A 144,179-nucleotide genomic window follows, 5' to 3' on the forward strand; every position below is an offset into this window, starting at 1 on the left:
AAGTTAGATATATGAATCAATAAATTAAAACAATGTAAGGCTTTTTTCCAGGACCTACACAAATAAAAATATTAAAATATTAATTATTTTTTAATTATTTTTTTTTTAATTTCAGCTTTCCAGAGGCTTCCCGCATGACTCTTAATACGGCGCCAAATGCACCCCGTTGTGCTTAAAGTTACTTTTTTATATTGTAGGTCCTAGAGAGCTTTTTGTGAATAGAATGCATGTGTGTTTATTTGTGTGTGTGTGTGTGTGTGTGTTACCAGGTGAAGCAGCAGTTTACTCACAGGGCCCACTGCCAGCTTCCAAAACTCTCCTCCCATCATCCCTTGCAGCTCTGCATGCATTAACAGGGGCGTAGAAAATAAATCAGCAGCTCTGGGCTTCTTGTGATGCTTCTGCTGTATTTTGGACGTTTCTCTCATTTTGGGGGTTTAACAAAAGTGTTTGTGCCGTTTCAGCCGTGCAGCGAGGCCGGGTGGTTCCGGCGCAGTCCTACCACGGCCAGTTCGCCCTGACCAACGGAGACCCTCTGCAGTGCCACTCCTACCTGTCCGGGTACATCTCCCTCCTCCTGCGGGCCGAGCCCTACCCGACCTCCAGGTTCGGCTCGCAGTGCCTCCAGAACAACAACCTCATGGGCATCGAGAACATCTGCGAGCTGGCGGCCCGGATGCTGTTCAGCGCGGTGGAGTGGGCCCGCAACATTCCCTTCTTCCCGGACCTGCAGGTGCCGGACCAGGTGGCCCTGCTGCGCCTCACCTGGAGCGAACTGTTCGTCCTGAACGCCGCGCAGTGCTCCATGCCCGTCCACGTCGCCCCGCTGCTGGCCGCCGCGGGCCTCCACGCCTCGCCCATGTCCGCCGACAGAGTGGTGGCCTTCATGGATCACATCCGGGTCTTCCAGGAGCAGGTGGAGAAGCTGAAGGTCCTGCATGTGGACTCTGCAGAGTACAGCTGCATCAAGGCCATCGTCCTCTTCACCTCAGGTACACTCAGCTTCTTTTTTTTAGGCAGGCTGACATGTCAGGGATGGAGCGGGTCAAACTGTGACCTCCAGCCAAAAAATAAAAAATAATCATAATAACAATAAAAAAAACCAAAAAAAAAAACCACCAGAATGATCCAAAATCATTCTGGAAAAACATTTATTCGATTTCTGAACGCAGAGAATTGAGCCGAACGCCGAACAGATAGAGTCGAACAGCCGCCGACATGCGCAAAAATAAATTACATCTTCGGAAAAAACATGAATTATTCCAAACATTTCGCTTTACAGATACACAGCTGCCTGTACGCGAAAGCAGCGATTCAGTGGTGAATTTAAAAATATGCATTTATGTATATACACATACATCTCTGAGCTCTGACCTCCAGTCAAACAAACGTCAGTATGGTAGAAAATGAATTGTATTTTCACATAAACATAAACATTCTTTTGTATACATACATATATATATATATATATATATATATATACACACACACACACATATATATATATATACACACACACACACACATATATATATATATATATATATATATATATATATACACACACATATATATATATATATAGTGGTTTTCATCATAACAGTCACCAATAGAAACAAAATAAGTTATATTTTCAGAGAAGAATTAATTTGTATAATTTCCCCTTTAAAAACATGTCTTCATACCATGAAGACATGTTCGCTGTGACGCCGTCGAGGTGCTGACTGTCATCCTGCAAATAAAAAGGCTGCTAAATGAGGTGAAGTGATTTCATCCTGCAGCAGAAAATCCTAAAATACTACTGCTGCTGCTGCTGCTGCTGCTGGTGTGTGTGTGTGTATGTGTGTGTGTGTGAGTGTGTGAGAGTGTGTGAGTGAGTGTGTGTGTGTGTGTGTGTGTGTGTGGGAAGGAAGGACTGGCTGCAGGCCTCTGGAAAAGATTCAGGACCAAATGTTTCATCTTGGACAGTATTTGATTTTTTTTTTTTTAATATTTTATCACCGCATTTCTTTTCTTTTTTCTTTTCTTTTTTTTTTTTTTTAGTTTAAGCAGCAAATTCCAAATATGATTTTATTTTAAGATCCAAATTCTAAATTAATTCATATTTACTTATCTAGAAGAAGCTTTTAAATAATACTACCAACATAATTAATAATACTAAATACATAATTACTCAAGTAAAATTATTAACTAACTAATTGGTTTATTTATTTATTTAATTTGTATTTGTTTTTTTTCCATGTCCAGCAGCCTACTGGTTTGGCGTTTTAATAAAACACTGGAAATTGTCACAGTAGAATGTGAATGGAAACAAAAATGAAAAAGGAAGCACACACTCCTCTGTCCAGTCTGACCAGTTCAGCTCAGCAGCTCTGCCATAACTTCCACCTTTTAACAGAGTTTCTAATGTTCAGTTTGTGTTGACGTTGTGCAGAATGTGTCACTTTAATTCTGTGTTTATTACTGAGGTTGTAGTTTGCAGAGGTCTGCTACTGGACTGCATTACACTGAGAGGGGTTTCTAGTTTTTTGTCCCTCCGTATTTATATACATGAGGGGGGACAGAATAGTGGAAACAGCTGTCAGTAAAGTGCAGCACTAACTATGAGCTCAATGCCAAACATAGAAGTGAATGAACACCTCTGTTACCGTGACAACAAGACAAGCTGAGCATTACAGGCAGCAGGAGAGGAAACTTTATACCACAACAGCTGGATTAGATTAGATTATACAGGTGGAGCTGATAAAGTGGACACTGAGTGTATTTCCATTTTTTAATTCATTTCTTTAATTGCCCTAAAAAAAAATAATAAATCCATGTAAAAATCACACGAGCTACATTTTATTTTCTTCTGCTCTGAGGGCTTCCAGGCTGGTCTCCCTCCTAAATGGCCTCTCATCTCCTTCTTACATAACAGCCTCTCTGACCGTCATTACTGAAACAAAATGAAACTGTGCAGCAGCAGCAGCAGCAGCAGCAGCAGCAGCAGCAGCAGTGATTGCTAAATGCACGCCGGCTATTCCAGGGCCTCAGACTGTCAATCAGAATAATGTTTTCTGGCTGGACGGTGCAGAATCAAAGGGACGAGAAGCAGAGGAATAAAAAATAAAAAAGGTCTCCTATGTAGGTCTATTTTAGTCACCATGAGCAGATCTGAACACGTGTCTGTAAACTGGGACAGAGTGACCGTTCTTTCACCCCTGCCATCCAGTCTGCAGCGTTACAATGGGGAAAAGGAGGGGAGACGCACCGCTCTCATCCTTCGAGGAGATCCACGCCCGTCGTTAGCGCCACCACGTTATTTCCCAACGTCCCTGCACCTCCTGCTTTTTGCTGCGATTCTGACGCACGGGGCAGCGCCGCCGCCATCTTTTTAAAAAATTCCTCGACGGGGAAAAGATGGCAAGGAGCGGCTTCCCCATGTCGACCTGCTCGCTGCAGGGCAGGTTGGATGTCATGAACTATTCAGCGCCATGTGGGTTTCCTCCGTCTCAGTGTGCTTTCCACCTGAGCAGCTCCTTTTACACTTCATTTCACTGAATTCACCGATTTATCGACTCGTTTTTATGGCGACACGTTTCCCTTTCCTGCACGCCGATGTCAGCCATGCTGGACTCTATTTATCGACATTATCGGTGTTTAGTATGATGTGTGTGTGTGTGTGTGTGTGTGTGTGTGTGAACTGTGTAGTTTCCATCAGAGCACTGACACGACAGGACACAAACGGCCGCATGTTGGATCAGCGCAGCCGCAGAGAGGCGGCCATGACAGTTTCCTCCAGGCCTTCATCAGACATGCAGGGACGTTTGAAAACCCACGGCAGCGCACTTCACAATCACAGCTGACGCAGTCATGTGTCACCACAGTGACTTTTAAGAGAAAGGCTCTTAATCCTAATTTGAAAATCTGAGGTTTTTTTTTTTTTTTTTTTTTTTGCCTTGTGATGATGACGGTTCACTCTTCCTCTCGTCGTTCTGACACGTCCCACCGTGAAAAACTCAAACTCAGCGCCACGCCAGGGAACGCGAGCCGGCACCGAAACGACTCGCCGATCAGCCGGAAATTAATCTGTTGGAATTCTGAAAGGACAATAATAATCTCAGTCGTTTGTTCAGTAAAAACGTCCATCATCGCCTGAGCTTCACTGAGATGCTAAAACTGTGCTCCTTTTCTCTGCTCGTATCTTCATCACTTTAATGTTTCTGGGGTTTTTTTGGCTGCTGGTCAGACTGAGGAAGACGTTTGAAGACGTCACTTTAGACTCTGATCACTTCCCATCAGGCTCTGGCTTTATTTTCCCCATTTTAAGACCAAATTATTTGCTTAAGCCTTATAAGGTATTCGGGTCTGTGGGACCCGTTTTCACAAACAACAATCAGATGTATTGTTTATATTACTTGCAATTGGGATGAAGTAAAAATCTGCTGAGTATTTTAACAAAAAAAGGTTTGATTATGTTGAATTAAAAGCCCCAATTTGCAATGGGTCCACCAGATCCAGCAGGACTCCCTGTGTAACAAAACAACGAATACCATGTAAGGGTTAATCGAAAAACAAAAAGAAAGGAAGAGAGTAATCTAACAGATTAACGTGCAGTTAGCTGCAGTCATATTTTCACATCCAGCCCACGTCGCTGGTCAGACCGAGGAAGACGTGAGGACGTCACTCTGCCCTCTCATCGCTTCCCATCAGGCTCTGGCTTCGGTCACGAGGTCTGGATGTCAAACGATTAGTCGAATGTCTGAAAACATAATCGACAGTGAGAACGGCTGTTGGCTGCAGCATTGAGCTCAGGTGTGACCCACCTGGTGAGGCCTGCACTGCAAAAAGTCAAAATCTTACCAAGATTATTTGTCTTATTTCAAGTAAAAATGTCTTATTTCTTGTCAAAATATCTCATTACACTTAAAATAAGACATGATCACCTCAGAAATTGCTTGTAATTTCAATTTTCACTTGTTTCAAGTGAAAATTAGCTTGAAACAAGAAACAAATTTTGCCAATGGAACAAGCAAATTTTTACTTGTGACACAAGTGAACAAGTAAAAATTTGCTTGTTCCATTGGCAAAATTTGTTTCTTGTTTCAAGCTAATTTTCACTTGTTTCAAGTAGATTTTCACTTGAAACAAGTGAAAATTGTCTAAAGACAAGCAATTTCTGAGCTGATCATGTCTTATTTTAAGTGTAATGAGATATTTTGTCTAGAAATAAGACATTTTTACTTGAAATAAGACAAATAATCTTGGTAAGATTTTGACTTTTTGCAGTGTGGAGCCGAGGCACGTCAGAGACCGGACGTGAGGCAGCGAAATCAGGACGAGAGAGGCGGCAGGTTCATTTCTGTAAGAACTGCCCCCTTAACATCTTCAGGCAGTGCTCTGGAATAATTAAACCAGCAGAGAAAATGTATAACAAATGAATTATTTCCATGTAGACTCTCATTTCATTATTCTCAATCAACAAACCAAAGATCTCAGTGGCTGTGAACAGAATTAGAGGAGCATTTAGACAAAATTGAGACAAACCCTGAGATTAGTCCTAAAGCAGCTGAACAAACACTGTGACACGGTGAGAGCAGCTCCTGTCCTCCAGCTGTGAGGGGACGGACGTTTTGCTGGTTTCCCCTCCTCACAGATCGACCTCACCTGTCTGGTCTGGAACTCTGGACAGGACAGGTGAGCTCACCGCTCCCCCCACAGCTCGACAGGCTCATGACAGACATGAAGACCTCAGCCGTTAAGAGACACTGTCCAACGTCCGGCCAAACACTCTCTCACACAGCGTCCGGCTGTTTGGGTCATTTAATTTTCCCACGGTCAACTTCAGTAATGTTCACTCACACCCATGTGGGAAGATAAATACAAAGTTCTAGTAAGATATTCTGATTAAATCATTAACTTAGTACCTCAGATTCCACTTTTGGCATGAGGTATTTTATTTTGAAGTTGACGAGTTTGTCAGTGTGTAACGCTGCTGGCCGGTGTAAAGCTCCAGCACAATGGCAGATGTGAGCCGCCGTGCAGCGAGCGTCACACGTTACAGAGACAGAAACACGGCGGCAGGATGAAGAGAAGATCAGCTGTGCGTCACAATAAGAGCCCGGCTACTGGCAGGCTTTTATTTTTTATTTTATCACCTGCAGCCTGAAGACGCAGAGGCACTTCCTGTAGCAGCCACTGACGCTGTGAGCTTACAGACACCACCCAAACCCTAACCCTAACCCTAACCTAACCCTAACCCTAACCTTAATTTACCCTATTCCCCTTTATAACTACATTATTTTCCTAACCCTAACCTCCTTTATATAATTTCTAACCCCTAACCTTTCATTTATCCTAACCCTAACCTTTTTTTTCCCATCTGCTCTTTTTTCCCCCCCTTTTTTTCCCCCTCCCTTCCTCTTACCCTTTTCTTAATTAACCCTAACCCTAGGACACTTTTGTCCTTGAGGGATGGGAAGAGCCGTGCACCTCTCTGCTCTAAAATGCATTGCATCTGGAAATAATATCTAAAAAAGGAAAAGAAAATGTGGACACTTGTTCTTCCCTGTTGCCCGTGCAAAGAAGCCCTACAAGGGATAATAAGTATTATTATGCACTTTACCTAACCCAAACCCAAACCCAAACCCAAAGCCAAACCCAAACGTCTGTGGCAGGAGAAAAATTGGATCAACACACTGAAAACAAAACATCCTTGGGGTTTAAATGAAAAAGACTGAAGTAATGGGAGGACAACGACCAACTGTAGCAAAAATCCTTTTTCCTCGTTTGTATGGTTTCCTACTTTTAATTCTTTTAAGCACTTATTTATCTGTGTTTTTTATCTTTTTTTAGCACTTATATCCTTTCTTATTAAGAGCACTTACTCTTTTACCTTTTTAGTACTTACCCTCCTACTTACTTGTTTTAAATTATCTATTTTATACCTTGGATTCTTTACACTTACCTCTTACTTACCTGTTTTCTACCTTTTGATACAGTGGGTCTGTGCACTCCTTCTTCTTCCCTAAAATCAAAACCTAAAAAAAAAACCCTTAGGTCCAATCTATTTCTCCTTTAAAAGCCTGATTTAGAATATGATATTTCCCTGGAAAAAAAAAAGAAAGAAAAGAAAATAGAAAAAGAAAAAAGTATCTTACCTGAAAGCTCTCTGGAGGTCTAATGCACTTAGAAATAAGAGAGAATAAAAGTATTAGTTTTACACGCCAGTGCATTTTACGAGATCCCCAAACACCTAACCCAAAGCCAAACCCAGACCAGACCAGACCAGACCAGACCAGACCAGACCAGAGCTGGCTCCAGCGTCTGGATGTGAAATGACAGGTCGGGGGTCAGTCTGAGGCAGGTTGAGGTAAAAGCTCGGTCGTGTTTAAAGCCACAGAGGCAGAGCAGAGCGACACCAAAACCAGCAGCAGCAGATCACATGAAGGAGAGCAGATGAAGTGTGTGTGCGGTGCTGATGGGTCAAACTCCTGAGTGCCTCCCCAGGACCCCTGGTGGCCCCCCAACATGCTGGTTTTGGGAGCTGGGCTTCTGACCTGTGTCTTTCTGTCTCTCTGTCTGTCTGTGTGTGTGTGTGTCTGTCTGTGTGCAGATGCGTGCGGCCTGTCGGACGCGGCCCACGTGGAGGGCCTGCAGGAGAAATCCCAGTGCGCTCTGGAGGAGTACGTGAGGAGCCAGTACCCCAACCAGCCCACGCGCTTCGGGAAGCTGCTGCTGCGGCTGCCGTCGCTCCGCACCGTCTCCTCGTCCGTCATCGAGCAGCTCTTCTTCGTCCGCCTGGTGGGAAAAACCCCCATCGAGACTCTGATCAGGGACATGCTGCTGTCGGGCAGCAGCTTCAACTGGCCCTACATGCCCATCCAGTAGAGGAGGAGGGGCCACGGGCGGTGCTACGGAGGCCAGGAGGGGTCAAACGGGGCGGAGCGGCTCGTCTCGTCCTGCGGCCGCGGCTCCAAAGCAACACAGACGCGCCGTCAGGGTGAGATGACGTCAGTCACGACCGGGCGGGAGCCGGGCGGCCCCCCCCGTTTCAACACGACTGACGCTTGTTTCCGGAAAAAATCCCTGAGAATAATGGCAGCCGTGTCGGAAGCAGGTGGAGTTATTTGTTTGAAGACAAAATGAGATTCGTAGGACTCGACGTGAGATCCGAGCAGCTCGCTGTGGCGGACGGTCTCTCCGAGTCTGTGGTTTTCTGGGGAGGGAGGGGGAAAAACCTCACAATATTTATTGGACCTTGTGTGTATATTTATCGTGCTTGTAAATTATGTTTTAGCTCCTGGTTTTCCATGTTTTCCATATTTTTGAGCCCTGGCTAGCTGAGAGAAACGCAGGGATTGTCTCGTGTCCGTTTTTTTTTTTTGTTGGTTTGTTTGTTTCTTCGTTTTGTTTCATACTTTCCAGACGAGGCACTTTGGATTAAAGGAACGTTTCGATAAGAACACTTTCTATGAAGGTCTATTGTATAATGCATTATGAGCGCATTCATAAGGCATTATAATGCATTTATAATGCGTTATACAACATGTTATAAATGTTCATAATCATGTATGACAACTTATAACAAGGTTTATAAATGATTATAAGTGGTGGATATAATGTGTTATAAGCTCATCATTCATAATGTTTTATACCTTCATGGCAAAGTGACAACAGTGTTTTATGGAAGAATCTGAAGTCCTGGGTGGTATACCATGTTATAACTACCAGTGATAAAAATAAATTAATTAATTGTATTATAGTATTATAGTATCATATAATTGCTAATAACCTTACACAATGCTGTCACTTTACTTAGAGCTCACAAAGTCATCCTATAGCACATTATTGATGTTTATTAGACATTATTCCAGAAGTGCTGACACTTTACTTTAAGCTCACAAAGTCATCCTCTAACACATTATTGATGTTTATAAGGTATTATTCCACTTCAGAATTTGAGCATTTATTATTTCTTATGATGTGTTACAGCAGTTCATATTATTTTTATAACTGGTAGTTATAACATGGTATACCACCCAGGACTTCAGATTCTTCCATAAAACACTGTTGTCACTCTGCCATGAAGGTGTAAAACATTATGAATGATGAGCTTATAACACATTATATCCACCACTTATAATCATTTATAAACCTTGTTATACGTTGTCATACACGATTATGAACATTTATGACATGTTGTATAACGCATTATAAATGCATTATAATGCCTTATGAATGCGCTCAATACAATAATAATACAACAGACCTTCATAGAAAGTGTTACCGATTTTTTTTTCTTTCCAAGTCCACAAACTCAAGTGTACAGACAGGAAGTTCCATTTTTACATTTTCATCTTTCTTCAGATAAACGATCAAAAAGGGCAAAGGTGTTTCTGAAGAGGCACGTTTGGGCTCGTTAGGCGAATAATGCGTTACTCGATACTCACGTCAGAGTAATACTTTAATATTTACGTTAATATTTTACTTCCTGTGAGCAGTAATTGAGTTCCTGTTATTGTTCTGTTCCTTTGTCTTCTTCTGAACTCAGAGAAGAGGTTTACTGCAGAAAAACAAACGTGAAACCAGAGGAAGTCGAGTGTTTTTAAGTGTTGGAGGACTAACGATCAGAAACATGAACCCGTGTTTGCAGGCTGGAGATTCTAGTTTCTGCCATAATTAAACTTCACTTGATATTTTTTATATATATATATTTGTCGAGAGGAGGTGGAAATAAGAACGACCGCTTCTCCTTTTGTCTCTAATAAAAAAGAAAAAAACAAAACTGAGGCTTCAGCACGACGGCTGAGCGAGACGCAGTGACTGTACACACTGTACACACACACTGCCGGGCCAGCTCACACACACGACCAACTATCATTTATGCATTTATGAGCCCAGGCCGCTAAATGGCACAAGAAACCACTGCAGGGTATTGCTAATCTAGAGGAGTGTGTGTGTGTGTGTGTGTGTGTGTGTGTGTGTGTGTGAGAGAGAGAGAGAGAGTGTCTGTGTGTGTGTGTGTGTGTTGCGTTTACTTCTTTTTGACAACCACTCTGATGTACTGTGAAAACATATTGGTAACATATTGGTACCTGCCTACTGTATTAAATTATAACTCATGATTTATAAATAAAGTGTATTTCTTTCATTTTACCATTTCAATCCTGTGTTGTTTTTGACTGGCTGTGTGTGTGTGTGTGTGTGTGTGTGTGTGTGTGTGTGTGTGTGAGAGAGAGAGAGAGAGAGAGAGAGAGAGAGAGAGAGTGAGAGAGCCTCTTGTTGACTTTGATAATGTCACTTATAAGATGTTTTAATCAAACTAATTGGTTCCCATCGACTGGCTCTGTGTGTGTGTGTGTGTGTGTGTGTGTGTGTGTGTGTGTGTGTGTGTGTTCCTTTCAATTGGTCCCACAGTTGACAGCATCTTTGTTATTTCTCAGACCTCCTGCAGGAAGAGGTGCCGAGCCCCAGCCGCTCAACTTTCCACTGCAGCTCAACATGAATTTTTTTTTTTTTTTTTTTTTAAAACCCATAGCTGTTTTAATTTTTTATTTTATTTTATTTTTTAACTCACTTTGCACACATGATGCATCTAATTTTTTTACTTTCTGGAACCAGTGGCATGTTTTTTGGAGTTTTTTTTTTTTCTTCTCTCTTTAGGGAATCTTTGTGGGAATAAAAAAAAAAAAATCAGCCCAACAGCCATGAGCCCATGCACAAAATCTAAATATTTCAGTAAAATATGAATTATCCCGGGAAAAGCTGATCTGACATTTTAAACATTTCAAAACAGAATCCAGGAAGCAGTTGCAGCAGTTTCCTGTAGTCAGGGGTTGAAATAGTTGACAGGATGGTGGATGATGTTTTTTTTTCTATACCAGGGAATATTTCAATAGAATATCACAGATCTGAATCGCACCAAGCAAATAATAATAATTAATAATAAATGAGGCAAACTAGGCTGTGGCTCTAGCGGACATCAGTCATGCATCCACGGTGCCGCGTTTGACTCTTTTCTCCTTTGACACGGGTTTAAAATCAGGAATCAAACATGAAATAAAAAAACACAAAACTGCCACATTTATCAGCCAAATCAAATATTATAAAGGTGAAAAGTCCTGACTGAACTCACAGCGGCTCCGTCTTTGTTCTGCTTGGGAGAGAAAACAGGGAGTCCCGGGCCAGAGGGGCGGGGCTAGATATATATTTGGGGGCGTGGTCTGCTAGGGAGTGGCAGGGGGCGGAGACTTGTGATTTAACAACAGTAATAATAATAATAATAATAATGTATTTTTATCAGTGTAAATCAAAACAACAGGCTGTACATTTATATCAGCAGATGTGGCAAATTAAACACACACTCACACACACAAACACACACACACACACACATATCAATAACGTGATTTGATCCTTTGATTTCAAAACGTTCCCCTTTAAAAAGGTCGTTTCCTGACATCACTGCTCTCCCCGGCTGACATAAACTCTCTCTGGCACAAACTTTGGATTTCCGTCCCGCTGCATCTCGTCAGCTCGGAGATGTCTGTAAACTCCGCGAGAGGCGAGCAGGGCGGAATTAAAATAGAATTAAAATCCCGTCTCTGTGGCCAGATTGAGGTGGACAGAGAGGATTAGAGCAGCTTCTCTGCTTCTAAGCGGACAGAGAGCTAATGAGGGGCCCCTGGGTGCCCTGTCACTCCGCTTTACCCCCGAGGAGGTGAAGCTGGAGGCTCGGGGCCCCTGGGCGCCCCGGCAGAGACAAAGGAGCATTCCAGCACAAGAAAAGAGCATAAAAATATCAACCAAACACCCCGGAACAGCACAGTGAGAGATTATCGAACAGAGCAGTGTGTAATCTGGACGAGCACACACAGATAATCTTCAGATTCCACGACTAAACCAATTACTTTGCTCTGCTTCCGGTTATAAACAAGGAAATAAGATAATAATGAAAAAATAACGATAACATTAATAATAATAATGAAACCCGCGGTGCGCCCGTGGCTCCTGTGTTTGTTTATAGGTAGCTGAGGCCGGGCCAATCAGCATGCAGCATGTCTTTGAGGCCGAACCAATCAGCGGTCAGGAAGCGAGGTGCGCAGCCAATCACACGCCGGGTCACGCCTGCGCGTGTTCCTGCTGAGGATCCAGACTTCCTGTCAGCGCAGAGGCTGCAGCAGGAACTCTGCCTCCAGGAATATTTAGGGAATGCTGGGCTAGAATAAAATAAATTAAATTAAAGTCATATAAAAGAGAGAAAATAGTATTAAATCTGTTTCTGTGTGTGTGTGTGTGACAGCCCGCCCGCAGCTCGACACAACAGCTTGTTGCAGGAGTTTTTTCATTTACATTTTATTTCCTTGATGCGGGTGGAGTCGCCTTTTTTTTTTTTTTTTTTTTTTTTTTTTTTATGCTGTTTATTTCTGAATTCCTGAAACAAAATGAAACCGGGAACAAGTGGAAACTGTTTCACTCCACTGACAGGATTTTTTAAATGTATAAAAATACAAATTTATCACTTAGCAAGAAATAAAAATGACTTTGAAAATTGCTTTCATTTATTTAGTCAGTTAAAAAGTTAGTGTGCAGGGCTCTCAGTGTGTGTGTGTGTGTGTGTGTGTGTGTATAAATGATGTCCCAGATCATTTTCTATGTTCAGGCTGTAAATACAGAGGAAATCATCCGGATCCGTCCAGCAGCCCCGTCTCTCTCTGCCTCTTCACGGCTCTTCGCTGATGGTGGGAAATCTCACAACTGTGTTCTTTTTTCTTTTTTCTTTCTTTTTTTTTTTTTTTTATATCCAACAAAGAAAGTGAAAATGCAGCCGCGTCCTGAAGCTCCGTGATGCTCTGCAGCTGCTTCAGGACAGTGCAAACCTCGCCTCAGCACCATCAGCACTTTTACACATGGCCAGAAATATTTTATTGAGTATTTTATTTGTCTTCAAGCATCCGGGGGCTCAGGAAATAAAAACGGCGTTTCCAAAAGAGGCTCAGGATGTTGCTGCTGTCCAGTGCCTTTATTTCAGTATCATCATCATCATCATTATTATTATTTTAAATTCTGTTTGTGCCTAACTGTGTCCTTTGCTCACTGTATTTCTCAGACACAGGACTTGTGTCTGTGCTTGCTGGCTGGTATTTGTCAGCTGTTTTTAATTGAAAAAGAAATCAGCCAACAAGGAAAATAAAGCTGAAACTTGAAACTTGATGAAATAGAAAAGAGAAAGATATTCACTTTTCCTCTTGAAACGTTTTCATTCATCGACAGCCGGGCCTCGATAAATACAAATTTATAAATAAATATAGGCCTATAGGGCTATACACATGAATAAATAATCAACCGTAAGTCTAAACGCTATATCGCCAAAGCCTCTTTATTTTATGACTGAAAAACGTTTTGAGCTTCTCTTATGGAAGCTTCATTTTTCAGTTTGAGTCTTTTTTTGTTTTGAAGCCGTCAAAGTTAAACTTCTTCTTCCGTGGTTAATGCTTTTTCTTTAAGTTTCATATTCACTGGCATTTTTTTTCTATGTGTTTATCATTCAGTTGGTTGGTTTCTAAAATCCTCAGCAGCTCCACTTGTAGCGGAAACATCAATTAGGCCTAATAACGAATTTAGAAATTAGTCTTTGTGTATTAGTAGGCTATGTTATGTTGCATTATGATATAATTATTATATTACTGACGGCAATACATTTGATCTTTTTTTTTTTTTTTTTTTTTTTTTTTTTAAATGTTATTCGTTTTGATATGGACCTGGCCGAAATGTCTGGGATCCATTTGACTGTGAGCTGAGCTGATTTGCTATAATTAATAGAATATTTCCACAGCTTATTTTTATTTTTATTTTATTTTTATTTTTATTTTTTTGACAGTTTACGCTGCTCACTTTCCCAGCCAGAGATTTATTTTTCTGTTTTTATTTGAAATATAAAGTCTCTAGCCTGATAATAAAGCGGTTCTTCACATTTCAACCTGATTCAGGCGTTTGAAGTAGACAAATTATTGGAAAGGTTTTTTTTGTTTTGTTTTTTAATTGACAATAGCCTATGTATAATAAACTAGTTGCACTGTGAACATGCACTCCTGTAATAGAATATATTTTTAGTTCTGACATAAAACAGACCAACAGGAGGTTTTTGGGGACTTGAGCAGTTTCATTTAATTTAATCTCCAGTTCTGCGCACCTGAACCACACCTGCAGCGCCGCGGAGGACAGAAAAGATCATTTTAATGTATTTTTATGACGCACCGCACGTCACCGGGCGGCCCCGGGGCTTTTAATTTGGAGATTTCTCTGTAATCTGTAAAAAATCTGTCCGCCTTTCTCACCCTCTTCAGTATGTTCAAAGTTTTTTTTCTTTGTTTGGTTTTCTTTCTTTCTTTCTTTCTCTCTTTCTTTCTTTCTTTTTTTTTTTTTTTAACACAGCAACAATTGTTCAACTTATGTGGACAAACTGTGTCCTGTCGGTCCCGCCTTGCGGAGGTCACGGGTCCCGTGTCTGAGCCCCCTGACGGAGAACTAAATTAATCCTGTCCGCATAAAGCAACATTCAATTAATAACTTAATAAATGAATAAAGCCAAACTTACAGGTGTTTAAACAACCTAAATGTAACTCCTCTGGCTTCATGTTAATATTAAAAAGTAGCCTATAAACTGGCAACTAAATTCAATGTGAAAAGTTAAAGTGGTTTAGAGGAGCTGAAGTCCCGGGACGGAAAAAACTTGACAGCCGCAACACAAACATTTTCCAGTGACCGCTGATGCAGGCTGTAACATAAACTGTTATGTAACAGTACATAATATAAGAGCAGCCTTTATTAGAGATCATAGCGGCCTATAGCGCTTTAATATTCCTGCGTGTTTTAAAGCGACATGTAAGCTGCAGCCCCTACAAGTTATCATAAAATAAATGGGATTATTATTCCTCAGCGCTGGTCTCACAATTTTATTGTTTATTTAGTAATTTATTTATTTATTTGAGAAATGTTCCACTTGATTGAAAGGACAGGATGCATTCCTGAACATGGTCCCACAGGAGTATGTAGCCTTATTTATCTCTCTCTCTCTCTCTCTCTCTCTCTCTCTCTCTCTCTCTCTCTCTATATATATATATATATATATATATATATGAATATATATATACATACGTGTGTGTGTGTGTGTGTGTGTGTGTGTATGTGTGTGTGTGTATAGTAGTCCTGCTTGTATGCATAACTGATAAATCCATGTACAGGCTACAGTGTGTGTGTGTGTGTGTGTGTGTGTGTGTGTGTGTGTGTGTTGTGTGTGCATGTGTGTGTGTGTGCAGGCCTCCTGTCCACTGAACAAAGTAAATGAAATGAACCCCCGTCCTGCTGAACGGACAGGACCATGACGACTAAAACGTAGGATATTATTAGCCTACAAAAAGTGGAATTAGTTCCGTAACTATATATCATTAAAACAATATTCCACACGCGGCTCATAAAATGTGTTTAACGCAGAGATGCGGGCCGCAGCCTGATGCGTGACGCCGTGACAGAGGAGCTGCTCTCGGGCCCCTGCGCCGCTTTCAGCCGTCAGTTCATTAGGATGCTCAGATCTGTATTTTGAGGGTTGAAATGGAAAAAAAAAAAAAAAAAATCCATTTCTGAAGTGACAGTCCGTGTGGCCGGAGGCTGGCGATAAACGGACCTGGAGGCCAAAACACTAATTTAGAAAAAGAAAAAAAAAAAAAAAAAAAAAAGAAAAAAAAAAGCAGAGTGCGGGAGGCCCGTTCAGTCTGCGGGACATAATTAACACGGAAAACTTATCAGAGCGGAGGGGAAGCTGCGGCTAATTACAGGCTCCGGTCAGACAGGAGAGGCGGACAAACCGCTGCTAGAGCCAACATCTGATCTAGCTGATCAGTCAGTGGACATGCAGCCGATTCAGTCCACAGAGAGGAGACACTCAGGACTGTTTTATGTCTCCACTGAGACCTGCTGAGGCCCAAATAAATACATTTGTAAAAAAAAAAAAAAAAAAAAAAAAATCAGCTCATGGACATACAGAGCTGCTGCTTAGTCCTTATTACCGGAAATTTAAAGAAGCCAATGTGTATGTTTCTTAAGTGTCTATCTATCTATCTATCTATCTATCTATCTATCTATCTATCTGTCTGTCTATGTGTCTATCTCTGTCTGTTGTGTTCATGACGGAGCGCCCCAAGCCGCTGCAGACCAGGAGGCTTCTCCTCGTCCTCCTCTGTTATTTCTGTCTCTTGTCTTCAAATTGCCCTTCTCGTGCGGCCCTGTGAGTCAGAGTGACATCACACCGAGCTCTCATGTCTTCCAGCGGACTCAAGAGGCTCCCCGGCTCCTTCCAGTGACCTTTGACCTCGGCTCGCCCTTTCCCTGACACTATCCAGAGGGGCAGGGGGACGGACGAGTGAAGGCTGCATGTCAACATCAAACCAACAAAACCCTCAAGTCTCCATGTTTCATCCACTGCACCAGAAAACAGGCATTGCGTTTCTGCCTGATGACTAAATGATCAGATGCGGGGAACGTTCAGCCGAAGTGCCTGGTGTGGTGTTTCCCCTCTTTCTTTAGATTGAGCTCCCAATTAAATTTCTGCTTTGTTTTGTTGTGGAACGCCATCATCAGATTTGCTCTCAGCGAGGCTGAGCGAAGGCGAGTGCCACACCTCAGCAAAGCCCCGTGACGCCCCGGCAAACACTCTCCTCCAGCCGCTGAAAGCAGGAGGCAGGCTGTCTGCCGAGGAGCCCTCTTGCAAAACATTTCAGAAACCCAGGAGGGAAGAAAAAAAAGCCCCAATCAACTCAAGGACTGTACAAAGACCAGCCTGCGGTTGCTAAGAGACAGATGCAGAATAACCTCCATGAGAAACCTGACCGTGACCCTTCCTCCTCCTCCTCCTCCTCCTCCTCCCAGAGTCTCTCTGCCTCTCCTCCCCAATTACTGACAAACATTAAAGCCCACCTCTGTCACATTAGAGCTGAATGGCAGCAGGGGGAGGGGGGGCGGGGGGGGGGGCTGGAGGAGTGGCATGAGGATCCCGGGAAGATTTTGGAAATATTGCATGACAGGAACAAAACCGGCTTTCCCTTTTCTCTGAGGAGGAGGGAAAAAATCTGGTTTGGGTGCACGGCTGCAGCAGCACGTTGGTGTGTTTTATACAGGCTGCTGGGTGGGCGGAGCCTCACAGGCTGGGGGTGGGTGGGGGTCGGGGGGGGGGGGGGGGGGGGGGATCTGTCAGCTGAATGAGAAGATGAGGATCTGACAGAGAGGTGACAGAGAGTTCAGCTTAAACGAGGCCTGTCGATTAGCGTGTTTGCAGCTGACAGGTGGAGTCCCAGGGGCGCGTCTGTCACCGCGTCTGCCGCCAGGCCGGCCACAGCGCCGCCACAGGGGACACCCGGGGTGGGCGGGGCCAAACCGACTCAGCGCTGACACCTCGGACGCCTCATTGGCTGGGCCCGTCGGCCCGGCCCACCAATCAGACCAGGATTAGAGCTCATTGTGCACAGAAACCGGGGCGTAAGTCAGGTTAATCCCCCACTAATACATCACTATCAGTGATTTGTTTTCACAACGCGCTCCAAACAAGCATTCTGGGATGGGTTTTAATCTGACCGAGGGCATAATAGATTTTTGTAAAACAGAGCGCAGTTGGGTTGGGTTTTTTTTTTTTTTTTTTTGGGACTTTGTAATTCGGACTCCTGCAGCAGTGGTTGCAGTTTTGAAAAGCAGCGAGAGAGCGCCGGGCTCTGCTGTTGCTAAGATCTATTAATATGCAAATCTTCCCTGGTTGGAATTCACCAAGTTTTCTTTTTTTCTCCGCAGAGGAATGACTGTGGAGGGTGAACTGGGGAAGCAGCCGGGCCAAGAGGAAAAATCATACTGGGATGGACAAAAGCAAGTCAACACATGACTCAGACATCAGCAGCCAGGCTGAGCAGCAGCCCACAGACCAACGCAGGCCTTTCTGCTGTGAATGATCAATACAGAAAATATCAAAGAATTAAAGGTTTAAAATGGTCAAACTGACATTTTAAGCGGCCAGAGCTCAGTGTCGCATGTAAGCAGGTCAACAATCATAACAGGTTTGTTTGAAAAGGTGCCATGAAGAATTACAAATATCCTTATCACATTTGAGTGAATCAGTTGAGTGACAGATGTTATAATATGTTAGAATTAAACATTTTTAATTACAAAGAAAAATGTAAAAGCAGGACTTGCCCTTTATTTTTTTTTTTTTATCTCATGCATGAAACAGCTACCTGTTTATTCCTCTGTCAAAGACACATGTGACAGAGCGCTGTCAGCGTTTTGGAGGGGTTAAACAATTCAAACAAGCACGTCCACACTGCCAGTCAGCGGAGGTGTTACTGTATCTCTCTCTAATCAGATCAGAAGCAGCTTCTGTAAAGGATGATGCAAATGGGATGAGATGTGAAATGTCAAATATCCAAGTGGCATTTTGAACATGAAGCCGGCGCTCTGTTAGAGAAAAGTCTGTTCTGATAGCAGATAAAGGTCCCAGTGTAATGAGGGGTGTTAATGCACAGGGCAAAAATGTTTGGGGCAAAAATGTAGGACAACATTGCCCCAAAGAGATGTCCCAATTCTCCTGCATTGCATTGATCACATGCAGAAATTCTATTGTACATTTTGTCTCAGCTCAGTTTCCGGGTTTCATGTGACTTTACACAGTGAAGCTCCACTGCTCAAAACCCACGCTGGCTTACAAACAGGAGAGGAAAAGACCTTGACTCCCTTGGTAAGCACCATTTTTTTTAAAAATCTTCTAATGGTCACTCTCAGCTGACAGGAAGGTTGTCGGGGTCCTGAGAGTCTGACTTGACCCTCTTACTGTTTGTTGGACGCATTGTGGCTGATCTAAGAACTGAATGCCAGAAACGGAGAGCGTTTTGGCAGAGCAGGCCACAGTTTTCCAATCGCATACCTGATCTGCACTTCCTCAGGAGACCATGGAAACTGGATCACCACTGTTCCCAATCAAAGCCAGGAGGTCCCACTGCAGCCTGAGGACCAGCTGCAACACCGAGGTCTAAGTTCAGCTCCAGCTGAGATCCTCCTGAGTCCTGAAAAGACGTCAGAAACACGTCCAGGAAAAGGCTGTAAGAAATATGAAAGTGTGTTCATGTTAAAGCTGCTGGAAACACTTAGTTTTCACACTGGAGTGCTTGAGCTGTTTGAGCTTTTGGTATCAAGAGAGAAAACTCTAAACTTCCCTGGGCTGAGGTACCTGCTTATTCAACAAGTTCTCCAGCCCAGACGACCACACAGGACGTCTGTTCCCCTCTAATTTGACCCACAGGGGCGTTTTCCTAAATTAGCGCCCCTTACTGTCGGCAAGAGGTATGCCACAAGCCGCGGTGCACGTGCATCAAAGCGGTGGCAGTTTGGTTGAGCTTAGGCACCAAAAATACTTGGTTAAGTTTGCAAAAAGAGAGAAAGGAAGTGCTACTTGGATATTATAGGGCTTTTTACTTGATAGGTGCTCTTCAGTTAGGCAGGTGAACAGTAGATCTCAAACATAAACCAAGGAAGTCCTATACTCTTTGTTAAAAGTGCAGACAACCAAGGAAAAAAGGGAAACTGAGGCACTCCGTCTTCAGGTAAAAAATTTTTTTTAGTGAATTTATTGGAGCAATAAATTCCAATAAATTCACTAAAAAAAATTTTTTACCTGAAGACGGGGTGCCTCAGTTTCCTTTTTTCTTTGGTTGTCTGCACTTTTTACAAATACTCGGTTAAGGTTAGGCGTCAGGTTGACGTTGAGGTTACAGGACCTTTGTCGTCATGGTGACAATAATAAACATGTGGAAACAAAATACCCAGAACTGGAATCAACCTTCAGAGTCCAGGTTGAACGTCCTGTGTGGGGTTGACACATCCACCAGCCCAGCCACCTCCTAACATGGATTTTGTGTCGTGTTAAACCACGACACACCACCTCACCACCAGCACACCACATTGTTGTTATTTACACGGCCACTAGAGGTCGCTGAACTTGAAAACCTAACTTTAGGTCGTAATAAGCTGCTGTACAAACAACCTATGGGGTGTTTTTTTTTTTTTTTTTTTTTGGTGGAGGACAGTCTCTGCTCGCTGCTGTTCAGGAGATGCTTTGTATTTCAGTCATAAACCTGCACTGAGTTCTGATTTCTGACCACTAGAGGGTGTGGAGAGCACAACTCTGTCTGTAAACACACAAAGCCAGTCCTGCCTTTTTTAACTTTCGTTTCCATAAGCAATCTATAAACTGTGAGATGAGAATGAGGCATGCACTGCACTCTCACGAGGCTCCTGTTGGTTTTCTTGGATGATTTTTGTCTCTGAGCTCCAGTTTGAAAATGTGGTGAAGCTGCAGACTTTCAGCTACAAGGTGCCGCTGCTTTGAATGAACTTTTTCTGTGTGGTCGCTCTACAATGCTCTACAGATTTAATCTTTACAACAAAAAAGTTGTTATCAGCCACAGAGCAGTTGCGTTTTGGTGCCGCCGTGTTTCTGTCCCTCGTGGAAACTCGTCCCGTCACCTGATGTTCCCCCACCTGGGGCAGACATGAGCAGAAAGCACAGATTTATTCCAACCAGACAGACACCATCAGATAAAGAGTTTGCATGGTTATTATCAAAGGTTTACAGCAGCCCTCTCAACATTGAGGTGGCTACATGAGACATTTTTATTCTGATTGCGCTTTTGTTCTTATTATTAGTGGAATATTAGGGTCCATGTAAACACAGCTAGTGGAAGAACAGCTAGAACAGTCTGAGCCTAAGAACACAAGACAATGGTGATTTAAAAAAAAAGGCCTTTGGTGGTTTGATGCATCCTCACTTAACACTAAATCAAAAGGAATGGCTTCATCCCATTAATAAGAACATCATGTTCACCACCAACATCATAACTTTACTTCATTTTTTTAAAAAAAAAAAGATTTACACCCAACTTACCCCTGACCACGCTCATTCAACGTGTCTTCTCCTAACACTGTAATCTTCAGGACAGCTACTGGCAGGGTAGGATTTTAATTTCAGTCTTGGTGCCACACTTCAAAGATCATCTGAAAAACATCTCCTTTGACCACGTCAGACAAGTTTACAGAGTCAGTGATGGAAGTTCCTCATGCAGTAGGCATGTGGAGAGTGAAACCTCCACAGCAGCTACAGTATATTTCACCACAAACGCCTTCTAATACAGTGTAGATTACTTGGTGCTTACAGTCTGTACACCCACCAAAATAAAAGACGCTTACAGATGGAGACTAAACCCCACAGTATTGAGGGAGGAAAAAAAACAACAATAATTTGTATTTTTATAAACGGGTAAAATACAGCACAAGCACTAGGACTGTTTGATTTGATTTGATTTGAAAAGTTTATTTTGAACAACAATAAAACAAAGCAACATGAATAACAACAGACAATGAAGTTATGTTCAAAAATGAGTGGGAAGAAGTCGAAACTTATGTAATCCCACCCCCTCTACTAGTACCTGTACAAGTACCTGATGGACTTATCCTGCTTCTTAAATATTACTACTATCAATAGCCATTATATAATAATAATAATAATAATAATAATAATAATAATACAATAACAATAGCAATAGCAATAATAATAATAATAAAAATAATAATAGTAATAATAATAATATCACTGCCTATCACTGACTGACTATCACTGCCACATGAGACTTAAACTGCAATCTAACACATAACCCCATGGAAACCAATGCCATATTTAAGCAGCTTTATGTAAATCGACATCAGGGGTCTCCAAACCTCTGTCATCTGACAAAGACATGTGACATGTATTTTCTGAATCCAAGTTCAAATGTCATGAATTGACATAACATATCAAAATACCTTAAATTCATAGAAAAGTCATAGAGGATTTAGCCTACTTAGCAAACGATGACACACGGCTTCCCTTCACATCATTTTTCAGTCCACATGTGTGGAAGAAATGCTGTCACTCATGTCACTTATGCTGGAGCAGCTTTTTCCTCTCATGTCCACTCAGTCACTGAGATGTTCATCCGTCAGCCTGGTTCTGAATTTAGATTTGATGACATTCACATCAGAAAAAGCAGCTTTACAAAGATACAAACACAGGAGACTTTCAGGGTATTTGATTGGTTTGAAATCAAAAGGTGGCTCCAAACTGTTCATTTCGACTCTCTGAATTTTAATTTACATTAACCTCTTTTTTATATATGATATTCTGCACATCATTTTTTTTTTTTTTTTATAAAAGAAATAGGTGTTACACTACTGGTAGTTTGTGAGCTACTCCTTGGTGACTCTTGTTGGCGATGTATATAAATCCAGCTCCAACGGTGAATTATTCAACATGGATTAATTCCTCACTACAGCAGAACTTCCCAGTCTGTCAGAAGGAAGATCTTGGAATTTACAGTGTTTGAGCTCATTAAAGCCACCCAGTCACTTACGTCCACTAAATCCCCATGAGGGGACAGTTTTATTGAAGAAACAGAAGGGAGACAAAGCATGCAGCGCTTCACACCTTATCTGATGTATACTTTTAACAAGCCCCCAAAAGAAAATTGCTTCCCACAATCCTTTTCCTCAGGCCATTAAAGCAGTAATTCATAAAAAAAAAAAAAAGAAACTGTCCCATTAAAGTGCTGGTCCCGGAGGCCAGTCTTTCAGCTTGACACAGATTATTAATTGGTTGCCAAGATACTTGGCAACCAGTTGGAGGTGTACTCACCTGCTGGTGAATGCAGACCAGACTGGTTTTGTGAGAAACAGGCTGACTGCCAGCGACCTCAGGAGATCCTTCAACATTATTCACACAAATAAGGACAAAACTCATAGCAGTGCAGTCCTCTTGCCTTGAAGCAGAAAAGGATGGAGAGGCCTTATCTGTCTCAAGTTATAGAAGAATTTAGCCGGGGTCTCTTTGTCAACATGTTCTCCTATTTGCATCTTATGCCCAAATTAATCTGCAAAGCCTCCCGACCAAAGATTACCACCAAAAGAATCACCCCTCCTCTTCCTCTCTTTTTAGATGGAATAGAGAAGAATGGCCAAGTCTCTTTGGCCTTTGCAGATTACATAATCCCATTTCTTTCAAACCCCAAACACTTGCTTCCCTTTTTTAATTCATGCGGCTCTTTTTCAGACTTTAAAGTTCAAGTCATGAAGAGCACGGTCGTGTCCTGACCACCTGCTGACTGCGATGCCACTGGGACTCCCCTCTCCAGGGCCAGCTGCAGTTTCTAAGCATACCAGTAGATGGCGAGCTCAGAAATTTGTATAAACTCAATCTGCTTGGTAATTTGAGAAAGGTTCAAGCTTGACTTCAATCCAAAAAATTAACTTGGCACACCCAGCTGATCTCTGGAGTTCAGCTTCTTTTGAGTCGTGAGAGCATCTGGCCGCGCTTCGGCCGAAACTTTGAAAACCACAAAGCGGCCTGACCAATCAGCTTGTGCAGAGAAACTGTGGGTGTGGTTTAGGCGTTCAGAGGACTCAACTGGAAAACAGGAACAACAGGATATCAGCGTAGATTTTCCTCACTCAACCTGTAAGAACTGTATGCCATGAATGCTAATGCATGCTAATATACATGCTAACAAGCGAGCAATATGCTTACCAAAAGGTCACTCACTTTCTTGCCATTTTACATTTCTGCAAACCAACAAATACGTCGCAAATCAACATTTAGACTTAGAGCCAAAATGGTGGACCCTCCATCAACTTCGCGTGACTGTTATTGCTAACATTAGCTTTGGTTATTTGGTTAAGGTTAGGAAGAAGTTTGTCGTCGTGGTTAAGGTTAAGAAAATGTTACGGTTAACGCTACGAAACTTTAGCTAACATTCACAAATATTAGTGAGTGAATGTCAGCTAAAAACAAAGAGTCATGGGACTCGAACCTCAGTCTTAATCGTTCCTCTCCCACCCGCCTCCAGAGTTTTTCTCTCACTTGAAAACGTGACATTTCAACTTATCCTCGGTTTGCAGAAACATTCAAGTCCAACATTTTTTTACTGGCCACTGGGCTGCACTTTAACCTTCAGAAGGTGTGTTTCCATCCACTTGTTTTTATTCGCATTTTCAATTTGTGCATTAAAAACCCGAATGGAAAGAACGAAAATTCGAAAAATAAATCTCAAAATATCACACAAAAAAAAGTTTTTACGCTTGGGGGAGGTGGAAAAGTTGCTGTATGGATAAAAGGAAAATGCGAATATGTTGCTATGGAAACAGGTTTAGCGAATAAACAGTGACGTTCATAATCATGTGACTTCCGCTCCACTGTACCGACGAAGAGACTTTGTGTAGCAAACAACAAAATCAGAGTTTGACTGCGCCTCCAAAAAGCCTCCAAAAAAATAGACATGCCATCAAACCTGCAAAACTAGGCCATCATTTGGCAACAGCAAACGTTCTGTAGAAGTTCTGAGCTCCTCGAAAAGGTTTTGAACGGGTTAAACGAGCCCAAGAACTGTCGCATCCTCTCATCTCAAAGCAGAGCGCTTGGTTTTATTTGCTGCGTGAGTTTTTCCATGACAACAGCCGTCGCTCGGTGCCTTTCAGCAGGCCGCCGCCGCGACCAGGTCAGATCACAGTCAGAGTCCGAGTCCAAGTCGAGTCACAAGTCGAGCTCCTGGACCGAAGCACAACAACACTACTGATGACTGTCACCTCAGATCACTGGGCCAGATGGTAGTTTTTACATTAGATCTGACTGTGGGCTTAATTTAGAATATCGTCATGGTAACATTAATCAGAGAATTAACAAAGTGCCGATGAAAAACAGCCAGAGAGAGTCAGAGGAGAGCGTTAATGTGTTCCAGACAGCAGCGGTCAGGGTTACCTCTGGCCTCCTCACAGCCAAAAGGCCCCGCTGCAGAAAATCAACAATAATAATAAAAATAATTGGAGACATTTAGACAGACGCTTGCTGCCAACTTTCTGAGTGCACTGGATTATGAGTTTCTGTGTGGCTGGTTGTTATTTTCAATCTCTAAATCCCGTTGAATGTGTGATAATGTTCATAACTGATATTCTTTTAAAAATCCCACTTTAAGTCTGTGATATCCAGGGGCGAAAATCCTATGTCATTATTGGGGGGGACAACAAACAGCAAAATTTCAGAGAGTAATTCCTGGGGAGGACATGAAAAAATTGCTGTCCAGCACGACCGTACCTCCCTCTTTCTCTCTTACGCTCCTTTGAAATTTGCCGTACAGCGTTGGGCCCTCAGCATGTTCATATGTTTTAAATAATGCTATTAAAAGCAATAATCCTCTAAACCAAATTTCTTTGCTCACTGTTCTATTTCCACTACAGTCCATCAAAGTAGCTTTACAAGCACTAGAAACTCAAAATAAGCTCTAAAACTAGAGGAAATACCTTGAATAATCCAACTACATCAAACTATTCTTCAAAAAAACAGATTTATTGTAGTGTCAACAAAAAACAAAGCAAGATATGGCATCAAATAGTGACATACAGTCTATGTCTGAGCTGTACACTGTCCCTTTGAGATCAAATAAGAAAATGAAATGAAACTATGCCACAAAGTAATGCAACTTAAAATGCCAAAAAAAAAAAAAAAATCTATCTAGAGACAAACTGAAAATATCAGTAAAATATGAACATATATTTCTGACATTAATATCCTGACAGACTCTTTAAAAGAATAAAAAGCTCAGTATCTGCTCCTCCTGTGGTCTGTCCTCTCTCTCCCTCACTGTCCTGCACTCGCTTGAGCTTGGAAACAATCATTAGCTATTATCATAACTTTTTAACACTTAAAAACACTGTTTTCCATTTATAAATAGCACCGCTTGCATTGTACTTCCATTGAATATTACAATATTATTGAAAATTATTTATTAGTGTTAACAATGTTGTTTTTTTTTTTTGTTTTTTTTTTTTGGAGGGGGACAACTTTATGGATGGACGGGTCGTGTCCCCCCCGACCCCCCGGGATTGGGATTTCCGCCTATGGGATATCGAACAAATACGGGAAATGTATCTTGCTTCAAAATTGGTTTACATTTTACAGCTGACTGCCTGCAACAGCTGAGTTGCTATGATGTAAGAGTCTATAATCTGTTATGTAATACCATAGTGAGATCTAATGTACTTACTTAAGGCTTAGGTACAGGATTTTTTTTGCATCTCATAGTCAGAGCCGTTTATTATTTTTAACATCCGGACCAGCATTCCCTCAGCGGAATAAAGTCCTCCACATGAGTTTTCCTAAAAGCAGCAGCACTGTTGGCTTTTCAGGACTTTTTCACACTGAAACGCTCCCTCCTCCTCCTCCTCCTCCTCCTCCTCCTCCTCCTCCAGGGAAAATAGTCCCTAAGCGGGGAAACATTTTGCTTTCCACAGCCGATTATCAGCCGTGTGGTTTCTGAATGTTGAGAAGCAGAACATTATAAGGCGGCTGCTTCAACCACAAACTCACATTTTGACTCTGAGCTGTGAAATCTGTAGCTCCTGCAGGATTTGATAAACGCCTCGCTGACATGTGTGTTTCTTTAACAGTGGATCCCAGATAGCCGGTGGGTGAGCGGCACCGCTGTGGTGGTTTTCGTTGTCGTTTGGGTGCCAAGTGCTCTCGGCTGCGGGGTTTCTGTGCGGCGCTTCCCAGAGATCACCTGTCACTCAAACAGTGTGGGCGGCGCTGTGATGTCTCTCTCCCAGGAAAGACCCAGCACACACCTGACACCTGTTCACAACGGCCAATGTAAAGGCTTTCACGAACTCCTGACAGGCCAAGTGAATATTCTGTTATATCAATCAGTGACAGAAAACAACCAAACCAACACGTATTTATGAAGACGTTTGGATTATTAATCTGCTTGTTGGACGAGTTCAGCTCAGCTCTTTTCAGACGATCCCTCCGTCTCCTGCGTGCTGCTCTGATGAATTCTTGACTTCACACTGCAAAAACCCAAAATCTTACCAAGATTATTTGTCTTATTTCAAGTCAAAAATGTCTTATTTCTAGTCAAAATATCTCATTACACTTAAAATAAGACATGATCACCTCAGAAGTAAACTGTTTTTAGACAGTTTTCACTTCATTGGCAAAATTTGCCGGTGGAAAAAGTGAAAAATCACTTGAAATAAGTGAAAATTAGCTAGAAACAAGAAACAAATATTACCAATGAAACAAGCAAATTTTCACTTGAAACAAGAGACAGTTGTCTAAAAACAAGTTACTTCTGAGGTGATCATGTCTTATTTTAAGTGTAATGAGATATTTTGACTAGTAATAAGACATTTTTGACTTGAAATAAGACAAATAATCTTGGTAAGATTTTGACTTTTTGCAGTGCATCATCAAAAAAGGGGAAACTTTAAAAGTATGCATTGCTTTTTAACATTCAGCGAGCAGGGAGAAGTCATTTCAAGCCTCCCTGTGAGACTGAATCGAGTTCTGTCAGGAGCGGCTTGTTTGGTATAAACGCTGCTTCTCTCTGCTCAGGGTATTTTTGGCTCTCCCTGTCTGACAAACACACACACACACACACAGTCGGAGAAAAAGTTCAGACACACACACAGAGAGAGAGAGAGAGAGAGAGAGAGGGAGATAAACCAGATGAGTGACAGAGAGAAGGAGGCTCAGACAGCTCCCCAGGCAGTGTGAGATCTGGGGCCCCGGGGCCCAGGGGTGGCTCGGAGCTGAATGGGTGCCCCGGCGAGGTGACCAGGCTCATTGAGAACAGGTTACGAGGGGAAGGGAATGCTTTTGCTCTGCATTTGGCCCCCTGACCCACTGTCCAACGTCTGCCTCGGCGGCTTTGAAACCCAACATATTTATTTGCGGCGCTGTGAGGAAAGAGGGCGGAGCGGCTGTCAGAATAAAGACGTCGGCCCGCTGACAGCTTCATCTGCTGTTGAAGGGCGGCTATGACAGGCGCACAATGTCGCAGCGTCGGCCAGCCCCGGGCGAAGGACTGTCATATCTGGACATGCTGGGAATCTCAGCAGCGTCCCCCCCACCGCCCAACCCACCCACCCACCCACCCGCTCTTTTATACGCAACAATCATTTCTTTGGCCCACTTGGAATTGTTTTCCATCTCCATCTACACGGGCGTCGTTGGCGAGGTGGACTGGAGGCGCTCGCCGGGGCCGAATCAAGTCGGGTTGATTTCTTTGTCGTAAACCTGAGTCTGTACCGAGGGCTAATCAGCAATCGATCGCACAGAAAAATGATATAATGCAGCATGAGGGAGAAATAAAATACAAGGAATCTAAAAACACAAAAGCAGAAGGCACAAGACAACAGGTCCATCTTCTTAGCGAGGACAAGCAAATCTGTCTTAGGCAGAAAAGATGGTAGAAACCTTGGGTGGTTCCATTCACTGAAGGAAACTCCTATGGGAATAATTATCAATCAATCAATCAATCAATCAGTGAGCATGACTGACCATTATAATGAAGTAAGAGAGAAAGTAAGACAAAGAGAAACGTGACGAGGCGAGAGAGCTCAAATTTGATTGTGTTGTTTTTTTATGATTATAAAGCAAAGCTCAGGCAAAAATCATCTGCATGAAAATGACGTCGGGGAGGGATGTGGGGGCCGCGCTCCCTCTGCACTGACAGCTTTGGTGAGCTCCAGCCAATAACTGATCACACTGACTAAATAATAATGTCTTGTCAGTCAGAGTCAGAGCGCTACACTCCCAGGAGTTTGAGCCGATGGAAATGGATTTTTCTAAATTTTGGTGGGAAATGATGCATGGATTTTGCCATGCCTCATATATTTTAGGAACTGATTCACACGATTATTGTTATTATTATTGATACAACCTTTATTTAAAAAGGTAGGGAGGGCTGATTACCGTACATATGCTGTAAAGGCAACAAAAGCACACAAAAGTTCAAGCGTACATTAACAGATTCCACAATAAACAGGCCAAACACTGCAAAAACTTAAAATCTTACCAAGATTATTTGTCTTATTTCAAGTCAAAAATGTCTTATTTCTAGTCAAAATATCTCATTACACTTAAAATAAGACATGATCACCTCAGAAGTAACTTGTTTTTAGACAATTTTCACTTGTTTCAAGTGAAAATTCACTTGAAACAAGTGAAAATTTGCTTGTTTCATTGGCAAAATTTGCCAGTGGAAAAAGTGAAAATTCACTTGAAATAAGTGAAAATTAGCTAGAAACAAGAAACAAATTTTGCCAATGAAACAAGCAAATTTTCACTTGAAACAAGAGACAATTGTCTAAAAACAAGTTACTTCTGAGGTGATCATGTCTTATTTTAAGTGTAATGAGATATTTTGACTAGGAATAAGACATTTTTGACTTGAAATAAGACAAATAATCTTGGTAAGATTTTGCGTTTTTGCAGTGAAGACATCAGCCTGAGGGACACCATGAACTCAAAGAAAACACGTGTATTCACTCTGCAGTCAAAGAGATTTCTAATTATCAAAAAGGATTCGCTCGTCTAGTTTTATAAGCTTCTGCACATCGTTCCACTTGTGTGCTGTATTGCAGTATAATAGTGGTGAATTTAAAAGGCCGTCTCCTGGTGTCGGTGCTAACATGGTGATTTTCAAGGACCACATAGTCGTGCACGCGGCCTTGGGCGGCGTGAAAATGATCTATAGTTTAGAAGACGTGTAAAAAACCCAGGAAGTTTGCCAAGAAGCGCTTTGCAATGTGATAGATGATAGAGAGAGAAAATATCAGAGCCTGCGTTCTGCTGCCTGAAGGCCAGAGCGCCTCTCGTTGGGATGAGGACACAGAAACCCGAGGTAAGAAAATGACACCGGAGCGACCTCTGTGGCGAGGCTATCGAAAGGCGTCAGTGGTGCAGCGACCCGCCGGCGTCGGGCTAACATGCACGATGCACCTAGCATCCTCTCCTATCAACAAGTGATTATGTGAGCCGGGCACTGCTGGGCATCCTGCAGCTCAGACAAAGAGGGTGAAGGAGGAAGAGGAGGAGGCCAGCGGGTCCTGGAACGCTGCCCGCCGTACGGGGAGCTGCTAATGCCACAGCGAGGAGGGGACGCAGCTTTCCTGTGGAAGGTGAGCTGGCTTGCTAACACCATCGCCACCGTGACAAGGGAAAAAATGCAGGTGAGAGTTTTTGCAATCTGGCAGTAACATTCAGATGAATTTAAAAAACTAAAGCAGATTCAGATTGAAGTCACAAATTTCTGAGAAAAAAAAAAAACTCACGTGCTGCCCCCTGCTGGCCGGGTCTCAGGCCTGCAGCTGGTCACCTCAGCAAATAACCAGCAGGATTTCCTTCTGGCTGAATCTCAGCATGTTCAAGTTTTTTTCATCAATCGGTGAGATTTTTCCCGTAATTTTACAAATTTGATCTTGGAAATTCTAATTTTTTTCTCTGAATATTACCCTGAATATTGTTCTGTTATTTTTTTCCCCCTACAGTGGCCCTAACAGGCCGTCATACACTGGCACAACACACAAGCAAAATAATATTTATTTACAAAAAAAATTTACTTGAGAAGGTACCAGTGCACAAAGGAAAGACAATAACACAGAAAGAAAGAAAGCAAGAAAGCAAAAGAGACACACGACTATCAGGCGGAGCTGACAGAGCTCGGTGTGAGGAAGGTGCCGTCACTGGGAAAAACAAAGTCCAAATATAAAAAAAAGATTCTATCAGATACAGATTCTGCATGCAGACTGTAGATTAACATGGAAATGAAACAGGCCAAACCTGAAACCTGACACTGGCTGTGGAGAGACAAGGCAGTGAATTAGAAGGTAAATACACCGTAATGGCAGCGGGCTGTGTAATCCAGAATATGAGCTGAAGCTGCGTTTATGCTCAGAAACAGAGAAGTGATGGAGCGACCTCAGCAGTGGCTTTTACACTGCAAAAACGCAAAATCTTACCAAGATTATTTGTCTTATTTCAAGTCAAAAATGTCTTATTTCTAGTCAAAATATCTCATTACACTTAAAATAAGACATGATCACCTCAGAAGTAACTTGTTTTTAGACAATTTTCACTTTGCCAGTTGGAAAAAGTGAAAATTCACTTGAAATAAGTGAAAATTAGCTAGAAACAAGAAGCAAATTTTGCCAATGAAACAAGCAAATTTTCACTTGAAACAAGAGACAATTGTCTAAAACTTCTGAGGTGATCATGTCTTATTTTAATTGTAATGAGATATTTTGACTAGAAATAAGACATTTTTTACTTGAAATAAGACAAATATTCTTGGTAAGATTTTGAGTTTTTGCAGTCTAGTCAAAGTTTTATCCAAACGTGCTGCACCACATGACGTAGTTCCATGAAGGAGGAAAAATCCTTCAAACTTGTCTCTGCAGGTCAAATTTTAATCGGGAATTAAATTGTTTACAGAGCGGAGGGAAAACGCTTCTCCACCCTCGACCTCTTTGCGGCACGAATCACCCTCCGTACCGCCGCGACATCCCCACCAGCCCTCTCAGCGCCCTCCCCATCAGCTCAAATTACCGTCCACCTCTAATTGATATGAACAATAACAGAAGAAAGCTTGTTAATGGTGAACATAATTGTCCCGGACAAAAGGGCAAACAGCACAGAGCAGGAGTGAACTGGAGGCGACGTCTGGGCTCCGGCCACAGGGCAGGGAGGGAGGCTTCAGCACAGATATCCATCTGCAACCTGGAGCACGTTTCAGTGCCGGGCCGCTCATTAAACACACGACGCGGCAGCCTCCAGCGGCTCCACTTTCACAGCCAAACACACAACAGGGCTTTGTTTCAGGCCTAAGCTGGAGTGTAGTTTTCCTAATAGGCGTGCACACGGGACATGCAACACGGTGTGACTGTGTGTGTGTGTGTGTGTGTGTGGCATCAATTGCATGCTGCAGTGGTGAAATATCCATGATGGCTCACTCTGCAAAATAGTTAAAAAATTACGTGCAGTATCTTTTTTTATTCATTTATATTCAACAATTTCAGGAGATAAAAGGAAGGAAAAAAGAGTTCTGCAGTGCGCAATCAGATCATTATAAACTCACAGAGAACCAAAGGCACACTAAAGTCACTGTAGTGGAGAAAAAGGCTGAATCTGTAGAAGAATAAATTACCACAGCAGGTGTGAGCCCAGTGGAAAAACTGCTACTGTTTGTTGCTGCAGCAAATTTTTTTTTTCACCAGAATATTACAAGAAAAACAGAATACAAAATAAAATGCAAATCCAAGCAGAGCAAGTGGTTTGGGTTTCAACGGATAAGTTTAAGAGGAAAACACACAGAAAGGGTTTGGAAATGGTTTTGTGACACTGAGTTATGCAAATCAGCAACAAGAGTGTCAGCAAGACTTTGACAAGAGAAAGAAACGAGAGCAGCGTTACAGCAAAACATCTGAGAGGTGTGCCGCACGAAAGGAGAAATTATAAACTACATACATACACATCTTTTAGCAAAGTTTATCATGTTCAGTTTGTGTTGACATTGTGCAGAAAGTGTCTCTTTAATTCTGTGTTTATTACTGAGGTTGTAGTTTGCAGAGGTCTGCTACTGGACTGCATTATACTGAGAGGGGTTTCCAGTTTTTTGTCCCTCCGTATTTATATACAATGAGGGGGGACAGAATAGTGGAAACAGCTGTCAGTAAAGTGCAGCACTAACTATGAGCTCAATGCCAAACATAGAAGTGAATGAACACCTCTGTTACCGTGACAACAAGACAAGCTGAGCATTACAGGCAGCAGGAGAGGAAACTTTATGGCACAACAGCTGGACTGGATTAGATTAGATTAGATTAGATTATACAGGTAGAGCTGATGAAGTGGACACTGAGTGTGTAAGACAGTAAATATCTAATATGTGACAAATAAGAAGGAAATGAGACCAAGAAAAAGATTTAAACTTGTTCCCAGAAAAAAAAAAAAAATGCAACCCGACATCGCACCGCAGCGTGTGACCGAGCCGCCGCTCCACCAGGGGGCAGCGTGTCAGCGTCACGCTGAGCGTCGCCACGATGACACGCCGACACGCCGCAGCTCAGCTAACAGCTAACAGCTAACAGCTAACAGGTCAAGATGAAGGTTTATGCATGTGGAAACGTTAGCTTGTTAGCTAATCGTTAGCTAATCGTTAGCTTGTTAGCCAATCGTTAGCTTGTTAGCCAATCGTTAGCTTGTTAGCTAATCGTTAGCTTGTACCGCAGGTCATTAGCTGATTAATTACACTAATCGTTAGCTCGTTAGCTAAATGAACGTGAGCTGCTTAGCTAACGTTAGCTAAAATACGCGGTTAAGGTGAGGTTAAGGTTCTTTTATTCTTTTATTCAGTTCTTTTACATATTTTACAGTTTTTATGTCTTCCTTTGTCTCTACATATCGTGTTGTTTCTGTTTCTTTACTTGTTCTGGCTCCATCTTTTATATCTCTTATTAATATTTGTGTTTTTTTATTTTTTTTTTAGGGCCTCTGCTGTTTGTTTTTCAGTTGATCACATGGTTTCATCACAGGATTTTAAATAGCCTGTTTTATCCTTGTTGTTGTTCCTTCAGCCGGCCGTGTGTGGACTCTGTCGCCCCCTGCAGGCCCGTCGTGTCGCTGCAGCTTCAGGCTTCACGCCTCGGCGATGGAAAGCGTGACTCGGACACGCTGCCGGCCCTGCGGCGGGGCGGCGGCTCCATCTCATCCCCCCGGAGGAGTTTTTACTTCACGTGAAGAAAAAGCAGGTGAGAGGAGAGGAGGAGAACGAGTTGAAGGTAAAGGGCGGTCGGACGAGGCTTTAATCCTCTGTGCCGCTCGCCACGCTAAGAGGAGGAGCCGTGACTATCAGATAGAATGTGCAGCTGAAGATCAGCTCTCCCCGCTGGCCTCCTCCCCCCCTCCTCCTCCTCCTCCTCCTCCTCCTCCTCCCTCCAGCCCTTCTCTCCTCCCATCGCCCCTTCAACCCCAAACCTCCCCCCCCAGCCCTCCCATCATCCCCTGCTGCTGTTGTTGGGGTGGTCTCTGCTTCTGCTGTCACCAAGCCACTGGTCTTTCAGCCATCCTCCTCCTCCTCCTCCTCCTCCTCCTCCTCCTCCTCCTCCTCCTCCCCTCTTTTCCCCCTCTCTCCCCCCACCTCCCTGTCTCACCGAGGCGTCATGAGATTACTGAAGCAGTGCTGACATCTCTATCAGCCTGACCTAACACTCTGCCCTTTTCCTCCTCCTCCTCCTCCTCCTCCTCCTCCTCCTCCTCCTCTCCAGGATCCATCACACTCTGCCCTTAACAGTTTCCCACCAAATATTTTCAAAAGAAATAAATAAAAAGGGTAAAACGGAAAAACAAAAGAAAATTCCCATTGAATTTTCCCTCACATGCTGGTTTTTTTTTTTCCCCCTGGCAGCCGCTCCCTGATGTATCTGTGTGTGTGTGTGTGTGTGTGTGTGTGTGTGTGTGTGTCCTGGGGCTCACATCCCGAGGCACCGACTGTGTAGCTACAAGGTTTAAGGTTTTTAAGGTTTCTATCCTCCTCCGTCGTCTCTGTCCGTCTTCACTGTCCGCCGAGGATCTGCAAGGCTTCTCCTGGGAGGAAATACATATATACATATATATATATATATATATATATATATATTTTTTTTTTTTAAATCTGCTCTCAAAAACTCATTTCTGCTTAGTTTTGCAGCATTTCATGTTCAATGGGGGAAAAAAAAACTCCAGCACACTTTCATTTCTGACCCGTCACTTAGATTAATATGGTAATCCAATCAAAAATGTGACAGTTGTAAAATGAAATGCAAGATGAAATTTAACAACTTTGAAACATCAAATCAGACCCGACTGAAGTCGTTTCCCTGTGCGAGACAGTTTCCACTTTCATTTTCAAGTGACTGAAAAAAAGTTTCGATACAAGATAGAAATTCCCTCAGTATGAATATGTATCGTTTATGTCATTCTGTTCATAGAAAAATACTTGGCTGTGGGATTCAGTAATTGAAATTTATGCTTTCCTCCACATAATAAATATTAAGCCGATTCATGACATTTTTTGGGGTCTGCAGGTCCTGAAGACGTCCAGCTGAATCTGCACCGAGCTGCTGAAAATTAAAAATTCATTCTGACAGTTTGTGTAGTGAGAGTTTGGCATGCTGTTTAAAGAAATAATCATTTCAAACTGGTGTGAAATGAGACAAGTGGAACGGGAGTGGCTGTAAAATTGGGTTTCCAAATGTTTCTTTTTTTTTTTTTTTTCCCAGACATTTTCCCCTCACAGATCGGATGAGGAGGGAAGTGTCTCGTCGTCTCCGGAGGACGAGAACATCCACACGGCGTCTCTGCTCTCTGCCGAGCAGCCGGGCGAGGCGAGGCGAGGCGAGGCGAGGCGTTTCCACAGGGCGCCGCCGACCTCGCCGCTCCGCCGCCGCTGAGGCCCAAACAGGAAGGAGGGAATCACAGGTACACTGATGCTGTGACACGGCTGTCACACACACACACACACACACACACACACACACACGTTGGTTTCCATCACTTCTGGGGACATTACATTGACTTACATTCATTTCCTGGAGATTTATCCTAACCTTAACCCAAACCACTACCTGCCTAACCCTAACCCTAACCTTAACCTAACCCTAAAGTTATCTTAGCTTTAAATCAAGTCTTCACCCTAAAATTTGATGATTTTCACTTATGGGGACTTGCTTTTTGTCCCCATAAGGGAGGCGAGTCCCCACAACATGACTGTGGAAACAGATTTATGTCCCCACAACATTAGCAATACCAGGTACACACACACACACACACACACATACAGAAAAACAAAGGTGCTAACCAGAAGCAAAAAATGTTCTTGAGAGTGATGCCACGGAGGAACCATGTTTGGCTGCCCAAAGAACCTTTTAGTCCTTTAAAGAACCTTTTATATGTAGACGGTTCTTTAAAGATCTCCCAAAGGTGCCTCAAAGAACCATCAGAAAATTTAAGAAAGGTCTTTGTGGGCCCATCTGGTTCAGTAAAGAACCTTTGTTTTAAACGGTTCTTTAGTCATTTTTCAGAATAAAAGCTTCTCTGAGCGTTTTAAATCAGATGCACTGCAAAAAGTCAAAATCTTACCAAGATTATTTGTCTTATTTCAAGTCAAAAACGTCTTATTTCTAGTCAAAATATCTCATTACACTTAAAATAAGACATGATCACCTCAGAAGTAACTTGTTTTAGACAATTGTCACTTGTTTCAAGTGAAAATTTGCTTGTTTCTTGTTTCTAGCTAATTTTCACTTATTTCAAGTGAATTTTCACTTTTTCCACTGGCAAATTTTGCCAATGAAACAAGCAAATTTTCACTTGTTTCAAGTGAATTTTTACTTGAAAATTGTCTAAAAACAATCTCATTACACAATTTTAAGTGTAATGAGATATTTTGACTAGAAATAAGACATTTTTACTTGAAGTAAGACAAATAATCTTGGTAAGATTTTGAGTTTTTGCAGTGTGATTGTCGGTTCTCCACGTTCCTTGTTCCTTCACTGGGTTCCAGACGAGCTATTAAAAATGTTTTCTGATGGTTTATAGATTGAGACATTAATCCAGTCACTGAGGAAATAATCTGCACATTAATCCACAAGGAGAAGAATTGTTAGCTGCTGCCGCCTCCAAATAACTCCAATAAACATGAAGAACCTTTAGCACTTTAAAGAACCACAGAGAGTGGGTGGAGAACCAGCCCCTAAATAAAGAGGTTCTTCAGCTGCTGATGGTTCTCTGTAGAACCACAGAGCGTTTTGAAGAACCATTAAAGAACCAGTGTTTCTGTGAGAGCAGGAGGTGCTGCTGTTTCCTGTCCTGGGGATTGATCGGCCCACCTGTCGTGCAGGGAAACGCCGATACAGGTTATGGATCTTCAGGTGATCAACATGATCAGGATCACGTCAGGAAGTCCAGCTCAGTGTCTCGTCGGGTGGAAAGTGTCTGTCTGTGTCTCTACACTGAAAAAAAAAAAAATCAATGTTATTGCATTTACCTCAGCCTTAGTGTTCAAATCTTTTTTTTTTTTTTTTTTTTTTTTTTTTTTTGTCAAACACAGTGAAAAAATCTGCAGTAGGATGAGATAATCCCACTTGTTTCCAGATTTTTTTGAGTAAAGTGTCATTTTCTTGATCCTAGTTGCTGATTTGCTTTATTCTGCCTTGTTCCTACATAATAATTCTTGTTCCCAGAGAAATTCCTGAAGAAAAAAAAAAAAAAACTGCAGTGGCAACAAGTGGGATTATCTCATCCCACTGCTGATTTTGTTTTAGCTTGTTTTAGGAAAACAAAGGTTTTAACACAGAAGATTACACTTTGTAAGTTGTTAAAATATTTTTGTTTGTTTGTTTGTTTGTTTTTATTGTTTTGCAGTGTGCTGTGCTCCTGTCTGTCTGCGTCTCAGTGGCTTTAATGCCAATACGAGTCTGCTTTTAATCACCAAAGCACTCATGGATATTAATAGGAATTAATATGCAACGTACACAGTTTCGTGCAATATTAACAAATATCCTCTGACTGTCTGCAGCCGCTCCTGCAGCTTCAGCCACACAAAACCAAGTGATGAAAAAAGGCGAAGGATCCGGCGCTGTGTCGGGCGGCTGCATGTGGGTCTGCAGACCGATGCGTCCGGTGTGTCGTACATGTGTGTCGAGACGCTCCGCACCGCCGCGTTAGCTGGCTTTGTGTCTCGAGGCTAATAAAACAACAACAACAACAAAATTCCTGCACTTGTAGGGGACCGGCGAAATAAAGTGGCCTTTTCAGACATGTGACCATTTTGTCTTTTCATGAGTTATATTGAATTCCCCCCCCCCCCCCCCCCCGCTGAATGCTGCCTTTGGTCGCAGGCTGCATTCATCCAGTCACCCCCCAGTGTTAGCTTTTCAGATTTGCGAGGGGAATTATTTTCATCCGCAAACAAACTGCTGTCCTGCGCAGAATTCCTCCGTCGGCGCGGCCCGAGTTGTGTTATTAAGCAACCTAAAATGACACAGTCCGCGGCGGGGGGGGAGGGGAGAGGGGGATCAGTGGAAAGATGCTGTCCATTAGCTGTCAACAATGACCACCAGGTCTACCCTCCCATGGGACTGGCAAGCAAGGCATCGTCTCATCCAGAGTCTGTCTGAGAGATCACACAGGCCCCATTGTCTCAGCCAGCCCGGGGTCTTATTGTGGCAGCGCCTCCGGGAAGGGAAGGGACGGGCCTTCACGTCTGTGGCCGGTTAAAAAAAAAAGGAGCTTTCTCTCGGCTAAGGCCGTGAAAACTGTAAGGGCTGAATCCAGGGGAGCACAGAGAGGCTACGGAGTAGATGTGGAAACGGGGGGACCCTTCCACCCCTCCTTAGACACGTTTGGAGTCCCCATCCAGACCTCCCTCTCCCAGCGCTGACCTCCCTTCTCCACCTCTGTTTAATAATGCCTGGGCCCTGGTCATTATTTTGGGCAGATGGAGATGGGGGCAGGCGGTGAAAGGAGCTGGTGTCACTCCTGAGGAGAGGATGGTAGGAATGACAGAGAAGAAAAAGCGAATCAGAGAAAAGATCAAAAGCAGAAGCTCGCCTTTCACTTGCCTGAAAGCGCTAAAGAGGATAAGGAGCGATCGGGCCCGGGGTCTCCTGTCCTCTCTGGCAATTAGACTCAGCTGATGGAGAGAAAGGCGTGAATGGCAGGGTTCAAGGCCCTCTCTAGGACTCACACAACGGGGAGGGTTTTTTTTCCCCGACGCCTTCTTTATCTTCCTCTCCTTTCAGAGTGTCAGAAATGCAGCTGAAATATCTCTCCAAGAAGACAGCACAATCCCCGATGCCAAACCTTAATCACGGTGGCTGATGAGATTGGGGTGGTTGGAGGGGCGGAGGAGGAGGAGGAGGAGGAGGAGGAGGAGGAGGAGGAGGAGGAGGATGGGGGGGGGGGGCTGTTTGAGAGAAAACACACATTCTTTTCACAATTCATCTTTACACTTTATACGAGGCCAGGATTCTAGGGAAGTGTAGTAGGTTTATGTGTGATAATTAAATAAACTGAATGAGGTAGACTCGATCAAGAAGGACACACTGGATGCTCAGTTACCAACACACAGCCACATCCCAGTGTGTTTAAAAAGGAAACACGGTGCAGTCAAGCCTTTCTGTAAAGTCCAAAGACACCGGAACCTAAGACAATTATGACCGAAAACTCAAACTAGAATCGTGATGTTGGAGCTGTGTCAAAACGGTGTATCAGAAAGCATTTAGCTGCATAATTAAATTAATATGACATCATGTAAATCAATATTTCCGAAACGCAGGCTTTGTCCCCCTACCCGAGGGACGACCACGACGGGTTTGTGCAACGGCCGGGACTGTCCCGTGCAATTCAGAATCCATTTTTTTTTTGACTCGAGAGCTTTTCTCGGTGCAGAGCCGCGGCAACACATCCCATAGGAGCCTATTACCGTCCTCTGCATATGCAAGAGTTTCAACAGGCCGTCCATCATCCTCACGCAGGGACACACAGCGACTGCCGCGACGTAACGGCCTGTCACAGGACACGTGCACTGGGTTTCATTTACACAGGTGATCAGAGAGCACATGAACTGTATTTGGGTCATGCAAATTTAAATTTATACGTATATCTGGGGTTTGGTTCCAGGTAACACACACGAACACCGTCTTGCTGCTTTTGTCTTCCTGTGCAACATCTAGCAAGGCTTATTTCCAAATCTAATCTTTAGTTTGGAGTGAAAAAAACACGAGTCACTCATTTGGTTCTCTTTAGAGTTAATTTTATTACAAGGACAATGAGCTAGGCGCCCAGTTTTGTCTGTACATGATTGTGATTGGCTAGCTAGGGTGTTTGCTATGAAGTTCACTGACCAGAATTATCAAGACAATGGTCAAAATGGACAGGATGTATGAGGTCAATATGTTGGCAAAGGTGGTGGAGAGGGTGTTGCTTGTAAATCCATGAAAATTAAAACCAGAATGGAGCTACATTTAGAGGAGCCAAAGCCTTAAGGTGGGACACACAACAAAAAAAAACACAAGGATAAAGTCAGTGTATTTGTTGTGGCCTGGTGGCAGTCGACCCTTTGTTTAAAAAGTAGGTTTGTCAGTGGAGAAGTTTATTCAGGCCCAGCAGTCTGGACCCCGACCCTTAATCCCCCGGCAGACACACCTGCAGAGGAGAGTATAAAAACCCTGGACTGAGCCGACTCCAACAGCGAGCTTCAAGGAGTCTCTCCGAGGCAAAGCAGCTCTCCAGAGAAGCTCCACTGTCAGAGCCACAGAGCCACCAGACCCACCCTGAAGATGAAGCCCGACTTCCTGCTGCTGCTGCTGCTGCTGGGCCTCTCGCAGGCCCATCCTCTCCAGGAGGAGGGAAGCGGAGAACAGGTCCTGGTGGAAGACCCGGAGGCCGTCCACATGGACATCAGCACCAGGATCCTGTCCTCCAACAACGGCTCCAGTGAGATCCTGCTGGAAGGAGACATGGTGGTGCCCAGAACCAGAAACGCCATGTTCTGCTGGAGCCACAACTGCCTGTGGAGGAAAGGCTCCGACGGCCTGGTGACCATCCCCTTCACGGTGAGCGGCGACTTCTCGGCCTGGGACAGGCAGAAGATCGAGCGCGCCATGCGGTCCTACCACAGCGGCACCTGCCTCCGCTTCGTCCCCCGTCAGAAGGAGCAGGACTACATCAGCATCCAGAACAGAGACGGCTGCTTCTCGTCTCTGGGCAGAGAGGGAGGCGCGCAGGTCCTCTCCCTCAACAGGCAGGGCTGCCTCTACCACGGCATCATCCAGCACGAGATCAACCACGCTCTGGGCTTCCAGCACGAGCAGACCAGGAGCGACCGCGACCAGTACGTCAGGATCAACTGGGAGAACATCGACCCGCGGATGGCCTACAACTTCTACAGGCAGCACACCGACAACCTGGACACTCCCTATGACTACTCCTCCATCATGCACTACGGCAGGACGGCCTTCTCCGTCCAGCACGGGAGGGACAGCATCACCCCGATCCCCGACCCCACCGTCCAGATCGGCCAGAGGCAGGGCCTGTCCCGCATCGACATCCTGAGGATCAACCGGCTCTACGGCTGCTGACAACAACACCGACACCTTCAACAGAAAAGGCTCTGAGGCGGCAGATCACTGCTTCACACCCAGTCTGACCTCACTGTAACCTGATGCTACTAAAACCTATGAACGCTATAGGATTCAGTTGTTTTGATCAACATTTTTTAAAACGATCATACAGTGGAATCTAAGATTAAAAAGCAACTGGCGAAGCTCCTGATATCTAGCCTGAAAATAAAAGCCACGGGATTAATAATTATTGTGTCTGTTGTTCATTTGTGGGTACCTACAAAGATTGTCTATTTACATAAATAAAAACGCCAAATTCAGTCAAATAACCATCAGCAAATCCAGGGCTAAACATATATCAGGCTCAGATACAGATGATTATGATGACATGATTTTGGTTTGAGTCCTCCCGTCAGACGCTGGGTAAGGTAACAGCCCATCCTGACATCCAGGCGCTCCTCCCTCCGTCTGCATCACTTTGCGTCTCCCTGCCGTTTTCTCTCACGGTGTGGCGGGGCGTCGTAGCCTCGGGGGCTTCAGGATGGAGCGCTTTGAAGTCGGCTCACTCCAGGCGTCGGGCTGGAATAAGAGACGGCCGGCAGCAGCCTGTGGGCAGACGCTCCTCTCTGGACCTGGACTCCATGCAGCCGCACACATAAAGACCTGCATAATGAGACATCGTGAAGCCTCTTCCCGCTCCACGCCTGATCACAGAAAATCAAAACCAAACAGATTCATGTTTAGCTACATATTGGCTGATGTTCTGCTTTCCTACAAAAGATACTCAGTGTTTTTAAGATGGACTCCTCACATTTAGAGAATCAGGTCTACAAAAAGACCATCCTCACAAAGGGTTTCATGAGTGGTTTATAACGAGGTTATTAATTATGTTGTAGACACTTTATAAATCATGAGCTGTTACAAGTCATAACACAGTTTTCATACATCAGTGCAGCCTCAGTATTCGGTAAGATGAAATCACTGCTGCACTGCATCTATCCTGTTAAATCTGCTCCTGCTAGTTAGCTTAGCTTACTTTAGCTTGTTGCTTTATCAGTCAGCCATCCTTGGTATCTGCATTGATGTATGAAAACTGTTATTATTAGTTTATAACTGTTTAATAATGATTTATAATCTGTATACAACCTAATTATAAAAAAACACTCATAAACCATTTAAAATAGTAGTTTGACTATAAAGTGGTACCAAAATTCATTGCCCTTAAGATATTTTTTTTTATCATTAATCTATTTACCCCTGATTTTTACCATTTTACCATTAACTTAGCATAAACTCATCTCAACTCAACTCAAACTTTATTTATAGAGCACATTTAAAACAACCGGGGTTGACCAAAGTGCTGTACAGATTTAAAGCAGCACAGATGATAGCAATAATTACAATAAATAAATACTAAAAATACAAAAATAAAATAAAATAAAATACTAAAACTACATAAACACAGTACTATAAAACAGAATAAAACAAATTAAAATTAAATTTAAAAAATTGCCAATAGTCCACTTAGACTCGATTAAATGCTCGATTAAAAGACTTGAAGTCTATGAGAGTCGTTGGCCTGGCTCCGTCAAACTGAAAAAATAATTTATTAAATGTTTACAGCATAATTAATAACCCCATTATAAACCAATCATGAAACCCTTTCTCATCTTCATCCCAGAGCTGCCGTAGGGTTTATCTTTTCACTTTGACAGAGCCAGGCTAACGACTCCCATAGACTTCAAGTCTTTATGCTAAGCTAACAGGAAATGCTACCCATAGGAACTGAACCACTGGATGTACAGAGGTGAAAATGGTGTCCAACATCTGGTCTCAGTCTGGGGAAGTCGGAAAAGGGGGATTTTGCCCAAAACAGTGGAGTGTTCCTTTAAAATAATGTGATATGCCGTGGCGTGATGAACAGCAGTGAGGAAAGTCCAACGTCCTGCTGCGTCACTTTTCATCGCAGCACATCAGTGATTTCACTGCCATGTGTGAGACTGTCGTCACAGCACTTCATGTTTTCATGTTTTCACGTTTTCATGTTTTCATGTTTTCCATGTTCATTCCCTCTCTCGCATGACGAGCCTCCGTGTTCGGACGTGATGAAAGACATGAGCAGATGTGATCGGGCGTGTTGTTGTGCTGCTGGGAGCCTCCAGCGGCCGCTCAGCAGACTGGGCCCAAACAGGAGCAGCAAACTCATTTACTGACCCAAATCTGGGTGAAACATCACGCCAGAGCATAACATGACTGAGAACGAGCAATCAAATCAGCTTTTAGAGTGGACATTAACTTTATTTCACTTCCTTTTCACTGAGTCTTACCTGATGTTTTTCATGAAAATGAGCGAGTGTCTCAACTGTATTCAGAAAAATAAATGTAATCGTTTGTGGAGCTTTATTCTCTGACATAATGCAATCTGATTCCAATTATACATGCATCCCTGTGTAAAAAAAAAAATTAAAAAAAAGTAGTCACAGTTGGAGGTGGGGTACTCCTGCAAACAGAGACGGAGACGTGGTGTTTGTGGTGTTGATCTGACAGGTACAGGTCACCTGACAACATCCTGACCCTGAGACGGCACCAAGGCCACGGAAAAACCACAGAATCCATGGAGTCCAAATTTTTCGGCATTTACCGCGTCGTTGAGAATGGCAAATTCCAGAAAGTGTTTTTGCATCTTGTACTTCATGAGCAGAACATGTCCCCATTCACCTGTGACATATGTTTTTTTTTTTCCTAGGATGGCAAAGGCATGACCTAATTAACTTAGATTCATTCTCTACAGCCATTCCCTTGATCTTAACAATAACCAGCTCGTGCCTAAACCTTAACTGGTGAGCCTAAATGACCACACAAAATTTAAAATATGACTTCACCATCCTGGGGGAAAAAAATTAGCTTCAGTGGAGTGGAGGGCAGAAGTGGGGGGGGTGGGCATTATGGTTATTTGAGTGTCTACAATTCTGCAGCTCTAAAACCCTGAAGTACAACCCCAGTCTTAGAAAATGATAAAATACTGCCTCTCCACAAGTTTTTGGAATTTTATCATTTTGAATTTTATTATTTATTTATTGTAAAGTCACAGAAATGAAAGGTGCTGAGGTCGGGGAGCCACGGCGTCACGGTGCACTTTAAAGGTAAAGTGTTTCAGACGGTGATTCGTGAGTTAATTAAAGTTATTATTAATGAGTGTTATAGACCGTTCAGACTCTCAGCCTCTCTCAGCTTCTTACAGAGCTTAACATGAAGCATCTCCCTCTGCGCGCACACACACACACACACACACACACACACACACACAGGGCTGGATTTTCCCAGGTCTGATGTGGAGTTATAACAAGTCTTCTGAGACGGATCAGCCTCAGTATTTGTGGCTAATCAGAATGCACATGCCACATCACATCACCCCCCCCACCCCCACCCCCCCACCACCAGCAGCACCACCGCTGTGATTTTACTTGGTAATTTCGGAGCGTCTCTCTGCCTATACATATTCATGTTGAGCCCATAAGTGTCAAATTGAGATGTCCTTCCATTGTCCTTGACAGCGGGTTATTAATATTGAATACCGAAGTCAACACAAGTGGAAGAGGAGATATGCAGGTCAGTGTGTGGCTCGCCGCTCGGCCCCGCCCCCGTCCCCAGCACAATGGGACTAATCACCACATGATTCCACACGGTACGGCCCTGCGCGCTATATGATGTGTGTATACTGCGCTAAATAATTAGTGGATTGTCGGTGTATTTATCTACGGCAGGTCTCCTCTAATTGCACTCATTTGTCAAAGAAGCCTGAGAGTCTTGAGGCTCTGAAACTGTGCAGAATCAGCCCAAACGCCGAGATCACGGCACGGACCGGCACATGCTTTCATACGGTGGACCGCTGGGAGATATAGGAGGCATGTTTATTATCAGTTAATCTGAAGAACATAAACCGATTAGAAGACTCAGATCACTAAGATGCCAAGACTGTCTTCCTTTTCTCTGTTCACATCTTTATAAAATTAAATTCTGGGGTGTTTTTTTGTTTTTTTTATTTCACTGCAAAAACTCAAAATCTTACCAAGATTATTTGTCTTATTTCAAGTCAAAAATGTCTTATTACTAGTCAAAATATCTCATTACACTTAAAATAAGACATGATCACCTCAGAAGTAACGTGTTTTTAGACAATTGTCTCTTGTTTCAAGTGAAAATTTGCTTGTTTCATTGGCAAAATTTGTTTCTTGTTTCTAGCTAATTTTCACTTATTTCAAGTGAATTTTCACTTTTTCCACTGGCAAATTTTGCCAATGAAGCAAGCAAATTTTCACTTGTTTCAAGTGAATTTTCACTTGAAACAAGTGAAAATTGTCTAAAACCAATTTACTTCTGAGGTGATCATGTCTTATTTTAAGTATAATGAGATATTTTGACTAGAAATAAGACATTTTTGACTTGAAATAAGACAAATAATCTTGGTAAGATTTTGAGTTTTTGCAGTGTTTAGCAGCTCGTCAGACTGAGGAAGACATTTGAAGTCATCACTTTGGACGCTGATCATTTCCCATCAGACTTTGTCTTTATTTTTGACTTTATACATTAAATTAACTGATAAGTCAAAAGAATAAACAGAAGACGAATCAACATTGAAAATGATCACCAGTTGATGATTATCAGGTGCTCATGTAGGAAGTGATATTATAAGAAAGTAAAAGTACTGTCTTTGTGGGTTCTTGTTGTATTTCTCCACCCTTTTCTCAATTAAGAGGCTGCTGACAGAGCCTACCAGCTCTGATTTAACAGCCACAAATCCCAGGGGATTACTCCTGAACGCCGGCATCTTAACGATCCTCACTCTCCACTCCTGAAATTAATGCGCTTGTTGCCTGTGGCCGGCCTGGACACCCTCCTCCCGCCGCGGCGAGCAGCGTGCCGTGTGATACCGCCGCCTCGCCTGGCTGATGGGACGTCGGCTGCAGGCGTCTCGTCACGGCAGCTGAGAGGAGGTCGCCCGGGTCCCGCTGCTCGCGGCGACGCCCAAGGGCCATCAACGCAGCAGGGGGGCCGGGGATGAGGGGGTGGGGAGGCAACTCGCAGCCTCACTTCATGAAAGCCTAATGAAGAGCAGGGTTGGGAAAAGTGCTATCGCAGGACGGAGACGCTGTGCAGGGAAAGGAGAGGCGAGGCACACAGGCAGAGGCAGGCTGCAGGCTGGGATCCGCTCTGTTTATTGCCACTGGAAACCAAAGCAGACACAGGATCCTCTCCAGTGATTGTCATTAATAAATAAAGTCAGGCGTGGAAGGATAAAAGATCTGGCCCCGTCCCACTGGCGAGCAAAAGGGAAAACACAGTGCAACGTTCCTGCAGGATCACTCTACATCTAAGATTTAAAAATAGGCACTGATCTTTGCTCATAAAAAAATAAGTCTGTATCATCGAGTGGATAAAGTAAAATCAATCAGACGCTATATAATGGATGAACCAATTCGAGAAATGGTGGAAGATGATCGATAATCCTGCTGGACTTTGGATACGGAAAACGTATGAAAGGTTTCATTCCAAAACATAACACGTCCATTGTGTTAAAAAAAAAAAAAAAAAAAAAACACGAAACCCATCTGTTAATATTTCAAATCGCAGATATGTCTCCCCTCACAAACAAAATTATTTTGCAGGCTGGCATCCCAGCACTGATTCTGGAAGAGCAGATGCTTTTTTCCCCCGATCTCGTTTTGGAATAAAACCCTTCACGTCTGACACGGCAAAGAAAATAAAACATAGAATACAGAACTGTACATTTCAGACTTCCTGTCCGTGCAGTAAAATCTAAAGTCCTGGTCTCATTTTCAGACGCTGAGCTAAAGGACACACTCCCAGGGTCAGAGGTGGAAAATCTGGTAAGCAGCTTGTGATTAATAACGTGAAGGAATACATCTACACATATATACGTGATTACAACCTGCTCTCATGAAACACACACACACACACACACACACACACACACACACACACAGACACCAGTGAAACCCATTGCAAAATGTGGTAGAGTAAAAACACTGCTTTGGTATCAGAGGTCGTCTTTAGTAGTTTTGCTCCATCAGTTCATGTGGATTCAAAGCGACCGCTTCCCAAAACAGATTTCAGAGTCCATGCAGGACTCCAGAAGGTTCTTCATCCTCTGGAGGCCCCGGGTTCCCGGCCGGGCGGCCCACGTCAGCAGCGTCGGGTCCGGTGTGTCCTGTCCTACGAAAGCTTCTTCCTCCTCGGAGAGCTGCCGACTCTGATCTCACTGTACTGAACCTGAGGACACAGGAGAAGAAGAAGAAGAAGAAGGAGCAAAGTTTTAAACGCGTCTTTTTGACAGAAGTGCTGCTTTTTCCTGTTTTTTTCCTGTGAGGGCAGTTTTCTAATTTCATAAGTGTGTAAGAACAAAGCCGGTTTCCATAACTGCTGTGAGGCGTTAAGAGAGAGCCAGTTAACGCAGGTAGATTTCTGAATTCACTGATAACACTAGAGAATTGTCCGTCCTCCTGTGGTGATGTGTTTAATGACCTCACAGACCACCGTCCTCCTGTGGTGATGTGTTTAATGACCTCACAGACCACCATCCTCCTGTGGTGATGTGTTTAATGACCTCACAGACCACCATCCTCCTGTGGTGATGTGTTTAATGACCTCACAGACCACCGCCCTCCTGTGGTGATGTGTTTAATGACCTCACAGACCATCGTGCTCCTGTGGTGATGTGTTTAATGACCTCACAGACCACCGTGCTCCTGTGGTGCTGTGTTTAATGACCTCACAGAGCACTGTCCTCCTGTGGTGATGTGTTTAATGACCTCACAGAGCACCGTGCTCCTGTGGTGATGTGTTTAATGACCTCACAGGCCACCACCCTCCTGTGCTGATGTGTTTAATGACCTCACAGACCACTGTCCTCCTGTGGTGATGTGTTTAATGACCTCACAGAGCACCGTGCTCCTGTGGTGATGTGTTTAATGACCTCACAGACCACCGTGCTCCTATGGTGATGTGTTTAATGACCTCACAGACCACCGTGCTCCTGTGGTGCTGTGTTTAATGACCTCACAGACCACTGTCCTCCTGTGGTGATGTGTTTAATGACCTCACAGAGCACCGTGCTCCTGTGGTGATGTGTTTAATGACCTCACAGAGCACCGTGCTCCTGCGGTGATGTGTTTAATGACCTCACAGACCACCGTCCTCCTGTGGTGATGTGTTTAATGACCTCACAGACCACCGCCCTCTACAGTGCCGCCTCCTGCCTCTTTGTAGCAGCTCCATTATTACGACCTCCTCCACCACTGCCATGTTTGTTGTTGTCAGAAACTTTGGACTCTGCGCTGCCCTCTAGTGGATTTACTGCTGAACATCCACGCTGACATAAACGACGCATGGAAGCATGTGGACAGTGACGGTTACATCGATTGAAATAGACTGATTTTTTTTTTGTATGTACAGCTGTCCCTCGCTATAACGCGGTTCACCTTTCGCGGCCTCGCAGTTTCGCTGATTTTTTTTTAGTGCAATTTTGCATGCTTTTTTTTTTTATTTTATTAACAGCGCATTGTGTTCTGTGTCCTGATTGGCTAAGGGACTGTAGACCATTGTCACTCAACCTCCTCCGTGCCGTGTCTCCTGTACAGTACAGAATGCATCCAGCTTGCCAAATTTACATAAATCTTCGATCGCTATAATACTGGACTTATTTTTCTACTAAGAGGGAGAAGTGAGAAAATGTTAATGCCTGTCTGAGAAAAGTGTATAAAGTGTGTAGTGAGGGCTTTTACAGTCTTAAAACATCTAGAATAATTGTAAAAAATAAAGCTGACTACTTCGCAGATTTCGCCTATTGCGGATTATTTTTAGAACGTAACTCCCGCGATAAACGAGGGACCACTGTAAAGGAAGCATAAATGAGGTTTTACTCGCATCTCTGAGGGGCTTTTTCCCGTTGAGCGTGAGCAGGAAAAGGAAACTGACCGGATGAACACACTAAACGCTCGGAGAGGAGAAACTGTCTGTTCTACATGCTCGATGAAGAACGCCAGATAATCTGATGTCTACGTGACGTCTGATGAAAATATGAGGAAACATGAACTGCATTAACTGATACATTGTATATAAAATGCACGAGTTCATGTGTATCCCATATTCCAGTCTAATGACACAACAGCTGTGTCCCAATTCAGGGTCTGCGTCCTTCGAAGTCCGGGTCCTCCCCGTCAACCCAATGGGACGGTCTAGCCTTCGGAGTATTTCCTGGTCGGGTAACCGCCGTTCCCATGACAACAAACTCCGGAGACAGAAAGATAACTTTTCTTTCCGTAAGACAAGACAAAACAGTAAAGAAACACTGCAAAAACTCAAAATCTTACCAAAACTATTTGTCTTATTTCAAGTCAAAAATGTCTTATTACTAGTCAAAATATCTCATTACACTTAAAATAAGACATGATCACCTCAGAAGTAACTTGTTTTTAGACAATTGTCTCTTGTTTCAAGTGAAAATTTACTTGTTTCATTGGCAAAATTTGTTTCTTGTTTCTAGCTAATTTTCACTTATTTCAAGTGAATTTTCACTTTTTCCACTGGCAAATTTTGCCAATGAAACAAGTGAATTTATACTATACTATATACTAGATGCCGCCATGGCCATTTCAGTTAACTGTTTTCGACTGAGCAGCAGCACGCAAAGCATCTTGGGATACGGGACCCCAAGAAGGATAGTCGCGGTGCATCCTCTGGATCGGTTACCAACGGCTGAAAAAGAGGACGCATTTGAAGGATCCTTGGACTTTGGATGAATTGGGACAGGCCTTCGCGCAGAGTTGTGACGTAACTGGCCTTCAAATGCCGACTTTGAAGGATGCAGAGCCTGAACTGGGACACAGATTATGTGTCTGTTCATGCAAAGGCGATGCAAAGAGAAGCCAAACCAATGTCTGGTCTCATATCACAGAGTCAATATAAAATCAGTATATCACCCAGGCCAAAGCAGTGGTACAAAACAGGATATTTAGGTGCCAAGTTGAGAATTTCCAGAACGAAACCAGTGCTGGTGTTTTAGTGTCGACACGACTGGATCCCTCTCAGAGTCATTCCTCTGACGCAGGCCAGCACTGAGCTTTAATCCCTCTGTATGTTTCAACACTTGGAAAATAAAGTTTCTCTTCACTTGTAAATATTCAGACAAAGGTTTTGGATAAAGGAGCGTCGGCTGTTTTTGCCATGGTGTCTAATCAGGGCTCGAGAATTTTACCGGTGTTTGTCTCAGCCGCCAAAATTCAGATACTGTGACATCGCAGGGGCTCCGGGATTACATCCTGTTTTATTGGGTTAACTCACATTTTTTGTGGTATAGTAGCGCCTCCTTGTTTTAAGGAGTATGTCATCTGCTTTTATGTGATTATAGCGACTGCTACACTGCAAAAAGTCAAAATCTTACCAAGATTATTTGTCTTATTTCAAGTCAAAAATGTCTTATTACTAGTCAAAATATCTCATTACACTTATAATAAGACATGATCACCTCAGAAGTAACTTGTTTTTAGACAATTGTCACTTGTTTCAAGTGAAAATTCACTTGAAACAAGTGAAAATTTGCTTGTTTCATTGGCAACATTTGCCAGTGGAAAAAGTGAAAATTCACTTGAAATAAGTGAAAATTAGCTCGAAACAAGAAACAAATTTTGCCAATGAAACAAGCAAATTTTTACTTGTTTCAAGCAAATTTTCACTTGAAACAAGAGACAATTGTCTAAAAACAAGTTACTTCTGAGGTGATCATGTCTTATTTTAAGTGTAATGAGATATTTTGACTAGAAATAAGACATTTTTGACTTGAAATAAGACAAATAATCTTGGTAAGATTTTGCGTTTTTGCAGTGTACACAAATTAAGATCTTTACAGTTCTGATTAATACTGAGCCAGAGAGGCAGGGGAGGAGAGAGGAGAGGAAAGAGCAGAGGAAGGAGAGAACAGAGGAGCGTGATGAAAGACGAGAGAGAGAGAGAGAGCAGGGAAAACCTTTTTTCTTAATTTAAGAAGACAATGCTCAGTCTTTTTTAAATTCAGGCCTTTCTTAATCACTCAGACACGCTGATTAGTCGGCCTTGATCAAATGTGCTGTGTATGCAACCCGGCTACCCTGACAGGGCTTTTGTTGCAGAGGCACGTCGGTTTTTCAAAATTAAACCATTGTGCATTGTTCTCCCAGACGAGGTGAATTGTGTTTCACTCCATTCTTTCGGCGGCTTTTTAATTCATGCACGCTCGGAGGAGGTGTGAAGTTGCACGTTCACGCCAGGCGGCTAAATGACAGCAGCAAAACAGCGTCTCCTGTCTCAGCCTGGGAACAGCCGGCGCTTCAAAGCCGGCGAGCGGCAGACCTCCACCGGGGGATACACAGCCACCACAAACACAACAGAAATTACACAGGGCAAGATAATTGTACAGATGAAGCTAATTATACAGCCAACGGTGGAGAATTGCCTGGGAGCTGGTTCAGCAAAGCGCAGACGCTGGCAGGCTCGGGGATTTTCAGCTTCCTGGCCGGCTTACCTTCTCCACATCTGAAGGCACCCGCGTCAGGAAATCAAGCACTTCATTGTTGTCGACGGCGTACGGCTTCCGTAATTTCTTGGTGAATTTATTGATACCTAAAACAAAAAATGGAGAGCAAACACATCATTAGGTTTAGTCCCTTGTGGCCGGGCTCCATCTGTGATTACACACAAACAAGCAGAGCACCTGCAGCGGGAGAGCGGCCCGGGACGCCGACGCCCCGGCTCCGCTTTTACTTTCACTTCATCAGGACGCGAGCAACATTTTACTCGCCAGCAAACAGACAGAACTCAACAGCAGAATAAACTTTAACTTTACAATGCGTCCATTAGGAAGAGGATCTCCGATGAGAGCTCACGGCGATCAGAAAATAAACACAACTAATCTTCCTATGAGCCTGGAATTAGCACAGATGACAGAGAAGCAGAGAGGTAGAAGGTGTTTGTGACGAGAGCTAATTAGAGCAGCGATACGAAGACAAATATGTCGGGCACACCGCTGAACGTCTCCATCTTAACAAGCCATTCAGCCTCATCCTCAGGGTTCACATCTGCTTTTTCTTCCAACACGGTAATAAATCTGCCAGCAGGATGAGATAATCCCACTTGTTTCCAGGGCAGTTTCACCTGTTTCAGGAATTTTTCTGAGTAGTAGTATAACTATTAAAAAAAAAAAAAAAATGAATAAATATATGGTATAACTATCAAGGATAAATCTGTTGCCTCAAGGCAGAATGAGGCAGGATCAAGGAAATGACACTTGACTGAAGAAAACTCTGGCAGCAAGTTAATTAATGTCAGAAGCAAGTGGGATTATCTCACCCCACTGGCAGATTATTTTACTGCGTTGGAAGAAAAACAAGATTTGAACGAGGCTGAATGACTCGTTCAGATGGAGATTTTTTGGCACAGTGTGTCTAAAACATACCTGTAGATATAGGATCTATATCCTATAGATCTAGACTATAGGATCAAGAAAATGTTGATGAGCACTGGAAACAGGTGGGATTATTTCAACCCACTGGCAGATTTTTGACCTCGTTTGAAGAAAAACAAGGACCAAATGGCAGTTTAACTGATTTTTTTGCAATATACCTCCCGAAGTGACGAGTTAAAGTGATAAACAGGAGGAACGGTGTGTCCCTCCTGGTTTAATCCAGGTGTCTGCTGCAAAAAATCTGATTTCTAACTGAAACACAGGAAGCTCCCGTTTGTTTTGTCTTTTTTTTGGCCTGAGGTGAGGAGTTTTTATGTACGACATCTATTCTGCTCAGATGAGCCGAACAAACACATTCCAGCTCGTTTTCTTTGAGCTAAATGTTACAGAACCTGATCAACATGACTCTTAACAGACCGAGCTTCAGACCAGCAGCGTTTTTAAGGTGTTGAGCAGACTGACGTTTCCCTGGGAATCTGAAAACTGAAAACTGAAAACGTGTTGGGCTGTTTGAGGCTGTAAAGTAGACAACATTTACTGAAAGTTAGCTGAGGGTAATAATTTTAATTTTACACTTCATTTTACGTCCTGACACTGTTTGTTTTCACAATTAACCAAGTAAGTCACAAGTTTTTATAGTGTATCTTCTGGTGAACTGGTGTGTTTTTATGTCTTTTCCACAGCAGGCGGCATAAAAAAGACTGGAAAAAAATTCATCGTACATGAGCCGCCAGTGCTGTCCACTGCAGGTCACAGGATGTCTGGACCAATTAAAATGAACTGGAGCCGAGATTAGCTGCACTTGCTGTCTATAGCCCAGTCATTTTCAGTGTTTGGTCCATTTACTGCAATTTCTCCACATTTTACACAATTACAAACCGTAAATCCTGCGTAAGAACTACAGATTTCACAGCCGCCTTATAATGTTCTGCTTCTCAACATTCAGAAACCACACAGCTGATGATTGGCTGTGGAAAGTAAAACGTAAAACGGACTATTTTCCCTGGCGGAGGAGGAGGAGGGTGTGAAAAAGTCCTGAAAAGCCAACAGTGCTGCTGCTTTTAGGAAAACTCATGTGGAGGACTTTATTCGGCTGATGGAAAACTGGAGTGAAGAAAGTGTGAAGGCTCTGAAAGTTCATGTTCATATCGTAGTGGAATGAATGGAAACCAGCGGCTGGAGGAGAGGGAGGAGGAGTGATGTGGCAGCTCTGAAACCCCACTGCTCGCTCTGGGAGGAGAGCAGAGGAACGTTCTGGAGAGACTAAACATGTAGATCGTTACGTCCTGTGTTTACATAGCAGTATGTATGGTACCATATCCCCACCCAAAAGCTTTAAATAGCTTATTTCGGGGGAGCCATTCATACATGCCAGTGTTTCATCATCAACTGCACGACTGTATTAATATCGGTAATGTGTGAATAAACTTAAACTTGAAACTAGATTCACTGGAATGCTCCTTTAACCGCACAGTAGATCTGAGCCTTGGAGAGCTTATTATAGCGCCCCCTGTTGGCCAGTCAGCATCATTCTCAGTGTCCATGGGCCAAATTAGCTGAGAGGCTGCCAACCTGTGCCTGAGCCGCTGGGCTGAACACAGAGCCAGACGAGGAGGAAGAGGAAGATGAAGACGATGAATGATGAATTTGAAGAGCTGCGGTAAAAAGCTGTGAAACTCACCCCATATTAAGATGATGTAGCGTATGGGGATAAAGTACGTGATGGCGGTTGCCGTGACGAAGACCAGGAAGGCCAGGGTGGACAGGAACGGCACCGACCAGTTGAAGGTGCTGACGAAGCAAAACCAGAGAGAAGAAGAAGAAGCAGTGAGCGACCAATCAGGAGCTTTGTTTTTCACAGCAAAAAATCGGACAGTATGAAATAATCCTGGTTTACACACTGGATTGGCTTTATTCTAGGATACTGAAGATGATTTTTTTTTCTGTAGGATATGAGACGATTTGATAGACGATATTGGCTTCATAATCCTACGCCGGCGTATGAGGGTCACTACAGGGAGCAAAACAAACAAAAAAACAAAAAAACACACGGCTGGGCGGGGAAGGAGGGGGGCAATATTCCAAGAAAAAAACAGTCTTTACCGTTTTTTTCTTGCAAATTTGCGACTTGATAATCTCAGAATTCTCAGTTTTCCTCAAAAATTTTTGCATTTTTTCTCATGAATTTACAGCTTTCATCTCTTCATTTTTTTTCTTGCAAATTTGTGACTATAATTGCAGAATTTTAGATTTTTTTCCTCATAAATTTGTGAGGGTTTTTATCGTAAATTTTCTCCTTTAATCTCAGAGAATATCCGAGTTTTTTTTTCATAAATTTATGACTTTAATCTCAATATTTAATCTCGAGTTTTTTTCTCAGAATATTACACCCTCTGCCTCCGTAATTTTTTTCTCTACATTGGCCCTAATAGGCCGTCATACGCTTCAATAAATTTTAGGATTTTTGGGATTGAGGTGCATCAAACTGAGGTGAGACGGGACGTCCCGGTGTGGTGGGCAGCAGTTCAGCGGCGGAGCCTCGGCATCTCTTACTTCTTGATCCTCTCTCCGAAGCAGGCGATCTGCTCCAGCAGGTTCTGCACCGTGAGGATGGTCTCCTGCACCATGTGGATCTTCTCCATCAGGCCTCTGCGCTCCGACTCCTGAGGCAGCAGGAAAAACATCAGCCGCTTCGCAAAAAAACACAAAGTCTGCCACAGAAACCCTGAGAAAACGAACAGGAACGATCCCTGAGGGGAAACCACGTCACTGCAGCAGCACACACCGGAGGGGGAGGAGGGAAAATGTTAAGAGAAGAAAAAACGACAGAAATCCACACAAGGAAAATGGTAATAAAAGATAGAAGTAAAATTACAATAAAAAAAAATCAAATTACTGGCTGACAGGAGATGCTGACGCGACGGATTATGACAGATTAAACAAAACATTTCATTATTATTCTAACTTAAGTATCAGAAGTGCCCAATAACACTGAGGTAATAGTCAACATAAAAACACAGGAACAGGCAGAGCTGACATCAGGATTTTAAACTCTTAAGGCCAATCAGACATGAAGGAGATGATTTGGCAGGTCACGTCAAACAGCTGAGCATTTTGAAATGGGTTTGTTGCAGAGAACCAACATGTGTGTGTGTGTGTGTGTGTGTGTGTGTGTGTGTGTGTGTGTGTGTGTATTAATAACACACTGAAGCAACTCGTCTGGTCAAGCCACATCAGTGCTTTTCAAAGTGGGGTGCAGGGACCCCCGGGGGTCCTCGAGAGGCTTCCAGGAGGTCCTCCACAAAATGAGGGAGAAAACACCGGTAAATCACGAAAAAAAAAAAAACGATGAGAATGGTGCAAGAAAATGAAGATGAGGCTGAACCCTCAGCATCTTTATTTCTCTTTTCTTTTTCTTTCTTTGTTTCTTTATTTCGATCTTGCTCCCTTTTTCTATGCCCTTTTTCTTTTTTTGTATTTCTTTCTCTTTCTGTCTCTCTCTCTCTCTCTCTCTCTCTCTCTCTCTCTCTCTCTCTCTCTCTCTCTCTCTGACCTCAGCAGAACAGAACAGGACTGGACTTCACATCATCAGAGCTGTGAAGCGCTCCGGCTCCCAGGAGGGAGGGGCAGGGCACCGAAACAAACGCCGCCGTGAGGACCTGCAGACATCAGAGGGGGGGCGCGTCCCGAGCCCACATCAAACACAGCGAGACGGGGAGGGGGGGAGGCCATGTCGGCACAGAGAGGCTCTGCTGGCACCGGCTCGCCACGTCGAGGTTCAAACACAGAACAGATCAACTGCCCAGTTCAGATCTGACCGCCTCTACGCAGGGCCGGATCTACCAGGGTGGCCCGGGCCGGCAGCTGCCACCCTGAAAACAGGCCTCACCCCCCCAGCTGCCCCCCCAGTTTGGACAATCTGATAGAAAACAAATGTAGAAGAGTGAAAGTGGTGTGTCGGAGTGCCAGTGAAGGTGTGGTGAGAGGAGCCGGCAGCAGGTCCCGTTCCTCTCATGTTCCTGTCTGGATCTCAGCAGAGACACAAAGAGAACCACTGATCCAAGCAGAACAACATCACTTTGACTTTGACTCTGAACAAACTAGAGGAACCACAGCTGGAGGCTCTGAGCCCACACTCTGTCTGTCTGCCTGTCTGCCTGTCTGTCTGTCTGTCTGTCTGTCTGTCTGTCTGCCTGCCTGCCTGCCTGCCCGTCCGTCCGTCCGTCCGTCCGTCCGCCCGCCCGTCTGCCTGTCTGTCAGCCTGTCTGTCTGTCAGCCTGTCTGTCTGTCTGTCTGTCTGTCAGACTTTTTTTTTAATTCCCACGAAACGGCTGCAACCATGAATCCTCTTTTAGGCTAAAATCCTAAAAAGAAAGAAAGAAAGAAAAAAAATAAAAAATAAAATACTACCAGTTATTCAAATGTGCACACACACACACACACACACACACACACAGTGTGCTGGTGTTGTTCCAGTGGACTGATGCTGATTTCTGAACTGCAGTTTGATCAGCAGCAAAAGTCATGATTTCTGTGTTCTTTCTTTCTTTCCTTCTTTCTTTCTTTCTTTGTCTCTTTGTTTCTCTTTCTTTGTTTTTGTCTTTCTTTCTCAATTTTTTATTTTTCTCTGAATTTCCCTCTCCCTTTCTTTCTTTCTTTCTTTCTTTCTTTCTCACTTTTTCTTTATTTCTTACTCTCTGTCTTTATTTCTTCTCTAAATTTCTTTCTCTGTCTCTCCTCTCTCTCTCTTTAGTAAGAGTGAGCCTGTACTTTCAGTTGGCTCCTTCCTTATTTCTTTCTTTCTGTCTCTTTCTCTCCGTTTCTTTCTTTTCTTCCTCTCTCTCTCTCTCTCTCTCTCTCTCTGCCAGCTTTTTGCCCTCCATGAATATTTCTCTAGATCAGCTCTGCCATGATTTGAAAAAAAAAAAAAAAAAAAAAAAAAATCAAGATACATTACAGTTTTTTACATGTACACACACTCACACACACACACGTGCACACACACACACACGTGCATACACACACACACACCCACACCCACACAGAGTCCTGGCTGTGTTCCAGCAGCCTGATCTGGGTATTAACTTCTGGAAAAGTCCTTCAGATACACTGCGGAGTGTGAGCCAAGTGTGTGTGGCGGTGCAGCGGCGGGGTGGCGGTCCCACCGGGGCGGCGAGGAGAGCCACTTCACACCAGAGCCTTTCACCGTGTTTCAGCCGCAACATGCCACTGTTCAGAGGCATTAGGGCCCAGCGGGGACATTCAGCCCGGCTTAAAGGGCCATTTGTACGAGCGCCGTCATTAATTCCATATAGACGGTGTTATGTGGTGTGTGCAGCTGAGGGTGTTTCCCAAACGCAGCGCCGCCACGGCCCCGCCCCCTCATTTGCATGTAAATGAGCCGTGACATGTGCAAACGGCCGGCTGAGGTCTTCATTAAGCCTACATGGCTTTGGTAACCGCGAGCTTACCGGCAGAATACAAGTGCATGTTGGCAGCGACGCATCACAACACATCAAAAGAATTAGCGCTGAATGGGAAGGGCTTTAGCGACACAGAGGCGAGGAGGGTCGACGGGACACCTCTGTCAACACAGATTACTGAAAACTGTCAAACGCACCCGGACGGGAGGCGGGCCCGTCCACACACACCGCCGCAAACACCAGGGACGGGAGGCGGGCCGGTGGTTTTGTCTCACAGGATGAACCCGTTTATCTACGACGGCCAAAATTATGGAGCCGGAGCAGGAGGTCATGCTCTGAACATGCTGAACTTCTGAGATTAAAGTCATGAATTTACAAGAAAAAAACTCACAAATATGCAAGAAAAAAACTCACAAATTTACGAGAAAAAAACTCACAAATTTACCAGAAAAAACTCACAAATTTACCAGAAAAAACTCACAAATTTACGAGAAAAAAAACTCACAAATTTACGAGAAAAAACTCACAAATTTACAAGAAAAAAACTCACAAATTTACCAGAAAAAAAACTCACAAATTTACGAGAAAAAAACTCACAAATATGCAAGAAAAAAACTCACAAATTTACCAGAAAAAACTCACAAATTTACAAGAAAAAAACTCACAAATTTACGAGAAAAAAACTCACAAATTTACAAGAAAAAAACTCACAAATGTACGAGAAAAAAACTCACAAATTTACCAGAAAAAACTCACAAACTTACGAGAAAAAAACTCACAAATTTACAAGAAAAAAACTCACAAATCTACGAGAAAAAAACTCACAAATTTACAAGAAAAAACTCACAAACTTACGAGAAAAAAACTCACAAATTTACGAGAAAAAACTCACAAATTTACAAGAAAAAAACTCACAAATTTACAAGAAAAAAACTCACAAATTTACGAGAAAAAAAACTGCTGCCCCCTGCTGGCCGTGTCCCCTGCAGCTGATCCCCTCAGCAGATTCTACTCTGACATGGGATTCAGGAACAAGGAGATCCTGCTGATCTGAGCCCAGAATCAGCAGATTGTTTTCTTCTGAATCGGCCCAAGTCACAGCAACGTCTCTTCAGAGTCCAGATGCTGAGGAGGAGGTTGGGGTTCTGGCCTCAGACCAGCAGGATTTCCTTCAGACTGGATCTCAGCATGTTCAAGTTTTTTTCCTCATAAATCTGTGAGATTTTTCCCGTAATTTTACAAACTTGATCTCGGAAATTCTGAGTTTTTTCTCAGAATATTAGCCCCTCCCACGGCTCTGTTATTTTCCCCCCTACAGTGGCCCTAACAGGCCGTCGTACACGGGCACAAAATGCAAAAAAATGCACAAAATAATATATATATATTTTTACACATAAATAAAGTGAGAAGGTACCAGTGCACAAAGGAAAGAGAGCAAGACAGAAAGGAAGAAAGCAAGCACTGTTTTTTTTTTCTCGTTAATTTTCAAGGCTTTTTTGTCATAAATTTGTCATAGGTTTATTTTTTGAAATGTATGACTTTAGCCATACGTTTTCAGCAAATTTCTCGCAAATTTGTGACTTTATTGTCTCAGAATTTTCGTTTTTTTTCTCATAAATTTGTGAGGTTTATCTCATGAATTTACAACTTCAATCTCAGAATTTCTGAGTTTTTTCTAAGACATTTGTGACTTTATAATCTCAGATTTTTTTTAGTTATTTTCTCCTAAATTTGTGTGGCTTTTCTCATGAATTTTCATTGTTTTGTCTCATAATTTCATGGTTTTAGTCTCAGAATTTCTGAGTTTTTTTCTCTTGTAACATCAGCCCCCCTGCAGTGCATCACGATATACTGAGTTTCCCTGGATCGTCCATCTCTTTAGGGCAGTGGTTCTCACACTGAGGGTCAGGAGATCATTTTTGGGGGGTCACAGGAAGCAAAAGAAAAAATGTTTTGATATGCAAAATCATCATGATTATTTTTTTCAAACATGGCTCTTTCTTCTGTTTTCCCTTGAGATATATCGAGTAGTTTGAAAATGCAACGCCACCTGATAATTAGGCAAATGAAACAGCCTGAAAGGTTTGTCATGTTTCAGGTGGACACACACAGAGAACAGCACTGATACCTTGTCATCATCTTCATCTTCATCCTCCAGGTCCATGTTGTCCTGAAACAACAGAAGTAAAGTGAAGGTGAGAGTCCAGCTGATGTGATACTGATTTCAGACGGCAAAAATTCACAGGTGACCGATATGTCAGCCGATATAGTGAATTTTTGAGCTGGAATGAAGAGAGACCTTTCTCTATGTGGACTGTGTATCAGCTTTCACCTCCACAATTGGTTAAAACGGTATAATATTGTCTAACAAGTTATTTTTTCAGAACGCAGCCCTCTGACTACGTCTGCATAGTCATGACCCAGTTTCCCCTCGGGATCGATAAAGTATTTCTGACTCTGATTCTGATGTCGATGCACAATTGATGTATAAAATCAAGCAGCTAGCCATGCAGTGTGCCTTTATATAAATATATATATGAATAAATAAAATATTCCTGTTTGGTCTTGTGTCTCCTTCAGGCTGGGTTCCTGGGTTCCTGGGTTCCTGAGGGTTCTGCGCAGTATCTCAGCTGTTCTGAGGTCTGTGCTCCCCTGGATGGAGGTCTCAGATCTCGGGGCCCCTGCCTGGTCTGGTAGAGCCCGGCTCCTGTAGATCTTGTTCCTGTGCTGCCGTGATCAGAGCCTCTGTGCCGTCCGTCAGTCCAGGAGCTCCAGCAGATCCCAGGAACAACATCTGAGATCTCAGATCTCCATCCAGCAGAGCCAAGTCCTCAGAACCGCTCAGAGACTGTTAAATCTACTGCTAGCTGTCGGCTCACAGGAGGTCAACTTAGAACGAATCGTTGAATATATAATATCATTAAATATATATACACACACGTATATGCATAGAGCATGTGTGTATATTTAGTTGGAAAACAGCAGCTACTCCAGACTGAGGCATTTCATAATAAAGCACACAGCTTCATAAGCAGGGCGTATTCATGTGATATGGGATAAACTCTGTTTGCTAACAGTTCAGTGGCGTCTTTCCACCTTTTAACAGCAAGACGGTGTGACAGTGTTGGCCAAAGCGGGGTCCAGGGCCCCCAGGAGGCCTTGAGGCTCTTCCAGAGGGCGCTCAGCAAATTGAACTGCAGCTGAATTTCACTTTTATCTTGATCCAGCATCACTGGTCTGACCCTGAAATATTTCATTTTAATCATAGAAATACAGTTTTCTGGTCATTTTAATTTTGTTGCTAATTTTCATGGAAACTTTTTTCCTCGTCAATTTCTTGCTAATTTCTTGCTAATTTTTCAGGTCATTTTTGGCTAATTTTTTTATGAACTGTTTGAAAGTCAGGTTTGGGTTTAAGGCCAGCCAATCACAGGAAAGAGGTCACTGATTCTTGGGAATTTGGATAAAACAGGTTTTAATTTTGAAAAAAAAAAAGTGCGTTAAATTACAAAATCTGAAGGTATATCATAGGCCAAGGTCTTGGCTGTTCAGCAATGTACCGGTGCAACCTCCTCATTTTGCATTTTTTTCATAAAATAGGTTTTTCCAGTTATTAGGCTTCTTTGTTTTTGTCAACACCATCACCGTAATGAATTTTTTTAAATTTGAAAAACATATTTTTGTATTAAAATAATCTATTACTTTAATAACTCAACAGCACCAAAGAAACATACTGTAAGCATATTCATTTAAAACCAATATAACTGCCTCTGACGGTGGTGACACTAATCTGACGGTGGTGACAGTCGCCTCATTAAAACATACATTTCCAAAATTTATACCACTCAAGTCAATGGCTTCTTGCTTAACAACTTTATTTAACTATTTGGTACAAAAAATAACAATCCTGAGCTCTGTTATAAGCATTTTTCAGACTTCAGTCATCACCGTCACACAGAAAACCTGATGGTGGTGACGTCTGACGGTGGAGACAAAAACCTGCTCTTTCACATGATAAGCATGAGTTGTTCACATTAGCCAGCTTGTTTTCGCCCTGTTGCTACCTGCATCAGACCTCTTCTTAAAAAGTATACATTTATTCCATAATCTAATCTAATATTTTTTATACAGAAGTGATGGTGTTGACATGTTATGGTTGTGACAGTAGCAGTGTCCAAAAATATGAAGAGATTTAAGAGAAAATAGCAAACTTCCAGGAGCCTGAGCGGTCTTGAAGCATGCAGTAGAGCTGAAGGTTTGAAAAGGGCTCCTCAGGAATGTAACTGACCTTGTAGTTTTTTTTATTATTTTTTTAAATAAATATCTGACGGTGGTGACGAATATCTGGGACACATTTTGAGCAACCACAAAATAATAGTAAATATTGTTCAAAACCCATCGTTTGTAGTTTTTAATACATATTATGATGTACTCTTTCATGTGGTAAAGATATTATTCAATGAAATTATGACTTTTTGTTGTTTTAATCAAGTTGAAATGATTATCTCCTCTCCGAGGACAACTGGTTTTGTAGGGCATGGGCCAACATATAATCATTAAATTAATAAAAATTAAAAATAAACCTATAAAAGAACCTTACAAATGTACAAAGGACCCCATGATTATGCCCTTGATTCTTTTTATTCATTAAAATGTTGTAAATTTCCAGCAGAAATAGCATTTTTCTTAGTGGGACATGATTTATCCAAATTCTCAAGAATCAGTCAGGTGACAGTTGACCAATCATGTCGAAGAGTTTGATAGCCAGATTAAAAAAAAATAAATAAAAACTCAGTGCTGGCCGGTTGGTGGTGGCTGCTACTGAGACTGGTTGCTATGGAAACAAAGCTTCATGATGGGAACAAAATGCAGGTGTGGTGATGTTGTTGTTGTTGTTGTTTTAATGTGACAGGTGAGTGCAGACTGACCAGGTCCTGTGAGAGCCGGCCGGAGGAGAGCTGCAGGTAGTTCCAGGAGAGCAGCAGCACCAGGAAGAGAGGCAGCATGTAGAACTGCCAGAACCACACGGTGAGCACAAACACCTGCACACACACACACACACACACACACACACACACACACACACACACAGGTCACACACGGGTCACACACGGGTCACACACAGGTCACACACAGGTCACACACACCTCTGAAGGCTCTGTAAATCCCTGGCTGATTGGATTCATTATTGATTACATAACCATCAGCTGATCTGAGGAGGGCGGCGGCCATTTTGGCTCTGTCCACCTGCTCAGCTGACAGGCTCCGCCTCCAGCTGCTAATCAACATAACCTCACATATAATCACTTCTGTTAGAACTCAGAGCCCCCACTGTTCCCTCTGCACTGACAGGCACCACGTGCTGAGACGGGTTTTAATGAGACAGCTCTTTTTAAAAATGATTTGTATTTAAAGGCCAAATGAGTCGGATTTTCCTAAAAAACAGAGCAGACACTGAAAAATAATCCCTCTCAGTTAGGGCTGTTCAAGATGCCCTAAATCTCATATCCCGATTTAGGTAATTTCATGTCCCGATAATGACACATATCACGATATAGCACACCTTCTGTGAGTTACATTAATAAATATTTTAGATAAAATCACCACATGGAAAGGCCTGTTTCTCGTTACATCCTGAATTACACACATGACAAACATTGTTCTCCTGTTAATTGGAACCTTTGTGCAAATTTCCAATCAAACAGTAAAGAAATATAAAATAAGACTGTGAATCAGAGGTGTGATGATGGGAGGAGTCTGTCGGCGATCGGCTCACGGAAGCTGAGAAGATCACGGACGTGGAAAAAATGTGAAGGAAGGTGGAGGAAGTGTGGAGGAAATGTGGGGGAGAGGAGGAGGAGAGGATCGGGATGAAGAACGATGCGTGACGGCGTTCGTACCGTCGCCATCCTAGGAAAGTGAAACTGTCTGCTGGCGGTTAGCTTAGCGAGGGAGGAGGGCTGAGTTTGAAAGTTGAGTTCACAAACCGCAGCGACAAATCCCACCCAGTCCGCCTTAAACTTTGACCTTAAGTCTCACTGAGAAGAAAAACCTCCCACAGCAACACTGTGCCGATAAAACCCACAACGCTCCTGCTGTTGTTTCCTGTTTTTCTCTTTTTATTACTATTATTTTTAGTATTGTTTGCTTTATATGTTTTCATAGAAAATGCAAATTAAAGGAGAAAAAACACTGGATCATAAACAGTGGTTCCTGCAGACTTATGATTCCTTATTTTAATATGTAGTGTGTTGTGATGTTCTGGTATCTTTCAGTTTGTCGCATTATGATATTATGTTTTGTTTTCTAAATAAAAACAAGTGCTTACATGTGAAAATAAAAACCAACAGACAGAAGCCTATTTTTGACCGCTAAGTGTGTAAAAATGTGGATTCTTGCTGCAGAGTACAGATTTCATCCCTCCAGTTCGCAGGGAGCTGCTGTCCAACACACACACACACACACACACACACACACACACAGAGCCAAAGCCAGCTCGGACAGCTGAACCCAGTAAGTGACTAAAACACCTCCATTCAACAAAACCACACTCACGCTGCAGCTCCTCGTCTTTACATAACTCCTCTGACATTTCCCTGCTCGTTTTGTTTCATGCTGTTGGATTTCTGCTGCGTTCAGGTGCCATCAGAGGGACGGGAAAAACGGGCTTCGACGGTGTTCTCTATGGGTTTTTCTTGCTGGAGCGCCCACGTCCAAAATAATTTGTGTTTCTGAATTTAACCTCAAACAAACCGCAGTGACATTTCTAATCCCACCAGTGTCAATAAAACTGATTATTTTGATTTTTAACACGTCGGACAGCAGATCTTGGTGGATTTTGCGACACATTTATGCACTTCATTATGTCTGACTGCATACACAGAAACCTATTTAATGACTACCAGAGGCAGGAGTTCAAATTTACAGGAAATCTGACATGACATGAATGCAGCATGTGAACACTGTACTCGATAATTAGCTCGTTAAGCCAGTACACGTAACACATGTAATCCTGCAGTACATGAATGTTTTGGGTAATGAATAAATGGAAACAGGATGCAGGGAGTCTCATTGTGGTGTGTTTTTGTGTTGACGAGACGCGTTTTAACTGATTTGTGGGTTCACTGGGGGATTACATTGGTACATACTAGCAACAGAGGTGTGTGTGTGTGTGTGTGTGTGTGTGTGTGTGTGTGTGTACACTGGAGGGCAGGAAGTATGTGAGGTTTTGCAGTGAAGCTAGTGATGAAATGGTCAACAAAATCAACTGTCACGATGGTAAAAAACAAGAAAAATAAGTTGAAAATATGTGGAATTATCCTTTAACTAGGGCAAAACGGCTTTCACAATGGAGGTGTGTGCATGGATATATGTGTGTGTGTGTGTGTGTGTACTGGAGAGCAGGGATGTATATGTGAGGCTTTGAAGTGAAAAATAGATTCTGCACATCAGATGATATGTTCCTATCAAAATTTAATCATGTGTCACTATATTTTTCTATTTTTATTTTTTTTTTTTTGTCATTTTTGTCTATTTTTGTTCCTCCGTCCAGCACCTAGTACTTATCGTTTGGATGTGTGTGTTTGTGTGAACTTTGTGCAAGCTTTGAAGTGAAGCAAGTGATGAAACTGTCAACCAAATCAACCGTCACAGCGCTGAAACCCGGAAAATTGCGTTGGAAATTAGTCGGAATTATCCTTTAACGAGTGCGAAATGTCTTTGTCTGCCTCAGCGGCTGGGAGTCTGCGTGCGAGTTTGTCCTGAGGGTCCATGATGGCTCCGTGATGCACTTCCCACCTGTGTGTGTGTGTGTGTGTGTGTGTGTGAATGGCTGAATAGGATAAAGAAATACGGTTTGTGATGTCTCAACTGTCGGGCTAAATGGAGCCATAAAATAATCCTGTCAGAGAGGCCGAGGTGGCAGCGAGCCAGGAGGCGTGGGAAGGATTTTCATGTTTTTATATGCTAATAAAAATAGAAGTGAACATCTGGTGAAGACATCGCTCTCCTCCGAGGCCCCCCCGCCTCCCCTCCCCGCCCTTCCCACCCGCCCGGCACCGCCATCGGCTTTAACGCGCAGGAAGCCGAGCGCGCCCTTGTCTGTGTTCGCGGGCCTGCGAGGGAAGATGAAACCGACTCCTCACTAAAAGGCTTGTGTTTTATTAGCGGAGCGACCGCGAGAGCCGGGCACGGAGGGAAAGCCACGCTCCGCTGGAAATGTATACACGGCCCGTAAAAGATTGTGATAATTGCGCTCCATTTCAACTTGAGAGGCGTTACACGGTCTGCGACAGCGAGAGCGCTCTGGAAATTCAATCTGTGGTTCGGGGGGTGAGGGGGAAAATGGAAAATGAAAGGCCACCTAACGTCTGGAGGGGCTACTGAACGGAGGAGGGCAGCGGGAATTTCACAGAAAAAAAAGCTGGAAAAGGCTTTTCACGACACAGTGCTAATCTGAGAGCAAAAACATTATTCACTGGTTTTACGTTACGCCAAGATCAGCGTCCAGTGAACATTACTGATCGATTTGTCCTCAGACGTGCTCATACTCTTGCTGTTAAAATGATTTCACACCTTTTAGTTTTTCAGTAGGAGCATGTTGTCGCTTTAAAATGATTTTAGCGCTGCAATGACAGTTATCTGCATTGATTACTCTATTAGTATTATTATTTTGTTATCTTTTATTTAGCCAGGAAAGTCCCAAAATCTCCTCTTCCAAGGAGTCCTGCTGGTCAAGACGGCAGCAAAATTAGGTTCACATTAAAAAAAAAAAAAAAAAAAAAGAAAAGAAAAATTCACATGATAGAAGAGAAATAATACAGAAAAGCAACACGCAGGAGGCAAGCAGGCCGCACCGGTGACATCCAAACCCCGTCCACCTCGAGTTGAGGAAATGATGTAAAACGGCAACACGTTTCCTTCACCGCAGTTTGAAAAGGACCTTTAAAAATATTCAACGGAGGGAGCGTTTCTAAGAGTGATGATATTCTGCAGCTCGTTCCTCAGCTCGGTGCATCAAAGAAGCCGAGAGCAGTGTTAACAGAATCTGAGTAGCAGATCTGGTAGATCTAGTGCGGCAGTTTCTTGTGTGAAAGGATGAAAAGCTTTGCGATATAAGCAAGTAGTTTTCCTAACAAACACCTCAACAATAAGGAGTAACGTGCGTAGAGAGGACCATCATAAAGAATCATAGAAATCCACTGACAAACTTAAATTAATTAAAAAATTCTGCTGCCAGACTTTTAGCTACAAGCAGACAGAGGAGCAGATCACCGCAGCTTTAGCTAACCTGCATTCAGTGCCTGTTACGACTGATTTTAAACGCCTTTCACGTGTTTACTGGCTCTTCATGGTTTGGGACCGGCCTACATTACTAATTATTTGTCATTTTATTAATCTTTCACGGCCTCCTCGGTCCTCTGCTGCTGGATTTCTGACTAATTCAAACTGTCACATAAATAAGAGAATCGTCAGCGAAGCCGTTTTCACCTCAGCAACAAAATGATGGAATTCCCTCCCCGAGGCTGACAGAGAACAGGCTCTGTGAACATTTTTAAAACCACAACGGAAATCTTATTTATTCAAACTTGCTTTTAACTGTCATGCTTTTATTTTTATTCTGTTATTTTACATATTTTATTGTTTTTAAGTTTTCCACTCTATTGTCGTCCTTCATCTCACATTTTCTATGTCTTCCTTTGTTTCCACATATCTTACTGTTTCTAAGCTTAATTTGTTTTATCTCCATCTTTTATATCTTAATGACATTTGTTTTACTGCCTCTGCTGTTTGTTTTGTCAGTTGATTGGTTTTATCGTGCAGGATTTGCACTTGATTTAAACTGCTTTTATTTTATTCTTGATTTTTTTTTTTTTCACTTTGTTGTAAAGCACTTGGAGTGACACCCCCTGTGTGAAAGGTGCTATATAAATAAAGCATTGTTATTGTTTTAATTATTATCATCATTATTATTAAATACAATGTTGAGCATGTCAGATTAAATAATTTTTCTGTATAAAGTGTGAAAAACAAAGCCAAAGTCTTGCAAAAAAGGAATTTTACAAAGCTATGAACAGAGAAAAAGGAAGACAGTCTTCAGCATCTATAACTACTGGTGCTTCTATCAGATATTTACACACAGGATTTTTTTTTTTCATTTTATTCTGATCCACAGACCGTCTTCCGTCTCTGTTCATATCTTTAGAAAATCCATTTTGTCAATATCGACTAGCCTTTAGATAATCTATCGGTTATGTTGTTAATGAATCATTTAGTCTGGAAAAATAAAAGCAAAGTCTGATGGGAAGTAGCTAAAAAAATCCAAAGTATTAATTTTATCAAGACATGAACAGATAAAAAGGAAGACAGTCTGAGCGTCTTAATCAGTGGAATCAGGCAACGGTTGACATTGTGATAAACGGAGAAAAAAATTTGATTATCAAAACTGACTGGTGATTTCGGAAGTACCGAATACTACTTTTTTTTTTTTTCCAAAAGTATTTATGGAGGCTGCAGCGAGCGACTAATCTGCTTTGTAAATAAGAAATAAAGGAAGAGTGTTGTTGGGGCGGCTGTGTGTGAAGGTGTCCAACAAACGGCAGATGTTAGAGGGAGTTTCTTCCTGCTGTCGTGCCGAGTGAAGTTATGATTCATCGCTGCGCCGCCGCCGCAGCAGACAGCCTTTTATTTCCTCTCGCTGGAGCTTGAAAAGGCAGGAACGCTGGTGTGAAAACACGAGTACAGATGGTACTGTCTTTCAAACGCCCAGACCGGCTCTCTTTCTGCACAGCGCCCTGCAACCACAGTGTGTGTGTGTGTGTGTGTTCATGCCTGTATGCATATTTGTACTTGAGAGCACGTCTGAGCTGCCAGTCAAAACAGTGATAAGTGATAAGAACCTCCTGATATCAATTAACACCACGTGCACATGTACGCCAAGCTGAGTGTGTTACATTAACGTGAAAGCTGGCTGGTTAAATCAAACGATGTCTTCAGAATAAAACTATATTACTGAGTATCTTTTCCCAATTTAAAAAAAAAAAAAAAATCACATCCAGTCTACTAGGATGCATACAGGACAGACTGGTTATAGTCGGTGTATTCGGTGCTGTTTAAAGCCCCGTTGTGAGCATATTCAAGACAAAGTGAGTTGACCTCCGACCCCGCCGCAGCCCTCCAAACCGCCTCCAGAAATCCCGCTGATCTTCACCGACACAAAACACAGATCAGACACAGACAGTGGCATCTATTCAAATTCACAGCTCTGAGCCGCGGCTGCCATTTTTCACAGCAAATTGAACAAACTGTACTGTTGGCCGGAGTACAGCATCCCTCCTCTGTCTTCGGCAGCCTCCCAAGATTCTCCCTGTGCAGGCTCAGGATTAAAAAAAATGTAAAAAAAACCCCAAAACTTTAGTGCCATCTGCAGGACGCTGGCTGTAAGAACGCAAGGAACTCTCCATGACCCTGCCCGTCCACATGCTCGGTGCACAGCTCGCCGCTCGCCGTATTGATCGGGCTGAGATCTCGGAGAGGGAGGTGTCAGAGGGATCAGCGCCTCATCCCATCAGCGTGGAGCCGAGGCTCTGAGGCCAACAGGCCCCGCTCCGGCCTTTTATTTAGATTCAGCACAGGCAGGCAGGAGAATCTGCCTTATCTCCGAAGAGCCTTTTAATTGGACTTCCTGTCTGTGTATAATGGAGTGTAAATCAGCCTGCGTGCAGATTGGACGAGGGGTTAATGAGCTGTCAGGGAAGTAGAACAGAAATAGACTCCTCTCTCAGCTCCACTGGGACTCCACTCGCTCCAGCTGAGGCTTAAAAAAGGACCATCCCCATCACGCTGAATGTTTGTCCCGTTAATAACTGCACTTTCCCTGCATTTTACATCGCAGCAAACCATTTTACTAAACCATGCAGAGTTTTTTTTCCCCATATTTTTCATAATTAGCTCAGTAAACTGCTCCTACTTCGCAGCATGTCTGGACAAATTAAAATAAACAGAAACAACCAAATCTCCTCGGTATCGGCTTGTTGTTTCAGACACTGATGGAGCCGAGTTGCACCGTTGCACAGAGCAGTTTTTTTTTTTCTAACAATTTTCTGATTTGTTGCACTGGTCAGGGGGAACTGGGCTGAAAAAAATATTTTAAAGGAGGGGATTATTGAAAAAAAGTTTGAGAACCACTGCTCTAACCAACAACATGGAGGAAAACTGTATTTAATGCACCAAAGATGCACTGAAGACACTGAAGAGGTGTGCTGTGTTGCTGTGTTTTTCTTTTAGGTTTTTCTGCAGCAGACGGTGTAAAAAAATAAGACTTCCACAAACCGCCGATGCTGTGTGTTGCAGGTCACAGGACATCTGGACAAATTAAAATTAAGATTGGAGCTGCAATTTTCTCCTCTTGCTGTCTGTAACCCAGTGCTCTGCTCTTAACCCGTTGAAACCTGCGTAAAATCACTTCGTTTCTCTGAAAAGCAGTATATATTTAAAAGTCAATTACAAGGAGATTACCATGAAATTGCCAAAAAATTACCAGAAAAAAGGAAAAAGTTATATAAAAATGATCCCACCCCTCCTCCCAAAAAAAAAAAAAAGAACAGAAAATCAGCAAGAACCAAGAAAATCAGGGACGGGCAACAGAGGAGCCTTTAAATTTCTCCACATTTTCCACATCATCAAACCGTTTATAAAATCCTGCAGGGAACTACAGATTTGTGGTTGAAGCAGCCGCCTTATAATGTTCTGCTTCTGCGGCAAACAAAGTCCTCAACATTCAGAAACCACACAGCTGATAACTGACTGTGAAAAGCAAAACGTTTCCCCCGGGACTATTTTCCCTGGAGGAGAAGGAGGAGGAGGAGGGAGCGTTTCAGTGTGAAAAAGTCCTGAAAAGCCAACAGTGCTGCTGCTTTTAGGAAAACTCATGTGGAGGACTTTATTGGGCTGATGGAAAACTGGAGTGAAGAAAGTGTGAAGGCTCTGAAAGTTCATGTTCATATCGTAGTGGAATGAATGGAAACCAGCGGCTGGAGGAAAGGGAGGAGGAGTGATGTGGCAGCTCTGAAACCCCACTGCTCGCTCTGGGAGGAGAGCAGAGGAACGTTCTGGAAACTCTTTATGTTCAGTGTAATATCTAAAATGTTCAGAGGGGTTGGCTAGACAGCATCTTCTTGCGCGGCTCAGAGGTAAGATGGAGAAGGAAATGCCGACAAGAAAGTTGATAAAAAAATGAGAGCACGTCACCAGGAAGGCCAGCAGGCTGCGCTGCACGCTCTCCCACTGGAAGCAGCTCTTGATGTAGTGCAGCGTCGACATGATCGCCCGGTACAGCGTCTGCACACGCAGCACGTTCCTCGCCAGGATCTGAAACCCAACGCACACACCAACACACCAACATCTGTTAAACATGTAAGTGCTCTTGATTCATACACATGCAGTGTCCACTTTATCAGCTCCACCTGTATAATCTAATCTAATCTAATCCAGCTGTTATGCCATTAAGTTTCCTCTCCTGCTGCCTATAATGCTCAGCTTGTCTTGTTGTCACGGTAACAGAGGCGTTCATTCACTTCTATGTTTGGCATTGAGCTCATAGTCAGTGCTGCACTTTACTGACAGCTGTTTCCACTATTCTGTCCCCCTTCATCTATATGAATAGGTGAGGACAAAAAATAAGAAACACCTCTCAGTGTAATGCAGTCCAGTAGCAGACCTCTGCAAACTACAACCTCAGTAATAAACACAGAATTAAAGTGACACATTCTGCACAATGTCAACACAAACTGAACATTATAAAGTTTGTTAAAAGGTAGAATTTATGGCAGAGCTGCTGAGCTGAACCGCTTCAGAAAGTGACGCTGAGTGGAAATATCATTCACTTTAGGTGGGGCTACTACTGGCTGCTTTTAATACACAGGAAAATGACTGGTAAAGGAGAAATTTATTTATTTGAAATCAGGTAACTGATTGTTATTTGGAGCGCCGTTCTAGCTCTGAAACAGCTGATTAAGTGATTAGTTGATTGATAATAGATGAATCAGCTCTAATTTTGACGTTGATCCATCATTTTAGACATTTATCAGGTAAAAATACAGCTTGACTAAAAGCACTAAGATGCTAAGGTTGTCCTGCTTTTCTCTGTTCACATCTTTATCAAATTAATAGCCTCCTTTTTTTGGCTGCTAGTCGAGACAAGGAAGACATTTGAAGACGTCACTTTGGGCTCTGATCGCTTCCCATCGGACTTTGGCTTTAGTTTTCACACTTTATACACTAATTCATAAAATCATTAATTGAAAAACAACAACAGCAACAACAACAACAACAAGATTTGCAGCCCTGCAAATCTTTAAATCTTTGTTTTTGGTGTCATTGCTAACATTATTTATTTTTCATCTTTTTTAAGGACAAAATGATTAATCAAGTCATTGAAAAAAAAATCCAAAATAATAATTAGCCACAGCCCCACATTTAGTTAGCTGATACTATAATGAGTTTTAAGTTTTGGAAGCAGAACATTCACTTTGTGTCTTTCAAAAAGCAAACAAACAAATAAAACTAGATTATAAGAAAATTACCCCCAAAAAGTTTCTATGAAAATTAAGTTTCTAAAAGAACATGACCACAAAATTAGTTTTTCTCTGTGAACTGAATGTGAACTGTTCATACTGTAGAGTAAAATCATCACTTCTGTGTCAAACCTTTTTGGAGAACTTTGTATTATCCTCCATGAATCTTTTCTCTCTGGGCTGGAAGGTTCTCAAACTCGCTCTGACCTGATGGAAAAAAGGAAAATTCATGAAATAAATCAGTGGCAGACACATGCTGAAATAAAAAAATAAATAAAATGAAATAAAAATGAAATAAAAATAAAAATAAATAAAATAAAATAAAATAAAGACACTGATGACAATGTCGCACTACACATTAAAACATTAAATGTGTCAGACCAGTTTCCCTTTTTAATAGACTTTTTCAAATCTACTAAAATAAATCTACTCTTAACCCACTCTTAAATTTAATCTGCCTACTTTATACATAAAAAAAAAAAAAAAAAAAAAAACTTTTAGCATGTTCAACACCAAGGACAAAACCCCTGATTGGTCAAGCATATGGTCTTGCACTGAAGTTTCAGGGAAACCACTGAAAAGTGGTTTCAAAAAAACCACTTTTCAGAGCCGCTCCGAGAAGAGAGAGCAAACATTCCTTCAACGGCCGGGTTGTTATCCATATAGATTGGTGGAAAAATTACAAATGATTTCACTGCGGTATATCATGTCTGTAGGAAACATTAACGGGCCCAGAACAGAGCCTTGTGTTACACCAGAGTCGACATTACAATACTCTGGCTTCATATTTTTGTGTAAGAAGCAATGTGATTTTTTTTTTTTGTTTTGTTTTGTTTTGTTTTGTTTTGTTTTGTTAATGAGGCAAACAGGAGAAAATAGTCCCTAAGTGGGGAAACGTTTTGCTTTCCACAGCCAATTATCAGCTGTGTGGTTTCTGAATGTTGAGGACTTTGTTCGCCGCAGAAGTAGAACATTATTTTTGATTGATTGATTGATTTGTTTATTTAAGTGTCAAACACCATGATTGGTGCCCAGCCCTCATGGGCTCATTAGACACTGATCAATACATTTATCAAATAATATTCCCACAATTAAATCCACGATAGCCACGTGACACACTACAGACCAAAGCAAAACATAACAAAACCTATGAAGATAGGGACACATACAAATAAAAATGGTTTGTCATATAGGATACAAAATACTTTGCCGCCGATACCAGGCCTTTTCTATAAATTTTGCCAAAGCAAAAACATCATTTTCAAACAACCAGCACAGAATCTCACCTTCATATTTCCAAAATATATCAGGATTTTTTAACTGAATCGATTCAAAGAGAGAATTCCTTATTCCTATCACATTATAAAGGACAGTACAAAACAAAATGAAATTCATCTTCCACCACCTGGACATCACAAAATTCACACAAACGTAAATGTTCAGGTATACCTTTAAATCGACCCACTTCTACTGCCAGAGGTAAGGTACTATTATAAGGCGGCTGCTTCAACCACAAACTCACATTTTGATTCTGTGTTGTGAAATCTGTAGTTCCGCTGCAGGATTTGACAAATGGTTTGATGATGTGTAAAATGTGGGGAAACAGTTACAAACTGACCAAACATTCAGTATCACTGGGTTATAGACAGGAAGTGCAGCTTTTAATTACAGCTCCAATGTTACTTTTAATTTGTTCGTGGAAATCATGTTTTTTTTTTTTTCCCCAGAGTCTATTACATGACATACAAACATGACAGTGCACCAGAAGATACACTATATGTTGTTTTTTATCAGGTCATGTAGCTTTTTAATTAAGGCTCTCCTGTTGTGTTCACTCACCACAAAATGAGTAGGAGCAGTTTACCTGGTTAATTATGAAAAATATGGACAAAATGCATGGATTCTGATGATATGTTGTGATATGATGATATGTTGTGAAATCCACATGATTTGCTAAATGGTTTGCTGAGATCGTGTTCACACTGTGTGCCTGCAGATGGCCGCATCAGCCAGGATTTACCCATCATGCACCAGCCACGGTGCTCTCATGTGCTCATTGCGGGCCGAAACCGCCTCTACTTACGGGGTTAAAAATAACCTCCAGCTCCAGAGAGATGCTCCCCTTCGAGCGAGCGCCCAAATCCTCTTTTTTCAGTGGGAAGGAGATCTGCTGGCCGTTGTGGATCTGCGGGACAGAGAGGCGGCGGGCGTTAGGTGCTGAGCTCAGAGCGGCGCTCACGCTGGATTACAGCCTCACGTCTGCATCTTTCATTTAGACACAGTGTGTGAGGACACATTAATCTGCAGTGTGTGTGTGTGTGTGTGTGTGTGTGTGTGATGAGCGGGCGACTCGTACCGACAGCAGAGGAATGGCGACTCTTCCCAGGAAGTCGGGCGGCTTGTCTCCGTCCTCATCAAAGATGGAGACGACCAGGACCTCGTGGATGTCTCTGACGGGGCTGAGCGGAGACACGAGGAGGTGAAACACACCGAGCGCCAACAACCATTTTTTGACTTTAAAACACGGTTTACTGATGCCAAACTTCTTTTTTAAAAAAAGTCACACAGTCAAAAAAAAAAAAAAGAAAAATAATACTCCCAATAAATAGCAAAATTGTGCTTAGAATAATTCTCCTCAGGTATAAATATTCACATCCAATAACAAAATCACAACCTGAAACTGATCAAGCAGTGTCTCTAAAATCTGAAGGATCTGGGTTGTAAAAGTCAATCAAGGATTTGGGTAAAGAACTATTTAAAAAAAAAAAAAAAAAAAAAAAAAAAAAAGAAGTTTAATGTTTTCTAGTTTCTTTTGATCATTAACTCTGTAAGTCGAGGTGGCGGGTGTTTTCAAACTGCACATATCTGAGTTTGGTATGAAACTACATAAAATACCTTTATTTAGATATTAACCAAGATCCTGGCAATAAAAAATAAGCAAAATAAATGTTTTATGTTCAACTTGCAACTTGGAAACTGACAAGGTGAAGACTTTGTTCCACTCTGGATAGAGGCTCTTGTAGACGGTGTGGGTCTGCAGGCGGTCGTTCCCCAGCTCCAACACGCAGAACGGGTCGCTCTTTCCTGAAAAAACATTTCAAACTGGATCAGTGGCCGGACTGGATCCGTTCCACTGAGGAAATCAAAGCAGAACTGGACTGGAAGGCCCGGCCGTACCGTTCAGATCAGCCGCCAGCAGATCTGTGGCCTTGAGAACCTTGACCTGGAGGAAACCAACGTCTTGCAGGTTCTTCATGGACCTTCTCAAACTCTGAGGGAGAATTAGCAGACAGAACGCACTCAGGCAGCAGATTACACTACCACTACTACTAAACACACCGCATTACAGAAACATGTTTATATCGTCTACACCGAGCTGATAAACTGGTAAACACCGTCCATTTTTACAGAGAGGAAACAAGGAAAGGAAACAAGGGGAGGAAACAAGGAGGGGAAACAAGGAGGGGAAACAAGGAGAGGAAACAAGGAGGGGAAACAAGGAGAGGAAATAAGGAGAGGAAACAAGGAGAGGAAACAAGGACGGGAAACAAGGAGGGGGAACAAGGAGAGGAAACAAGGAGAGGAAACAAGGAAAGGAAACAAGGAGGGGGAACAAGGAGAGGAAACAAGGAGAGGAAACAAGGAAAGGAAACAAGGAGGGGGAACAAGGAAAGGAAACAAGGAGAGGAAACAAGGAGGGGGAACAAGGAGAGGAAACAAGGAAAGGAAACAAGGAGGGGGAACAAGGAAAGGAAACAAGGAGAGGAAACAAGGAGGGGGAACAAGGAGAGGAAACAAGGAGGAGAAACAAGGAGGGGGAACAAGGAGGGGGAACAAGGAGGAGAAACAAGGAGGGGGAACAAGGAGGAGAAACAAGGAGGGGGAACAAGGAGGGGGAACAAGGAGGAGAAACAAGGAGGGGGAACAAGGAGGGGAACAAGGAGAGGGAACAAGGAGGAGAAACAAGGAGGGGGAACAAGGAGGGGGAACAAGGAGGGGGAACAAGGAGAGAAAAAAAGCAAACAAGAAAAGCAAACAGAAAGGCAGAGGAAACAAGGAGAGGAAACAAGGAGGGGAAACAAGGAGAGGAAATAAGGAAGGGAAACAAGGAGGGGGAACAAGGAGGGGGAACAAGGAGAGGAAACAAGGAGAGAAAACAACGAAAGCAAACAAGAAGGGCAGAGGAAACAAGGAAAGGAAACAAGGAGAGGAAACAAGGAGGGGAAACAAGGAGAGGAAACAAGGAAGGGTAACAAGGAGAGGAAACAAGGAGGGGAAACAAGAAGGGGGAACAAGGAGAGGAAACAAGGAGAGAAATCAACGAAAGCAAACAAGAAGGGCAGAGGAAACAAGGAGAGGAAACAAGGAGAGGAAACAAGGAAGGGAAACAAGGAGGGGAAACAAGGAGAGGAAACAAGGAGAGGAAACCAGGTGCAGAGGAAACAAGGCGATGAGAGCTGATGAGCTGATTGAACTGAATACTGTGTGCTGCAGTTTAACTGGCATTTTGGACTGTGATCACATGTTTGACTGTGACCACATGTTTGACTGATCACATGTCTGACTGATCACATGTTTGACTGATCACATGTTTGACTGATCACATGTCTGACTGATCACATGTCTGACTGATCACATGTTTGACTGATCACATGTTTGACTGATCACATGTCTGACTGATCACATGTCTGACTGATCACATGTTTGACTGATCACATGTTTGACTGATCACATGTCTGACTGTGATCACATGTTTGACTGATCACATGTTTGACTGTGATCACATGTTTGACTGATCACATGTTTGACTGATCACATGTTTGACTGATCACATGTTTAACTGATCACATGTTTGACTGATCACATGTTTGACTGATCACATGTTTGACTGATCACATGTTTAACTGTGATCAGATGTTTGACTGATCACATGTTTGACTGATCACATGTGTGACTGTCAGGAGCCCTGAGCAGCAGCTCCTGGTCACGGCGGGGTGCGGCGCTGGGTGTGTACTGACGTATCGCTCCAGCTGGTTCTGCCGCTCCTGAGCTTCGGCCAGAGGAGCGGCGCAGAGGTCGCAGATGGACACGCCGCTGCACGCGCTCCGTGCAACCAGGAAGACCAGCCGCCCGCGGCCCGGCTCCAGAGTGTGTGTGAAGAGCTGGCTCTGATTGAGAGGCACCCGGGATAGGTCCACCTCACACCTGCGCACACACACACACACACACACACACACACACACACACACACACGATGACACTTGGTCATAGTCTCAAAACTTACTTTTACAAGAAGGCTTTTTTTTAAAATACTAACTTGTTCTTTCTTATCCATCTTTTACTATTTTACTGTTTTTATCCAGGGCCGGATCTACCAGGGTGGCCTGGGCCGGCAGCTGCCACCCTGAAAACAGGCCTCGCCCCCCCAGCTGCCCCCCCAGTTTGGACAATCTGATAGAAAACAAATGTACAAGACTGACACTGGTGTGTCCGAGTGCCAGTGAACGTGTCGTGAGAGGAGCCGGCGGCAGGTCCCGTTCCTCTGTCTGTCTTTATTTCTCTTTTATTGCCACCCCATAAAATTTCCATAGTGCCCTTTCACCCCCCATGAATATTTCTGTTGCGCAACTTCCGATGTTTTAATTGTTACTGGATTTATTGTATCCTTTGTTTTATCAGGTTCCATGTTTTATTATGTTATGAAAACGTCGGTACAAAGTTCTTTACATAACAAGTAAAAATGATGCACGCCGTCAGGATAAGAGCATAGTAACTTCATAAGTGCTATACAAATAAAGTTTGTTATTATCATTCTTCCTTGCACTTTGGAAATCTTCCTAAATGGCTCATTAAAGGAGACACATAACTTTTGAGGATCTTTATGGCTGCATTTAAAAAAAAAAAAAAAAAAACTATTACATATCGCTGGCTCCAGAGGAACACAACAGGAAAGAAAGGAGAAGGAGGACAGACAGGAAGACGGAGGAAAGACGACCTTTACTTTTTGTCTGAACTTTCTAAAATGCATCATGAACTGTGCCTGTGACCCCCCCATTTTACTTTATTACTTTTCTTTCTTACTTTCTTACTCTTTCTTACTTTATCTATTTTTTGGCACTGACTGTGTCCCAGACCTTGACCTGTTCATACAAAACTAAAAGAAAAAGAAGTATTAAAAAAACAGTTACACGTGGATGCAAACTAGTGAGGGCGTAACAATTCTGTATAAAAACAATCAGGATCTCGCAGTCCTCACTTTGGTAAACTGTGGCTGCTGTTTTATAAATGTACATGAAGGTTTTCTTTTTTTCCAGAAACACATTCATCATGTAAACCATCCAACTCGGCTTTTGATTAATCATAACTTTTGGCCTTAACAGCTTTTGTGTTGCAAGGCTGCACAGCCTTTACAGAATATTATTCAATGTTTTTTCTTTTGAATTCTTAATAAATGTTATTTTAAAAAAAAAAAAAAGAAAAAAAGAACCTGAATTCTGAGTCAGTTCAGTTTTTATCAGTCTAAACTGCGATACATACCGAGCCACGGCCTAAAAACTGAAAAAAGAGGAAAAGGTGAACAGATGCAGCCCTGAAATCTAGAGGAGTGGTTCTCAAACTTTTTTCATTGATGTTCCCCTTTGAAATATTTTTTTTTTCATCCAAATTCCTCGTGACCAGAGTTAATCAAATAAAAATGATTGAAATAACTCAGTCCAGCTCCATCAGTATGAACCAACAAGCTGACGCTGAGCAGATTCTCTTGTTTGTGTTTCTGCTTCTTCTTCTTCTCTTCTTCCTCCTTGTTTCCAGCTTCAACCACTGATCCACTTTCTGGATTTGTTTGGTCTCAGAGTGAACAAACGTCCTCGCTCCACGACCACGGCAGCAGATTGAAACCACAAACACACACATCTGACACCTTCAGGAACCCAGAGGGAGAACTGAGGAGAACATGTGACTTATCAAACTTATTGATCTTATTATAGCATAGGATAATTATTTTAGGAATTATGCATGACAGATATTTTTAAAATCATTTTACAAAAATCTCATGTGGCCCCTGCAGTACTCCAGCGTACCCCTTGGGGGACGCGCGCCCCAGTTTGAGAACCACTGATCTAGGTGAGGACAGCACGTCCTGATAAAGAGTGGACAGGTGTGACGGCGGCGCTCACGTGTCCAGGCAGTCCTCGCTCCGCCGGCCCTCCTTGGCCCACAGCTCCACCTCCAGGATGTCGGGGCCGTCCAGGAACTGGTTGAAGGTGAAGCGCTCCCTCCACTGCGGGTTGGACGCCTTACACTGCGCCTGAGCAGCAAAGCAGCATGGGAGACGCACGGTGGAAAAGTGATCTCACTCTCACATCCCAATCCGGGGGGTTTCAAAGTGGGGTCCGAGAGCCCCCAGGGGACCCGGACGGGCTCCCAGGGGGCCCTCAGCAAAATGACTTTAAAGAGCCCATGGACTCTTATTTTCTTGATTTGATGTATTTCCTGTTGAAGCAGGACGTTTGGACGGGGCGAATTTACACACAAGAAATCTGATCCAGCATCACTGATCCAACATTAAAATATGAATGACAACATTATATATTTATCAAAATAATCATCATGAGAAACAGAGTTTTCTTGTCATTTTTAAACATATTTGTGGTAACGCTTTATATTAAGGTCCTTGTAATAAGCATTTGTTAAAAGGTAATAAGGCCCTAATAAGTGCATATAAGATGCTTATTAACATTAGTATACCTTTATAAGACTATATAATGCATTAATAGTCTCATTATAATATAGTTAATAGCAGACTGTAACAGATTTATAATAACTTATAAGAAAATTGTTAACTGTTTGTTGATGCTCAAGAACATTAATAAATTCCTCATGAGCATCTTATAATTGTTCATAATAACATTACAAACACATATTTTGATGCAACTACCCCAACCATTATGTCTTTGTCCTGCCTTTATAAATCTTTTTTGTTTGATTTATTGGGGGTTGGGGTAGTTGCATCAAAATATGTGTTAATATAGTCTTATAAAGGCATACTAATGTTAATAAGCATCTTATACGCACTTATTAGGGCCTTATTACCTATTAACAAATGCTTATTACAAGGACCTTAATGTATTTAATAATAAATATTATAAATCTGTTATAGTCTGCTATTAACTATATTATAATGAGACTATTAATACATTATAATTAAAGGCATACTAATGTTAATAAGCATCTTATACGCACTTATTAGGGCCTTATTACCTATTAACAAATGCTTATTACAAGGACCTTAATGTATTTTATGTACTTAATTTTCCTGTAAATTCTTGGCTGATTTTTTACTGATCCTCTGGTAACTGTTACGCTCATGTTTATGGCTTTTTTTTTTGCTGCATTTTTGAAAGAAATCAGTGAATTTGGTTTCACTGGGTTCATTTCACGGTCATTTAATTCAGCAGAAATTGTCACCATGAAAGAAAGAGTGATTATTTCGACATTAAGCTTTAATCTTCCCATTTTGAATTTAATCATCAGCAGAATCCAGAACAGGATGACGTTTGAAAACGCCCGGCTTAGCGGACATGATCACATGGTTTTCTACTCAGCAAGTTCACATTTCTGACCGAAAACCAGACCGAATTCTGCAGCCTGACGTATGAAGCAGTCAGCAGGTAGAAACCAGCTGGACCAGTTTGACATGATGGTTCTCTGAGCGGGTTAGGGTTAAGGGTTAAGGGTTAAGGGTTAGGGTTAGGGTTACCTTGCTGCTGTATCTCTGCTCTCCCAGCCTGAAGCGAACGAGGAGCTGAGCGGCCGCCGCCTCCAGCTGCAGCTCCTGAGCCTCCACCAGCGTCACCGTCACCACCGAGCTCCACAGCTGACTCTTCCTCAACGCCTCGGACAGACGCCGGCTCTGAGGAGAGCCTGAGGACTGCAGGAGGGAGGAGAGGAGGGGAGGAGGGGAGGAGGAGGAGGAGAGGGAACAAAGGGAGGAGAGGAGGAGGAGCGGAGGGGAGGAGAAGAAACAAGGAGAGGAAACAACAAGAGAAAAGGAGAGGAAATGAGGAGAGGGGAGGACAGGAGGAGAGGAAACAAGGAGAGGACAGGAGGAGAGGGAACAAAGGGAGGAGAGAAGAGGAGAGGAGAGGAAGAGAGGAGGAGGAGAGGAGAGGAGGAAAGTAGGAGGAGAGGAGAGGAGGAGAGGAGAGGGAACAAAGGGAGGAGAGAAGAGGAGGAGGAGAGGAGAGGAGGAGAGGAAGAGAGGAGGAAAGTAGGAGGAGAGGAGAGGAGGAGAGGGAACAAAGGGAGGAGAGGAGGAGGAGAGGAGAGGAGAGGAAACAAGGTGAGGAGAGGAGAGGAGAGGAGAGGAGAGGAGGAAACAAGGAGAGGAGACGAGAGGAGGAAAAAAGGAGATGAAACAAGGAGAGAAGAGGAGAGGAGGAGAGGAGGAAACAAGGAGATGAGAAGAGGAAACAAGGAGAGGAAACAAGGAGAGGAGAGGAGGAAACAAGGAGAGGAAACAAGGAGAGGAGACATGGAAAAAAGAAAAGAAGTTGAGATGAGAACAGAATTTAACAGAAGGTAAGAGCATGAGAGGGGAAGAGAAGAAGAAAGAGAGGAGACAAAAGGGGAAGAGAGGAGAGGAGAGGAGAAGAGAACAGGAAAAGAAGAGTAGAAAAGAAAAAAGGAAAGGAAAGGAAAAGAGAACAGAAATTAAGAGAAAATAGAAACAAAAAAGGAGAGAAGAGCAAAGCATGAGAAGAAGAGAAGGACAAAAGAAGGACAAAAGAAGAAAGAGGAAGGAAAGGAGACAAGAAGAGGAGTAAGAAGAGGGGAGGAAGAGGGGGAGGAAGAGAGGAGGAAGATGGCGTTGTAAGGAGGGAGAAAACAAAAGTTCAGTGGATCAGACTCAAACTCCCTCTGAGGTCAGTGAACGTGCACCGAGCAGACACTAGAGGGCGCCAGAGAGACGAGTTTGAGACGTGGCGTTCAGACGCTGCTGGGACGTTTGGACGTCAAAATAAAAGTCCTGTCAGCCGGTCAGAGAGGGACAGACCACACAAACTGACTCCCTCCCAGCTCTGAGCGATAACCCCGGGAGAGACGCCACGCTCCGGCTCCGCCCCTCTCTCCGGCTCCGCCTCTCCAGCTTCCTGTCAATCATCTGCTGGGGCTTAAAACAGCTGATGGGAAAAGCTGACGTGGTTTGCAAACTAGAACAACCACCATTTTCTTCAGTCCCCGCCAAATGAGCAAAACGTCTGTTCTACCTGATTCCAGATCTGTGCTTTGACCCGTCGAGTTCATTAATTCATTTTCTCATTTCAAGAATGTGTTTCTGCCATAAAGGATTTAGGGTGTCATCGCCCTTTAGCCCGCTTTGCTAGCCATCACACATGAAGCTCCGCCCACAAGTGAACAGCAGGAAGTCGCTGTCCGACCAAACCATGCAGCAACGCAAGCTGCTCCTTCCACATGTGTGTGTGTGTGTGTGTGTGTGTGACCTGACCCTGATCTGCAGGACACAGGGCCTGACTTTACACAGCAACGTGTAAAATGGTTATAATGACAGTATTTACTTTACAGCTTCTTGCATTTCTTCTTCTTTTTATTCCTAAGAAACGTTCGCTGCAGAGGTCACACGCTTCACTTCATCAGGAGAGGAGCTTTCACACCAACAAAGCTGTGAAACTGGATAAATCAGCCCACCATGAGACAAACTGTCTGCAAACGGAGGAAGTTCAGGACGGATCACAACCACAGCACCAACAGCCGTCCCTCCTCTGAACTGGTCTCCTCGGTGGGACTGTCCCGCCCAGTTTCCAGCTGCTGAGGGCCCAGAGGATCCCCATGGGCCAGACAGGGCTGACCCAGCTCTGAGGCGGAGCTAAGGCTGACGGGCGGGGCTTAGTTAGCAGTGGGCGGGGCTTGCCTGGCTGTGGGCGGGGCGACTGTGCAGCTGATCAGTCCAGATGTCAGCACATCAGCTGCTTTATAGCAGAAACATAACAGAGGAAAGAAAAATGGAGGACAAGCGGCGGTCCTGGTCAAAGAGGACATCAGGGCTCTGCTCGCCGTCTGGACAGAGGACAACGTCCAACGCCAAACCAGCGCTGTCTGACCGCATGAGGGCATTATGAGATATATAGTGAGAGAGCTGGCTCACAACGGGACACGTCTGCCAAAAACTGAAAAAACTGAATGAACGGAGGTGTCAGTTTTGTCCTGAGGAGAAAAAATCAGCTCCGTTCTGCAGGAGTGAGCTGGTTCTGGCTGCAGACTTTAACCCCTCGAGTGCCTTCACACTGAGGCGGCGTGTGACGGGCCGCTTACGCACTGCAAAAATGCAAAATCTTACCAAGATTATTTGTCTTATTTCAGGTCAAAAATGTCTTATTACTAGTCAAAATATCTCATTACACTTAAAATAAGACATGATCAGCTCAGAAGTAACTTGTTTTTAGACAATTGTCTCTTGTTTCAAGTGAAAATTTGCTTGAAACAAGTGAAAATTTGCTTGTTTCATTGGCTAAATTTGTTTCTTGTTTCTAGCTAATTTTCACTTATTTCAAGTGAATTTTCATTTTTTCCACTGGCAAATTTTGCCAATGAAACAAGCAAATTTTCACTTGTTTCAAGTGAATTTTCACTTGAAACAAGTGAAAATAAGACAAATAATCTTGGTAAGATTTTGAGTTTTTGCAGTGCGGGACCAGACTGCAGCGCTATCGGCACGACGGTGGTTTTTGGTTTTTGTTCTGGCGGGGCGGTGACACCGTCTGACTCGGAGACAGCGCTCGCTCGCGGCGGTTCCATGGAGGGAAGCCGGCCGGTGGGCGGTCCTGAGCTGAAGCAGCCGACTCCATCAGCTTCTGAAGCCGCCATGAGCACCGAGGCTCACACACATCCTCCCTCACACACATCAGTGAGATTGGGTAATTCTCCCCAATAAATACATGAATAGGTTTACTGTTTTTGTCCCTTATCCATCTGTAGGACTTGGGACAGGCTTTCAGGCACCTGTGTGTGTGTGTGTGTGTGTGTGTGTGTGTGTGTGTGTGTGTGTGTGTGTGTGTGTGTGTGTGTGTGTGGAGTGTGAGGTCAAACGAACATCATTCATGCTGCTGTGTTCGTCCGTCATGCCTTACCCTAGTGCTTCGTTTTCGGGGCCAGCGCTGCCAACCGGAGCATGCAGGTTAGGTGCAAAACAGAATAACAGTGTGGTTAGTAGGCTGTAAGGAGATTTTAAAAAAAACAACAAAAAAACAAGAAAATGACATGCACAGTAAACAAACTGCAGCACAGACATCCCTGCTGCTAGAAGCCATGCAGGAAACACAGAACAGAGGCGGCAGGTTGGCCTACGTAGACTCTCTTGCTGTTTCCGTCCCGGCGCGACAGGGTCATGTCCAGCAGGACGACGCCCATGTCCTCCTCCAGGCTGTTGGGGTCGTCCAGAGGCAGAGACAGCTCGCTGGTCCTGGACACACACACACACACACACACACACACACACACACACACACATACACACACAGGCAGAGCTTCAGTTAGGATGAACAGAGGGCAAGTGGAAAAAAATCAGCAGCGAGCGTCGGGGGGTCGGAGGGCAGTTCCAGGTCTTTAGGTCAGAGGGTCAGAAGTTGCTCGCTGTCCGGTGGCTGGAAAATTAACTGGACACTGAGACGATGCATCTGAACTGTGTTCTGGCCGCTAACCACAGAACTCGTTCCCCCGCTGATCTGTCCTGATGGTGGGGGACGTGGAGCTGTTTCTCTGCAGCGTCAACAAAATGACCTGAAAACTGAAAACTTTTTTCATTCTATTGATTTAAATTTATTAATTGTTTATGTGTGTGTATGTGTGTGTGCGTGTGTGTGTGCGTGTCTGTGTGTGTGCGAGTGTGTGTGTGTGTGTGTATGTAAGAGAGAATTGTGGTGTGGGGTTCTAGAGGTTGGGGTGGGGAGGGGGGGAGGGGGGTGTTTTTAACATGTAAAGCACTTTGTGCTACATTTCATGTATGAAAAGTGCTCTACAAATAAAGTTTGATTTGATTTGATTTGATTTAGTTGCTTATTTTCAGGTCATTTCCATGTTTGTTTTTTTCTTCACTCGTATCCCCTTATTTTACTACAATATTTTATGAAAAAAATCATATTCAGGTTTGATTGTGTTCAGTCACGATGGTGTTATTTTAGTGAAAAATGAAGGACCTGCTGTCTGTTCTGGACAACTTCCTGCACAGTGCTGGAGTTTACAAGACGACACTGAAGGCAACACGTAGGCTGGCTGTTTCAGGCGGTAAGTGTGACCTGGTGCCGGAGGACGAGCAGAATATGGGGCTCGGGGTCGGGTTCAGACACACACACACACACACAAAAAAAACAGAATGCCTGTGTGGTCCTGGTCGGGCTCGGTTCCTGTGCTCCTGTTGCGGGTCGGGTTCGGACTGAACTCTAATCCATACGAGCCCAGAAATCACAAGACAAATTACATCGGATGGCTTGGACCTTTGGGACTTTGAGTAACCGGATGTTCCATAATTGTATCCTGCTGGCTGCTGACGTTTGATGTTTTGCGTGGAAAAGCCGCTCCTGCACGGGAACCAGCAGCTGCAGCCTCCAGATAAAACCCAGAGCAGGTTCCTCTGCATGGAGGAGCTCGAGGAGAGAGACAGAAGCTCAGGACTCACCTGTCGACCTCCAGCTCGCTCAGCAGGACGGAGGCCGAGCCCATGAAGTCGTCGGTGGTCAGGTCGCGGTCATAAACCTGCATCATGAAACACAGAGAGCATTATGGGAAACGGTGGTGTGTATTTTATTCCAGGTTTCCCTGCCGCAGCTTTATTATATTTCACATTTGCAAGATTCAAACAGCACTTGCAAAAATATACAATCTGTTCATATACAGGAAAAAAATATACAGGAAAAAAAATTTTGGTTGTTTAATTTCATGTCATTTCCCAGTTTGTTTTTGGTTTTTTGCAGATTATGCAATTTTTTTTTACAATGCTATGCCTTTTTCCTCCATGAAATCAAGTCAGTTTGCTCGGGTTTGAAAGGGTTAACAATGAGTTCATATGGAAGTTGGTGCAGCGTGTCGAACCGCTCGCCACAACTCAACCAAATCCAGACAACATCTCTGAGATCTGCACAGCATCGTGTATTGATCGACCAGGTGATGAAACTTTACAGATGTATTTATAGATTATTGAACATTAACTGGCGCTGCAAGTGCAGGTCAGAGGAAACGTCATGAAAACAGAAGCAGAGGAGCAGCGTGGGAGCAGATGAATGATGGACGGAGTGACCTCTTATTTTATCCCTTTTTTTTTTTTAAATTGCATACGCTGGCACGATGAGTGTATGGTCTGTCTACTGTGTAGATGAAAAATGAGTGATGGATGAATGCATTTATTTATTCTTACTTTCCTTTTTATTTATTCTGTAATAAGAGTCCGGTCTTGAATGCAACTGATTTTTGTTGTATGTTCTGTACAATGACAATAAAGTAATCTAATCTAATCTCTAATCTAATCTAAAAAAAATTAAAAACTCCATCTTGAAGACCGTGCCGAAACAACTAGGTGATTGATTAGTCTGCCAACTGAAAATTAAGTAAATATGATAATCAATTAAATGTTTTGGTCATTTGGTCCGGCTCCAGCTTCACGATGATGTCAGGCTTGTCTTCCTTTGTTCTGTTCAGGAAGATGAGGACGACGTCACTTTGGGCTCTGATCACTTCCCATCAGACACTGGATTTATTTTTTTTAATCGTTTAATTGATTATTGATTAATACTCAATAGATTAATCAACAATGACTAAACTAAACAGGAGTAAACTGAACAAACCCAGCAGGGGGAGATGATCTGTTTTTACATGAGTAAAGAAGAACAGGTGGAACGCAGGACACTGATGGTTCTACCTTGATGTAGAGTCTCTGGTCCAGGTCCTTCACCGGCAGGGAGAACGTCTCGTTCCACGTCGGGTTCAGGTTTTTATAAACCACTTTGCTCTTGTAGAAGGTTTTCCCATCCAGTTTGAACTTGACGTACGGGTCGCTGGTGCCTGGAGGAGGAACCACACAAAGTGAGGTGAGCAAGCTGTGGTTCAGGGTCCCACCTCGAGGTCAGCAGCAGGACAGAGACACTGAAAACATGAAATATATCATCCAGGATGGATGGGCTGACAGGTAAACTGCCACACCTGGGCTGGTGGTTTACCTGCCCAGCATGCACTGCAGCACACACAGTAAATGTCCCAGATGGACAAACTGACAGATTTACTCCATGAGCACACATCAAGTAATGAAACAGGCCCAACGTGAGAAAAAAGAAAGCAAATCTCTTTTCAAGACAAGAATGAGAAGAAGAAGAAGAAGAAGAAGAAGAAGAAGAAGAAGAAGAAGAAGAAGAAGAAGAAGAAGAAGAAGAAGACAGTACTAAGTGTGGTGGTGGTAAAGTTGGTATTATTTAGGTTTATTCTTCAGCAGTTTATCTTTTTTCAAATTCATGCCTAACCAAAAGAGCAGCAGCACAGTAATCTGCAGATTATCAATCCGAGATAATCCAGATAAACATTAAGACAAATAACATAAAACAAAGAGTGTAAAGTCCAAATTTGCACAGGAGGGAGTTTTCTTGACACTGCAGCAGCAGGAGGCCCAACTCCCACAGCCAATCAGAAGTCAGCAGACGGGGCACTGATTTGCATATCATTATCAGCAGCTCTGCCGGTGGAAATGTCTGCTTCACATCAATAAATATTAGTGGAACTGAGAGATTCTTGAGGACTGGTGAGGGAAACTCTGTAGTAAGGGATGTTTTTTCATGGCAAAAACTTCTAAATATGTAATGAACAGAGATTATTTTCTGGGGTCTTAAAAGTGACTGAGTGAGACTTTAATTTAAAAACACAAATCAAATTTCCTGTCGATCACATTTGTTCAAGTCAGATTTGGTTCTGTGGTGTTGATTCAGCCCGGCTAACAACAAACAGGAACCAGGCGAGTTCCCGTGCAGCAGCTCAGCCTCCTTTCTCCACATCAGGTCACCCAGTCAGAGTCTCTCTCTCTCTCTCTCTCTCTCTCTCTCTCTCTCTCTCTCTCTCTCTCTCTCTTCTCTCTCCTCTTCTCCTCTCTCTCTCTCTCTCTCTCTCTCTCTCTCTCTCTCTCTCTCTCTCTCTCTCTCTCTCTCTCTCTCTCTCTCTCTCTCTCTCTCTCTCTCTCTCTCTCGTTTCCTTCACCCAACCGCTGGACCACAACTTCCTGAATCATGAACCAATCAGATTGCTGCCTCTTCTGTGAAAGATTCAGAGCCGGGAGATGAAGGTCTGCAGCGTGATGAAGGTCTGCGGAGTGATGAAGGTCTGCACAGTGATGAAGGTCTGCGGCGTGATGTAGGTCTGCGGAGTGATAAAGGTCTGCGGCGTGATGAAAGTCTGCACAGTGATGTAGGTCTGCAGTGTGATGAAGGTCTGCGGCGTGATGTAGGTCTGCAGTGTGATGAAGGTCTGCGGCGTGATGTAGGTCTGCAGTGTGATGAAGGTCTGCGGCGTGATGTAGGTCTGCAGTGTGATGAAGGTCTGCAGAGTGATGAAGGTCTGCAGTGTGATGAAGGTCTGCGGAGTGATGAAGGTCTGCAGAGTGATGAAGGTCTGCGGAGTGATGAAGGTCTGCAGCGTGATGAAGGTCTGCAGTGTGATGAAGGTCTGTAGAGTGATGAAGGTCTGCAGAGTGATGAAGGTCTGTAGAGTGATGAAGGTCTGCACCGTGATGAAGTTCTGCAGAGTGATGAAGGTCTGCACAGTGATGAAGGTCTGCACAGTGATGAAGTTCTGCACAGTGATGTAGGTCTGCAGTGTGATGAAGGTCTGCGGCGTGATGTAGGTCTGCAGTGTGATGAAGGTCTGCGGCGTGATGTAGGTCTGCAGTGTGATGAAGGTCTGCGGCGTGATGTAGGTCTGCAGTGTGATGAAGGTCTGCAGAGTGATGAAGGTCTGCAGTGTGATGAAGGTCTGCGGAGTGATGAAGGTCTGCGGAGTGATGAAGGTCTGCGGAGTGATGAAGGTCTGCAGCGTGATGAAGGTCTGCAGTGTGATGAAGGTCTGTAGAGTGATGAAGGTCTGCAGAGTGATGAAGGTCTGTAGAGTGATGAAGGTCTGCACCGTGATGAAGTTCTGCAGAGTGATGAAGGTCTGCACAGTGATGAAGGTCTGCACAGTGATGAAGTTCTGCACAGTGATGAAGGTCTGCGGAGTGATGAAGTTCTGCAGAGTGATAAAGGTCTGCACAGTGATGAAGGTCTGCGGCGTGATGAAAGTCTGCACAGTGATGAAGGTCTGCAGCGTGATGTAGGTCTGCGGTGTGATGAAGGTCTGCGGCGTGATGAAGGTCTGCAGTGTGATGAAGGTCTGCAGAGTGATGAAGGTCTGCAGAGTGATAAAGGTCTGCAGAGTGATAAAGGTCTGCAGAGTGATGAAAGTCTGCACAGTGATGAAGGTCTGCAGCGTGATGTAGGTCTGCAGTGTGATGAAGGTCTGCGGAGTGATGAAGGTCTGCGGAGTGATGAAGGTCTGCGGAGTGATGAAGGTCTGCAGCGTGATGAAGGTTTGCACAGTGATGAATGTCTGCACCGTGATGAAGGTCTGCACCGTGATGAAGGTCTGCAGAGTGATGAAGGTCCGCAGAGTGATGAAGGTCTGCAGTGTGATGAAGGTCTGCGGCGTGATGAAGGTCTGCTGGCTCTCCAGGGGGTAGATAAGGGATTCTTGTTTCTCTATTAGCTGATCTGATAGTCCCTTTCACGTTCTCTCTCATCCTCTGAGGTTCACTGGCGCTCTGGCAGCTGAAACCTCAGCACTGATCACCCTGCAGTTCAGCCGGTCTGCCAGCAGAGGGCAGCACAGCAACTTGCAAAGCATCAGCTGACTGCAGGCTCTCCACATTCATGAGACTCGGCTCTGATAAACGTCTCCATCAGTTTTCCTCTGGATGTGATGTGAAGATGGAGGGAGGAGCAATCAATCTGGCTGCTGTATCAATAAATAAACACCTTTAAATACTTTGTGTTGCAATTTTGCACGAAAGCCGCTACACATTGGAAATAAATAAGCTCTTTTCAGAGCCATCTGCCTATTTGGTAAAAGTTGTATGTTCTTATATGTTCAAATCCACAAAGGCCCGAAGCTGCACTTGGAGAGATAATGGGAAGATCCACAACATTTTCTCTGTTTTAGTTGTTTAACACATCACTGTGTTATGTTACTTATGATTCTTTGCTTTCATTAACAATCAAATGTTGTGCATCAGCGAACAGCCAGCAGCTTCTGAAACATATGTGGTCTAATAACAAAAGTAAAAATAATAGTTCTTCCTTATAAAGCACTTTTTGACACAGAGGTACAAAGCACCTTGCAGGTGAAGTCATAAAACAATTAAAAATGTGCAAAATAAATAAAACAGATATTCATAAGTAGCCAACTGAAAAAATAAAAAAGCAGAGAAATCAGAGCAGAGCAGTTTGGAAAAGGCCATCATGTCAAAGTGCCAGACTGCAGCAGATAACATGCAGCTCTGCAAAGAATGACTATTTTCATGTCATTGTTGATGAATGTATTGATTTTTTTTTTCAACAAATCAATAATTGTCTGTTTTTCCTTCTATAGTTAATTGTGTCAAAACTAAATCCAAAGTCCAAAATGACGCCTTCAGATGTTTTCCTCAGTCTGACCAGCAGCCAGAAAAAAAACAAACACAAAGTAATAATTTTATAAAGAAATGAACGGAGAGAAGGAAGATAGTCTGAGTCAGTCTAAAAGTTTGAATACCCAGCTTAAAGTCTGCCAGTGTTTTAAATAAAAACCCTAATTCTAACAAAAAAAGAGAGTTAATTTTAGAGATGGATCTGTGGACAAAAGCAGGCGTGAACAGTGCAGAGTGAAATCTAATCCAGCAGCAGATAATATTTAAACAGAGAGACGCCGAGTAACCAGAGGAGCTGGGATTACATCTGATCTGAACACACCCAGAGAGAGAGAGAAAGAGAGAGAGAGAGAGGGAGGGAGAGAGACAGAGAGAGACAGAGAGAGAGAGAGAGAGAGAGAGAGAGAGGTGATGAGTCTCGGGTGTGTCTCAGGCAGATTAGAATCAGCCGTGAGGAATGCTGCTCTGCTACACTGCTGTGTCAACACACACACACACACACACACACACACACACACACACACACACACACACACACACACACACACACGCAGTAAATGTGTGTAATAAATCCAAACATCATGTCAAGATAATCACTCCAACATACATATTTTGTGTCGTAGTGATGTCTAGAGAATTAATCCTTTGAAACCTGAGATAATTCACTGGATTTTCAAAAAACTGCAGGAAAACAAGCAACGAGCAAAAAAAATATTAAATAATAATAATAATAATAATAAAACAACAATAATAATAAAAATAAAAACAATAATAATAATAATAATAATGATAATAATAATAATAAATTTTAAAAAATTGCCAGAAAATTCACAAAAAATATATATTTTTAAAATTAAAAATGACAAGAAATTAAATGTATAATTCCTAAAATCATATATATATAAAGATGTGATCAGGGACGCTGAACAGATTTCTTGTGTTTAAATTACAGTGAAACTGAATTAGTCCTAATTTTGCTGAGGGCCACCTGGAAGACTCTCAAGGCCCCCTGGGGGTTCCTGGACCTCACATTGAAAACCACTGGTTTAGGAGATGCTTTTTAATCCACAGCTAAAAACAATAACTCGTTTATGAAACACGAGCAGGACAAATTTCAGAGTAAAATATTAGCAGAAGGAATTTTAGATTTTTAAGTGTGTTTGTGTGCTTATTTATTCCCTGTATTTGTTTTTTTATTACTATTATTATTACTATTATCAGATTATGAGATGAATGTCACTGAAGCAGCTCTGATTGATGTTGATGTGTGTCGTCAGTGCAGGGCGTGAGCGGCGAGTCACTTCAGATTCTCTGAAAGTCGCGCCTGCTAGTTTGACTCCCACAGCGAGCAGCTTTAATGAGAAGGAATTCAAAGGATGAGGGCGGCCACCTGAGTTTCCTGTTTGCTGCCTGTCAGACCGCACCGAGCAGCACCTGGACACACGTGCTGCCCCGTCCTGGATGCACGTGCTGCCCCCATCCTGCCCCCATCCTGCCCCCATCCTGCCCCCGTCCTGCCCCCGTCCTGCCCCCATCCTGCCCCCATCCTGCCCCCGTCCTGCCCCCGTCCTGCCCCCGTCCTGCCCCCGTCCTGCGGCCCACAGATCTCTGTAGCAGCAGGTTCTGCGGTTAGGCCTGGGCAGGAGAGCAATATGACATCAATATCCTGATAAAAGACTAGATATTGTCTGGATACATGGATATAGTAACACCAGCTGCATTACAGTCTGCAGATAAAATCTGTCTAAAATCTTTTTTATTATTTGTTTCTATGTGCTTTACCATTTTTGTTTTTGTTTGTCTTTTTTTTTTTTTTAAAGTGTGGAGCCGAGGAGGAAGAGCTGCTGCCCTGGTGGCAACTAGTGGAGATCCAAATAAACAAATCAACAAACATCCAGTTTGTCTACATCGCCCCGCCCTAACTACACTGTACAGAGAGTGTGCATGTAGTGATGTTGTGTGTGTATGAAGTAATTATAATAATAATAATAATAATAATAACAAGAGCAATAGCAATGTCATTATTATTAGTAGCAGTAGTAGTACTAGTATTGTTGAGTTTATTAATAAAGCATCTTTCAAGCAATAAGTTACGAGGTGCTTTACAAGCACATTAAATTAAACAGCGAGTTCCTATCATAATAACAAGGCAGCACATGTATCGAACATTTGGGTTCACTGAATTTCTATAAAGTGACAGAGTTCTGCCCACAGAATGAAGAGCTAGCACTATTATTAATAATAATGATGATATTGTTGACATTAGCTTCCTACATGTGCTCGGCCGTGAGCAGCAGCTAGCTGGAGTCGATCCTCTCACAAGATCTTTGGTTCTGCACTTTAAAATGCACATCTCACCACTTCAAAATGGACCTGGCTTTCAACAACCTGTTTGCCATCAATTAAATCAAAAATGATTAACCATGAGATCTTGCTGGATTCCTTGCTTGCCAGCAGCGATGACTTTGGTCAATATTTTAATGAGCGGGGGAAAAACAGCCGCCGTACATCCAGACACTAAAGAGGTCATCTCCTGCGTGATGGCTCACTCACAAAATCTGTTTCCACTGCAGTTTTCTGAATCACTCCTCACTGACACTCCACCAGACTAAATGTCATGTTACAGCTTTTCTGCATTTTGTTTCTAGAACTTGTTTCCATTCAGACCTTCAACATGTGCAGGGGATGGCCAGCTGCTGTTAGCGCTGACAGTGGAAACGGCAGCGGTGATGTTAAAGCTGCTTACTGCAGTGACTGTGTCGGTACCACACAGGGAGTCTGAGGTTCTGAGGTTCTTACCACATCGGTCCCTGATCACCAGGTTCCGTCCCTCCTTCAGGTTGATGGTGAGCAGGAACGACCTGGGAGAGTCTCTGAAGCCTTCCGCCGAGCTCAGCACCTCGCTGCCCATGTCGCCCTGCACAGAGACGGCACCATTACCTTTAGAACCCACAGCATCACCTTTAGAACCCACAGCATTACCTTTACATCCCACAGCATTACCTTCAGAACCCACAGCATTACCTTTAGAACCCACAGCATTACCTTTAGAACACATAGCATTACCTTTAGAACCCACAGCATTACTTTTAGATCCCACAGCATTACCTTTAGAACCCACAGCATCACCTCTAGAACCCACAGCATCACCTTCAGAACCCACAGCATTACCTTCAGAACCCACAGCATTACCTTTAGAACACACAGCATCACCTTTAGAACCCACAGAATTACCTTTAGAACCCACAGCATCATCTTTAGAACCGACAGTATTACCTTTAGAACCCACAGCATTACCTTTAGAACCCACAGCATCACCTTTAGAACCCACAGCATCACCTTTAGAACCCACAGCATCACCTTTAGAACACACAGCATCACCTTTAGAACCCACAGCATTACCTTTAGAACCCACAGCATCATCTTTAGAACCGACAGTATTACCTTTAGAACACACAGCATTACCTTTAGAACCCATAGCATTACTTTTAGAACCCACAGCAGCACCTTTAGAACCCACAGCATTACCTTTAGAACCCACAGCATCACCTTTAGAACCCATAGCATTACCTTTAGAACCCACAGCATTATCTTTAGAACTGGCACAACATTTAAGAGGAAATAAATCTAACCAGTGAAAAATGAATAATACCATCATGAGATTAAAGCTCAATAAGAGAACGTTCGAGAGATTAAGAATGGACTCGACACTGGGGACCGCAGAACCGTAAGCAGGAGGGAAAAACATGGGTCTTTAAATTTGATTTAAAAGCGTGGGTGGTGGGATGAGACTTAATCTGGGACGGGACTTAATCCCAGACGGGATTTAATCATGGAAAGGTCTTACCCCAGGACAGGATTTAATCTGGGACAGGATTCAATTCATGTCGGGCTTTAATAGGGACTAAATCCATGTCAAGACCTAATCTGGGAGGGGATTTAATCTGGGACAGGACTTAATCTGTGTCGGGATTTAATTTGGGACGGGATTTAATCCAAGACGGGACTTTAGACTTGGAGCCTGGAACAGCGACAGAAAGAGTCCAGTCCAGCCTGGAGGTAACTGAGGCTCTAATCTGTGAGGGTGGAAAGCGAGCCACAGAGATTACTGACGAAGCGTGGCTTTAACGGATCCCGGCATCGAGCTGCTCATGTGGAGACGCGTCTCCGTCGGAGGGAGGAGAGGCGAGCAGCGGCAGATTTTAGACTCTCTCAGACTTTATTTACCCCCCCCCCCCCCCCCCCCCCCCCCCCCCCCCCCCCCCAGAAAACCCCCCACAACTAATAAACACAATAAAAACAGGAAGTGAGGAAATGCTATCATAAATCTCATCAGGAAACCAGTGTTGTAATGTAACGAGGTACAAATACTGTTAAATATATTACTGTATGTTAAATATGTTACTGTACTTAAGTAGAATTTTCACATATCTGTACTTTACTTCGTTATTTATATTTCTGACAACTTTTACTTTTACTCCACTACATTTCCGAAATAAAATGTGTACTTTTACTCCGATACATTTTTCTTAACCATCTTCGTTACTCGTTACTACAAAATAAAAGTTGAGTTGGTGACGTAATTCCTGTTTGTTTTCGTTTCATCCGCAGCCGCCAAGTGTGAAGAAGAAGCTCCACCACCGGACACAGTGGTTTACCCGGCTGCTCATATATGAATCCCCACAGGCTTTCTATGTTTTCTCAGCAGCATCTTTGTGATTTTTTGTGCATTCGTTCAAAGACAAGGTGACATATTTTAGGCCATTTTCGTCGTGGCGAATGCTGAAGGAGTCGGGCTTTAATTTGCGGTGGCCCTCGTTGGCCCTGTGTCCCATGAAGCTGCGCGTCAAACCAGACTTTACAGACAAGCCCCCAAGGTGTGTCTGAACTTGGTGCCTGAAGGTGCTTCATCTTCTGGCAGTCTGCCTCGGTTATGGCTTGGTGGTGGGAAGATTTGTCACGTCCTTCTCGGCGGAGTTTCTTTACCACACCGGCGAAAACATTGTTGCTGGTGGTGAATTCAGCGTCTTTTAACAGACACCAAGCAGCTCCTCCAACCACTCATCCAGGCTCAGGCCACCCAGCAAATCAAAATTCACCACAAAGTCTGACATTTTGTTTACAAAAGTCTTGAAACAAATGTGACCTAACGAGGAAGTTGAGCGCAGAGTAGTTGGTTGCTAGGCAACGCTATGTCCATTTACACTGGCGCAGGGATATGTTGTGCTGCGGTCTGCCAGCGGGTTACACTGATTTTACAACGGCATGGAACGCCGCTCAGCCAATCACATTTAAGGATGGGAAGCACCCGTTTATAATTTCAAATAATAACTGGCTCTCATGACAGCTGTGTTGTTGCCAAGTTCAGTTTGTCCAAACAGGGAGGCTGAGAGACAGAGAGAGCTGTTGATGGTGACAGAAGTTTAACGGTAATGTTAAAAAGTTGAAGCTTTTTTCTCCTGTACCCAGGCTGCTTTTACTGTAAAGAAGCCACAATAAATTCATTATCAAAATTCTAACCGCTCACTTTGTTTAAATACTTTTACTTTTACTTCTAATACTTAAGTACAGAAAATATCAGAAAATTACTTTTGATACTTAAGGGCGTTTTCACACCTGAAAGTCCGGACCAAACGAGATAGGTGTGAAAACGCCCTTAAGTACAGTAAATGTCAGGTACTTTAAGACTTTTACTCATGTAATATTCTAAAAGGTGACTTTAACTTCTACCAAAGTCATTTTCTGGTAAGATACTTGTACTTTTACTCAAGTATCGCTTTCAAATACTTTATACAAGACTGCAGGAAACATAAATCTCCACGAGGAAAGAGCAGAGGCAGGATTAAAACCGATAAGAGAGAGATAAAACTCACCACAGCAAAATAAAAAATACAATGGGTAAGATATGAAAAGCAAAAAATAAACAAAAACTCCAAACAGTAGATAAAAAGTAAATGGATGGTTAAGAGTATCAGATAAAATAATAAATAATAATAAAACACTAAAAGAGAGGATTATGTAATCTGATTGGGTGATTTTAATTCAAGTGAAAATTTACACAACTAATTAAAAGTGTCTTTCAGAGGAAAAGTGTCGGTGAAGATACCAGCCTGTTAGCAGGTTCCTGTGTTCAACTGTGACAATATCAATAAAATCTTGTTTGTTTCATCATCAGGGATTTTGTTTAAGACCCGAGAGACGAAACCTGATCAGAAACGCAGCTGTCAGGTCCCGCACTGCAAAAACGCAAATCTTACCAAGATTATTTGTCTTATTTCAAGTCAAAAATGTCTTATTTCTAGTCAAAATATCTCATTACACTTAAAATAAGACATGATCACCTCAGAAGTAAATTGTTTTTAGACAATTTTCACTCGTTTCAAGTGAAAATTCACTTGAAACAAGTGAAAATTTGCTTGTTTCATTGGCAAAATTTGCCAGTGGAAAAAGTGAAAATTCACTTGAAATAAGTGAAAATTAGCTAGAAACAAGAAACAAATTTTGCCAATGAAACAAGCAAATTTTCACTTGAAACAAGAGACAATTGTCTAAAAAAAAGTTATCATGTCTTATTTTAAGTGTAATGAGATATTTTGACCAGTAATAAGACATTTTTGACTTGAAATAAGACAAATAATCTTGGTAAGATTTTGAGTTTTTGCAGTGTGTCCACCCGACAGTCCAGTCATGGTACTCCACTGACGAGGAAATCTGCTGCAGTGATGTAACATTTAAAAGACTGTCTGTGTGTGTGTGTGTGTGTGTGTGTGTGTGTGTGTGTGTCTGTACTTCCTGTCCCCGCAGTGTATTATTTAATCACAGTTAAGCCTTTCTGTCCCGCACAGAACAAAACCTGTTCCCCTGGAGTCACCCGGGTCAGTGAGCGCGCGCACACACACACACACACACACACACACACACACAGAGCATCAAGCAGTACACACTGCCTCCCGTCCCGTCCCGTCATCTGCACTTCAGCTTTGGGGAACAACAAGCGCAGATTATTTCAACGATCGATCGGTCGTTTCAGACGTTTATCAAAAAAAAAAAAAAAAATCCACCATCTGATTCCAGCTTCACTGAAGTCACTAAAACACTGAGATTATCTTCCTCTTCTCCACTCACATCTTCATGAATTTTAAAAACTTTGGCTCACACCGTCCACGAGAAAGCAACGCTGCTTTGGTTTGCAGGTCAGGCTTTTTTAAAGCTTTTAAAGATTAAAGAGCACCAAGGCCTTGCAGCCCACAGGCTCTCCTCAGGGTGCCCACACTTCACAGACATCATGATCAATCAATAAATCATCATTAATCAATAGATTCATCGACGATGAAACTAACCGGCTGCAGCTCAGGTTTACTGCACAAACCAAGCGTAAACTCACAGCTTCTTCACATGACAGATCTACGACGGCGTCACTGAGATGGGCAGCGGGGTGATATTCCAAGAAAAAAATCTCAATTTCCAAGATTAAAGTTGTGAATTTACAAGAAAAAAAACCCTCTGGTATTATCTGGGATTAAAGAGGTCGATTTACAAGAAAAAAAAAAAATCACAAATTTATGGGGGAAAAAATTCGAAAATTCTGAGATTAGCCTATAAAGTCACAAAATTACAAGAAAAAAAACTTTGTCTAGTCTGGGATTCAGTCAGAGGGAAATCCTGGTGATTTGAGTCCAGAATCACAATCTTCTCAAGACACATCGCCGTGATTTGGGCCGATTCAGAAGAAAACAACACACTGATTTTCAAGTTTTTTCTCATAAATTTGTGACTTTAGAATCTCAGAACTTTCAAGTTTTTTCCTCATAAATTTGTGATTTTTTTTTTTTTTTTTTTTTTTTTGCTTGTAAGTTTACCACTTCAATCTTGGAAATTCTGAGTTTTTCTCTTGGAAAATAGCCCCCTCACCTCCCCCGGCTCTGTGACACTAAAACGCCGTCGTAGTCACGTGACGGTCAGGAAACTGAAATCAAATTCATGTTAAAAACCTGACAGCCGGTGGGCCGCCGCCGTGGCTCACCTGGCAGAGCTGCACCTCGGATCAAGGCTGAGCTCTTACTGCAGCGGGTCGGGTTTGATATCCCGTCTCTCTCTCCTTCCTCTCCTGCCTCTCTCTACCATCACTACCAAATACAGCAGAAATGCCAAAAAACAAAAAAAATCAAATCAAATCAAATCAAATACTGAGTGTGCGGAGCAGCTGGAAGGCCCGGGCTGATCTCGGTGGTATGTCTCGCCGCGGCACAAAGCCTCTGAGCGTTTATTAAAAATTCCTGTCCCCCTGGGCTCCGAACAAAGCAAAGCCACCGAGCACAGCGAGGACGAAAAAAATAAAATAAAAAAAGGAATTTGCTGTTCCTCGCTCTGCCTTGACCCCTGCTGGCAGGCCGAGCGGCGTTTGGTCCGTGCTAAACTGGCGAGGTTTGTGTTATTTCACCTTGCTCTGACCAAATACACCATCTGGGCGTTGGTTCATGTGTGTGTGGGTGTGTGTGTGTGTGTGTGTGTGTGTGTGTGTGTGTGTGTGTGTGTTTGTTCTAACCTTGGCCCAGCCTATAAGGTAAGCTCTGTTTAGACTCTCAACACCTCACGGACTGCCAGGTAGACTCGCTCCACTGCAATACATGTGTGTAAATATATATATATGTGTGTGTCTCTATATACATATGTATTATAGATACACACACACACACACACACACACACACTGCATCAACCCTGCGACATCTATATTTATTTGGACTAGCAGGTGGAGGCTGCTGCCTGTCTGAAGGTTTTATAGATTTATGACAGCAGCCTCGTCTCCTCTGCAGTCCCTGTTTGAATTTGCTTCCTCTGTGAAGGCCCCCATTTACTGCACAACACCCTCACACACACACACACTCACACACTCACAACACACACTCAACAAGCCCTCATCAGACCTCACATCTTCCCTGTGCTGGCTGCCTTCACACCTGTGTTGATGAGTCTGTTTCCAACACTCATCACTCGACTCACATCGACTCACGTCGCCCCGTGACCGACCCACAGCTCCCCGACCTCCTGATGCCGACCTGCACCGGGTCAGGGTTCAGCAGAACCATCCGGACCGGCTGTGGGTCTCAGCTCTCTCTGTTAACGCGCTGCATGGAAATATGAACCCAGGTATGACCAAAAGTCTCTGCCTGCAGTGAAATGGCTGCTATGGGGGCCAACATCATCACACAGGAATCAAATGTGGCTCATTGAATCCACAAGAGTCTCAGCTTTCCAGTCAAAGCCAACTGATGCAGCTCCAAGACTGTTTAGGCCCCAGTCTGCACACACACACCATTTTACAACAGGCCACAAGAACACATGTGGACTGCAGGCTTTGGGGCCCAAACTGCATGGGATTAGCAGAAGGTGGGCGTGTCTGCAAAGGGGAGAGAACCCATTTTCATTCACACAGCTGGAGGTCAGAGGTCAAGGGAGCCCGCTGGAGACAGACCATGACAGATTTTCCCCTCAACAAAATTCAGCCAAACTTTGGAGTGAGATTTATCCGCCTTGCTGCTCGCGTGACATGACTGGTACAAACAGGTTCCTGAGGTCGTCTAGTTTCATATGGAACATCAGCATAAAATGATTCAAAATGGACAAAGTAGCTAAAAAGCTCAAAATCACATGTAAACAACACGTCTGTGTGTCATACAATGTGTTTGTGTAAAAAAAAAAAAAAAAAAAATGTTAGCAGCATGTTATCAATGTCCTGAGTAAAGAGTTTTCTTTTACTGGACTTTTAAAGGACAAAATTAAAACATTTTGTCCTTGCAGGTTTTTCAGGAGGCGTGTGGACGCTGTGGAAAGTGCGCTGTGTTTGTGTGTCTGAACAAAGTCACGACCGCGACGGCGACTGGGCGCAGTCTGTGTGCAGATCATATGAGGCGCTTTCTTTCTCTGTGTTCCCAGTGACAATACTAATGTCATCATTATTATTACATTATAATTAGCGGCTGTTCAAGGCGTTTCCTGCATCAACATGGAGCTTTGATACTGAGCCGGGCGATTATCATGACAAAGAGCAGGCAGACGTGCAGCTCACAATCACATGAAATACAAAACACAGGCTGATTTCTTAACCCTTTACAGGGCAAGTGACTATTTTTGGTAATTTCAGAAATTTGACATATCAGGCCCATCCCCTGTCTCAGTTAGTTCAATAATCATTTGGTCTTCACCCAGCCAATCAGCAAAGATCGCTCTACATCCCAGGTCACATGATTGTGGCATTTGACCAATCTCATTGGCTTTGACTTTCTATTACAAAATGAAAATTTTAGAAAAATTTTATAGAAGTAATAAAGTCCTGTCATGTTCTCTAATAACAGTCTAGGGTTGTTGTTTTTTTTTTTTGAATTTCAAAGTATTTCAATGAGTGCCCTATAAAGGGTTAAAGCCATTCCCCCTCAATAAGAGCTGATATTATGTAAAGCTGAATTATTCCACATATACTGACATGTTTACTACTTTAACAGTCAAAAAAACACTTTTTTAGAGTGTTATTACTTTAACTATGCTCTGTTATGTTTTTGCTTTTATTCTGAAAGCATCAGCTGCCCTGTCAGTGCCATGTCAAAACCAAAATCAAAATGACTTGAAGACAATAAACCTCAAACCTTCATCCTAAAACTACGGGTGCCCGTGAGGTTTCCTGCACACCAGCAGCTCAGGAACACGAGGCTTTCTCCAGACCTGAAGATTATGTCAAATTACAGATTACGGGACTAAAACCACAGAGACCGTGTACGCATCGGACGCATGTCTGGGCAGAACAACATTTTTCAATACTACTACAAACGTTTTCTGCAATTTTCCAAACTTTAACAAGGCCTGGAAATGACCAGATTCTTTTTTCCTTCCATGTAGAGATCCTGCAGAGCCGTGTGGGATCTGGTGGCTTCATTAAACCTAAACTGCAGTACAGCCGCTGCATCTGATCTCATTTATCATTTAATCTGCCGGCCCTGCTGGAATCCACTCAGTCACTCATGGAGTGAAGCGAGGCTGGTAACGGATGAGGTTCATATTCTGTCTCTGTGATGAATTATTGGCTGTTCAGAATGAAGAGATTCGTATTTAGTCAATATTTAGTCGAGAGTCGGCAGTATCAGTGTCAGGAACTGATGAAATATGTGAGAAATCATTATCGATGTAGGACTGATCAATATTATTTTGTCAGTAATAAATGATTAGATGCATGTCACCAGCCTTTCTTTAGAGATCAGCAATCAGAATCAGCAGGGAATCCCCGATACGATCCACGATCCACGATACATGATACGTACTGCAACTCTGAAATTAACTTTAAAAGCAACTTTAAAAGTTTTGCCATTCAATACGCCATTTTAGACAAAGTTTAGAACTTTTCCTATTTCACAATTATTGTAATTAATATGTAAAGATGAGGAACACATTTTGAAAAATTAACTAAAGAATTAACTAAATTAAATTAAAGTTAAAATCACATTTAAAAGAGATAATAAAAACAGAAAAATGTGCAATCATAAGGATGTCACATACTACATGAGTGTATTTTCTGTATATTATGATGCAACTACTGTATTTTACATGTGTTTATATATATATATATATATATATATATTTTTTTTTTTTCTCCACAAACTTTTTTTCAAATTTGATCTAAATTAAGGGCCAAATTTCAGGTTAAACCCCACCCCCCATCCCATCCCATCCCATCCCTGTTAGACATGGGCTCTTCGGTCTGCTGGATCTTGGCCTGATGGGCTGTGATCTCATGGCGTGATGTGGCGGTGGCAGGTGGACGCCTGGCCCACCGCCACATCCTGCTGCCTGTCCGACTGTTTGCTCACGAAGGCGAAGCGATGACACGGCAGCGGCAGAAACATGAAACGCTGAGTCATGATAACACTCGGCCCGGCAGTGCAAATACACGCCGTGTTGGCTCAGTGCAGCTGCGAGCTGTATTGATTTTGTTCTGGCTGTTGAGTCGCAGGGATCCCCGCCCCTCTGTGTGTAAAGACTGTGCGAACACACCTGATCCTGCACACACACACACACACACACACACACTTCACTACTGCATTACAGGAGGTAAACAGAAAAACCGCATGACATCTCTGAAGCTTATTTTACCCGTAACGATACATTTCAGTTTGTGCGCTGCAAAAAATGTCCATTAATAAGTCATGTCATCTGCTTATTTAGAACTTAAAGACTTCTTTTTTTTTTTTTTTTACACAAATGCAGAGCATGCATTTGAGGAAGAATAAAACCCCTCCGGTTCATTGTCTGAGCTCTGACCACCGATGCATAGATGCAACACCGTCAGATAGCTCTTCAATCTCCCAGCTTTGGCTTCAAATCCATAAAAGCATTAAAACAGGAGCAAAACGCCTTCACATGTTTTGTCATGGAGGAAAGATTTGTGCTATGCTCAGGCATGTACAGGTTAAAGTCTTAGGAATTCATTAGCATCCATCATCTTTTACCCTAGCGATTTTAATTTTCTTCCAACAAGGTTTAAAAATCTGCCGGTGGGATTAGGTAATCCCACTTGTTTCCAACACTAATTGAATTTTCCTGAATCAAGCGTCATTTTCTTAATCCTAGCGGCTGATCCGCCTTATTGTGACTTGTTTCTTTTCTTTTTTCTTTTTTCTTTTAGATTTTTGTCTTTGGATGTTGTCTGAGAATAGCAAATGTACAATGAACTAATCTGAACTAACATATGGTCACTCATGTTCTTGCATCAACTCAGTGCACACAATTAACATAAACCCACTGTGCATAAAGGATCAGTCAGCTAACACATGCGGCTCAGTGCAGCAGCAGCAGCTCACATACTGCACACTAGTACACACCTTTGAAGTAGTATATGGTATTTAATATATACTAGGTAGTACATGGTATTTTACAGTCAGCGACCTGAACTGCAGAAAAAGTTGGAAGATTTGCAGGATTGGCAGGTCAAGCCAAGATCAAATTCAGGTCAGTTCTGCTGGGGAAAAAAAATCCCTGAAGCGAGTGAGACTGTGCTGGAAACAAGTGGGATTATCTCATCCCACTGGCAGATTTTTTCACTTTGTTGGAAGAAAAACGATCTGAACACAAGATGTTGAGATTAAATGACTTGAGACAGATTGTTTTGTTGCTGTGTTTAGGCGTGCAGGTACCTGTGAGCCGTCCTGGGGAGGCTCCTGGGCCGGGACGTCTCGGCTGTAGACGGTCATCAGCTCGGGCAGCGCCAGCTCCTGGGGCTCCATGCCCCCGCCGAATCTGTAGTCGTCCTCCTCCTCCTCACAGGGATTGCTGCAGGACTCCTGGGAGGAGGCCCAGTCTGTGAGGTCTGTGGCCACGCCCAGTCCGTCTTGGCTCCTCCCGGCTCCTCCGGCACCTCCCGCCCTCCTCACCAGGCCACTCCCCGCCCCTCCCTGCCCCGCAGAGTGCTTGCTGAGCGGGGTGGAAGGGCTGCTGTACTGCGGGAGCTGCAGGTGAGGGGCGACGGGGCTGTCCTGCCTCATGGTCCTCATGTCCGGGACGGACGAGCTCATCCGGTGGTCCAGGGTGTGTTCGGGCCGGACGTCCGGCTTGCCGTGGTTGGTCTTGCCCCGGCGCAGGTTGCTCAGCAGGGGGCGCGCTTTTTGGCGCAGGTGGCTCAGCATGCCCGTCTTCTTGGAGTCCATGATGGGAGTGTGTTTCGGTTTGAGACTAAGATGTGGACATCACCGACTGCTGCGGGACGACAGAGACAGAGAGACGTCAGATTATCGACAGGCACTGACTTCTGAGGTCGCAGTGTGTGAGCGTGCACTGCTTCATGTTCACACACACACACTTACACACACTCTCACACATGGGAAACTCCCAGTGGTACCTCTGTTCTTACTGTTGGCCACAATGAGTGACAGGTGTGAATGAGAAGCAGTGAGACAGACAGACAGACAGACAGACAGATCTAAAGTCGATCTCTGAAAAACAAAGTTGAAATCAGTAAATAACAGCGATGTCCTTCTGTATAAGAATGTAACAGCTGATGGGAAGTGGACCTTGAACTGTTTATGACTTATCATCACGTTCATTTTGGCAAACATGAATGAGATATTTCCCATGTGGAAGCCGACATTCCAGCTCTGTCAGGACAATGGATTTCCTTGCCAGTCGCAGCATGTGTGGGCAGATTTCACTCAGAACTGTACGAGGATTCATCAGAATAACATCTCAGCTGCTTCACAGTTAAAGAAAACCGAACGTTAAAGAGAGAAAAAGACATCAGCAACATCTACACTTAGGAAACGTATTGAATTTAGCAAACAAACAACCTTCTGTGCCTCTACAACTTCAGGCAGAGTGAAAATCTTCATGATGAAGCTGCTGAATCTCCCCACATTTCAGCGATAGTGTTGCAAAGGGGTGGAAAGTTTCCGGTAAATTTCCTGGAAAGTTTCCGAAAATGACCGTGGGAATTTTTGCTCAGGAATATTGGAAATGGATTTTTGCTGTCACATTTTTTCCAATTTATCCGAAAATTCCCGGGAAAATTCGGCTCGGGAATTTTCTTTTCTTTTTTTTTTTTTTTTTTTGTCATCAATTTGAATGAGGTTTTTAAAAAGTTTCCATGGAAATTTAAGTTTGGGAATTTTGGAAATTTTCCTTTTTGTTGTTAAGGTGAATGGGGCAAAAATAAACAATAATCAATAAAATGAATGTCAGCATCAATATCACTTTTTTAGTTGCTGAGGGGGACATACAGTGCTGTGGAAAAGTATTTGCCCCCTTCCTGATTTCTTATTTTTTTGCATATCTGTCACACTTAAATGTTTCAGATCATCAAACAAATTTTGATATTAGACAAAGATAACCCGAGTAAATATAAAATACAGTTTTTAAACACACCAGAAAGTCCACCTCTGAATGGCTTAAAAAACAAAAACAAAATGAAGGTTTTGGAGTGGCCTAGTCAAAGTCCAGACTTAAATCCAGTTGAGATGCTGTGGCGTGACCTTAAACAGGCCTTTCATGCTCGAACACTTGGCTGAATTCAAACATTTCTGTAAAGAAGAGTAGGCCAAAATTCCTCCACAGCGATGTAAAAGACTTATTGCCAGTTATAAAATTCCTGAAAATTCCCTGGAAATTCATTATAATGTAACATGTTTGCATGCATATCTGCTTAAAACGAACCAAAATGTTTGTTTATGTATAGATGTATATGATCGAGTGAATGCAGTGAATATACATTCCCAAAAATTCCCGTTTATTCCTGTTTATTCCCATTAATTTCCGAAAATTCCCATGGAAAATGTCCAACTTTGAAAATTCCGGGAATTTTGCAACACTATTCAGCGATAAAGAAAAAGACAATATTTTGAAAGAGGAACTGAGCCATAAGATCTTATTTGCCGCCCACAGACTCTGAGCTCCCAGCAGATCCCCAAACAGATCAGTGTCTCTGCTGGAGCATCATCAGAGCTGAGACTCTCTGCTGTGCACGAGGCCACCAGTTCAGCTGCGTCATCCTCATCTTTGAACAGTCGACCCAGCGCAAACGAACTTTCAAAATGAAATGAACAAACAACGGGAACAGAAAAACAGTCGGCGCATATTGCAGTGAGTTATTAATCCTTTAAGCCGCCGTCTCTCCATTATCTCTGCAACGCAAACAGCAGCTGCACCTGCCGCTGGGAAAACACCACTTTTGAAATGCAGCAGCCCCATAAGCCTCTTAGGCGGCATCACACTCTGCGCCGTGTCATGAACCGTGAGCCGCAGGTCATCAGCCGCAGGACAAGAGGAGGAGGAGCGTCTTCACATCACAGGAGCTCAGCTATGAGGGACGAAAAATGACAAAACAATAAATAAATGAATAAATAAATAAATACGCATATAAATATATAAATGCATAAATAATTAAATTAATAAATATTTCTACATTTATTTATTTATTTATTTCTGTTTTTATTCATGCATTTATTTATTTATTTGTGTATTTATACATTTATGCATGTATTTATTTATTTATTTTTACATTTATTTATTTCTTTATTTTTACATTTATTTATTTATTTATTTATTTCTACATTTATTTATTCATTTGTGTATTTATATATTTATTTTTACATTTATTTATTTATACTTTTATTTATTTCTACATTTATTCATTTATTTATTCCTTCTTTTATTTCTACATTTATTTATTTATTCCTAGATTTATTTCTGTATTTCTACATTTCCACATTTATTTATTTCTGTATTTCTGTGTCGTATGTTAATAATACTCATACTCAGCTTCCAGCCAGTTCAAAAGCAACATGAGCTCTCAGTCAGTCACTTGGTTAAAAACTCACCTTAGTGGGGCAGCTTAGCTCAATATATCACAACAATCGTTCATTTTGTGATAAAAGCATAAAATTTGGTAGATGTGTTGGTGGATATACACTACTCACAAAAAGTTAGGGATATTGGGCTTTCGGGTGAAATTTCAGGATGAACCTAAAATGCATTCTAACCTTTACAGGTGAACTTAATGTGACCTTCTGTAAACTTTTGAATGCACATGTCCAACTGTTCAATGTTTCAGTACTTTTTGCACAAGTTGCTGTTCTCTAACAAGGAGTTTAACGGCAAAATTCACATCAGGTGTTTGATGCTCCAGCTCATCGAGGTCGTATCATTAGGGAACGGCTGCTGGAGACTGGGGTACCTCAGATGGAGTGGCCTGCACTTTCTCCAGACCTGAATCCCATAGAAAACCTATGGGATCAGCTGAGTCGCCGTGTAGAGGCTCGGAGCTCTGTACCCCAGAACCTCAATGTCCTGAGGGCCGCCCTTCAAGAAGAGTGGGATGCCATGCCTCAGCAGACAATAAGTCGACTTGTGAACAGCAGGAGACGTCGTTGTCAAGCTGTAATTGATGCTCAAGGGCACATGACAAGTTACTGACATTAACATTTTTTGTTGTGGTATATCCACCACTGTTGTTGGCTTTTGTTTCAAGAAATGGTTTGAGATGAGGAAATCACCAGTGTATGCTTCTACTTAAATGCCCTACTTTCATGATATAATATCACTGTAGCGTGAACATTTTACATTTTCCATAAATTTCACCCAAAAGCCAAATATCCCTAACTTTTTGTGAGTAGTGTATTTCAAACAAATCTGGATATTGGGCCATCACAAAATCGCCCCCTAGTGGCCATAGCAGGCATTTGATTTGTTAAAATGAATAAAAATATCACAATGATTCATTAAAATATTTTAAAAATGTAAATACACATTAAATTAAGAAAAAAAAAATACAGTTATACACACTCAGTTTCTCAAACACTTTCTGCCCCACCACCACAACCACCACTGCAAGCCAGCTAGCCAACGAGCTAGCTAGCATATAATATGCTTCCTGTGACAAGCAGTGCAGTGGACAGTCCATCAAGGTAGGCCTAAACATTTTATTTCAACTGTAATAATTATGAATAAAATATGTTAGTATTTGGATATATACATTTTGAACATCATAGATAAAGGCTAAAGAGAAAAAAATTATTGTGGGGAACAGTGGAGAGGTAAATTTTCAAGGTAGCAAAACTAGGTAGTGAAGCTAGGTGGTTAGCTTGGAACATGTAGCAAGTATGTAGCAAAGCTGTAGCTATGTTGTATGTTGTATGTAGCTATGTTCTGTTGTGTTACATTGTAATAAAGCTTTTTCCCACTTTAAAATGTCTCTAAATTATATTTGTGGTGCTGAAAACATGAAACAGCAGCTGTAGGGTCGGCAAAGCATTCTATGCCAGTAACCACTGGCGGCCAGTTTTAAAAATGGCTGCCACAGTCATCAGAATAAAAATTTGCAGTGGCCCAATATCCAGATTCATTGAACATATATTCCGCAATGTGTGTACCAAATTTGGTGCTTTTATCACAAAATGAATGATAGTTTAGCTGTGCCGCCCCACTACCTCTCACAAAATTAAACACAGTTACAGCCAGAATCCGGATTTAAGGCGCTGCAATGGACACCTTCATTTTTAATCATATTCTTTCCGAAATCTATGCATGGTGTTTTTTTTTTTTAAAATGAACGTGTCCACACAGCTTTCTATATCTAATTTGATCCTTTTTTTTTTTTTTTTTTGTATTATAAGAAAAAAATTAATTTCTTTTAGATATTTTTGTGTTTTTCTGTCATCTTCTGCTTTTTCTTGTTGCATATCTGACAGATTTGTTTTTGCACTCACAGGAGGATTTTTGTTTCATATGTGGAGTTATTTTTAGTGGTGTCAAATTATCGCGTTAATTGAGATTAATTAATTACAGTCATATTTAGCGCGTTATGTTTTTTAATCGAGTTAATCTAATTTTTAATCTCTAATTTTACTTTTTATAAAATCAGTTTGTAGGCGTTGGGCTTCCTGTGTTGGGGGTGGAAAACAATGGTCAGTCACACCCTGACGTGGACATTGATTGGCTGTCATTGTGTTTGTGCCGGCCTGTCACTGGCCCGGTGGCCTTTCAGTCGTTTTTTTTTTTTTTTTTTTTTTTTAAACAGGTCGCCGGCCAGGCCAGTCAGAGGCCAGCAACCTGTGAAGAGGTCAAGACATGATTGGTTTGTTTTGATTAACACCCGCCCCAACAGTCCGAGTCCGTTGTAAACAGGCAGCGCATGTTGAGGAGGGGGTGTCGCGACTCGTGTGTGTGTGTCTGACTGTGGAGGAGAGGAGAGGAGAGGAGGTGGAAGAAAAGGTTGCGTGATCGAAGTTAATACATTACCGTATTCATCCGAATATAAGACGATATTTTTTCCATTGAAAATGCCCTGAAAAAACGCCCTCGTCTAATATTGGGGGTCTAAGCAAATATAGATATGTACATGTATTGTGCATATGTAAACCAGTAGGTAGGCTCGCCTGATGCTGCGATTACCGGCGAATGGCCGCATTGTGCAGTCATTGAAGCCGCGTATGAACAAAAATTGATATGGCAGTAGGCTATGTGTGCGCCGCTCAGCTGTCAGATCCGGCAGACCAGACCCGGTGCCGCGGCCGGCTCGCCTGATGCCCACCGGTGGCTTTTTTATTCAAACAAGATTTTGTCCATATAATATTTTTTTTTTTTTTTTTTTTTTCAAAAAAGGGTCTTGAAAAAGAGGGCTCGTCCCCCCGACCCGCATCGGACTGATCTGCTACAATAATGTAATGAATTTAAAGGGAAATACCTCAAGTTCAGGGCTTTTCTCAGCAATTTTAGGTGAGATTAAAAAAGAGATTAATTAGATCAATTAATTACAGATCATAATTAATTAATCTCTCAATTTTTTTAATCTCTTGACACCACTAGTTATTTTACTTATTTACTTACTGATCTTTACATTTGGGTTGTTTTTGTCTTTTTGTGTTATTGATACAGTGTGATTTTAATTATTGCTTGGTTTTCTTGTTGCTGTTTTTGCACGGGAGCCCAGGAAGATTAGCGACCACCTTATAATAAAGTATAAAGGATAATAAATAAAGAATAAAGGACGGTTGAGAGCTGACAGGTCGAGGTGCTGGGTGGGTTTTCCGGTCGTCCGTCGGTCTCGGGCAGAAAGCGGGTAAACTCCTGACTCAGAGGCGGATTCCTGCAGCCTCGATTCAGCATTCTCTCGCCTGACCCAAATATAAGGATTAGATGGCAGATCGCTCACATGGTCAGAAAAAAAAAATACAGACAGAGGCAGCGAGCTGTGCGGAGCGACGGATCTGGAGACAAATGATGACATCATGACATCAGGTGCCTCCCACCTGACGCCCTCAGGATCAGCTGATTTTTTTCTCCACAATATCTTTTGCATATTTAATTAAGCCACACAAAATCCTACGTTCAAACTATGAATATTTTCTGAGTTACAGCTCCTCCAAGTTCATACAGGCAGGTCCAAGCTTTCTCATCCATGTTGTTTTATTTTCTTGCTTTTTTTTCTGAGCCTCATAACTTCATTCCCGACAGAAACAGCCACGGGGAATTTTCAGGGCTGAAAAACAAACGTGAGCTCTGTTCAAAACTGCAGCCGAGTCAGTTTTACATCCATCCTCAGAGTCACAGCCCTGAAACAAAACCTGGTTTTTCTTCAACACAATTTTTTTCCGTAACCGACTTTGAGCATCAATCTCTTGGAAAAAAGGAAAGTTTAATGTCTGTGACTCAGAGGAACAGAAACCAGCACTGGTGTCCTGGAGGTGTCGTGTGTTTTCTGATAATTCATTGGAGAAAACTGGGAAAAGTGCATTTTGGGAAAACTCTGAAGGGTCAAAACTAATGTGGACAACTTCTTGACGGTGATGGAGAGCTGGTGTGAAGAAAGTTTGGAGGAAAAAATCTGCACTGCAAAAACTCAAAATCCAAGATTATTTGTCTTATTTCAAGTCAAAAATGTCTAATTACTAGTCAAAATATCTCATTACACTTAAAATAAGACATGATCACCTCAGAAGTAACTTGTTTTTAGACAATTGTCTCTTGTTTCAAGTGAAAATTTGCTTGAAACAAGTGAAAATTTGCTTGTTTCATTGGCAAAATTTGTTTCTTGTTTCTAGCAAATTTTCACTTATTTCAAGTGAATTTTCACTTGAAACAAGTGAAAACTGTCTAAAAACAGTTTACTTCTGAGGTGATCATGTCTTATTTTAAGTGTATTGAGATATTTTGACTAGAAATAAGACATTTTTGACTTGAAATAAGACAAATAATCTTGGTAAGATTTTGAGTTTTTGCAGTGTGGAATGTTTTGAAGCTTTTTCATTTGCTCCAATTAATCTCAATCAATCAATCAATCAATCAATCAATTATCAAAACAAGTCAGCAGTGACCATGACATCTGTCACCATTAAGACACTGAGGCTTGGGGACTTTTTGGCCTGTTGGTGGCGCTGTGGTGGTTCAATCAGTTTCATTTAGTGGACATCAGTGTAAACACACATTGCTCCGTAAAGGTTCATCCAATTTGTCCCATCAGTCTCTGACACACTAAACGTGAAGCTCAGTGTCCTGCTGGCCAGGTGGTGGCGCTGTGGTGGGACAAACAGGTTTAAATTCAAAATGTCAGACCGCGGTGTCCAAATCCCCAGAGCGTCCCAGCAGCAGCCGACACCGTCACCCTCACCAGGTGTGCTGTGTGTTCACACTGGAACATTATGCAGTAAACACACAAAACTCCACTGGTCCAGTAATCTGACTGGAGGCACTGCACGCTGCTGTCCCACAATGCAATGCAAAGCGGAGCGGGAGGAGCGACTCACAGATCCAAAAAACATTAAAGATGACATAAAAAAGACGTTTTTTGTCAACGGGAGCATCTCTGTGTCTGAAGGAGCAACGCAAAGGAGAACTTCAAACAGCCTATATCTGTTGAGATACGTGTGTGTGTGTGTGTGTGTGTGTTTCAAATTTAAAGTTGGACGGCGGCAGATGTTCAGATGTAGGTCACATGATGCCAGCGGACGGATCAGCAGCCGTGATGCATCACTTCCTGTTTGTAGACACGATGCAGTGCATTGAATTTCTCAGACTGCCAGAGCGGTTACTATGGAGACGAGTACACAGCACCACTGGTTAGTGTTAGTGTGTAGTTAGTAGTGTGTGGTGTAGTTGTAGTTGAACTACAACTACACTTCTGATGTCGGGAAAAAGTCTGATGTCGGGAAAAGGTTCTGACTTCGGGAAAAGTTCCTATGTCAAATGTCAGAGATTCCAGGGCTGAGGACTGAGTCCGGACTGAAATCTCCAATAGGAGAGGTTTCAGAGTCTAAGGAATTAAGAGGTTGGGCTGTCGGCATCCCTGCAGGGGGTGACCAGGAAGTCCGTATAGCTCAGGCAATGTACTGAGCCTGTTGATATTTTATGTTACTGTATTTTATTTTCGCTATCATTCCCAATTCTATTTCCCTTTTTATTGACTGTTTTTATTGTTTTAAATTGTGTTTTGTTGCTTTTAATGTCTCTGTAAAGCACTTTGAATTACCTTGTGTTGAATTGTGCTCTACAAATAAATTTGCCTTGCCTTGCCTTGCCCTGCCTTGCCTACAAGGCCGATCAATAGAGAAATGTCTTTTGACTGGCCCAACAACCACCATGAAGCCTGCAGGACAGGTGTACACACGTACCTGAGAAAACTGACAGTTTCACTATAAATGTTTAAAAAAAAAAAAAAAAAAAAAAGGGCATGGCGTGACACAGATCCCACTGTGAGTCAGGCTTTGTTTGTCCAGTCATTACCAAAGCCACAGGACGTTTCCCAACACGGCTGAACCACGTGTGTGAAACTGCTCAACAGGGGGCGCCACCAGCTCCAGACATGTGCAGGGGCCAAGAGAGCTGCTCTCTGTCCTCCCAGCCCGAGCCGATCATCTGATCACCTGATCATCAATAATTAACCAGCAGAGAAACAGAACAACACCGCTGTTGTTCCTGATGTGAGTCACAGCGACCACACACCGCCCTCACTGCAGAGGGTCGCCGGTCCAACCCCCGACACAGGCTGCATCCTGCTCACGTGCCCACGAGCAAGACACCGCAGGCCTGCCACTAAGCAGTGTTCTCACTGCTGATTAATATAGCAAACACTTTTCAATTAATTGATTAATCAGGCAGTCTATAAAGTGTGGAGAATAACAACACGAGCCCAAAGTCACGTCTTCAGATCAGAGCGGGAATCAAACACTGATCAATAATCTGAATGTTTCAATACATGACGGCCGACAGACAGACTCCGCCTCCCCGTCTGAACGACAGCGGGACTGAGACGACTGGGCGGAGCCACTTTCCTTAAAGATAATATGATTACAATTTTCATTTCCCTTTGATTTAATTCCACAGGGAGACCAAAACACTCAGAGCGAGGTTTCAGGTTTTGCTTGAGAATCAGAATCAGACTTTATTGATCCCAGAGGGCGGTTTGGCTCAGCCGCAGCTTCTCAGATTCTCAAGAGATTCTCAAGTTTAAATGAAATTACAAGAAACAGAAAGGGAAAAATCAGAAACATAAAGCTGTGTGCATAATGTCAAACTATGTGAAAAGCTGTTCTGGATTTCAAATGTTTGTTCACTCGCCTTTCGCAAACATTTCCAAACAGAAATCTGTTGCTGCATCACTAAACTGAACTTTACACACACCACCTCAGCCATTATGAATGTAGATTTCTTGTATTTTTTTTTCTTCAAATTTTCAGATGATTTTTTTTTTAGTATTCTTTAATTTCACAGATTTCACTATTTTTTTTCCACATTTTTTTTTTTTGCCATAAGCTTTCCCTCATAGGTCTCAGAAATTCTGATTTTTTTTTTTTATTTTTTTTTTACTGGAATATTATATCCCAGAAATATTCCTGAAAACACTGCATGGGAAACAAAGTGGGATTATCTTAATATTTTTTTACCTTGTAGGAAGCAAAAGAAAACTTGACCACTGAAGACTAAATGATTTTGACGAGGCTGTGAGTTTTCTCATGCTGCTCAGCGTCATCAGGTCTCCTCACTTGTCCTTCAAACACTCAGACGTCCCGTTTTCCCGTCGCTGTGGTTTGTTTCTGCTCTCCCACTTTCCCAACAGGGATCCTTAAAGTTTCCTCTGATCTAAATGAAAGGAGATGAAGCAGTTTTCCAGCTCACGGACAGCTCTACGCCGCGTCCTTGCTGCAGGACGGTGAAGGCTGCAACACGACGTCAGCCGGCCCAAGGTCTACCCGAGGTCGTCTGTCCACCGCGGTGTGTGTGTGTGTGTGTGTGTGTGTGTGGACTGACAACACAGCGAAGTGTTACCTGTGAGCTTCAGCGGCCGCCACCTGTTCCAGCCACTTCTGTCACAAATGCAGAAGTGACGTGTAACATGCACCGCCGTCACACACACCAGTGATGCTGCAGGTGACAGAAGTGCCACTGAGCAGAAACCAGTGAGTTTAACTGGAAAACGACGCGTGAAGCTCCTTCAGATCCAGATGCCTGCACTCTCATCTGCATGACTGAGAACTCTCTGGACTAAAATCAAAAAAGATGCTGCTTGTTACCAACTTATGCACTGTAACTTTTTTTCTTATTTCATCCAATGTTTTTCATTCTTTCCTCCCTTCTGTTCAACTCTTTTAAAATCTTGTTTTCTGCCTTCTTAATTCGTATGTAAAGCGCTTTGACTTGTGTTTGAAAAGTGCTGTACAAATAAACCTGCCTTGCCAAATGTGCAATCACTGCAAGCCACTGATGACATATGCTGCTGAAACTTTATGGACTGTGGATAGATCAATGGGATCAATAGGAAAACATATGCTATACGTTATTGAAAAGGTATTCTTATTTATTAGATTAGGCCTGATACATGGTGAGCGACAGCAGAGTCAACACATGTGGCTGCTTGACCAAAAAAAAGTAAAAGAAAAACTATATTTCCAGGTTTTTCCCCTACGGTGGCCCTAACACACCGCTGTACTCCTGCACTCACAGCGCCAGCATCAATAAGAACAGGGCTGCTGGATGCACACACACACACACACACACACACACACATCTTTTGTGCTGCACATGGCGGAGCTGAATCTCCTCTTGTGCTTCACACACATGGCCCAGACATGAACATCAAACATCATCGCTGACGCTGCACCTCTCAGTGTGAACTCAGGGATCTCTGCAAGCTCACACACGTACCGTGACGGCAGAGAATACCATGCACGTCTGCACACAGCGCTGGAGCGTCATGCCAAAATGAAAAAAAATGACATTTGGCACTTGGGAATATAAGAAAGGGGGATTTTTTTTTTTTAAACATCTGATACTCTGAAAACAAAAATGAAACAACGGATGACAACCTAGTTTTTAACTGACACCCCTTTAATGTGTTTCTGAGAACAGGAAGACACTCCCACACACTGGACCCTCGAAAGTTTAGACGTCTGAATGACAAACGGCGAGTGATGACTTCCTGTGGCTCAACATGGATGGTGACAGTGACAGTTTTGGAAATATCTTAATTCATTCTCTCTTCAAAAGACAGTCAGGACACCAGTTCTTCCTCTACATCAGACTTATGTGTATTAGAGTGATTTAAAAGGTGTGTCATCAGTTTTTTTTTTTTTTTTAACATGTGTAAATTTCTTCAGTGAGTTGGCCAAGATGAGAAACTGCATCATCGCGTGGCCTTGTCAGAACAAGAAGAAGACAAGAAGCTATTTCCTGGAACCTCTCACACGGGTTTGTGGTTCACACTCTTTGCAGAGGATGAGGCATTTGCAGAACTCTAACCACAAATATATATTTCTGAAAAAAAAAAAAAAAAAAAAAAAAAAAACCTCAAGCATGAATGAGAAAATTATGGCTCTGGTAGATTGATAACGTTTGATCTACGACTGCACTGTGACAAGATTTCACACAGGCTATAAAATCCGTTAGTGACGTGCTCAACAGGTTTACTACACACAGACCACCGTCGCCCCCAGGCAGCGTGGTTTCCAATCACAGTTATTGACTATAATCATATTTCTCCAAAGCAGACTCAAACAGCCCACACGGAAAGAGGACACACCAGTCACAACCTGAGAAGTGTCTCCAAGTCAAAGCAACACCTTGATACTCACTGCAGAGCCGCGATACGCCCCGCTTCCGCACGGAGAGACGTTCAAGCCAAACTCGCTTCAAAAAACCTCATAATTCAGTGTGGCCTTGCTTGTGTGTTCAGGCTTAACCCCACGGAGCATGACGCGGTGTGTTTTCAGAGTGACTGGAGGCTGCTCTTTCATTCGGCGTAATATAATCCACCAGCCACGCCATCCCAAATTAACAAAGCCCCTAAAACTGGTTCATGTTGCCTGCTGTCGCCGCTGCGTGTCTTCTGGTGGTGAAGGCCGGCTCAAGCGCAGGAACCAAGCGCAAAAACTGGGATTTAATTCAAGCAAATGCTGTTCTGTGGATTGTATGGATGCCGAAATGCCGACTGGCTGTTAAAAACACAAAAACTGTTTTCAGTCCTTTTCCGCGACGTTTGTAATTTGGCCAAAAACAAACGGTACGTTAAATTGCCAGAAATTTTAACAGAGTTTGGCGACACAGACTTTGAAAACGAGACAAAATAGCTACAATGCGCATACCGGGGATTCCTGAGTGTTGACAAGTGAGGAGAAAGTTTAGGTGAGGTGGATCCAGAAATGGAAGTCTCTTACCTGTCCGCCAGGTGAGACTCCACAGGTATACGTAGGTATAGGTGGCAGCTCACCTGGACAGTCCTGCGCTAAAGTCCCTGCCTCTTACAATAAAAAAAAAAAAGGAACTAAAACCGCCTTGTTACCTTTTTTTCCGCTGTGAGAAACATCCTCCGCCGCTCGGCTTCCGTCCGGCTCATCTCATGCCTGCAGGACAGTTTGGTTTTGTTTGTTTTTTAAAGACGACAGAAAAGACTGAGGACGAGCTGCGGCTCTGTGACTGACAGACTTCCTCCTCCTCCTCCTCATCCTCACCCTGACCAGCAGCACCACGCCGAGCCCAGCTTTTCAAAATAAAACATTTCTTATTCCTTCAAAAAAAAAAGCTCAGAGAAACCCCAGGAGGCTGAGATCCAGCACATCCCAGCCTGACTCTGACTGCCTCACACCGGAGCTGCAACACTGAAATATGTTTTATTTCTTAATCTACGAATAAAAAAAGGGGTGTATACACCATTTTAAATTTATTTGACTGAGGTCATTTTTAGACTGATAATTGTCCATTACTCACTCCTTCATCAGGCAGGATGACAGGATACACCCTGATCCAAATCAAAGGTTTAATTAGACTGCAACTGTACTCTGCTTTGATTGGATTTGGCTTGATCTGTATTTTGACGAACAGATCCAACACAGAGATCACCAAATGTAGGATACAAAAAAGAAAATCTTACCAATCAATGAAAACATTAAACAGTGGACATGTAGAAAACACACATGATGCGTCCGAGAGGTTCAGAGCAAAAAGCTGATCCTTCCTTATGATATCAAACCACTCAATATGGAAAAAAAACTGCTATAACGTTGCCACTCTGTGTGTCACGTTTTTTTTAACACCTCGTCGGGTTGTGTTTCCTAGAGAGCGGCCCGGTGTATAGTTTTGTTTTGAAGTTAACCTCAACTTACTTCCGGCTTCATGACTTGACTGTGATCGGAAATTGAAGGGACACTGCCTGTAGTGTCTGCCTCCAAAACAAACAAACAAACAAACAAACAACATCACTGTGAACAATACAAATGAAAAATCAAATAAAATCATCTCCTCATGGAACCCTGCAGCATTAACACCGCCATATTATTTAATACTAATATTTTATCAAATTTGTTGTTGCTGTTGTTTTGTTTTGTTTTTTAAAACAAGATGATTTTTATTTTTTTTTTTTTAAACTTTATTTAACCAGGACAGGCAGCAGAACATATAGCCAGTGCTCTACAGAAGCAACTACAAGACACCCAATATGTAGAGCTAGGAACAATAAAATGATTTGAGGTGGTGATTAAAATGATCAGAATAAGAAAATATTTTGATTTTGGTTGATTTTGTCAGAAGGGAGAAAACTGCACTTCAACTGCATTCCGACCCTGGTACTGCAGATATTAGTACTACCACCTGTACTACAACAAAGCTACTGCGCTGTAATAAATACAATCCAATAGTGGGAGATGCGCAGTGACACCTGCTGGCCAAAGTGCGAACTGCTGAGGTCTGAGGTAAAGCCACCTGCAGCTGCTGTCACTCTTCTTCTAGAAAACACACTTTACTGACTTATAAGAGGAAGAGAAAGCCAATCGGTGATCAGCCAGTATTAATTGATCCGTGTCAATCAAATCAAACCAGAACATATTTATTGAGGATCAGTCCAGACAGCCAGGCCTGCTCGCTCTCAGGTTCCTCTGGAAGCATTTTTATTAGAACATTTTTATTAGAAATGATTGAACTTTGTATTGTTGTACAGTGTATTGTTTCCCTCAATATGGGAAAACCCGAACTGTCTGTTTCAGTTTGAGTGTCACCACACATGAGCTCCTTTTGCAATAAAAAATGGGGAAAACTGCTCTTACACAAGTCGAGCACCACAGCCAGCCACAGTCAGCAGGGAGGAGAAGCTTCAGTCTGTCTCCTTCAGAGCAGCTTCTTCATGTCCTGGACCCCCAGCCGGACCCCCAGCCGGACCCTCAGCGAGCCGGGGGCCCCGTATCAGGACACATTTGGTTTGTGCTCGGTGTTTGATGTTTGTGCTCGAGGCTTTCCTTCAAAAACAAGAAATCTGATGCAGCACCGCTGACCTGACCTGTAGATAGATATCATTTTAATCATGAGAAATACAGTTCTGTTGTACATTTTTAAAGCACCCTTTTTGAAAATGTTCTTAAATCTTTTAGCTGATTGTCTTTTAATTTTCTATTTTTATTAATTAATTTATTTAGTCGGCCAGTTATTCATTCATTTTTGCTAGTTCTTTACTTATGTTCCAGTAATGTTTTTTTTTTTTTTTTTTTTGGTTAATTTGCTTATCACCTTTTCCCCAACAAATTTAATAAATTTCTTGGGAAAAAAGGGAATGAGCAACGAAGGAAGAGATGACCTCATTTGCAAGAAATTATCTAAAAAATTACACAAAAGATGACCAGGAAATTAGCAAAAACAACATCAACAACAACAACAACAACAATATAAAATTAGAAAAAATAACAAGAAAACTATAAAATGAGATTATAATAATTAAAGTCTAATCTGTAAAAGTCAGATCAGTGATGCTGGATCAGATTATCCTTTCACAAACATTTAAATGAACTTAAATAATAAACTGATCCTCATTTTGCTGAGGGCCCACTGGAGAACCCTCAAGGACCTCTGGATTAGATTAGATTATCAGAGCTGTTGAAGGTTAAAATCTGTCTGATATTGGTCTTGTATCAGACACGCCACGTGCCTCTGGCTTTGGCCCAGTACCAGCTTCCTCATACTGGAGGTTTGTTTTACCAGCTGACATGAAGCTCGAGGCTCGGACGTGATGCCGCCTCAGGACGATGCCAGGAGTGAAAAACACCTCGATCACTGCTCAGCCTGTCTTTACACGCCTGAGGCGACTGATCACACTCACTCTGCTCACTGTCACTGAGCTGCTCTTTCTACTTCTTTAGTGATTTTTAAATGAATAATTTTTACTTAACAGTAGACTGTGCAGTTTGATAGGAGAATAAAACTTAGAAATGCCTCTGGAGATCATGATAACACTTTTACCCCATCATAATACAAAATGAAAGAGCATTTTGCTTTGTGTTTTCTTTTCTTTCTTTGTGTTTTTGGGTTCCTCGGCCCCTCACCGACACATTTTGGACAATTCTCTGCTTCCAGCTCTGTGGGACCAGTTTGGGGAAGGAAGGCCCTTTCCTGTCCCAGCATGACTGAGCCCCAGTGCACAGAGCAGCTCCATAAAGGCGTGGCCGGCTGAGTTTGGGGTGGAAGAAGTTGAGCGGCCCGCACAGAGCCCCGACCTCAACCCCATCCAACACCTTTGGGATCAACTAGAACGGAGACTGGGAGCCGGGCCCTCTGGTCCAACATCAGAGTCTGAGCTCACAAAGGCTCAAAACTCCCACAGACACTCCAACATCTGGCAGAAACTCCCACAGACACACTCCAACATCTGGCAGAAACTCCCACAGACACTCCAACATCTGGCAGAAACTCCCACAGACACACTTCAACATCTGGCAGAAACTCCCACAGACACTCTAACATCTGGCAGAAAGCCTCCCAGAAGAGTGGAAGCTGTTCTGCTGCAAAGGGACCAACTCCATATTGATGCCTCTGGGTTCAGGATGGAGCTCAGAGAAGCTCCTGCAGGTGGAGGTGTGGAGGTGGACCGGGACTTTAGTCCATATAGTGTAGCTGTATATGTATATATATTCCCTAGAGGGTCATGGGATAATTGGTGACCTTTAAACATTACAGGTGTTTGCCTGTTTTCACACCCTGATGAAGATGCTGTAGTCGAAACCTGTTCAGGTTGTCGTACTGAATAATGATTTTTTAAAAAAATTTTTTTATCACAATTGGAGTGTTGGAGTATAGGCCTGGTTTTAACAGATGGGCTTGAGTCACAAGCATTTTTTTTGTCTTGTATGTTGTGTTTGTCCTGATCCTGAAACAGCAGTGGACCTGCTTCAACCTGTTTCAACTCGCAGGCTCTTGATCTTCAGTTTGAGTCGTTTCTCCAGGATCAAATCAAATCTTTCCTGTAGAAAACGCCGACGCTGCACAGCAACACAGCATGTTTGACTATCTGTGGTTTCTACTGGATATACTGTATGTACTTCCTATGTACTTCCTGTATGTAAAAGTACATGCACCTGTGTGTGTAACCTTCAAAAACATGAAGGCAATAAAAAGCTGCTGACAAAAATGCCTTTAATTTAATTGTTGCTTTGTTGACTTGTTAGCTTTCTTATTGGATTGTTTCCCCCTTTTTTCCAGCTTCTAAGGTTTAAATAAAGGTTTCAATCAGTCAATCAAAACACGTCAGAGTGGCTGCAGGAACAGAAGAATTTAATATGCACACCTACACACATACACACCGTGAACACACACTTTACTCCTCATGATGGTTACGCCTCTGGCGAGTGTGTTTCTGTGGCTGATGTGACACCTGAGTTTCCATCTGGGCACAATAAAGTTTCATCTCACCTGCTAATCTGGCCAGATTAAGCCGTGCGAAGGCTGCAGGCCAAAAGAAAAAGACAGAAAATCTGGAGTAAAAACTGGATGTTGTGTTTGTTTGTTGCTCCTTGGTCTGGGGTTTTATAAAGTTCATAATTGACTTTGGTATTTAATTCTGCATTTCACTGAGGTTGTAGAGCTGGTTTCTACGGTGGCGTATCAGGGCCACTGTGGGGAGTCAGAGGAGGGGGATCAATATTCTGAGAAAAAAACTTTAACCATTTTAACCAAGGTTAAAGTGGTAAATTCACAAGAAAAAAAGCATGAATTTGTGACAAAAAAAACTCCAAAAATCTGAGATTATAGTCATAAATTTGCAAGGAAAAAACTGAAATTCTGAGATTAAAGTTATAAATTTATTTTTAAAAATGATGAGAAAAAATAAAAAAGATTCTGAGATTATAAACCTGGGAAAAGTACTTTTTCTTCTACTATGTAAGAAAGATAAGAAAAATTATTTTTCCATTCTTTTTTTCTCACAAATTTGTGAGTTTTTTAAAATCCCATAAACCCTGAGTTTTTTTTCTTGTAATATTACTCCCCTTCCCCAGCTCCATGATTGTTTTTTCCTACAGTGGCCCTGATACGCTGTTGTAGTTTCTGTGTTGAGTCAACTTTACGAAATCACTTTATCTGATGGATTCGGGGTCAGAGGGAAAATGCTTCTGTAAACCTGGTAATCATTCACAAAAATAAACCTTTTAAGAACCTGGTGAAGGTGAATGTGACGGCGACGCAGGTCGAGCTGACAACACAACAGTTACACCAAAAGTGATCACATATTAAAGTTAGTATGTACAAAACTACAAAGAAGTTGTTTTTTAATACATATAGAAGAAGACGTGTCCATGGCTTTCAGTTTGAAATCAGAATCGGAAGGAAATATTGTTTCATTCAGAGCACAATGTAAAAACACACACACACACACACACACACACACACACACACACACACAGACGATGTAGCAAACAGCACACTGCTTTGGCTGATATAAATAAGTGTTGTCCAGAGGAGAGACGAGGAGGTGACAGTGACAGTATTGCTTTCAGGTTGGACTCGTTCGATGATTTGAACCCTGAGAAGACGAGCGCTCAACATGGCGGCGTTTCTCCTGGGCGCTGCGTCCCGCCGAGCACGACCGCAGCAGCCGTCCACGGTGCCAGTAAAGTTTGATTTGACCAGGACCAGGTCTCGCATGGTGCTGAGAAGCTGAAGAAAACAGTTCTGAGGAGCGCAGAACCCAACAAACAAAAAAAATAAAACAAGGACTGTAACAAGTCACGATGCAATAACACCACATAACCTTCCAAAATATAATAAATTTTCCCCTCATTTTCTAATAACTTGCAACATTTAAAAAAAAATAATTAAAAAAATAAGGTTTTGAGGCGACTGAGACCAGATGGTGTCCAACATCTGGTCTCAGGCTGGGGAAGTCGAGAAAAGGGGGATTTTGCCCAAAATGTTGGAATATTCCTTTAAGAAATTTGCCTGCATTTTGTAACAACTTACCACAGCTGCTTCACATAAGCTGATGCAATACTTGCACGTTTTTCATTTTAATAAATATGTAATAATTCAGTGAATTACATACTGACATGCCACAGTTAGGGCGGGGCAATACGGTCAAAATCAAATATCACAATATTTTTGACCAAATACCTCGTTATCGATAATGTGATGACACTGAATTTGAAAAACTGCTGGTGCTTTCACAAAATATTGACACAGTGACATGTTTGATGAATGAGATTTTTGACAAGTAGGCATTTTGATGAATGCCTATATAATAACTAAAGTGAATAATCGACCAGCCAGTCAGGTAGTCTCATATCACAATATCAGTTTAATATGGAGATATTGCCCAGCTCGAGCCACAGGTTTTTATTTTGTTTAATTAATTTGCACTAGATTGCACTATTCTGAAAAAAAAAGTGGCTCATGCTCCCTAGAGGCTGATTCTTCACTTTTTTAAGAGAATCCAACTGCAGCTTTCAGACCGTTCCAAGCCACGCCCACACTGCTCCCAGACACACCCACAGCAGCCCAGGCCACGCCCCCTGGTGGAGCTTAATGTGAGGGCAGTGTTTGTAATACCTGTTCATAGACCCCAGATCCAATTAATCCAATTTATTACATTTGCATTCAGTGTTTTTATTACAAAATGTGACGAGTTATTACAAAATGAAGGGAAAATGTATTACACTGTGGAAAGTTGGAAGGTTATTGTAAAATGCAGCATTATTACACGAATCGTTGTTGCAGATGATAATTATAAGAACAATAAGCACAGATCTGTAAAATCACTTCATTTGCATACGAGTGTCCTTCCTGTGTTTGCCCCGGCGCTGCGCGGCGCGACCCGATTGGCTGCGTGCATCTTATGTCACCCAGCTGTCCATTCGCAGGCGTTTGACTGTAGGACTCTCGCCGCCGTCGGGCCGGCCGGCGCCCCCTGCAGGAGGCGAGCGGAAGTCCGGCCGCTGCTGCTGCTGCTGCTGCTGCTCGTCCCGGTCGCTGAGGCCTTCGTACGAGCTGCAGGAGGAGCTGACGCTGTCCGCTGGAGATCTGCCCGTCTCCGCCCTGCAGGAGGAGGAGGAGGGGTGGGGAGGAGGAGGATGAAGAGGCGGCGGAGGAGGAGGAGCCTGGGTCATGTACGCTGATTGGCCGAGGCGGTCGCGAGGCGGGGAGATGGGCTCGGCTTTGATGTTGATGTTGTGGTCGGTGCTGCCGGAGAGGCTGGAGCTGCCTGGCCTGCTGACAGAGGGACAGGAAGAGGAAGAGGAAGAGGAAGAGGAGGAAGAGGAAGAGGACGCTTTCAGGTTCAGACTTTAAAGCAACAGCACCTCCTAGTGGAAAAAACACCTGATCTCTGGAGCCCCGGCATAGACATGGTGTCAGATTTATCAGGTATACAAGTTTCCCACCTGCAAAGAGCACCTGAACGCCTCTCCCATGCAGTGGAAAGATACTACAAAATGTCACTACAGTAGAAATCTACCGCAGTGAAGTCACAAATTTATGAGGAAAATAGTTTTTTTCTCATTCTATCGTATTTAGAAACAAGGAAGTAAAGGGAAAAGCGCTCTGGTGTTCGATCGGTGGCTCAGCCGAAACCCAAAGTCTGAAAAACAGAGCAGATTTTTTTTACCTCTCATATTCAGCACCGCCCCCGACATCATCAGATTACAACATGAGATTAGCTTCTCTATACATTTTATGAAGCCATTATAACTGTGTTATCCTGTTTCTGTTGAATGAAGTAATCTGTGTTCTGTTCTGAGGTTTCTTCCTATGTTTTTCTCCCTGTTAAAGTTTTTTTTTTTTTTTTAGGGAGTTGTTCTTCATCCGATGTGAGGCTCTAAGGACAGAGCATGGTGTGATGCTGTAAAGCCCCTTGAGGCCAGTGTAGTTTGTGATATTGGGCTTTACAAATCAAGATTGACTTGACTTGATGAGCTGTTGGGAGGTTTCAGGACAAACTCACCCCAGAGAGGCCTGCTGCTGCTGCCAGGCTGCCAGCGAGCCCAGCGGCCGGCCTGCAGGAGAGCTGAAGCCCGACAGCTCCGCACTGCTCAGAGAGAAATCTGACACACACACATACACACACACAACCACACACACACACACATACACAAACATGAAAAACACACGGTCAAATCTACTATGGCATTCAAGAGTCATTGTAGGGAGAAAAAAAATTATGCAGCTGGAGGAGGAGGCTGATATTCCAAGAAAAAAAAAACCTTTCAAAACATTTTCAAGACTAAAATCATAAATTTATGAGGAAAAAAACATGGAAAAATACTTTTTCTTCAGCCTCACACTGCAGACGCTGCTGCTGCACTGCAAAAACTCAAAATCTTACCAAGATTATTTGTCTTATTTCAAGTCAAAAATGTCTTATTACTAGTCAAAATATCTCATTCCACTTAAAATAAGACATGATCACCTCAGAAGTAAATTGTTTTTAGACAACTGTCTCTTGTTTCAAGTGAAAATTTGCTTGTTTCATTGGCAAAATTTGTTTCTTGTTTCTAGCTAATTTTCACTTATTTCAAGTGAATTTTCACTTTTTCCACTGGCAAATTTTGCCAATGAAACAAGCAAATTTTCACTTGTTTCAAGCGAATTTTCACTTGAAACAAGTGAAAATTGTCTAAAAACAAGTTACTTCTGAGGTGATCATGTCTTATTTTAAGTGTAATGAGATATTTTGACTAGAAATAAGACATTTTTGACTTGAAATAAGACAAATGATCTTGGTAAGATTTTGCGTTTTTGCAGTGTGGCCGTGTCTCAGGCCTGCAGCTGATCCCCTCAGCAGATTCTACTCTGACATGGGATTCAGGAACAAGGAGATCCTGCTGATCTGAGCCCAGAATCAGCAGATTGTTTTCTTCTGAATCGGCCCAAAGTCACAGCAACGTCTCTTCAGAGTCCAGATGCTGAGGAGGAGGTTGGGGTTCTGGACTCAAACCAGCAGGATTTCCTTCTGACTGGATCCCAACAGGAGGAGAACAAACTAGTTTTCACTAGTTTTCTAATCAACTTGGTTTCCAGAATTTCCTTGAATTTTCTTGAATCATTTTCTTGATCCTCGTGGCTGATCTGCCTTATTCTGCCTTGTTTCAACACATTTATACTTGTTCCAAGAAAAAAAAAATCATGAAACAAGTGAAACTGCTTTGAAAACAAGCAGGATTATCTCATCCCACAGGCAGATTTTTTTTTATCTTGATGGAAGAAAAACAAGATTTGAACTCTTCTCTGCTGCTCTTGATAAAAACAGTAATAAGTCAAAAAATAAAAATAAAAACAGTAGTAAGTTAAAGAGTGAGGGCAGCCGTACCGTTGTTGTAGGCGGAGCTGATGCTGCTGTAGATGCTGCTGTGGTGCGGCAGGCTGGGCGTGGTGATGGACACCACCGGCGTGGACAGAGGCTGGCTGGACTCACTGATGCTCAGCCGCTGGTTACCCTGGCAACCACACAGCAACAACAACAACAACAACAACAGGGCTTTGGTCACTTGAGTTCTTCAGCTGATTTATTTTAGCGAGTGTCAAATCTCTGCTGTCTGGAGCTGATCGGTGCAGCTGAGCCGGGCTCGTCATGCCCCGACTCCGCCACCAGATGTCACTATAAACCCATTCACAAGGTCCAGTCCCTGCCTGCAGGAGTGAAGGCATGTGTGCCTGTTTAACCCTTTGCAACCCGAGCAGAGTCAGCTGATCTCTCTTCAAAGGCATGGAGAAAAGGCTTTGAGGAGCTTAACAAGAAATGAGCTACACATTAGCAAGAATTTAAAGAAAAAACAAGAAAATGGACTGAAAATTAGTAATAAAAAATAAATGATAATTAAACAAATAATAAAAAATATGCCAAAAAAAAAAAAAAAAAAAAGGAAATTGACCTTAAATTAAGCAACCAAAAAGTACAGGAATTTAAAAAAAAAAAAAAAAAACCTTCTAAATATAGTGTGGACATATTTCCCTTTTTAGGAATTTTTAGATCATTTTCTTTCTTTCCTTCTTTCTTTCTTTCTTTCTTTCTGTCTTTTTTTTTTTTTTTTTTTTTTTTTACAATTTTTAGAACATTTTCTTTCTTACTTACTTATTTTCCTTCTTTCTTTTTTTTGACTAATTTCCAGGTGATTCTCTTTTAACTTTTTATTAATTTCTTTCAACTTTTCAGGTCATTTCTTGTTACGTTTTTCCCATGTTTTTGAGAGAAAACCAAGCCAACTAGATCAGGTTTCAAAGGGTTGAATATATTTAAAGAAAAAAATCTGACGTTGAGGTTTAAAAGGGTTAATAAAAACCCTTTAAAACTTTAAATTTCTGCTGTCGGTGGTTTGTTGAGCGCCTGCGTCGTGTTTTCAAACAGCCGTGATCTCATCCTGGAACAAAACTTTGGCCTGCTGCTGTAAAACACTAATTAACTTAACGGACTGTTTTCACAGGGACTGCAGCCGACTAACCAGCAGCCAATCAACACCTCAGATCAGCCGCCACAGCGTAAAACAAAATAAAACACACACTTCGCTTTCTGTGTGTGTGTGTGTGAGTGTGTGTGTGTGTTTGTGTGTGTGTGTGTGTGTGTGTGTGTGTGTGTGTGTGAGTGTTTAGTAAATCTGCTGCTAATGAAAAGCTGTTTGACTCAGCGTTCCTCTCTGATGACATCATCAACACACAGCCAGTGACATCAGCCTCAATGAAATCATTCATCACTGCGCGCGTGTGCACACACACACACACACACACACACACACACACACACACACACACATATGGATGTACAGCAAAAGTCATCTCCAAAGTAAGACATGCATATATATGTACACACCCTGCACACACACACACACACACACACACACCAAACACACGTATAACAAAAGTCATGTTCATGCCCAACACACACACACACACACACACACACAGAGAGAGAGAGAGGAGGAAGTGAAAGCATCTTGAGGACAGAAACACAAGCAGCTCACTGCTGACCTCTTCTGGTTGGAAAGGAAACAGCAGCAGACTCTGTTGTGTGTTTTCGAGCCGGGTGCAGCTCACAGAGGAGCGCTGGCATTTAAAACACTAAGGGGCAGGGATTAAATTAAGACCAGATGAGGAGTTAATCTGGAATAGTTAACCATGACCTAAAAAGTGACTTTCCAAAACATCTTATGTCCAGATTAGTTCCTTCTGAGGCCAGTTGACATAATCTCAGTTTAAGATGAGTCGTGTCCTCAGTCTGAGTCTGTCTGCTGCAGAAACATCAAGACTGACTTCATATGAGGTGTGAACGCCTCAGGTGAGAGCTCTGCTGCTATGGCAACAATCTGTTAGAATGCCAGTTCATCTTCATCTTCATCATTTTCGGGCGGTTTATCCGGGACCAGGTCATGATGGTGGCAGCAGCTGAGGAGGTCGGCTCAGACGGTCTTTTCCCTGACCACATCCACCAGCTCCTCCTGGGGGATGCCAAGGTGTTCCCAGGCCATAATCCCCCCAACGTGTCCTGGGCCTGCCCCGCGGCCCCTTCCCAGCTGGTTGTGCCTGGAACATTTTCTCCACTGGGAGGCGACCAGGAGCCATCATGTCTACAGCACCTCAGCTGGCTCCTTTCAATGTCGAGGAGCAGCGGCTCAACTCCAAGCTCCTCACCGTATCCCTAAGGGAAGGTCTAGCCACCCTATGAAGGAAACCCATTTCTGCCGCTGGTACCTGCAATCTCATTCTTTCAGTCACCACCCAGAGCTCGTGATCACAGGTGAGGGTTGGAAGAAAGATCGACCAGTAAATCACCCCGATCCGTCTGTCGACCACCTGCTCCACTCTACCCTCACTCGTGAACAAAACCTTGAGATACCTAAAATCCTCCACTTGAGCCACTAACTCACTCCCCATTTGGAGAGAGCAAACCACCTTTTTGCGGCAGTGAACCATGGCTTCGGAGAGGTGTTGATCCTCATCCTGACCACTTTGCACTCGGCTGCAGACCGCCACAGTGCACTGAATGTCAGAATATGTTCCTCAATATACGATGTTGTCTGAACTTATGTCCTTGTGTCCTTGTGAAACGTCATCTTTAGTCTGAATTCACAAGTTGCAGTTAGCCAAGAACGCTTAAAATTGTGTTTTTGACATGCCTGTTGAGAAGCTAGGTGACCCCAATGACCGTCGCTCACTCCTGGAGTCAGGTGACCCCAACGACCGTCGCTCACTCCTGGAGCCAGGTGACCCCAACGACCATCACTCACTCCTGGAGCCAGGTGACCCCAAAGACCGCTGCTCACTCCTGGAGTCAGGTGACCCCAAAGACCGCCGCTCACTCCTGGAGTCAGGTGACCCCAGCGACCGCCGCTCACTCCTGGAGTCAGGTGACCCCAACGACCGCCGCTCACTCCTGGAGTCAGGTGACCCCAACGACCATCACTCACTCCTGGAGTCAGGTGACCCCAACGACCGCCGCTCACTCCTGGAGTCAGGTGACCCCAACGACCGCCGCTCACTCCTGGAGTCAGGTGACCCCAACGACCGTCGCTCACTCTTGGAGTCAGGTGACCCCAACGAGAGTCGCTCACTCCTGGAGTCAGGTGACCCTAACGACCGTCGCTCACTCCTGGAGTCAGGTGACCCTAACGACTGTCGCTCACTCTTGGAGTCAGGTGACCCTAACAACCGTTGCTCACTCCTGGAGTCAGGTGACCCCAACGAGAGTCGCTCACTCCTGGAGTCAGGTGACCCTAACGACCGTCGCTCACTCCTGGAGTCAGGTGACCCTAACGACTGTCGCTCACTCTTGGAGTCAGGTGACCCTAACAACCGTTGCTCACTCCTGGAGTCAGGTGACCCCAACGAGAGTCGCTCACTCCTGGAGTCAGGTGACCCTAACGACCACCACTCACTCCTGGAGTCAGGTGACTGGACAACGTCCCCACACAGGTGCACAAACAAGTCCAGTTGCCCTTGAGTCAACTCTATGTGGAGAACCCTGACCTGGATGACTGAGATCCTCCACAAACATTATAATATTCCATGTTATTGTCAGTTGAGTCTAAATGGTCCTCACTTCAGTGCAGTTTTACATAGTGCAGCTTTAATGGCACATGGTGTGAACTCAAGGCGAGTGTTCACATGCACGCTAAGTTCAAGTGTTTCAGTCCAAACATCACGTCAGCCTCTGATGAGGGTTGTGGCTGAATGAGGCAGCGCGGCTGATCCACTGGTTAACCATCTGATCTCACTTCAGTTCATTTTCAAAGAGATGTTTGTTGTGCAGACAGAACTCTACATCTGTTTGGTTTGAATCGAGGAGGTGCTCCTGGGTTTGTTTTGGGGAAAATGTCAGCGAACACGGCGACCCTGGAGGAGGCTGTAATTACACAGGATTAGAGAAACAAAGGTAAACCTGACGCAGCCTGCCGTGATTGTAGGTTTGGCAGGTCAGCTTGGTATTCCCCGTCTCTGTGAGTTAACTCCACTGATGGCAGCGTGGCTCAGGAGGCAGAGCGGTCTTCTGGTAACAGGAGGGTTCCACGTTTCAGAGAGTGTGTCAAAGTGTCCTTGAGCAAGGCACTCAGCCCCTAACTGCTCCTGATGGGCAGCTTGGCACCTTGCATGGCAGCCTGTGCCATCAGTGTGTGAGTAAATGTGAGGTAGATATTATAAAGCATTTTGAAGAAAAGCACCATTGAAATTCAGTCCATTTACTGTTTAAATGGGAACAAGAAGACGTCAGTCAGTGGCGGTCAGATCACCTCCCGGCGTATCTGGCCTTTTCCAAACTACAGGGATCCAGCTCTGGACTGTGCTGACCACAGCTCAGCAGCTACTTTTATTGTCAAAGACTTCAAATTACAAATGAAATTACTCTGATTCAAATATAAAGCAGTACCTCACCTACCATTTGTGGATCATATGCTCACATGGCTTTTGACAGAAAGGTTTCAAAAGTTTCAAAAAGAGGACGAAATGAAATATCAATATTCAAAATTAGTGCTAAGGTCTCACTCTCTCTAACACACACACACACACACACACACTCTAAAGACCTGCGTACAGTCCCTGCAATATGAAACAGCAACAGCTGTTTTACTCGTCATTTTTTACAGTGGCGATGTCAGGCTGTGTGACCTGAGGTAATTTGAGCTGATCTGACATTTTTTACAGTGTTGTGTTTCCCGTCTTCGGCTCGGCTCGTCAGCAACGGGAAACTTGTCTCAAAAAACACACTGAACGTCCTGGATTTTTTTTTTTTCACCTGTGATTGGCCGGGACACACCCACAACAGGGGCATATTTTATTTCCTATTCCTACCTTTTTATTGTGTTTCTGGCTTAGATGTTAACTTGCTACTGCTGCTGTGTCATTCTGAATTTCACCTTCAGTGGATCAATAAAGGCAAATCTAATCTAATCTAATCTAATCTAAGAGAGTCTCTGTGGATCAGGCAAAAGTGTGCACAAAAAAATATTAGGCTGATAGGCCCAGTAGATTCTGAGATCAGCCGCAGACACACACACACACACACACACACACACACACACACACACACACACACACACACACTGCGGATTGGGCTGCATATTTGTGTCCGACCAGAACCTGAGACTGCAGCCTGTGTGCTGCCTTCAGCGTCATCACGTAAACTCCAGCGCTGCACAGGAAGTTGCCCAGAACAGACAGGAGGTCCATCTTTTTTCACTAAAACACTGACTGAACCCAAACATCATTTCTAAATATTTGTCTGAACCCAGGTCACTACACTCTAACACACACACACACACACACACACACACACACACACTTACCTGGGTTTGCATCATGGCCTTGCTGGATGGAGGGATGACGACCCGCAGGTCGGTCTTGCGGCTGGCGGAGGCGAGGCCGCCGGCGGCAGGAGGAGGAGGAGGAGGAGGAGATTTGGTGGTCAGGTTCTTCAGGCTGCTGCCCCCTGCTGGACTCACGAAGCCGTTCACTGCACGCCGAGGGACAGGAGACAGGAGGAGACGTTAGACTCTCTGAGCGACTGAGTGTGTGTGTGTGTGTGTGTGTGTGTGTGTGTGTGAGAAAGTGTGAGAAAAAGATAAAGCATCTGTTTCTGCATGTGTGTATTCAGGCTCTGTAATGTTTTTTTGCAGTGGCCTTAATACGCCATTGTAGGATCTCAGTCTGAGAGAGAAACACGCTTTTATTTTGAAGGAACAAGTGGATGACAGAGGTTGGTTGAAATTTTAGTGCAGGATTATTTTAGTGCAGGATGATGTCATTGTTTATGAAGCTCTGTTTTACAGGAAGCAGAGGTCATGTGAGGTCATTTCATGTCATCAAGAGGTTAATTTGGGATTAGGATTATAGGTCAGGCTAAGAGGATAGATTTAGATTAATTCTTGTGTTTCATCACTGAACAAACATATTCAACTGATCTCTTGCTGCTGCATGATCATCATGGCAGTCTAGTGGAGGCCTATAAGACAGGAAGCGTCCCTCTCTGTCTTTCAGGACACAAAGCAGGGGAAGGTAAAAATATTCCAGCTCGTGGAAAGAGCCTTTGGAGAGGGTTTTGTTGGTTCTGTGTGTCTGAGCGAACGAGGGCACACGAGGTCACAGCTCCATTAAAGCCACCCGTCACCGCCGCCCTGCAGCAGCGAACGCACCGCGATACATTATACAAGAGATCCACATGAATTATTGATGCTTTCCTGCTCTTGACCTTACGTAACGTCAGCGTCCATAGGAGACACGCCGCTGTGGGAGGAGAGCAGGAGGACGACAGTGAGGAAGACAGTGAGGAAGACAGTGAGGAAGACAGCGAGGAAGACAGTGAGGAAGACAGTGAGGAAGACAGTGAGGAAGACAGTGAGGAAGACAGTGAGGAAGACAGTGAGGAAGACAGCGAGGAAGACAGTGAGGAAGACAGTGAGGAAGACAGTGAGGAAGACAGCGAGGAAGACAGTGAGGAAGACAGTGAGGAAGACAACGAGGAAGACAGTGAGGAAGACAGCGAGGAAGACAACGAGGAAGACAGTGAGGAAGACAGTGAAGAAGACAACAAGGAAGACAGTGAGGAAGACAGTGAGGAAGACAGAGAGGAAGACAGTGAGGAAGACAGAGAGGAAGACAGTGAGGAAGACAGCGAGGAAGACAGTGAGGAAGACAGTGAGGAAGACAGTGAGGAAGACAGCGAGGAAGACAGTGAGGAAGACAGTGAGGAGAGCAGGAGGAAGACAGTGAGGAAGACAGAGAGGAAGACAGTGAGGAAGACAGTGAGGAAGACAGCGAGGAAGACAGTGAGGAAGACAGTGAGGAAGACAGTGAGGAAGACAGCGAGGAAGACAGCGAGGAAGACAGTGAGGAAGACAGTGAGGAAGACAGCGAGGAAGACAGCGAGGAAGACAGTGAGGAAGACAACGAGGAAGACAGTGAGGAAGACAGCGAGGAGAGCAGGAGGAAGACAGTGAGGAAGACAGTGAGGAAGACAGTGAGGAAGACAGTGAGGAAGACAGAGAGGAAGACAGTGAGGAGAGCAGGAGGAAGACAGTGAGGAAGACAGAGAGGAAGACAGTGAGGAAGACAGTGAGGAAGACAGCGAGGAAGACAGTGAGGAAGACAACGAGGAAGACAGTGAGGAAGACAGCGAGGAGAGCAGGAGGAAGACAGTGAGGAAGACAGTGAGGAAGACAGTGAGGAAGACAGTGAGGAAGACAGTGAGGAAGACAGCGAGGAAGACAGTGAGGAAGACAACGAGGAAGACAACGAGGAAGACAGTGAGGAAGACAGTGAGGAAGACAGTGAGGAAGACAGTGAGGAGGACAGTGAGGACGACAGTGAGGAAGACAGTGAGGAGGACAGTGAGGACGACAGTGAGGACGACAGAGATGAAGACAGTGAGGAAGACAGTGAGGAAGACAGCGAGGAAGACAGCGAGGAAGACAGTGAGGACGACAGTGAGGACGACAGTGAGGAAGACAGTGAGGAAGACAGTGAGGACGACAGTGAGGAAGACAGTGAGGAAGACAGTGAGGAAGACAGCGAGGAAGACAGTGAGGAAGACAGTGAGGAAGACAGCGAGGAAGACAGCGAGGACGACAGTGAGGAAGACAGTGAGGAAGACGGTGAGGAGGACAGTGAGGACGACAGAGATGAAGACAGTGAGGAAGACAGTGAGGAAGACAGCGAGGAAGACAGCGAGGAAGACAGTGAGGACGACAGTGAGGACGACAGTGAGGAAGACAGTGAGGAGGACAGTGAGGACGACAGAGAGGACGACAGAGATGAAGACAGTGAGGAAGACAGTGAGGAGGACAGCGAGGAAGAGAGCGAGGAAGACAGTGAGGAGGACAGTGAGGACGACAGAGATGAAGACAGTGAGGAAGACAGTGAGGAAGACAGCGAGGAAGACAGCGAGGAAGACAGTGAGGACGACAGTGAGGACGACAGTGAGGAAGACAGTGAGGACGACAGTGAGGAAGACAGCGAGGAAGACAGTGAGGAAGACAGCGAGGAAGACAGTGAGGAAGACAGTGAGGACGACAGTGAGGAAGACAGTGAGGAAGACGGTGAGGAGAGCAGGAGGAAGACAGTGAGGAAGACAGTGAGGAAGACAGTGAGGACGACAGTGAGGAAGACAGTGAGGAAGACAGTGAGGAAGACAGTGAGGAAGACAGTGAGGAAGACAGTGAGGACGACAGTGAGGAAGACAGTGAGGAAGACAGTGAGGAAGACAGTGAGGACGACAGTGAGGAAGACAGTGAGGAAGACGGTGAGGAGAGCAGGAGGAAGACAGTGAGGAAGACAGCGAGGAAGACAGCGAGGACGACAGTGAGGAAGACAGCGAGGAAGACAGTGAGGAAGACAGCGAGGAAGACAGTGAGGACGACAGTGAGGAAGACAGTGAGGAAGACGGTGAGGAGAGCAGGAGGAAGACAGCGAGGAAGACAGTGAGGAAGACAGTGAGGAAGACAGTGAGGAAGACAGTGAGGAGAGCAGGAGGAAGACAGTGAGGAAGACAGTGAGGAAGACAGCGAGGAAGACAGCGAGGAAGACAGTGAGGAAGACAGCGAGGAAGACAGCGAGGAAGACAACAAGGAAGACAACGAGGAAGACAGCGAGGAAGACAGTGAGGAAGACAGAGAGGAAGACAGTGAGGAAGACAGTGAGGAAGACAGAGAAGAAGACAGTGAGGAAGACAGTGAGGAAGACAGTGAGGAAGACAGTGAGGAAGACAGAGAAGAAGACAGTGAGGAAGACAGCGAGGAAGACAGAGAAGAAGACAGTGAGGAAGACAGTGAGGAAGACAGTGAGGAAGACAGTGAGGAAGACAGTGAGGAAGACAGAGAAGAAGACAGTGAGGAAGACAGTGAGGAGAGCAGGAGGAAGACAGTGAGGAAGACAGTGAGGAAGACAGAGAGGAAGACAGTGAGGAAGACAGTGAGGAAGACAGAGAGGAAGACAGCGAGGAAGACAGTGAGGAAGACAGTGAGGAAGACAGTGAGGAAGACAGAGAAGAAGACAGTGAGGAAGACAGTGAGGAAGACAGTGAGGAAGACAACGAGGAAGACAGTGAGGAAGACAGTGAGGAAGACAACGAGGAAGACAGTGAGGAAGACAGTGAGGAAGACAGTGAGGAAGACAGTGAGGAGAGCAGGAGGAAGACAGTGAGGAAGACAGTGAGGACGACAGTGAGGAAGACAGAGAAGAAGACAGTGAGGAAGACAGTGAGGAAGACAGTGAGGAAGACAGAGAAGAAGACAGTGAGGAAGACAGTGAGGAAGACAGTGAGGAAGACAGAGAAGAAGACAGTGAGGAAGACAGTGAGGAAGACAGTGAGGAAGACAGCGAGGAAGACAGTGAGGAAGACAACGAGGAAGACAGTGAGGAAGACGGTGAGGAAGACAACGAGGAAGACAGTGAGGAAGACAGTGAGGAAGACAACGAGGAAGACAGTGAGGAAGACAGTGAGGAAGACAGTGAGGAAGACAGTGAGGAAGACAGTGAGGAAGACAGCGAGGAAGACAGTGAGGAAGACAACGAGGAGAGCAGGAGGAAGACAGTGAGGAAGACAGCGAGGAAGAGAGCGAGGAAGACAGTGAGGAAGACAGTGAGGAAGACAGTGAGGAAGACAGTGAGGAAGACAGTGAGGAAGAGAGTGAGGAAGACAGTGAGGAGAGCAGGAGGAAGACAGTGAGGAAGACAGCGAGGAGAGCAGGAGGAAGACAGTGAGGAAGACAGTGAGGAAGACAGTGAGAAAGACAGTGAGGAAGACAGTGAGGAAGACAGTGAGGAAGACAGTGAGTAAGACAGTGAGGAAGACAGTGAGGAGGACAGTGAGGAGGACAGTGAGGACGACAGTGAGTAAGACAGTGAGGACGACAGAGAGGACGACAGTGAGGACGACAGAGATGAAGACAGAGATGAAGACAGTGAGGAAGACAGTGAGGAAGACAGCGAGGAAGACAGCGAGGAAGACAGTGAGGACGACAGTGAGGACGACAGTGAGGAAGACAGTGAGGACGACAGTGAGGAAGACAGAGATGAAGACAGAGATGAAGACAGTGAGGAAGACAGTGAGGAAGACAGTGAGGAGGACAGTGAGGACGACAGTGAGTAAGACAGTGAGGACGACAGAGAGGACGACAGTGAGGACGACAGAGATGAAGACAGAGATGAAGACAGTGAGGAAGACAGTGAGGAAGACAGCGAGGAAGACAGCGAGGAAGACAGTGAGGAGGACAGTGAGGAAGACAGTGAGTAAGACAGTGAGGAAGACAGTGAGGAGGACAGTGAGGACGACAGTGAGTAAGACAGTGAGGACGACAGAGAGGACGACAGTGAGGACGACAGAGATGAAGACAGAGATGAAGACAGTGAGGAAGACAGTGAGGAAGACAGCGAGGAAGACAGCGAGGAAGACAGTGAGGACGACAGTGAGGACGACAGTGAGGAAGACAGTGAGGACGACAGTGAGGAAGACAGTGAGGAAGACAGTGAGGAAGACAGCGAGGAAGACAGTGAGGAAGACAGTGAGGAAGACAGCGAGGAAGACAGTGAGGAAGACAGTGAGGAAGACGGTGAGGAGGACAGTGAGGACGACAGAGATGAAGACAGTGAGGAAGACAGTGAGGAAGACAGCGAGGAAGACAGCGAGGAAGACAGTGAGGAGGACAGTGAGGACGACAGAGATGAAGACAGTGAGGAAGACAGTGAGGAAGACAGCGAGGAAGACAGCGAGGAAGACAGTGAGGAAGACGGTGAGGAGGACAGTGAGGACGACAGAGATGAAGACAGTGAGGAAGACAGTGAGGAAGACAGCGAGGAAGACAGCGAGGAAGACAGCGAGGAAGACAGTGAGGAAGACAGCGAGGAAGACAGCGAGGAAGACAGTGAGGACGACAGTGAGGACGACAGTGAGGAAGACAGTGAGGAAGACAGTGAGGAGGACAGCGAGGAAGAGAGCGAGGAAGACAGTGAGGAGGACAGTGAGGACGACAGAGATGAAGACAGTGAGGAAGACAGCGAGGAAGACAGCGAGGAAGACAGTGAGGACGACAGTGAGGACGACAGTGAGGAAGACAGTGAGGACGACAGTGAGGAAGACAGCGAGGAAGACAGTGAGGAAGACAGTGAGGAAGACAGCGAGGAAGACAGTGAGGACGACAGTGAGGAAGACAGTGAGGAAGACGGTGAGGAGAGCAGGAGGAAGACAGTGAGGAAGACAGTGAGGAAGACAGTGAGGACGACAGTGAGGAAGACAGTGAGGAAGACAGCGAGGAAGACAGCGAGGACGACAGTGAGGAAGACAGCGAGGAAGACAGTGAGGAAGACAGCGAGGAAGACAGTGAGGACGACAGTGAGGAAGACAGTGAGGAAGACGGTGAGGAGAGCAGGAGGAAGACAGCGAGGAAGACAGTGAGGAAGACAGTGAGGAAGACAGTGAGGAAGACAGTGAGGAGAGCAGGAGGAAGACAGTGAGGAAGACAGTGAGGAAGACAGCGAGGAAGACAGCGAGGAAGACAGTGAGGAAGACAGCGAGGAAGACAGCGAGGAAGACAGTGAGGAAGACAGCGAGGAAGACAGCGAGGAAGACAACAAGGAAGACAACGAGGAAGACAGCGAGGAAGACAGTGAGGAAGACAGAGAGGAAGACAGTGAGGAAGACAGTGAGGAAGACAGAGAAGAAGACAGTGAGGAAGACAGCGAGGAAGACAGAGAAGAAGACAGTGAGGAAGACAGTGAGGAAGACAGTGAGGAAGACAGTGAGGAAGACAGTGAGGAAGACAGAGAAGAAGACAGTGAGGAAGACAGTGAGGAGAGCAGGAGGAAGACAGTGAGGAAGACAGTGAGGAAGACAGAGAGGAAGACAGTGAGGAAGACAGTGAGGAAGACAGAGAGGAAGACAGCGAGGAAGACAGTGAGGAAGACAGTGAGGAAGACAGTGAGGAAGACAGAGAAGAAGACAGTGAGGAAGACAGTGAGGAAGACAGTGAGGAAGACAACGAGGAAGACAGTGAGGAAGACAGTGAGGAAGACAACGAGGAAGACAGTGAGGAAGACAGTGAGGAAGACAGTGAGGAAGACAGTGAGGAAGACAGTGAGGAGAGCAGGAGGAAGACAGTGAGGAAGACAGTGAGGAAGACAGAGAAGAAGACAACGAGGAAGACAGTGAGGAAGACAGTGAGGAAGACAACGAGGAAGACAGTGAGGAAGACAGTGAGGAAGACAGTGAGGAAGACAGTGAGGAAGACAGCGAGGAAGACAGTGAGGAAGACAACGAGGAGAGCAGGAGGAAGACAGTGAGGAAGACAGCGAGGAAGAGAGCGAGGAAGACAGTGAGGAAGACAGTGAGGAAGACAGTGAGGAAGACAGTGAGGAAGACAGCGAGGAAGAGAGCGAGGAAGACAGTGAGGAAGACAGTGAGGAAGACAGTGAGGAAGACAGTGAGGAAGACAGTGAGGAAGAGAGTGAGGAAGACAGTGAGGAGAGCAGGAGGAAGACAGTGAGGAAGACAGTGAGGAGAGCAGGAGGAAGACAGTGAGGAAGACAACGAGGAAGACAGTGAGGAAGACAGTGAGGAAGACAGTGAGGAAGACAACGAGGAAGACAGTGAGGAAGACAGCGAGGAAGAGAGCGAGGAAGACAGTGAGGAAGACAGTGAGGAAGACAGTGAGGAAGACAGTGAGGAAGACAGCGAGGAAGAGAGCGAGGAAGACAGTGAGGAAGACAGTGAGGAAGACAGTGAGGAAGACAGTGAGGAAGACAGTGAGGAAGACAGTGAGGAAGAGAGTGAGGAAGACAGTGAGGAGAGCAGGAGGAAGACAGTGAGGAAGACAGTGAGGAGAGCAGGAGGAAGACAGTGAGGAAGACAGAGAGGAAAACAGCAAGGAGAGACGGTTACTGTAACTCAGAGCTTTGTTGTGTACTTGTACTTTTTGAGTATTTTTTCTAAAGTCAGTAATTTGACTTTTCCTTCAGTCCATTTCTGCTTGAGTTTTGTCCTTCACTCCATTTTAAATCAGATCCATTACAGAGAACAGATGATCACTGACAGACTGTGGAGCCTTTCACAATAAAAGCTCAGTCAACAAAGATGAGCAGAGGAACCTGCTTCTACTTTGTTGGTGCTACTTTTTGTCATTTTCCAAATTTCACAATAAAAGCTGCACCATGAAAAACTGCAGCGAGGACCATTTAGACTCAACTGGTGGGAAAAAAAAAAGTGGAATAAGTGAGAACCATGTAGACTCAACCATCACATGATGTGTTAACTCCACATGTGTCAGTTGAGTCTACAGGGTCCTCATGTCAGTTGAGCGTAATGCCCCTTTAAAAGCATGTAGTGCTTCTACTTCTACTGCAGTCACATACCAGCAGAGGAACAGCACTTCTACTTCTACTGCAGTCACATACCAGCAGAGGAACAGTACTTCTACTTCTACTGCAGTAGAAACTTGTAGTATCTTTCCACAGCTGGTAAACAGAGCACGCTGTGTTTTTCAGGGGCGGGGCCAAAGTTGAATAGGGGCGTCAGTGAATGTTGACCTGAGGATGCTGGGACTGTGTGTCGTGTGTGTGTGTGTGTGTGTGTGTGTGTGTGTGTGTGTGTGTGTGTGTGTGTGTGTGTGTGTACTCACCAACTGGTCCAGAACCATTCTGAAGACCCAGATCAGCGCCACCATGCAGGCCACCTGAGACACACACACACACACACACACACACACATGTTGAGCTCTATCATACTACAACAACGGCGATGATGATGATGATGATGATGATACCCCTCAAAGTTTCATTCATCAGCCTCTAGGTGGCGCTACAAAAAAAGTGCCGTGGTGCATTTATATAGGAAAGATGCGATACAAATAAAACGAATTATTCTGTCAATTCAATTCAACCACACACACACACACACACACACACACTTACAGACCTGTATTCCCCGTGCTGGGCGGTCTCTGTGGAGAGGTGATGTTCCTGTGGAAGTGTGTGTGTGTGTGTGATGAGGGCAGGACGCCGCTGTCAGCCAGAGTCTGGGACGTCCCGCCGCCTCCTGCTGCAGGGCTGTAGCTGAGGCTGCCTGGAGCCACGGGCATGAAGCTCTGCTGGGGAAGACCGGTCAACTGGACACACACACACACACACACACACACACACAAGGTTATTCATTAATCTAAGATCAGTTGTATTCAGAGAGTTTCTGATAAATTTGTTACAATTTTTCTGATATATATATATATATATTTTTTTTTTTGGCATTTTTGAGTATTGTTATTGTTGTTACAATTTTTTTTTTTTTTTTCAAAAAAAGATCAATTTCTGGTCGTATTCTAATTTTCCGGTGATTATTTATTTTCAAGTCATTTCGTGCTAATTTGCTGATCACTTTTTCCGCAAGTTTTTGGAAATAAATCCATTAAATCTGTGTGTAACACCATGCTGTTGTTTGAGGGAGAGGCTGGATAAAATCTATTTTATATCAGTACAGTGATCAAAGACGTTTGGGATTTGGGATATCATAATATTGTAATATGCTCTTGTCTTTCCCTGGTTTTTCAGGGTGCGTTACAGTAAAGCACTGCTTCTCAACCGGGGCTTCGTGGACCCCTAGTGGTTGTGGGTGTAATTGCAAAGGGGCCCATGAAATAATAAATACATATTTTATGAAGATCCTATGGCTTTTACAGACATATCGGGCCTTTATTTACCTCAACACCTGCAGAGGAGGCCTTTATTTTGAAACAGGCTTTCTCAGCACAGCTCAAAATCCGCGGGAGGCCGAGCGCCCAAAAAGGCTGAGGCTGTTTTCTGAGCTGCAGCCGTTCTGCTGTTTGTCTCCAGCTGGTTGGTTGGTCATCATATCCACATCACGAATCATTAGTCCAGTCATTTTATGAAAAAACCTAGGACAAATTGCAAGAGAAGCAAACTCAACTGATTTTGGATCCTCAGTTTGTCCTGAGTGAGGGGATAAAAGTCCCAAGGAATCCCATTGGTGGAAAGTTTTGAAAATCACCTATTTATGACCACATATTACCAAAAAACACTGTTTTTAACACACAGGGGAAAGGGGTTCAACATTTTACTTTCAGATATCACTATAAAAATTCACAGGTTGATTACACACACAAAGACAAGAAAAAAAGTCAATTACAAGTTCTTTGAATTATTCTGTTTACACATGCATATCACACATTATCTGATTTGATATGCGCTAATAAGGAATATAAGGAATAAATGCCAGAACAGATATTTAAACAGTGAATTAAAAGGTTACTGTATATATAGTAACCTTTTAATTCACTGTTACATAGTAGCCTTTTAATTCAAGGTTACTATATATATAGCAACCTTTTAATTCACTGTTTAAATGTCTCTTCTGGCATTTATTCCTTATATTCCTTATTAGCATATATCAAATCAGATAATGTGTGATATGCATGTGTAAACAGAATAATTCAAAGAACTTGTAATTGACTTTTTTTCTTGTCTTTGTGTGTGTAATCAACTTGTGAATTTTTATAGTGATATCTGAAAATAAATGTTGAACCCCTTTCCCCTGTGTGTTAAAAACAGTGTTTTTTGGTAATATGTGGTCATAAATAGGTGATTTTCAAAACTTTCCACCAATGGGATTCCTTGGGACTTTTTTCCCCTCACTCAGGACAAACTGAGGATACAAAATCAGTTGAGTTTGCTTCTCTTTCAATTTGTCCTAGGTTGACCCCAATTTTGGCCTAAAATTACTGGACTACATTGTTTGTTAAAAATCTCAGCGTGCAAATATTTTGTGCGAGCACCAGTACTCATCCCAGCATTATCGTCACAATATCAATATCAAAGTATGAGTTCTAAAATATTGTGATATTTCATTTTGTCCATATTGCCCAACACTAAAAAAAAAAAAAAAAAAAACAGTTTGGTGTGATTCTGGATTTGATGACACACACACACACAAAAACAGAAATGGACAAACTGCAAAAGTAAACACACTTTATACACACTTTAATTTGACTTTAGTTAGCTTTGTAAGAACACAATATCGCTCGAGTCAGTTTTAATTTTAATTGCAGTTAACTAAAACGTGTTTTCCCGCCTAGTTTTAGTTGGTAGTTTCAGTGAACTATGGTAAAGTTATTTATGATGGAGATGTTTTGCAGCGAGGGCAGAGAGAACTTCATTATGCACAGGGAAGGCCTGAGTTTATTTAGTCTCTCCGACCAGCGCAGGAGAAACGGAGGCAGAAGTCTGAAAATAGAGTTTGGAAAGCAAAATCTGCTGAGTGGCCACTTACTGCCGTCAGTCAGATGAACTCTGCAGCCGCACGACAGCCGCCTTGTCGCTGCCTCTGGGCTTTAAGATGGAGCCACAGCCCTAAACTGGACTGTATTCTTTAAATTAAGACATCTTGCTGCATGTTGATGTGACGGCGCTCGGCTTGATCGTGAGCCGACACACATCAGATGAAGGTTCAAATCCGGACCAGAACCTCTGCATCCTGTCACCCAAACGCTCCCATCTGTCTTTACTCTCAACAAAATCCCCCAATATGATAATCCCAGAATGACCAGAGAAACTGGGATGTGAATGAGAAACACTCTCTGCTTCCCCCTGTGAAAAGCCCTTGAGCAAGGCATCGAACGGCTCACACTGTGAAGCACGCTGAGGCCGAGGAGGAGCGCTCCATTTCTGCTCCACAGAGAAACAGAGAAAAGTCATCGGGGAGGTGAAATCGCTCGAGCTGCTCACCATCTTATGGTTCCTCATCATGTTGTCGAACTCCTCGTTGATCTTCTTGTACTTCTCCTCGGTGTGGGGGGTGAGGACGAACGAGGCCTCGGGGTCGGGGCTGTCGCAGCCGCGGTGCTCCTTCTTGTTCAGAGCCTGAGGAGAAACCAGCAGAGAGCAGGGACCGTCAGCAGACCTCAGTTCAGTTAACAATAATAGTTTACCAAGTGTTAAGTGGGAAAACTAAAGTCAAAGTCTGACTGGAAGTGATCAGAGCCAAAGTGATGTCTTCAAGTTGCTTCTTCAGTCTGACCAGCAGCCAAAGTATAGATAAACATAAATTTATTACACAAATTTGATTTTTGGCCACTAAAGAATGAATAAAAATGGTCTAAAATCCCTCCAAAATCCCACATCAGGACACCAAGACCTGGAGGAACACCACAGAAACATTCAGGCTGTGATTTGGTGTCAAAAACTTTGGACATT

The 144,179-nt window shown here is 43.4% G+C and overlaps 4 protein-coding genes across 11 annotated transcripts in view; 2 read left to right on the forward strand and 2 right to left on the reverse strand.

Annotated features, from left to right (window-relative positions):
- LOC115380322 (COUP transcription factor 2-like) overlaps positions 1-8,071 on the forward strand; it is a 10,183-nt gene extending 2,112 nt beyond the window's left edge. The window contains exons 2-3 of the mRNA XM_030081452.1: positions 465-992; positions 7,595-8,071. Of these exons, the coding sequence (XP_029937312.1) occupies positions 465-992; positions 7,595-7,869 (803 nt within the window). The 3' untranslated portion in view covers positions 7,870-8,071. The remainder of the gene's footprint in view (positions 1-464; positions 993-7,594) is intronic.
- A 21,618-nt stretch (positions 8,072-29,689) lies between these two features.
- On the forward strand, positions 29,690-41,052 carry LOC115357265 (high choriolytic enzyme 1-like). The gene is made up of 5 exons (XM_030048684.1): positions 29,690-29,777; positions 29,937-29,999; positions 33,508-33,681; positions 35,287-35,389; positions 40,164-41,052. Exons 1-5 carry the CDS (start codon positions 29,690-29,692, stop codon positions 41,050-41,052), a joined length of 1,317 nt encoding a protein of 438 aa, XP_029904544.1.
- A 4,527-nt stretch (positions 41,053-45,579) lies between these two features.
- On the reverse strand, positions 45,580-117,708 carry LOC115380510 (multiple C2 and transmembrane domain-containing protein 2-like). Of its 7 annotated transcripts, none has more exons than XM_030081716.1 (22): positions 117,553-117,708; positions 104,429-104,989; positions 94,048-94,165; positions 87,472-87,614; positions 86,236-86,312; positions 84,909-85,023; positions 84,692-84,718; positions 81,304-81,474; positions 79,721-79,851; positions 77,564-77,750; positions 75,723-75,816; positions 75,527-75,629; positions 74,902-75,004; positions 74,629-74,730; positions 72,678-72,752; positions 71,221-71,340; positions 62,901-63,014; positions 60,101-60,142; positions 55,103-55,212; positions 54,231-54,340; positions 51,611-51,708; positions 45,580-47,325 (listed from the first exon to the last, which is right to left on the reverse strand). In XM_030081716.1, exons 2-22 carry the CDS (start codon positions 104,936-104,938, stop codon positions 47,269-47,271), a joined length of 2,607 nt encoding a protein of 868 aa, XP_029937576.1. In that variant the 5' UTR covers positions 104,939-104,989; positions 117,553-117,708; the 3' UTR covers positions 45,580-47,268. The 7 variants fall into 7 exon arrangements, with proteins under 7 accessions (XP_029937576.1, XP_029937575.1, XP_029937572.1 ...); XM_030081715.1 differs by having other exon boundaries at positions 104,429-104,984; positions 117,550-117,708; XM_030081712.1 differs by having other exon boundaries at positions 104,429-104,987; positions 117,550-117,708.
- Positions 117,709-122,338: 4,630 nt separating this feature from the next.
- The window catches only part of LOC115376273 (myocyte-specific enhancer factor 2A-like), a 95,654-nt gene continuing 73,813 nt past the window's right edge, over positions 122,339-144,179 (reverse strand). The window contains exons 5-11 of one of the 2 annotated variants that reach the window (XM_030075774.1): positions 143,712-143,846; positions 140,896-141,085; positions 140,600-140,653; positions 132,281-132,447; positions 126,820-126,946; positions 125,455-125,554; positions 122,339-124,721 (exon numbers count right to left, since the gene is read on the reverse strand). In XM_030075774.1, coding sequence (XP_029931634.1) covers positions 124,349-124,721; positions 125,455-125,554; positions 126,820-126,946; positions 132,281-132,447; positions 140,600-140,653; positions 140,896-141,085; positions 143,712-143,846 — 1,146 coding nt within the window. In that variant the 3' untranslated portion in view covers positions 122,339-124,348. Of the gene's footprint in view, positions 124,725-125,454; positions 125,555-126,819; positions 126,947-132,280; positions 132,448-140,599; positions 140,654-140,895; positions 141,086-143,711; positions 143,847-144,179 lie in introns of both variants that reach the window. The other variant, XM_030075767.1, reaches the window with a different exon arrangement.

Source organism: Myripristis murdjan, chromosome 3 (genome assembly GCF_902150065.1).
Source record: "Myripristis murdjan chromosome 3, fMyrMur1.1, whole genome shotgun sequence".
Classification (NCBI taxonomy): domain Eukaryota; kingdom Metazoa; phylum Chordata; class Actinopteri; order Holocentriformes; family Holocentridae; genus Myripristis; species Myripristis murdjan.

What these genes read in the sequence shown, in the direction of transcription:
- LOC115357265 (XM_030048684.1), top strand. Translation starts at nt 29,690, where the DNA reads ATGATAGAGAGAGAAAATATCAGAGCCTGCGTTCTGCTGCCTGAAGGC. An exon ending in GTCCTGGAACGCTGCCCGCC is followed by an intron (nt 30,000 to 33,507) that starts GTACGGGGAGCT and finishes TTGTTCCTTCAG; the next exon opens with CCGGCCGTGTGTGGACTCTG. An exon ending in CAGGAAGGAGGGAATCACAG is followed by an intron (nt 35,390 to 40,163) that starts GTACACTGATGC and finishes CGACTCCAACAG; the next exon opens with CGAGCTTCAAGGAGTCTCTC.
- LOC115380510 (XM_030081716.1), bottom strand. Translation starts at nt 104,938, where the DNA reads ATGGACTCCAAGAAGACGGGCATGCTGAGCCACCTGCGCCAAAAAGCG. An exon ending in ACCAGAGACTCTACATCAAG is followed by an intron (nt 86,313 to 87,471) that starts GTAGAACCATCA and finishes TTCATGATGCAG; the next exon opens with GTTTATGACCGCGACCTGAC. An exon ending in GCCGGCTCTCACAGGACCTG is followed by an intron (nt 60,143 to 62,900) that starts GTCAGTCTGCAC and finishes CTGTTGTTTCAG; the next exon opens with GACAACATGGACCTGGAGGA.